General features: G+C 49.6%; 2 protein-coding genes across 2 annotated transcripts; one reads left to right on the top strand and one right to left on the bottom strand.

Moving 5' to 3' along the window:
- Positions 1-19,949: 19,949 nt before the first annotated feature.
- CIMAP1C (ciliary microtubule associated protein 1C) lies at positions 19,950-31,851 on the bottom strand. Its single transcript, XM_073361462.1, has 4 exons — positions 31,730-31,851; positions 30,290-30,400; positions 29,566-29,676; positions 19,950-20,461 (listed from the first exon to the last, which is right to left on the bottom strand). Exons 1-4 carry the CDS (start codon positions 31,845-31,847, stop codon positions 19,986-19,988), a joined length of 816 nt encoding a protein of 271 aa, XP_073217563.1. The 5' UTR covers positions 31,848-31,851; the 3' UTR covers positions 19,950-19,985.
- Positions 31,852-54,051: 22,200 nt separating this feature from the next.
- CSPG4 (chondroitin sulfate proteoglycan 4) lies at positions 54,052-137,914 on the top strand. Its single transcript, XM_073303467.1, has 10 exons — positions 54,052-54,218; positions 102,399-102,562; positions 105,723-109,307; positions 110,646-111,125; positions 112,835-113,008; positions 125,282-125,480; positions 126,490-126,624; positions 127,870-128,036; positions 132,201-132,384; positions 133,015-137,914. Exons 1-10 carry the CDS (start codon positions 54,131-54,133, stop codon positions 134,967-134,969), a joined length of 7,131 nt encoding a protein of 2,376 aa, XP_073159568.1. The 5' UTR covers positions 54,052-54,130; the 3' UTR covers positions 134,970-137,914.
- Positions 137,915-144,179: the final 6,265 nt, after the last annotated feature.

Raw genomic sequence — 144,179 nt, 5'->3', positions numbered from 1 at the left:
TTGATCCATTAAAATCGCTGGCCATGTCACTCCCGGGCCTGGCTGTCAGCTGCATTAAAGGAATCAGTTAAGTAGATTTCGCTCACCGCCTTTGTCTCTCTGATCGGGCTGTTCCCCTTCTCCTGCATGCGCCTTCCTTCCTCCTCTCTTATTCTCAGGGCCCCTCCAAGAAACACCTGCCCCCTCTGGCCACAGCCCCCTGGGAAACAGGCCCGGATGCTCTCCTGAGCTGTGACATGCTCCGCTCAGGAGGGGGCAGGCAGGCCAGCAGGGAGCAAGGCACATCACCTTGTTTCTCATGGTGCACCTGCACCAGCGCATCAGTGTGAGTTAGGGCAGCTCTGGGGCTGCTCTAATTCACACCAGCCGTCGGTGGCCTCTGCAGGACTGAACGCCAGCTGTGAATCAGCAGAGGGCAGGCAAGCGCTGTCCTGGCCCCACCCAGCAGTGTGGGGCAGCTGCTATAGGAGCTGACCATGTCTCTTTATGCCAGCTCCCCTACACCAGAGGAGTCCCAGTTGGCCAATTAGGGCTACTTTGCCCTGTTTGAGTGGCAAAGGGGGAGACTGTGGGTTGCTGTCTGCAGCTCCTTCCTCGGGGCATAGGCCGGCCAGCGGGGACTCCCTTTGTAGCTCCGCCCTGCTGCTCTTGTACCAGAGATGCCAGTGGGGCTTTGCACAGTGAACAACCACCCTGCAGCTCCCCCACAGCCCTTGCTGCTCCCCAGTGGGATGCGGGATCCCGGACTTGGCAGGGCAGAGCACCAACTGCACTGGGCTCCCTTCACTGCTCCCTCTCCTCTGTCAATTACTTCCTGGGGCTGGGGGCAGCGCAAAGAGCCCAGCTGTTTGTGCTGCACCAAGAATAGCTGAAGAACAGCTGAATGAGCCCTGGAGAAGACACTATTTTCTAACCCCTAGGTCAAGCCAAGTTTATCACATGCTGGGTGGGGCAGTGTGTGGGGAGTGTCTACTGCTGCTGTCTCTGTGGTGTGACTAAACTGAAGATGTTAGTGGCGAGGGCGGATGATTGTAGGCTTCAGACAGTGGCTTGAGGCTCTAAGTTCAATTCCGGGTTCTACCAGAAGCTTCTTGTGTGACACAGAGGACGTTACTTGGGGCTGACTTTCTCAAAAGAGCGCAGGGCCAGATTTTCAAAAGCTCTCCGTGCCCATCGAATCTCCTTGTGACGCTTACGGGTGGATTTTCCAAAGAGCTCCAGTACCTGACATAAGAACGCCCACACCGGGTCAGGCCAAAGGTTCCATCTAGCTCAGCATCCTGTCTTCCAACAGTGGCCAGTGCCATGCGCTTCAGAGGGAATGAACAGAACAGTCTATCATGAAGTCAACCATCTGCCGTCCTGACTGGGAAACTTGAGAAGTGTGCTGCTTGCCTGGAGCTAGAATTCAGGATGTGGCGGCGTGTCTGCCAAGACTGATCAAGCCCCCTTCCTACGTCTCCACATGAGCATCAATGATACTGCCAAGAATGACCTTGAGCAGGTCGCTCTGTAAAGAAGAATAAAGGAATTTGAGGCGCAAGTCACGTTCTCGTCCATACTCTCTGTTGAAGGAAAAGGCCCAAGTAGGGACAGTCGAATTGTGGAAGTAAATGCTTGATTGTGCAGGTGGTGTCAGAGAGAGGGCTTTGGATTCTTCAACCATGGGATGTTGTTCCAGGATGAAGGATTGCTAGGAAGAGATGGGATCTACCTAATGAAAAGAGGGAAGAGCATCTTAACAGTCAAGCTTGCTAACCTAGTGAGGAGGGCTTTAAGCTAGGTTCACGGGGGGATGGAGACCTAAGCCCTGAGGTAAGTGTGGAAGTGGGATACCGGGAAGAAACACAAGGAGGAGGGTGCAACGGGGAAGCCTCCTGATTCATACTGAGAAAGCAGGGCAATCAGCTAGTTATCTTAGGTGCCTGTACATGAAAACAAGAAGCCTTGGCCTTCACAACATCCCCTGGCAAAGAGTTCCACAGGTTGACTGTGTATTGTGTGAAGAAATACTTCCCTTTTTTTGCTGAGCTCTTTAGAAAATATGGCCCTGATTCTGCAAACCAAACTCTTGGGGAAACTCTACCCTTCATCTCTCCGGGCCTCAAGTTCCCCACCTGTAAAATGGGGCTAATGGTACTTCCTTCCTCCAACCCTCAGTCTGTTTTGGCTATTCAGAGTTAAGCTTTTCAGGACAGGAACTATCTCTTATCATGGACTTATAAAAACCCGCACACAATGAAGCACCAAGCTCATAACTAATAACAACTAACTAACAAACTAATAACAACCGTCTGTCAACTCAGCACTAAGTTCACTGAAAATGTTTTAAAACTAGAACAACTCAGTGCAAAACACCACTCTTCACTGCCCCAGGCCCAGTCTATGTTCAGCATGCATGGACTTTTCACCAGTATATTTGTGTCTCCAGCCTAGGTATGCGTTCACGGGGCTGGTACCAATCCAGCCCATATATTTCTGCATAGCATTAGTGATTTGCCTGCCCCTATCTTGATGCATCCCCATTTATTAACGATGCAAGGTGGTGAGAAATTCCCATTCTTAACTTGGACACTTTAGCAAGTGTGACAGTCAGCTCAGATCTGCAAAACAGAAACAATTATTTTATCTGAGTCATAATGAATTGTGATGTGTCTCTGACACGTGGAATTAGCCAACTCATTAAGGATCATGAATTCTCATCTGTTTCAAGCAATGGATATTACATGTGGGGTGGGGGGGGCGGTCTTCCCTCTTCATAGTGAGCCATCAACTGGTAGGTGCTAAATTTCACCAGTCAGATTCCCGACATCCTCCATTGTCAGAGGATCTAACCAGACCCAGCCTTAAGACCAAGCAGACAAGCAGCTGCTTGGGACCTTGTGCTTTTGGGACATCCAGTGTAGTTTCAGCAGCTCAGTCTGATTCCCTGCACCCGCCCCACTTAGGCAGCGGAATTGGAGAGCTGATTTCCCCTTGTTCTCATGGGACCAGTGAGGCAGATGCCACATCTTTGTATGCAGCTTCGGTCCTACTGGGTGATACTCATTGTCTCCACCTGTTCAAGGCAGGAAGCAGGGATTCCTATTGTAGCTTCAATGGATCTGGGCCTCCCCAAATTATAACAGTCAAAGAGTCCAACAGTCATTTGGTGGGCGCGGGCGGGATCCTTCATATGCCAAATGGCCCCTCTTGGGATTCCTGCACCATCAGGGCCCTGCCATGCAGAGCATGCCAGGATCAGAATGTAGGGGGCATGAAGACAATTTGGATCCAGGCAAAGAAGCTGGTACCTTCTGACGTATGGGGGCCCATCATGTGTATCTCCTGTTTGCTTGAGCCTGTAGTGCTGCTGTATTTCTTATACCCACTTCTGGAAAGCAGTATTGGTGAGGCCAGCAATAGGAGCTGGGCAGCACTGATGGGCTATCAGAGAGCCGGTGGCATGGTCTCATGGCCTGCTGTGCCCATGCGGGGGGTGTCTACACTAGGAGTGTAGGAGGGAGTGTTCACAACACAGGCATTGACTTTCATTTTTCCCGCTCTGCCTGGAGGCCCCGCCCCCGCTCCGCCCCCTCTCTTAGAGACCCCACCCTCGCTCCGCCTCTTCCCGCCCCTGCTCTGTCCCCTCCCCGAAGCACCTGCCGCCAAACCATTTTTTTTTCCCGTGGGTGCTCCAGCCACTCTGTGGCATCTCCTTCCTTCCTCCCTTTCCCAGCCCTGCCAGTTGCAGAGGGGTGGGCTGCCCCTGGATTTAGTCACATCTGCTTTTTTCATGAGGGCTGCAACGAGGGTTTTTTTCTTTTCACAGATGCCCTCTGGAGAAAATCCTCAGCAGGAGTCAGACACAATGCTGGGTTTTTCCTGCTGTCAAGGAGGGAGTATTTGAGTGCTGGTTATTTTGATTGAGTTTGGGGGATTATTTGGGTCGGTTTTATTTTAACATTTGTATTTGCTGTGGGAAGTTCAGTCCCGAGGACGAACTGTCTCCAGATGTCAAACTGTTCAGAGGGATCCTCCTCCTGTGAAGAGAAATCTTTCACCTGTCTAGGAGTCCTTTCTTTTCTCCTTTTCTCTCTCTATCTATATACCCACCTGTCTCTAGGACCCCCACTTGCTCTCTCTCATGCGCCAGGCCGATCCAGGAGGCCCGTGCATGCGCCCTGCTTTGTAAGAGGTTCAGCCGTGCGACAGCAGTGACAAGTTGAGAAGAAATATACCAGGGAGGACATTTTTTTCAGGAAACGGCTCTATTTGTGCCTTGTCACCAGCTGACAGTTAGTTCCACCAGCGGCTTGGCAAGCGCTGGTGCAGCTGTGAATGGGGAGGTGCGCACATAAGATTGACCACGGCAGGGCGCAGAGGGGGAGGAGCATGACCCCAACGCCCCTGGATCAGGGGAACTGCCACTCTGAGTGACGTTTTTAATATTACTCTTATTATCATTGGTGCTGTGATGCAATGCCTGCCAGGCTGCCTCCTGACCCACGGCAGTCCTGTATCTTACAGAACCTTCCCTCAGGACCTCAAGGCTTATTCTGACCATTCTCCTCACAAGGGCTTTCTCGGGGGGGGGGGGCACAACATACCACAGACTGCGTCAAAATGGGCCTGCTGAGGGTTCACCCGCCTTGATACTAGAGCTCAAATTGGCCAGATTTTCACCTTTCAATGACGTTTTCCAGCAACAATTGTCATTTTTTTGATGGAAACCTCCCCTGATCATTTTCTGGGGAGATTTTTTTTTTTTTTTTAGCCGTTTAAAAAGTTGGTCTAAATTTCTTGATGATCAACATTTTTTGTTGAAATCTCAACATTTGTAAACTTTTGAAACCCCAGTTAAGAACACTGGATTTTCAGCCCGTGCCCTGGAACTCCCCACCCCACGCTATTATCATTCGTTATATTACCAGAGTGCCTCGCAGCCCAGCCGTGGCCCAGCACCCCGTTGCACTAGACACTGTACGAAGACTGTCCCAAAGGAATGCCATCTTGGTTTTGGACCTGGAAGTGCTTTGAAAATAATGGAACCCCTTCATTGTTGTCTTTCAGCCCCTTTATGCCTGCTAGGAGGACCCAAAGGGGCTACAAGGCAGGGATCAGGGCTCCCCAGAGACTATCCCAGCACAAGAGACGCCCTTTCACCCAAGCACAGAACAGTGCGGTTTAAGTGGCACATTGGCATTGTGCAGGTCTTGTGCACAAGGCCAAATTTCATCCTATATGGATAAACCATTCTTCAGCGCTCCCCTGGCAGATATCAACAGCAATAATTCCCTCCACTTTGTCAGTTCCCATCTCAGGATACGAGGGCTGCCTGCCTAAAGCCACTGTACTATCAGGCCCCTATCTGCAGAAGATTACAGCGAATGCAAAGGGCGGGAGCAGGACATATGGTATCTGATACTCAGCAGCTGCAGGCCGATTGTGATGCAAAAGAGCAAGACAGATGGTGTTGGAAGGAACCACAATGTCAAGAATGGTAGAGCAATGAGGCTGAAGATTAGCTCAGGGACACGCCGGAGATGAAGAAAATAAAATACCAGTGGGGGCTGCTGGGAGCAGAGAGGAAGCAGTGATGGGAGGAGAGGAACTACTCACTACTGTTGGGGGCCAAAGAATCCTGCCCCCTTCCCTCTGCTGCTCAGACCACTTAGTTCCATTTAATTTGGATGAGTAGGATCTTAGCCAGGAATAAGTGTCTAGATACTATGGGGACTGGCACTGGTCTGTGGATGGATGAATCGATGGATGGATTCAGTACAATGGATGCTCAGTGGTCAGACTTTTTTTTTACCTCCCTAGTGAACCAGTGATGAAATCCCCTATCCATTACTTGGGATTGTTAAATAATGACCACTAAGGGGGGTTACTAGTAGGCCAACATTTTCAAAAATAGCCATGGCCTTTGGGTTCCTTGTTTTTTGAGTGCCCAACTCTGGACACTTATAGGCCTGATTCCCAGAGGTGCTGAGCACCTCCAAAACCAATGGGAAGTCAAGAGAAGATAGAGGCGTTCATCACCTTTGATAACCAGGCCCAAGATGTTTCAAACGGGGCACCTAAATATTAGAGGCACAGAACTTTAGGAAACTTTGTCCATCATCACCACTGGCTTACACACTATCCCAGGGCCTCTGAGGAAAGGTTACATTGAAGGTGGCCAGCAGGATGGATGGGGAAACACAGCAGCCTCCAGACTTCTAGCTAACAAGAAGATATTAATTAACGTAGCGAAACAGTCCACATTGCCCTCCATCATCCTGGTACTGGCACCCCACCTGTACCAGGTGCTTGGCTCTAGCGTTGGCTTCTAGCGGGCCATCTAGCAGACTGCATTCTCCTTTCTCACTCTGTGATGAAATTGGAGGTAACAAAACACAGCAGAGCCAACCCCAGGCGGAAAAGTGGGACACAGATCCAAGCATGCAGCTGACGGGCAGGTTTCATAGAATGTGTCTCCCTTTGGAATTTCCTTTCCAGAAAATAAACCCAAGTAAAATTAAAATCTATGGTGCTTAAAGGGGACACTGTCAATTAATTTTTATTGGTTTAATTTGTGGTTTTACTCTCCGTTTGCAACCCTCACTCTCCGAGGCTGGGAAATAACATTTCTCCCCTTCCTAGGTTTTGTAACATGGCCATTTGGCAATTACTGATTGCTCCCCTTCTCTCTGCACCACTCTTTCTCACGCTGCCTGCCTTGTTTATTTGCACGCAAGAAGGCTCTAGGTAGGAACTGGCAATGCAGATTGCAGGGGGACAAAGGTGCTGAACTGCAGCAGCTCTTTGCCTGGAGACGTCCACCTATCCCTCCCACCGAGGGCAGGATTTAACCCATCCGGTGTGAAGCCCTATCCATTTAACCCTCTTTGAACCCTCCAACGTACTGCGTGATATTGTAGAGCCGCTGGGAATCTGTGGACCAACTGCAGAGCTTTTACACCTCGAATCAGGAGACCCGATGAATTCGACTCTCCGGTTTTAAAGGCAGGGCGGTGTGGCCAACGCCAGGGGTGGCTCTACCAATTTTGCTGCCCCAAGCAGCCGCCGCTGCAACAGTGCCGGAGCTGCAGCCGAATTGCCGCCCCAGGACACGGGCTGCCACCCCACTCTGAATGCCGCCCCAAGCTCCTGCTTGGAAAGCTGGTGCCTGGAGCCAGCCCTGGCCAACGCTCACGATTTTACAAGTCCTGTGATATGTAGGAGAGTTCTTAAAGCCCCAACTACTGGAATTAAGAGACGCAGAAGAATTTCAGCTTTTATATAAACAGTCCATTTCTAGCCCTCACGGTGGAGGAGAAAAGCTTGAAAATGTGAAGTAAGTGCAGCCTAAAGGCTCAGAAGGCAAAGGGGGAAAAAAACCAAAACCATTGTCACCGGGTTGCTGAGGGGAGATGGGTTTCATATCAATTGTGGTAAACTTAACGCTCCTCCCCAGGTGGGGAGAATGAGGAGGGCCAGGTGACCCACTCAAGGAGGGATTGTACCCAGTGTGAGACTGGGGCAGAAGAGACTTTATTTTTTGAATTGATGTTATTAAACCAGACCCCAAGATGGGGCATTGTTATGGGACACAAGCCCGTGTGAAGTTATTAAGGGGCCCTGAGAGAAGGGGAAACTTAGGGAGGGAAGGCCGAGCCACAATTGGCCAGCAGGGGTTGGTACAGGGCAGGCACACCCTTTTAAACACCCATTTAGTGTAAGGGATTTTTGTTTTAAATTTCATGATTTTTAAGCCAGTCTCACCTCCGCAAGGCCCTTAGTGAGCTAGGCCTGGCTATCCTGAAGACCACCTCTTCATCCACAACCCTCTGAGATAAATGTGCTCCCAAAGGATGCTGAGGGGGACAGAGCCCAAGGTGGGTCTCTTGGGGCTGGGGGAAAGGCCTCTTGGCAGAGGGCAAGTGAGACTCTCCACCCCACCCCCAAGGACTCAACTCTGTTCCCAATGAAATCAAGGAGAGCTTTGCCACCAGCTTTAATGGCAATGGGGGTCAGGCATCAAGTCCCTGTTCCCACTCACACCATCTTTCTTTTCAAGACAAAGCCCTGCTGGCAAAAGGATTCCTTATCGGTTGCCTTGTTCAAGATGTTTTTTCTTGTCAGGACACAGTAATGCACAAAACATAAACGACCTTTCACTCTCCCAGACAGAGAGTGGTTGCGGGGATGGGGGGGGGAGAAGAGAGAGCGTGAAACCTCCATAACCCTTTAGTAAACCATTGGGTTATGCACAATTTCTCCCACCCAGCCGCACCGCCTGGACTTCGCTAATTTCTCCAGCCTCCATGATAAATGACTCTGTCTGCAAAGTGACATCTTTCTAATCTGCTAGAAGACAGATGGGTCCCACTGCAGAGAGAAAAATTCACCAGTGAAGCCTGAGTGGGGAAAAAACAATGATACCAGGAGTTTGGGAAAGAGAGGGGGAAGTTTGTGTTTCAGTTCAGTTATTTATTTATTTATTTCTCTTCCAATTAAAACTTGGGTGAAATTTGTAAGGAAGGAAGGAAGAGGATCCGGATTAGGCATGATCTCAGATCTGCTATTAAATATTTCTTCTGTCTCTTTGAGTATCTGAAAACCACCCGCTAACTGGAATGTACCTTGGCTCGGGGGACGGAGGAGGCTGTCACAGCATTTAACATGATTAATTTTTGGAGAGAGTGTTATACATTGCTCTGTCTTTTCTTGTCCCAGCCCCAAACAGCTTAACCATGTCTGAAAACAATTGATAATACATTGCACTTCTCCAGTTCTTCCCATGCAAGGAGCTTGCAGTAATTAAATCCTCGCAGCATCCCTGAGTGATAAGGGAGTTTGTTATTATTTTGATTTTACTGATTGGGAAACTGAGGCACAAAACGGTTAAGTAACTTGGGTCACCTGGGAAAATCTGTGGCCAAGACAGAAATTAAACCCAGATATGCTGACTCCCAGTTCTGATTTCGTCTGCCACAATGAAACAGGACCTTCACTTTGATCAGTGAATCAGTTCACCAGCTAAGACATAAGCAGAATCAAATCTCATGCTTCAGGGTCTACTGGGATCAGGAAGGAATTTTGCCTCTATGTTCAACATTGCACATTTGATTGGGTAGGTGCATTATGGGATGGAGAGTCACTTTCCTCTGAAGTATCTGGTATTGGTCACTACCGAGCCTGGGTTCTGGACTAGGTGGAGCGATGGTTTGATCCATGTAGGGTGATTCTTGTGTTGACTGATGAGGTTTAGAGGGGATGTGACTTCAGCAAAGAGCACAGCTGAGTGAGTGGATGTGCATCAAAGGAGGCCAGGAGGAAGTTATGAGGAATGAAAGGCCTGAGACGTGAAATTCACACAGGAGCACTAGATAGCAGTACGCAGGAAACATGGGCCTCTTCCCCTTTCTGGGGAGTTCTCTTCCCTAATGGAGCCCCCAATCTCTTCTCATTCACCCTCACTCAAACCTCCATCCCAGCCACAGTCTTTACTAGGCACGGAGTGGAGAAAGAACCTCCTTTCTGAGCCCACTTGTGAAGGTTACATCTGGTGTAAATGGGTGAAAATCCAGAATCATACCAGTTAACAGTAGGTCTGAATTTGGTCCTACAATCTCAAGACATACAGATTTCTGAAGGCTCCAACCACTGAGAGTGGCAGTAACTAGTTTTCCACATAGCAGTGTGGCATATTTATCACTTGATCTCGAAGCACCTGGGTAAGTGTAGAGAGTTTGCCTTAAATACTTTCGGGCCCAAGTCACGTAAGCCAGTATTAAGGCCCCAATCCAGCAAAGCACTTATGCACCTGCTTAATTTCAAGCACCCCTATTAACTTCAATAGAACCGCTTGTGCTTCTAAGTTAAGCAACAGACAACTGAGATTTCATCAAAGAACCAAAGACTGATCCACAAAGATTGCTGGTGCTCAGCCCAACAGGGACTAAAGACATTTCCAGCTAGTGTCAGACACTCGAGTCACGTCCCGACTCAGCTCGACCATGAGGGACTCTGCAGACCCTCTCCTGCTGGGGCTGTCTGTGTGAGCCAAGGAGAACAGAGAGGAGAGGCAGAAGGGGAGAGAGCAGAGCTCCTGGGAGCTGAGTGGGGAAAGGCAGCAGAACACAGGGGAGTTAAGAAAGCAGAGAGGGGACGGGGCAGAGGTTGCTTCGAGAATCGAAATGACACCTGCTGGCAAACCAGCTCCAGACTGGCTGCTGTTGCTGCTTCCCCACCAACGCGTGTCATTTCTGCAGCACACACCACCTGCTGTGCTTGTGGAGCAGCACCCCAGGAGTGAGGACTCCCCCAGACCCACAGTGAACAGCACTGGGGCAGGGATGCATGGAATACGGCCAGGCCCGCTCCTCCTCTGCCCCTGCCCCAGGACCGCCCTTCTTCTGGGCAGTACTGAGGGAAGGGGAAGTGGGGATAATGATACTGACAACAATGAGAGGGTGCAGGGAGCAGCCAGTGAAAGGGAACTGATGTCTCCATGGGCCTGAGCACCCACAAATCCCATTCAAGCCAGTGACACGTTATGGGTGCTCAGTGCCTTTGGAAATCAGCTCAGAACTCTGTGTGTGCATGCATGTGCTAAACTGGATGCATGAGTATGGGGGGGGAGTATCTGCATGTGTGTGTGTGTACAAGGAGCTATACGTGTAGGTGTGTGTGCACATAGGTGTGTGTGGCTATGTGTGTGCATGAGGGCATGGGTGTATGCATGTGCATGCACAAGTGTGTGTGTGTGGGGGGGGGTATGTGTGTGCACACATGCTCTGAACAGCAGCAGGCTGCTTCTGTCTGATGGGAGTGAAAAGCATGACTTGGAGCCCTGCTGGAATGGGCTTTTAAAATTGCTCAGGTGCAAAGAATTCACAGAAGCTACAAAACCAAATAAAACAGGCAGTGAATCAGGGAGGCTCGGTTTCTGTGTGTGCGTGTGTATTTATTTAGTTATGCATTTTAAATGGGCCTCTGTTGGGGAGCAATCAGAAGAATAATTACTCGCCAAGGAAGCATGGAGCCCCTGGGTGCTTGCTCCAAGAGCGCACAGCCCAGAAACCAGCCCTGGTCGCTGCACTTTGCAGGAGTTCTGCTGTGAATGCAGGTTTCAGAGTAACAGCCGTGTTAGTCTGTATTCGCAAAAAGAAAAGGAGTACTTGTGGCACCTTAGAGACTAACCAATTTATTTGAGCATAAGCTTTCGTGAGCTACAGCTCACTTCATCGGATGCACTGTGAATGCAGTGGCCTGTGATGGACAGATTGGGGCGAGGGACGGCGCAGACCCAGCCCGGCTACGGCAACTCCAGGCTGTATGAGTGAGACTCTTCACTTCACAAAAGACCTGGTGGTGATGCACGTGCTGATCTATCAGCTTGCCGACAAGATCTGATAACGTGCTCGCAGGGGGAACTGGTCATTAGAGACTGACAGAGCCAACCCCAGCAGCAGTGTCATGACGGTGTACTGCAGCCTGACGTATTGGAGGGGGTACTACCCCCGCCATGGCTGGAGTCTCCTAGTAGGGCTAGGGCTGCTCCAATCTCAGGTGGTTGCAGTACACCTGGCTGATACCAAGGGACTTCGAGCCCTGCAGCTCATGGCTGGAGGCCCCACAAAGGAGCAGAGAAAACTGGCATTGATGAGAGCTGTCCATGCATGCTGCCTGCTGTGCCCACTCCTGCTTGCTACCTGCACCACTGGGCGCTAGCAATGTTCTGGGTGTGTCTTGCCAGGATCTGGAAGCAGTCACAGAACTCAGGGGCGGAGCAGGTCTATGAGACCCTCCCAGACCCACCTCCCTGGGGGCAATGCAGGGTTGTTCCCTACTCTACCTCTTCCAGTGTTTTGTCTAGATTGGTTTTAATGTTTCATGGTTGGGGTTTCCCCCCACATCCCCCAGGAGGCTGTGCCATACATCACAGCATCAAAAGCTTCTCCTGAAGTATCCAGGCTAATCTGTCTCTTCTGTAGTTTGATACCCCCAGACCGCCACGCTCAGTAATTTCTCTCCTTCCTCACTCTTACCATCCGCCAGAGAGTCGCTGTCTGTCCCACCCACGCCACTTGCCAGCCTTTCACCAAGCTAGAGCTATTAAATAGTACTGGTCAAAAAAATCTACGTCATTGTCTGAAAAAATTTAATTTTTAAAACCTGGTTCTTTTTCATTTTTGTCACAAGTTTTCTGCAGGATGTTTCTGATTTTGACTAAATGGCTACTTTTGCAAAGGAATTTCCGTTTTCATTGAAATTTAGGGGGGTGGGGATGTTGGAAAACCAAAGTGGTGCGGTTTGCAAAATCTTCTTGGTTTTGATTGTCAAAAAACAAACATTTTTTGCTCACCACCCTCCCTGGCAATGAAAACAGGAATTTCCTGGCAAAAATTTCCATTTGGTCAATAAATAAATAAATAAATAAATAATCGACAAAATGTTTTGACCCGCTTAAGTAACTGGCTCTTTTAATCTTTCCCGATAAGTCAATTCCTCCAGCCACATGATCATCTTTGTCACACTTTTCCAAACTCCCTTCCAATCTGTCCATATCTTTCAAATAATGAAGTATCCAGAACTGAATACATCTCTCCAGATCAGGTCATATCACGGCTACACAGACAGTAGAACCTATAACCTCCCTTCTCTGTGACTTGAAGCCTTCTGCCTTGGTCTTTTTATCCCACTCACATTTAAATAGTTGTCCAGATCCATCCTTAGGTCTTTTTCAGCATTTCACTTTTCATCCAGATGAGGGGCTGGGTATAAGAACCCAGAGATGGACCGAGACCTCTGAACCAGCAGCTCTTGTCATCCCTCTCTGCTACAGTGCCAGAGCTTCTCTATGACTAAGCTTCTTCAGCCCCAGAGTCTCCTGGGAGAAATCATAGCTACTCCATTCCCGGCCTCTCCCAGCAGGGGTCGCCGAAGGGGGTGGCACATGAGTCTTGACTTTGTGAGGTACTCAAGACCCAGCTTCTCCATGCAGGAGAGGCACCAGCCGGATTCCCACTGGTGTAAATCAGTGTAGCTCCATTCACTCCCATGGCAAGTCAGTGGAGCTGCGTCAGTTTACCCCAGCTGAGGTCTGGCCCACTGCAGGCAATGGTCCAGGAGCCCTGGCTGTGAGAAGCTCCCAAGTACACCAGTCACAACGGAAGCAGTCCTAGCACAGGTCACAGTAGGGCATGCAGAAGGATGCCCATCCATGGACGAGGAGGTCCCAGCGTCATCCAGCAGGAGTCAGAGGCACCAGTGGCAAGGTGAAGCGGTTTATTTCTGGTGCAATATTCATGCCTTCACCACACCAATGGAGTGAAGGCACATCCAGCTGTTCTACACCCTGCGGATCCAGTAGCAAGCAGTCAGGGTAGCAGCAGGAGTGGCTTAAAGGGACCAGGACTTCATGCCATTCATATCACGGAAAGAGAGTGAGCAGCACAGGACCCAGCAATCCGGTTTCCATGTAAAAGTCAGCGACATTTGTCAAGCCAAACATATGTGGATTTAACTAAAGAGAAACTTCGTGTTCTCAGCAGCTGAGAGCACACTTGCAAAGGGAAAGCCATCTGTACATTGACCCCTGCCCCTATCCAGTGCTCCGCAGTGGGGCCAGCTCTGCCATCATCCCCCTGCTCCTTCCCTGAGTTTGCCTGTGAAACTCAGAAGGTGGAGATTAACTAAGGGACAGGTTCTGACACTCATATTCACATTGACTAGGACTTTGCGGAGTCAGGTACTGATCACTGGGAGGGTCTCTGCCCTGCAGTCCATGGGATGACCCTGTGCAGAGGACACTGATTGGTCTTTTCTGGGTGGATTTGTGAGGGGAAATGTAACTGGTTATTATTGTTTCGTGACTCTAGACTCCTTGGCATCCAGAGGCACACTGCAAACATCTCCATGCACCGTGCCACTAAAATGCAGCCTCCTCTAGGCTGGGAAGGCAGCAGCTGACCGGCACATGGCACAGCAGCGCAGGAATGAGGAGGACACTTTGGCCAAGAGTGCTGGGGCAAACCCACAGAAAGTGCTGGGAGATCTTTAATGCCCAAGCCAGCCAGCCAGCACTGCCCGTGCACAGACCTTATCCACAAGGCTCCTGCACCGTAAATTGCATGGAGCTTGGTTTAATGAGCTCAGAGACATGAAAGGATGAGTCATCCCTTTTTTCTCCCTTTCTGCCTCTCTTTTCTTCCTTCCCTTTCAGTCCTTTTTACTTCTGTCTCATCTCCCTCTGCTCTTTCCCTTTCGTTCTTTTCCATCCATCTCTCTCTTTGCCTCTCTCTCCAAATCTCTTTTCTGCCTTTCTTTCACTCCCACCATATTTCCCTTCTACCACCCCTCCCTTACTCCCTCATGCCACCCTCCCTCTCTCCTCTGTTCCCCCATGATGGATGGCAGCAATCACACCCACATCTGTTGCCTATAAGAGAAATCTACTCACCACCATGCCCCGCAGGACAACCCCTTTGCAGAGCACAGTGACATGGCAGAAGCTCTCAGGCCCAGTGCATCATGGGGAAAGGTCACTTGTCCATCATCATCTGCCTTGATCTCTCATTCATCACTAACTTACAATCCCAGCCCATCAATCTTTATTTAGTTCACCTCTCACTCTGCCACTTGGCCATTTCACAGCAAAACCAGCCAACCAGAGGAAGTTGGCTTCCAGTCCCGAGCCCTGCCATTACTTGACAATTAAACTGGCATCTTCTGGATGCCAGGGATGGATCAATGTCATGTGTGTTACCCCCACACCTGCTATCACACTCCAGGGGGCTAGGTGCTTTCAGCCCTAGGCACGGTAAAGGAACAGCTTTAGTTGCACTAATGATCGCCTGCAGGAGATGGATGAAGCTCAAGCAGCCATGATAATTCTATTAGATCCCTCAGTTGCCTTCATACCACTGATGGTAGGGGTTGGACTGTACTCCCTCGCTGAGGCAGAGAGTCACTCCAGAGTAGCTCTGAGTGATCTGAGAGGGAACTCCCCAGACATACTCGAAGGCAGGGTACCACAGGGCTCTATTTTATCTCCCTTCCATTTCAGTGTCTATCAAGGCCTTAAGCAGCATTAGTGAGGAGGGCTGGACTGGGTGCCATTGATATGCTGATGGCACACCCAGCTCATAAATGAAATTGGCACATGGAAGAAAGCTGTCTAGCTGCCTCTCAGACTGGGCAAGACTGACATGAGGCTGTGGGCTGGGAGAAGAAACTGGAGGGCACAGTAGAAGGAGAGCTTGCCCAGGGTTGCATACAGTTGCAATTGGGGGGCCTGTCCAAACCCTGGGGTATCCAGCCAGTAGCAGTGGCCCAGTCTGCTTTCTTTCGGCTGAGCACGGTGGGAAGCATGCACCTTTCCTCTGAGCTGCGGCCTCTTGGTGCCAGGCCTTTGTCACTTTCAGCCTAGGCCTCTGCAAGGCACCCCATGTGGGGTGAAAACGCCAGCCAGGGCGGACAATGGCTGCCTGCTTCCTGGGTGGTGCTTGTTGCTGCAAGCGCACTGCACCACAGCACCCTGGCTTGGAAGGGTACGGCATTTTCCGTAAGAAGCCCTCATCTCTAGAACTCTCTTGGCCAGAGCTCAGCTCTGTTAACATTCAGGGCATCTGGTCCCATAGAGTCTCCCAGGCCTGGTCTACACATATCGATGAAAAAATTCTTCCGTCCACTCAGCTGCCACCTCTCAGAGAAGTGGAGTTGGGTTCATCATCAGAAAAACCCCTCCCATAGCTGTAGGGAGTGTCTCCGCTATCTATGACACTACAGCAGCATAACAACAGGCTGCTGTGACATACCCCCAGGCTTTCCCCTGAGGAGTGGGCCAAGGGCCTTCACTGTAGGGGGTTGCTGTTGATGATGGAGCTTGCAGCAGTTATATGGGCTCAGGGTGCAAGGAAGCAGGCTATGCTGCAAGTTGGCTTGGCAGGCAGAGTGCATTTTCTGAGGGATATTTAGCCCTTTGCTCTGGTTTTATGTCCACACAGGTACCTAGCGCATAGAGAGGCACTTCGAATAGAGTCAAATTAGTTCATAAAATTCAGCCCCCAAGATGTGTTTTGTTTATCATTATAGCACCTAGAAGGCTGAACTGAGATCTTCATTGTGCTAAGGGCTAGTATACAGGCTGTACGCATAGTGAGGTCAAGGCCCTGCTCCAAAGAGCTTACTAGGCAAGAGGTGAAGGGGAAACTGAGGCACAGAGTGGACACATGCAAGCCAGCGGTTGAACTGGGACTAGAACCCAGATTTCCTGAGTCCTCTGCATTGCTCCTAACTACTGGACCATGCAAAATTTACTCACTGACAGCCAAATGGAGATGTAAAAACTGCAACCCCAGATCAGCCTCGCCCTTCATTTCTGCTTTAATGAACTAGCCCATAACCACAGCAGCTGCAGTTGCTCACCACCAGTTCATCCTGGTAGCTCCGCTCCTTGGGAGGGGACGGCTGCAGCTTGCTCAGCCTTGCTTGGTCAGAGAGCCAGGTTGCACACTCTCTGCCCCCAGGGCAGATGTGGCATTGTCCTCTGGAGTCCCTATTGGCTTCTCTCCACCCCTCCGGAACCATTCATCACCCATATTTATCACAAGGCTCTCGCTCTCTAGCACAGTGATATTGAAATCTTTTAAATTAGTGCCTCGAGGCAGGGGCAATAGAGGATGCTTAAGCCCAGATGAGGGTCCCCTGGTAGTGGGGGGCTCTATACAAGGCCCAGCACTGCAGGTGATCCAGAACAAAATAGTGGGGGAGAGGGGGGAAAGGAAGATGCATAGGTCTTGAGCCTTACATCTAGATGGGAGGCAGAGGCAGTTTCTGGCTTTCTCTAACCTCACTGTGAGCTGGCAGCATTCACATGCCAAAGGAAATGTTGGCCCTGCTGAAGCATGCAAGGGGGTTAGATACCTTTCCTGTGGCTCTGAGCAATCACCACAACCTCAGCCCCACTGATAACTAGAAGAGGGTGCTGGTGGCATCTTCACGCTCTTTTTAAACCCCTCAATGCAGCCTTTTCGAGATGCACTGACACAGGGAGGGGAGGGAGGGAGCGAGTCAAAGCTTCAGGAAAAACATGGTGCAATGCTGCCATCTCCTGGAGGACAGCTCAGGTCTCGTCCATAAAATTCTGGAGGCCTGATCCTCCATGGAGTCACAGTCTCGGTGCTCTGGAACTGCTCTGAATGAAGTTCAGCCAGGACTAAGGTGCAGTGTGTCTCTCCTCAGGACACACTTTCACCAGGGCAAGAAGCCTGCTCGGCTTCGGCTCTTCCTGGGTCCGACCTCGGAGCATTCAGCCCTCTGTTCACACTGTGGGCTCCCTGCAGGTCCACCTAGATAGAATACCTGGAGAAGCCTTACATGCCCCCAATGGGCCATGCACCTCAACTTCGCAGTCAGAAGTGATGCTCAGCCAGCATTGTAAAACTGAAGGTTTATCAGTTGTTGGGAATACAGCGTAGAACAGATCTTGTTAGCACAGAAATCAGGAATGTTGCAGTGAAGTACATCTTGGGGAGAGAGAAATAATCCAGAGCCCAAGACCCTTGTCCTCCCCTCTGAGTCCCAAACCACAAAGCTGACCCGCTTCCAGCAGCCCAACCTCAGACCTGCCCATTGCCCCTCCTCCACCCTTTGTCTCTCTCCCGGGCAAACAGGTTACGTGGTCTGCACCAACACATCCTGCTGAATCCATTTCACTGCAGCCTGAGCAGACATTCCCCCCAATTCAAATTGCTGCTATTCTCATTCGGTAGCATTTTATCCCCCCTTTCACCTGGTGCAAATGACTGGGCAAAGTGCATGGCAAACGGGGCGTCAGGCCCAAGAAGCTGGGGCCCAATCTTGCCAAGTGCTGAGTGCCAGCAGCTCCCACAGTGGGTGCTCAGCACTTGGCAGGAAGTGCTCAGCCCCCCTCAGGATCAGGCCTTGTATCTGTTGCTGTCATGAGTTTTCGGCCCTGGGTGGGGAAACCATGTTAGCACCTTGCCCTCGAGAGCTTTGGTCCAGCACACTTCCCTAGAGTGCTGCTAGCATGGCTTCCTTGGCCAGAGGTCGACCATGGGTCCATACTCTGCCACACTGACAGCCAAAGTGGGCGTACAGCTCCAAAGCTGACCCTGATCTCAACATGCACGCCATGTGTGCAACCCCGCTAACACACAGCAATTGCTGTACCCTGGTTAGCAGCTGGCCCACATACGAAAATACAAGCCCACTGTTACTGTCAGCTGAGGGAGTTGCTCCTTTAGCTCAAGTTGTAGAGGGTCATGTTTTTAGTGCTGACAGTCTGAGGTTCAAAGCCAAGTCGGTGGGGTCATTATAGGTACATACATGCACTGTATACACACCTGCTTATGTACACATCTCAACTCAGACATGGCAGCCCTTTCTGAGCCCCTGGCACTTAATCCCCACCTGCTTTCCTTCTACCCGGCTGCAGTGCATTCTCTCCTCAACAAGCTGACCTCCCAGTCTGTCCTACTCATCAGGTCGTGTTGCCTTCAATTCCCAGATGCAGAGCACAGGTCTAAGCAGAACATGCTCTCTGACCCAAATCCCACTGCACTCAGTGGGAGTCTTTCAGTGACTTCAATGGGCTCTTGCTCAGGCCCATGGTAGGGAACGAGAATGTTGGCACTAGATCAGATAGGCTGGCCTTTGTACCAGGTAAGTGGTGTCAGATCCAGAAGAGGGGTTTCTTTGTGGCTAGTGAATCCATGGTGGCCTGGCCCAGTGCTGCAGATCTGAGGCCCCTCTTTATGCCCAAAATAAACACCACAGGCCTGGGAGCTGGCAGAACAAGCTTCCCTCAGAGTGCCCCCTCCCTTTCCCACCAGATGGCCTCCATCTGACAGGGAGGGACTCCCCTTCAGAGGGGACCTGTGACTTGCCCACTCAGTCCCTGGCCTCTCCGCAGGTGTCAGCGACATCAGAAAACCAGCCAGAGGCTCCTGCAGTAGGGTCCAGGACATGACTGACTCAGGGCGCATTCTGTGCTGTGCAGCATCACTGCTTGGGGGTGCCAAGAGGATGGTCTCCAGCCAGAATGGCCAGCAGAGGATTCTCCTTGTGCTGGGGAAATGCCCGGCAGGCATAAAGCCGGGGAGCTGGCAGAGCAGCTCCTGCAATAGCTGCCCCTCCACCCCAGCATGGGACATGCCAGGGAGGGAGACAGGTTGGGAGCAGGCTGACAGTGGCTCTGATATGCCAATTCTCCACTGGCATATGGTCCCTCAGGGGCATAAGTCAAAGTGGCCCCCATAGCTGCTGAATCAGGGAGCTGTAACTGTCTCCCTGACAGGGCCCCTCTGAGCAAAGCTGGAACACAGGGGAGAACAGAGCCCATGATGTGCAAAACACAGTCTCCTGTGTGCCATCTAACCACCCAGAGAGCATGTGCGTGCCCTGCCCACAGGGGATCCTTTGGTCACACAGCAGCTCTCTGCTCAGAGCTTGTCGGGAACCAGCTCCTTTAAAAATACATCGATCAATATTTATCTGGCTTTAACAACGGGTGTCCTTATTTGACCAATGCCGCGCCTGGGAGGGGCTGGAAACCCCGATAATACTGGAACATCACAGCTAAACTCCTCACCCGATACACCCTAAAACCAGGCTAAAAATAAACAGGCTTTATTGATTTATTTTAAAAATAAAACAAAGGAGCGAACCATTCAGTGATGTGAGGGGGACTACAAGACCAGCCGTGGGGGTAGCGTGAGGGTAGCAGGGGGTAGCATTGGGCAAGTGCAGTCATATCACGCTGTGAACCTCACTGACAGAAGTCAGAAAGTCTCAAGCCAAGAGCCAGATCCATAGCCCACTGAAATAAACAGCAGTCTTTTCATTGACTTTTCAGGGCTTTGAATCAGGCCTCAAGTGCACTGTACCTACTAGGACTAACATGCAGTGATATGCTGGTGTCACATGGTCACGGCCCAGCTTGGGGCCTCAGGGAAAGAAAAGACCACAGCCCAGAGTAGTGGCCTGGCTCACTCCATAACATCAATAACCAGGGGGGTGAGGTACTCGGAGTGACGGATCCCCAGGCTGAAATCCGGGGCCCTCGGCTTGGTGATGGTGACACGGCTGGTCTTGTAGTCCGCCGGCCCTGGAGTAGAGTCCCTTACGAAGTTGTACTTTCTCCACATGCTGTAGGCAGGTTGCCGGTGCAAGTAGACATTCGGTTCAGGCACAACAAAGGATGCTGGGCCAGGGACTCTCGCCAGCTCCTTGGCATTGCTCCACATGTCCATTTTGGAGGCCATGCTGTAGCAGGGGGCAGATGGCTTGATGGGAAGTCTAGGTCCCAGCATCCCTGGGAGGGTATAGGCATTGGGAGCTGGGTTGGGATCATTTTCACGGTAACGAGTGCGGTCAGCCAAGGAATAAGCCGGTGCGTAGGGTTCCCCCTGCGGATGCACCTTCTCTGTGTAGTATTCAGTTGGGGCAGGTGTGCTCATCAAACCTGGGAGCCAAGAGGCAGTTTGGTATCAATGTTACTCTGGTAGGGTTGGATTCTGCCTACTTCCGAAGCTGGCTGCACCCTGAGGTGTAGGCTGGTGCCCGCTGTGGGGTCATGCAACAGGCCTTTGGCCACAGCAGACCTCACTTCAAACGTGGCTTGCATTTCAAAAGAGTTTCTGTCTTACCAGAGTGTCTCTGGCCTGGGGAAATGGTGTGGATAGAATTGAGATGGATTGGCAGAGCTGTATGCAGGGGACCAGCAGTCAGAAAGGAGGGTGCATTCGTAGAGCTGTGGGGTGGGATGCTAACAGGGGAGGGCATTGTGCATCAGCCCTGAGAATCAGTCCAGACCCTCATCTGGTGTAAATCGGTGCAGCTCCATTTCATTCAATGGCATGATACCCATTTACACCGAGGATCTAGCCCAACGTTTTTAAGATCACTTGCCTTCACTATGCCTGGCAGTGGGCAAAACTCACATATTTCAAAGTTTGAATGACATTTTCAACCATTAAATCACCGTTAGTTGTCACAGGACTTTGTCAGACATTGTGCTACCTGCAACAGCTTCTGGCACAGTCTGGTCTCTCTTTTGTCCTGCCTGTCCCCTAGTAGCCCCATCCCCTCTCCCCATTGCTGCACCAGCACTCTGCCTTCTCTTTGGATTCATGCCTTCTAGATCCCCTTATATGAGGCAAATTGTGCATTAGCTGTCTCCTGCCACCTGATATTATAAACACCTGGGGACTCCCAGAAAATCTCATGCTGCCATCACTGTTTACATGTGATTCCCTTTAGAACACATTTTCAATGAGACTCACATGTCCAAAAGCAATTTTAGAAGCCCAGAAGACAATGCACTCCTGTACCACCCCAACCCCATGCACCAGGGTTTAGATGCACTAAGAAATCTAATCCCACCCTTTGTGTTTCCTGGGGCCCATAAAGGATTCTGCCCAGCTCCCATTGAAGTCAATGAGAGCTCTATCCGTGATAAAAGTCAAATATCTCCTCATATGCTGGCTAACCAAGAAGATACTAGCATATCCCTTAGTCAATGGAGAGTCACGACCAAGCAAGTCCCCTCACTATATAGTGCGGGGGCCCACCCAAAGGTGTGCTGATCCCTGGGAGCAGCCCACTGTTCTGGCTCTAGTGGAAGGGAAAGTGGCCTGTGCCAAGAAGAGGAGGAGACATCTCCTGGGACAACCCCATTTCCAGCTCACAAAGAGGAGCTGTTCCAAAGACATGGATCTGGGACATCAGACCAAGAGGGTCCAGGCACTGCCTTAGGACTCAAGGTAACTGCAGCCTTCCTGGGTGCAGGGGCTGCTCCGACCCTTGGAGGAGTTACTGAGGCATTAACCAATCAGCCAGGGCTGTCCCGTTGTAAATGTTATTGATGCTTTTCTGAAGAAACCATCTCAGTGTGTTGGATTTCCCACAGCCAGAGAGCACCGCCAGCAGGCAATGCCGACCCCTCCGACATTGCTCAGCATCCTGCTGCTCTGGGGGGCAAACAGCTGCACAGTGTTTCACACACACACACTTCTGCACAGACAAGGGGTGTTCAGGCATGGACTGGCCTTTGTGCCTTCAGTACATACCCCCTCCCTCAGGGCGAGGGCCATTCTTGGAGGGGGTAGCCAGGTCCCCAGCGTCACGCCCTGATGCCATGGCATTCAGGAGATGGATTGGTAAATGGCACATTCCCAGCCCTACTCTCTGAGCAGTGACTGCAGGGGCTCAGGGGGACACACAGCAGCCCTGATCTCCACTCCCTGTGGGGGCCTGGACGAGTCTCTGCGCTGTGGTTTTCTCACAGCCGTTCCAGCGCCCCAGGCCCCTGCAGCGTTACAGTGAAACAAGGCTCAGAAGACTGGCTGGCAGGTCAGAGCCAGAGCAGGCAGGGGCAGTGCAGAGGCCAGAGACAGCAGGCGGCACGGTACTGTCTATCACCAGTGAACCCGGGAAGAGACCCCCCTCTCCTGCCGCTCTCCCTCCAGGGTAAATGTCGCCATGGAGCAGACTCTAGGGGGTCAGGGCAGTGACATCAGCCCAGATGGGCATGAGGCTGAGGGGGAGACACCCGCTGGGCCATGGGAATAAGGCGACGGCCGGGGACATGCGGGTTTGCTGGCAAATCCCTGTTTATTTATGCAGCAGAAGCGCGGCCCTCATTCCATCTTCATAGTAATGCACAGGCCACGGAGAGGCTTGGGCCAGGTGACCAGCTAAACAGGGTCCTGCCAAACGACCCCAAACACAAGCAGATCCAGGGAGGGGCCAGCAGGCCCTCAGCACCTCCGCTCACATGACAGGAGGGTCAGAGGAAACAGGCCAGGCCCTGGTCTCACTGACGCCAATGGGAGCCTTGCCATTGACTGCAATGGGGGCAGGGTTTGGTCAGTACAAGGCTCATCTGGTTCCATTGCAGCCTGAGCCTTAGGGAAGCCTCCTGCCTCTGCCCATGGTGCTTGACAAGGGACAGCTGGGACCAGCGCAGTGAGTGACTCTCCAAGCACCTGCCTGCAGAGCCAAAGTGGCAGTCAGGAACCTGAATGCTTATCACCCTCATTCATCTCCGCTTTCTCCTTGGGCCTCTCTAATGGCCACAGGGGCAGATTCCCAAGGCAAATCCTTATTAGAGCACCTCAGTTTTACCTTCCTACCTCTCACCTAAGAAAGCCCGAAACAATATGCCCTCCTTTGACCACACAAATAGCCCCAGCCCTGTCCCCATGACTCTCCATCATCTCCTCTCCTTTCACAGGCCTGTCTGCATCACAACGATTTAATCTATATCTGTAGCATATGTCTTCATTTTGTTTTGTAAGCACCATTTTGGTTGTGATACTGTCCTGCGCCTTCCCTGTTGTCTCTTTGCCTCCATCTTGGACTAGGATTCCAAGAAGTGTTGACAATGCAGAGCAATCAAGGGTCATTAACCTGGAGGGCCTCCTGCTGAAAGGCAAGCACCTTGGATAATGAACTAGCTACTGCCCAGAGAAACCCATCCTTCCAGGTGAGATGGAAACCAAGCAATGGATCACCTGACAAGGGACTTGAAGTGACTGAGGATGGTCACCTGACACAGGAGACTGCAGCTTTATGAAAGGAAGCTCTCTCACCAGTCATCTTCAGAGAAGGAGAGGAAGACCCGAAGCTGAAGGCTGAGCCTGAGGAGAGGGATGCAGGAAGGACTTGGGATCCCTAAAAGGGTGGCCCAAAACCCACAGGGTAATCAGAGTGGTGAGGACACTGGAAGGAGGGATTTACATGCAGGTATTTGTTAGTTTTGTACAGATCTGTATACCTCTTGTGCTTTTTCTATGAGTAAAGTGTGTGTATGTGTGTCTGTGTGTTCAGAAACTCCTTTGCAGTGTCTGAGTGGTACCTGCTTACACTGTCACGCCATCCCTGAAGCGGGAGACAACTGGCCAGCACATGCAATTGGACCATGGGGTCAGACGTGGGGTCTGCACCTGGGGGGTTTGCCTGGAGGCCCACAAACAGTGCCTAAACTCTGCCCACCCCCAACAAGCAAGAGCCTGTGAGCCCCCAGGGTGGGGTCCAGTACAGCAGACTGGGGAGTATCTGGCAGGGTGAAATCATCAGGGTTGCAACATTCCCTCATTACCGTTATCTGGGAGCTCCCAAACACAGCACTTCCCATAGGCCATGACCAGACTGTGCTCGCTGCCTCTGTTTCTCTCTCCCTTTGAATGGGCTGCCCCTCCGAGACATCTGTGGTGAGTGAGTCAACTGGCTCCAGGCTGCTGAGCTCTTGAAGAGCGTTGTCTGTACCCTTCTTCCACACAATGATGCACTGGGAACATAAGGGCTCCTGGGACCCGACCTGCACAAGCCATCAGCTGCTTTTTATTTCCTCGCCCCCTCACTGGGACAATGAACTCTTCAAGTGAAGAAGCTAAAGCAGCAGCCCACGTAGCTCAGGCCTCTAGGCCCTAGCAGCTGCATAGAAATACAGGCAATAGCAATGCTTGGCACGGCGGCTTTTCTGCTCATCTTTCTCCCCGGCTGCCAGTTGGTTAATAAGGACCAGAGCAACTATTGCTGCTTGGGTCCAGCTGGGACATGCCACTAACTGCTCTCATTACGGGTATCAGCATTTCCCCTGGGGCTCTAGTGCTGGCCTCTCTGTCTATTCTCCTCGGGGACCTCCTGCCTTTATCTTCGCTCTTCAAAGCCCTTCTACGCAGAGCCCACCACCTCTGTTCACTTCCCCAGGGGACCGATTTCATCTCTTTCTCCCTGAATGCCCAGCTCACTTCAGCAGCAGGGTCTTCACCCCTCATTGCCTCTTCCAGCAAGAGCCGTGTTTTCTCCTGAGGAACAGTTCCATTCTCTTGGTGACCCCTCCGGCTTGCAGCTCGTCTGCCCTGCTTGCTACTGACCTGCCCAGATCGAGCAGTGCTAAAGGGAGGGCATTCTAAGCAAGGCCCACATTAGGCACTGAGGGCTGGATGCTGTGCTGGCGTGACTGTCATAGGTGCCGAGTGAACGGCTGAGATACATTTGTACACCCTGCCTTAAACAGGCATCCCAGCCCTTCAGCACTGACCTTTAAGAGGCTCACTAAGTAAGTGCCACAGGCCAGATGAGTCAGTGTGCTTGGTAATTCAAATCATTAACCCCCAAAAGGGTTTGCTGGGACAGACACAGTGGGTCATGTAATGGATAACATGACAGAGGTGTGAGAACATCAGCAAGCGCAATGGTGGCACATCCTTCACCTCCCTTTGGAGTTTCACACACTCCCATGGCAGCATGGACAGAACCTTCAGCGCTGGCAACCTCTCCTCCTGGACAGCTGGGAAGGGGCAGAGGATGTCCCATCCGATGCCAGACTGAACTGGAAGGAGGACTACTTGCCCAGCAGGGGGCTAAGAGCAATAGGAGTGGCCAGAGCCTAGCAGAAGCCCCCTGAGCAAGCTACCAGATCCTTACTAGGTCCAGAAGGTCCTCAGCTCCTGCACTGCTTGGTTTGCATGTTGTTATTAGCCGTGTATACAGCACTGCAGGCCTGGAAGGACCTTAGGGAAATGTGGCAAACAAATTACAGTCCCTGCGCCAAATAGTTTATAGTCTAAAGGCACAAATTGGTGTGGTACAGTTGGGATGACGTGGAGACAAGTTTCAGAGTTTAAGGACCAGAAGGTGTCTGTTCAGGGGACAAGTCCAGCAAGGAAATAAGGGGATAGGACAGGAGGGCTATCCAGAAGGGAAAAGGAGGAGGGCCAGCAGAGTACAATGATGGAGCTGAGAATTCAGGTGGATGGAGCCAAGGAAGAAGTTGAAACTGAGCAATACCCTCTCCTATATTTCTGTATCAATGCACACCAGCTGCCACATCCCAACCCATACGTGACAGATGGGTGTCTGGAATGCCACTTAGCGCATATCTGCCTGCAGGCCAAAGGCATATTCGTGTCTGGAGATGTCATCATGCACTGTCAGCACAGGAGTAGACGAAGCTTTCTGTGCAGAGCAGGAGCCTGCTGTTTCTCTGGATGCGAGGTTGATCAAGACGTGAGGTAATCTGGCTTCCTCTTTGCAGGGTTACGCCCAGGGAAGTAGCTGTGCCCTTGTGGGCTGTGTGGTTTCTGTGGGGAGCTGGAAATGATATCATCTGGAACAGCAGGCTGTATTCTGACAGGAGCCTTGGCTTGGACTCATATTCACAAGCATCCCTCAATTACACAATCATGAGTTGTGATGTTCTATTTTTTCCCTGTGCCCTCTGGGTCCCTGAGTTGGAGGCCTTTTGGCTGAAACTCTTGGGGTATCTTCCCTCAGATTTGGTCTTTGGCCCACATGGATTGGGGGGGGGCTCTGTCAGTCCTGGAACAGAGGTAGTCACAAACTGCATGCAATCTCTTCTTCCAGGAAAATCAGCCCCACGCCAGTGCCCAGTTCCCAGGGGGTAACCGCCACAGGAACTGACTCAGAGAGCAAATTCTCCTGCGGCTCACAGGGCTTCCTCCCCAGAAGCTGCCGCCACACAGAACCTTGCCTCACCCCAAACTAACACCACATAGCATGTCTTCACAAGACCAAATGTTTGTTCACATGCTAAACAATAAAGAACTTGGAAGACTATATATAACAGGGCCACCTGCCATAACAGTCTGATGCCTATTTAACAGGCCAGGAAATTGAGCAACTGAGGTATTGAGCGCCTTGGCCAGACTCACGCAGGAAGTCTGTGATAGAGTCAGGAATTCAACCCCAGTCTCCCAGCACCTAGTCTTGTGCCTTACCCTGCAGACCAGCCTTCCTCCCTCACATGGGCACAACTATTTGAAGACATCAGAGACAGACTTGTCAGCAGTTGCTTTGCGATGCAGGACAGCCAATTCTCATGCACGGGGACCTCACGTCCCTCTCCCCACAGTTATTATAACAGAGGACTTCACTGTGGTGGTGTAGGATATCACCATTAAACTCCTCAATGGCATTGTCATTCATGGTTGCTTATCTTTAATTCCATAGCTAACCTCCAAAGTTCTCGATTATGAAACTAAAGCTACATAACCCTCTTGGATTCCTTGCCATTATTTCCACATGGTTTGCACTGGCGTTGCTGTCTGTTCATTCAGGCAGTCACATACTCAGACTCTCCAAGTCCCCCAGCTTTAGGAAGATGAGGTGTTCTGGATTTACTGAACAATCCAAATTGGCCCCTGCTGTTATCCTTTCCCATTCGTCTGCATAAACCAAACCCTACAGGGATTTACACATCTGCCCAGCTGCTTCTAACGGCTACACAGAGCCACAATGTTTCCCATCACCTGCTCCCTGAGCTGAGGCAGAGAAGGCAGCTGGATAGAGCCAACAAAATTCCAGATGTGGCTGCTGTCAACAAGCCACATGTGTTTGCGAGGGTGGGAGTAGAAGTACACACTCGCACTCTCTGTGTCTCTAACACGAGTTGAAGTAACATATGCTAAGACTGTCAGCTCCTTGAGGCAGGGACCACCTGTTGGTCCTGTATATGTAGAGCACCTAACACAATAAGAGTCCTGGTCCATGCTCCTGGTCCTGGTCCTCTCTGGTCCTGATCCTCAGCACGATTATTATTGTTGATTGTATAATTAATAATAATGGCATTTTTGCCAGTTTACTTTATTTGTGGCCCTGTTACGTGTAGTCTTTCCTGTGCTTAGGAAAGCTAGAGGTTTCCAGTTACTGTTGCTAGTTGTCCACTGTGTGTCTGGTAAGCCTGGATAGTGGCTGGAGGGAGCGTATGCATCTATAGGAAGTTTCTCAATGTAACTTTTTTCCTCCCATTAAATACATTTCTCGCCTCACCCCATGATTCCCAAAGAGGATGTGGAGGTCACATGGGAGAAGACGTGTCTGCCCTCTCTAAATAATGTTAAAAAAACAAACCACCTTAGAGTCTGATCCAAAGCCCACTGAAGTCAATGGGAATCTTTCCACTGGCCTGAAAGGGCTGCAGATCAGCCCCTGATTCACCAAGAGGAGAGGGTAAAGGTCTTTCCTGCTCATCTACCAAATGGTGGGTGTGTTGTTAAACAGGCACAAGGCAACTGGGACCCTCTGCAGAGCGTCTGTTTAATAAACATTAGGTGGATTGGGGACACGTAAGTTAGACACTGATAGCCCTGGTTAGAGCAGGGGGAAGTACCGGCAGCTGTAGCAATGCATGTGGAGTCTGGCCTCCAATAGCCCGGTTATTCAGTGACTGTCCTCCCAAATAACATCGCTAATGCACCACCGTGCTAAAATAATTCGGTTGCTCTTCCAGTCTTGTATCTCCCACAGCTCTAACAATGCACCTCTCTCTGAGCTGCTATTCCAGTGCCATGGGCCATTCCTGAACAGCACTGAAGGTGTGCAGTATGTTCCTGAGCATACTGAAGTGATGACAAACTCCGGTGGTATCATGCTAAAACAAATGCCCACTAAGGGCGAGGATGAGACCTTCAACCTCATGTCAGTTGCAGTCAATGTCGTATTGAAACCCACATCTGCAGAGAAGACGAACTAGTGCATTTACCCACTGCAACACCAAGGTCCCTAGAAGGTCTAACTACATTCTGGCTCCTTCATCCCCATGCAGGGCGAGACTTCATAAATGTCATCAGAATTCCAGCTAGGTTAGGAGATGCAGGCTCAGATCATCAGCTAGTGTAAACCAATGTAGCTCCATTATGGAGCTAGGCTAATACACACCAGCAGAGGAGCTGGCCCAGTGAGAATCAATGGGCCAGATTCCACCCTAGTGTAATGGGCTTGCCCTGGGTATGAATTTGGCCTGCTTGGATCCAATGAGTTAGTTATTTTTTGCGAAAGCACCGAGAAGGCTTGGGCTGTCGTATGCCAAGAAATTATGAAAGAGTAACTAACTCCTCCTGGTGCGAGCGTATGTGATTGTTCTCAGCACGTTCCATGCATGCTGCCTTCCAAGGTTTGTGTGGTGGGAAGCACAACAGAATCAGCTTTTCAGGGCCAGAGAGTCCATGGCAGCAAGTGGGGAGCCTGCTTTAAAAAGGAAACAGTCCCCCACCTGGTTAACAGCTGCTAGGTGGAGCAACAGCTGGTTCTGGACCTGATCCAAAACCCATTGAACTGAGATCTTTCCCAATGCATGGGTGTGCCCCTGATTAAGCTCACATGGGGCTAGGGGACTGGGAGCCAGTCAGATGGATGAGAGAGCTGCTGCCATTGGCACCAGGACAGAGGTAGGTAGCATGTGTGACAGGAACTGTGATGCCAGCGCTCAGGGTTACTGTAGGTACCTATGGGCGCACTGTCCTGGGGACCTAGTCTGCAGATTCCGCCCCAAGAATGGAACAACCAGAGAAGACAGTCCCCCAGAGAAACCTTCTAGTTTTCCCACTTAGTCCACTGGGACAGCACTTTGTGGGCTTAGGGAGTGCTGGGCAGATAGTCACACAGTGCAGACATGATCAGAAAAGCTCAGAGTTCTGTACCTCACTTAATTTTAAGGCGTTCCAAGTAACCTGTGACACTACACTCGTCTATCTGTCCATCATACCCTAACCATCATGGAATGCACTGAAATAACAGACCAGCCATGTTACTGCTACTCACTTAGACTCTTCTCTCGGTTCTGTATGCAGAAGGACGACGGCTTCCACCACCCAAAGCGGGAGAGGTGAGGGTCTATGAAGAAGGCACCAGGACTGACTGTGTCAGCCAAGACTACAAGAGAAAGGAGAAGAATTCAGTTCAGGAAGTATCAGCTCACAAGCCACAGCTGAGAGATCTGACCCTCAACTCACCATCTTGCACTGGTTTGACTTTTTTGGTCCCTCTAGCTTCCCCTAGAGCCTTTAGAACTCGGATTCTAGAGGAGCTGGGCATGATGACCACATGTCTTTGTGCTGAAGATTTCGTCCCCAACCAGGACAAAGTGCCAGAAATGGGCTGGTTCTGTGCCCATGGGCTGATAGCACCACAGGAACACTCCTGCACTCTGCTACCATTTGGGTAGGAGACATCCAAGAAGCAATGCATTTCTCCCATAGGGACTGTAGCACATGTCATTTATCCTGTAACCTTCTGTAAGTTAGGTGCTCGGTCCATGGACACTTGGGACTAAGACTATCCACATGCTCGTCAGGTGCTGAGTCCTTGGGCCTTTGAGGCTTAGTCAGGTTGTCTTTCCCTCCGACTACAGAGTTTCAAACTCATTTTGGATTTTTGTATTCTAAGGCATTGTGGGCCAGATGTTCAGCTGGTGTAAATCACTGATGTCAATAGATCGACACCAATTCACACGGGCTGAGGATCTGGCTCCATGTCTGTAACTCACTTTTCTCCGTGTGTTTTATACGCATTGTGTAGGCTGGTTCTGCAAACATGGTGAAGTCATGATTCCTGATGCCAGTGCAAGGCTGCCGGCCATATTTTCCAGCCCCTGGCCCTGGAATGCAAACGGAAATGTGAATGTACAATGTTAACATAAAGAGAGGAACGGGCCAGCCCCCCCTTTAACTTATATAAAAGGTTCAACCAGAAGAGAGTCACACCCTATGCTCCTTGTGAAGCTCCTTTCTCCTCCTACCCATGTATCATCTCAGTCCAAGACAAGGAAGCGATCTTGTGACTAATGTCCCGTAAGGTCTCTAGCCCTCCTGCCCTAAACCCCATTCTTCAGAGCTTAATAATGAGGGTAACCATCCTCTAATGACAAGGTCTTTATTCTTCCACTGGCCTTCTATCCCGTTCCCTGGCATGGTTATATAATTATGGGAGTTACCAGAAGGTTTACCCTGAAGGAGTTACCCTGACCAGAAGGTTCCTAGCCTCCTGTTCTCCAGAACTCCATGGTGTAGGTGTTACCGTCCCTAATGGAAGGTATCACCTCCTCCCTCTTGTCACTCCAGGGCACAGATGAGATAATCTCTGCTCTCTGTATCCTACAGCCCCAGATGGGAATGTGACTGCAAAGGTGACTGTCCCATACGGTTGTAGCTTTCTCACCTTTCCATCCTGGAAAGCATCTCTTCATAAGAGAAAGATTCCCCAATGGACCCCCAAATCCCAACACTCCAAGCTCTGTTGCTTGGCTGTCAATTATGGACTACTGGAAGGTCTCTGCAGGGCTCTGGCAGTGATCCATGGACCATCATTTGAGACTCACTGACCTAACAAGAAGGCCTCCAGCGCCTCTGTTTCCTACCCTCCCAGGCTGCAGATGACCTATAGGAGTTACTCCCTGGTTCGAATGCGATTACTTCAGATTTTGCACAAGCCACAGTGATAACCAGATGTAACCAATTCTCCATCAGCCTGAGCAGCCATTGGCATCCCACTAAGACAGGCACAACCTAGAGATGCTGGTTCCCTGTGAACTCTGGCTGTGGCCTACTGGACCCAGTCCGGCTCCATACATACGAGCTTCTCCACTAGTCCCTTTCCCACCCCCCAGCTCTGTCTTTCTGACTTTCTATCTAGAGCAAATCCATCTATAAAAATGCTCACTTGCCTGCCTTAGGATGAGAAGTGCTAACTATTATCAACTACTATTAGCATCAGCAGCACCATCTATCTATCCATCTGTCATCTTGGGATACTGTACTGGGTAATTCCCATTTATTCCAGGTATTCTTCCGTCTATCTCTCTGCCTATCCCCATGGTATCGAGGCAACTCTTTCACTCTAGCTGGAGCAAAGCAGGGACAAGTAGGGCTATTTCTCCCCTAACGTGGTTTAGTTCCAATGTGTTTCCCCGGGTGAGAAGTTCACTCACCCTTGATTTTGGCACTGATTGGTGGGTACTGCTTGACTCCCCCTGGTGCTGTGCCTGAGGTTCTACAGGTGCTAGGGCCATAATTGCCAGCTCGGCTGGGACCTTTAGACTTGGACATTTCCCTTGGGGGAGGCCTCGGGGAGTCTTTATAGCGTCCGTCGCCAGCTGTTACCCTGGAAACACACACCAAGAAAACAATCAATCAATCAATCAATCAATAAATAAAGCTCCACGGCACCCAGGCTTGGCTTCTTGCTAGAGGGACGAGGGCACTGATGAACCGAAAGGGCGGCATGACAAAGTCAAAGCAGCCATTTGCAAACCGTACGTGGGGAAAAGACGGGCTCTGCGTTAACGATCAGTTTGGACCAGTGACTCGCGTTGCTGCTGCTTCAACTTGGCCAAGGATTAAAAGCTTAATTTAAAAAACCAAACAAAAAACCAAACACCCGGATCCTCAAACTTGCCTTCGACTTCTTTTTTTGGACCGTAAATGGCAGCCCCTGCTCTGATTAGCCCTTTGGTTGCCAAGGGGATGACGTAAGTGTGGAATCTGGAAGGTCTGTTTATTTCCATGTTGCCATGGTGCTGGCAGAATGTTGTGGAAGGATGTGTATGGAGCCAAAGGGGGCCAGACTAGCCCCCAATATGATCCAGGGCATTAGCTCTGCATAGTGACCACTAAGGAGGAGAAAGCCACAGGCAGTTGCTGAGACACGGTCTAGCCAGGCTCCAAAGGCTGATCATGTTACCAACCATTGCTGCCGTTGTAAAAGAAAGATTTAGTAAAAAAAACAAACAAACCTTTTATGAGCCCTGCAGCCCAAGTTGTTATCAGAGAATAATACGTAGTCTGTAAAAACCCCAATAGCACTCCTCTAAAGGGGCAGGCTGCTGATGTGTCCAGGCAGCTCTCAAAATAGTTTGTCTCGAGCTAAAGAAGAAGGGTGTCTAGTGCAGTGGTTTTCAAACCGTGGGTCACGACCCAGTACTGGGTCACAGAATGTAAGGCACTTGGTTGCAGCGGCTCTGGTCAGCACCGCCGATCTTGCCGTTAAAAGTCCCATCGGCGGTGCTGCACGGCTAAGGCAGGCTAGTTCCTACTTATTCTGACACTCCGCTGCACCCTGGAAGCGGCCAGCAGAAGGTCTGGTTCCTAGGTGGGGAAGCCACGGGGCTTCGCACACTGCCCCCACTCCGAGCACTGGCTCCACCTCCCATTGGCTGGGAACCGGCCAATGGGAGCTGGTGGGGGGGTGCCTGCAGGTGAGAGCCACGCAGACCCACTTGCGTACCTCCGCCTAGGAGCCAAACCTGCTGCTCGATGCTTCCAGGATAGGCAGGAAGCCTGCCTTAGCACTCCCACTGCACTACTCACTGGGAGCCACCTGAGGTAAGCCCATGCCCCAACCCTACGTCCCAATCCCCTGCCTCATCCCTGAGCCTCCCCAAACCCGTGCCCCTTCCTGCCCCCCAAACCCCTCATCCCCAGCCCCACTCCAGAGCCTGCACCCCCAGCCCAGAGCACTGACCCCCTCCCACACTGCAACCCCCGCCCAGCCCAGAGCCCCCTCCCACATCCTGAACCTCTCATTCCAGGCCCCACCCCACAGCCCTCACCCCTGCACCCCAACTCTCTGCCTCAGCCCTGAGCCCCTCCCACACTACAAACCCCTCATCCCCAGCTCTGTTGGGTCACAGGCATCAACAATTTTCTTCAACTGGGTCACCAGAAAAAAAGTTTGAAAACCACTGGCCTAGTGGCTCTGGCACTCCATGGGGAGCTCAGCACTGGGTTCCAACCCTGGCTCTGCCACTGATCAGCTGTGGCCCTGGGCAAGTCACTTCTCCACTCTCAGCCTGTTTCCCTCTCACCCGTTGCCTGTGCTCCCTATTTCGATGGAAAACTCCTTAGGGCAGGGATTGTCTCTCAGTGCGTATGCACAGTGCCTACCACAATGGGACCTCAGTCTTGGCTGGGGCTTCTAGGCACAGTTACTAATTACAATTAATAATTCCATCCTGGCTTTGTGGTTTGAATGGGACAGGGAGTGAGCAGACTTGGGTTCTGTCCCTCACGCTGCCGCTGAATGTGTATGATCCTAGGCAAACCAGTTAATCACTCTGTGCCTCAGTTTGCCCATCTGTAAAAGAGGGTTTATAACACTTCCTTACCTTTGTAAAGTGCTTTGAGAGTCTCCAATAAAACAAGGACACAAATTACACTAAAAACACACATTGTGCCAACCTCATGGCCACCCCTACACCCTCTTCAAGAGTAAGAATTGTAACAGCAGAGAGCAGTGAGATTACAGGGGCATTTTAATATGCCCCCAGGTACTTAACTGTTTCTCCTCCAGTTGGGAAGCAGCAGAACTGCTTGCTGTCCTTGTGCTGAGCAAACGAGTACCACCCTTAACGAGTACCACCTGTGTACGTACTGCAGTTACACCACTGCTCGTGTGCTGCTGTGTTTGGCATCTTTATCACAGAGTACTCGGGAAGGGAAATCTAGCAGGTTTAGAAGTTTCTTATACAAGAGGAGAATGTAAATTCCCTGAAATCTGCCAAGGAGCCACTCAACGGGAGGTTTCATTGCAGAAAGATGCAGTCCCGCCCTTAAAGGGTCACTGGCAGAGCTGGTAGGCCCCAAATTAGTAGTTTTCAGTTGAACAGGAAGCTTTGCTTCTCGGAGGCACTGGTCCACTGCAGTTTGCTCTCCTCTGCATCAATCCAGATGTTGACTATGAAAGAAAAACAAACCCACAGCCATCATCCTAGCCTCACAAGAGAAACAAATCTGCTGTCCATACCCTGGACTTCTCCTGAGTTTACATTACAGCAGGCTGCAGAGCTGTAATAAATACATGGGGGACTTGAATGAGGTGGCTGAAAGAGAGGGATAGGGATGGGAGAAGTTGCAGCAAAAGCTGTGTCTCTCTTTGTAAGAGCCCATCCAGAGGTAGCATTTTTGTCCTTGCCTCAAATTCATTTATTTCCTTTATTTATTGTGCTAAAAAGACTGACCAGAGTGGAATACAAAGGGGTTTGAGGTACGAGGGAGAGCCCTGTTTTAACTTCCCTAACACCTTCTGCTTGATGGCTCTGTTTCTTGTATCCACCTGTTGTTTCACATCTTATACTTAGATGGCAAGCTCTTTGAAGCAGGGATCCCGTTTGTTGGCTGTGTGTACAGCACTACACAACAGAACCACTTCAATGCAAATGATAAACGATAAAAATAATGACCCAACATCTATGCTGTTAGTGAAAAAAGCTCCCAAAGTCTCTCCCCACCTGCCTGGACATTTCAGACACCCCACAGTTTGGAGGAGAGAGGGGAACTGTGGGTGATGCTGCAGCAGTAATATATAACTCTTGGAAGATGCCTGATGCCTCCCTTATTCATATTCATTTAGGGAAAAATCCTACACAATAATTCAGTGAAGGTTACGAACCAACATACAGCATCACCAACACAAGCATGATGAAACAAGGAAACAAAAATGTAAAACATCAGCAATCCACATGTCCTCAGGAAACTCACCAATAATGCAGGCTTCTCACAGAACACATTGCAAACATTAGCAACATAGCTCCATAATGCAAGGCCTGATTCCCTGGCCGTCCATCCCCCCGTACTTTGTGCAAAGTGAGTGCAAGGTGAGTGTTTAACACTTTGTATTGCTGTACACTTTCCCAGGGTCTGGCTAGTGGGTCTTGCCCACATGCTCAGGATATAACTGATCACCATATCTGAGGTCAGGAAGGGATTTTTCCCCGGATCAGATTGGCAGAGACCCTGGGGTTTTTCCGCCTTCCTTTGCAGCATTGGGCATGGGTCACTTGCAGGTTTAGACTAGTGTAAATGGTGGGTTCTCTATAACTTGAAATCTTTAAACCTGATTAGAGGACTTCAGTAACTCAGCCAGAGGTTAGGGGTCTATTATAGGAGCAGCTGCGTGAGGTTCTGTGGCCTACAGTGTGCAGGATGTCAGACTATGATCATGCTGGTCCCTTCTGACCTTAAAGTCTATGCAAGGTGCAGCACAATGAACCATCACAGGCCCTGTAAATTGTAACCTTAACTCTGACCATTGATGGGTTGTATGTGGCTGTGATTGAGGCATGTTCCCACCAGCTTACCCATCCTTTGCTCTGTTTGTTGCTAGCTTTCCGCACACGTTTAGTGTTAATCATTTCACTGATCTGCTACTGCAGAATCTGATGTTTAGATCACAGCATCTTCCTGCCATGAGACAACCCTAACAAGTCCCATCCCATAAACACAGGTTGAGTTCACTTAACTAGCAAACACAAGTTCTCGCATGTGAGTTTCTATTTATACACACAGGCTACACAGGACAGCACATAAACCCATACACACAACCCAAAAAGACCAATCATTCTTCACTTGCGCCTCAGATGAGGTTAGACATTTTTTAGAAACCACACTAAACTAAAAATTACGCAACACTGCAAATGACAAACTAGATTTTAGCGCCTTCACGCATGAATGGCATGCGATGAATAGATTTACAAGCACTAACAGATAGGCTTCCAGAACTTTGTTCCAGCTGAAAGTGCAAATCTAAAGCCAACCTGAACTCTGGAGCTGCTGATGTGTTTTGACGTTATGGGGCAATGGACGCAACCTATCACTGCCCCCTCTGCAGCTGTTGGTCTGGAGAAGAGATGGGCCCAGTTTGCCAACCTCTGATCCAGCTGTAGACCAGACACAGCCATGTTCTGATGCATGGTTTTGGTTTGGGCGCCTCTCTAATGTGGAAGGGGCGCTGATGGATCTCTGTGCTGTCTGCCCCACAGAATGGGGAAGAGACAAACCTAGGGCTATATGCTCTCTTTGGATATGTCTACATGGCAGCTGCGCTAGCACAGCCTGAGCTAGTGAGCTCAAACTCGCTGTGTGGACATTGCAGCACCAGTGGAGGCTCCAGCTAGCAACTGGTGCTCAAGCCCGCACTACCCTATGGGTCTAAGCTCAGGCAGCTGGCCTTCCACCGATGCTGCAACCAGACACACCCTTTGATGACATCCAGGATTCCCACTGACATCAATTGCCCTCCTTCTGCAATGTAGGACAGAGTAAGGGAGCCCCACTTCCATGGGCAGGCCAAACATCCATGACAGCACACAGCCAGGATAATCGAATTGTTCCCACTAGTTATCGCAGCACAACAGATGCCCATATTTCACAAGTCAACTTCAGCTTCTCCCCTGCCCCCACAAGGGCCACCTCCCTTTGAATGCTTCTTCCAGCCTCTCATATGACAGAGCACCACCTGACAAGGCTTGTGTTTAACCGATCAGACAGTAGGGCTTTTTCTTCATTAAGGCTGCCTCTCTGGGATGATTCACTGACCAGCCGGAGTCTTCTCATTAGAATGATTCATTGGTTTGGGCTATTTGTTTGTTTGTCTGTTTCAAACTGGATGAATTTGGTGCTGGTGAAAGTGAGGAATTAATACAGAGCCTGTCACGACGCGATGCAGGCAGGCTCAGTGCAGGCTTTGCACAAACAGCTCAATCCTGATTCTCCACATGCCCTACTAGCCCAGCCCTAGATTTTCCATGCCCAGTAGCTGAGGGCTCTCATTCCTCACCTGCAGCACCCCTTGCTCCTCGAGTCCTGCACTGCACACGCAGTTCTGCCAGTGAACCCCAATCCTCCCTGCCTACACTCCCTGACATCCCAATCTTCTGAAAACAATCTGCTTCATCATCATATCTCAGTGCTGCCTTACAACATCTCCTGCTCTTCCAATCATCCATCCCCCATCCTGCTCTGAACATGCACCTCTGCCTGGACCTGCAGCACCTCCTGCTATCCCAGTTCCATGCCTTTCACAGACAATGGTTCTAGCTGGGCCAGACAACGTGATGCTTTTGTGATGCCGTTAAATCTCCACTGGTGATTAGACCCACCCAATTTCATTCCACTGGTAGCCTCAGCCTGATTTGGCCCCAAGTATGGTACCTAGCTGTGGAAACCCAATGAGTTAACCCTTTGTCCCACGTAGGTCTCTGCTAATGGCTATGCGCAAGTCTTTCTCCTCCCAGTCAGTCAAGTAATTTGCATCAACACAGACACTAGCTTGTTTACTCATTTTCAAATCCTCAACCTTTATCAATTCCAAGGCTGGACTCTGTCTTAACGAGATACCATCCATTCCCACTAGCATGTTAGACTCAGGGTTTTTTTGTTCTTCCCTTACCAACCTCTGCGTCCGCATGGAATCAGATGTCCAGTCCACTAAGAGACTACAAGTCATATCCAAATTATCTAGAGATGAAAGTTTACCTGCCATCCCCTATATTCCCGAGAGATTAACTGCACAACTGTCCTCCTGCTCTGAAGATTCAACTGTCTAGTCTTCCCTCTGAACCAGAGATACAGACTGTTTACTCGAAGAATCAATATGGAGACAGTCCTGTCCCAACACCATTGTCTCCCCAACAAGCTAGTTAAGCTTATAGGGCTGTTTAAACTCCCTAAAAATTTTTATTCCATCTGAAATCTCCTCAAAGCTATCCACAATGGATTTTTTCCAAAGCAAACTCCGTGGATTCATTTTCATTTGAAAGACTTTGGCCACTAGTCACCAGCACACTTTCCCCAGAAGAGAAACTCTTTACTATCAACGATGGCTAATTAAGGATAATTGGAAACAATTCCTTCTCACAGACTTTAAAGACCTCACTAAGAAATTCCTTTTCTTTTGAAATATCATGCACTGAAACAGATTCTTTCTGAGCTTTATTTATGTCCAGAACCGACTTTGGCACAACAGACAAATCACCAAACTTCTTCTGAGTTTCACATACATCCAGAATCACCTCTGGTCCATCAGGAGGATTTTCACAAAAACCCCTTTCAGGTAAACTGCTAGACTTCATAGTCAAAAGATTAGCTTGTTACAAGTTTCCACTCTGTCAGTGGGTAACAGTCAAATCACCTTCATAGCTTTCCTTGTGTCCTGGCTATGATGTCACCCTGATCAGCCAAGGTTGTCATATCTTTACACAGCAATACACTAGCAACAGGCAAAATAGAAGCACCAGAATCACTTGGTCTCTGGGAGCTATTTATGCCGTCAACTGGATGCAACCTAGCTACAATATCATCATCCCTAGCAGACACAAATTCAGTTCCACTTCCATCCTGGGCTTTAGTTGTATCCAAAATCAGCTCTGGGTTAATTGATAAATCTTCAACCATCATAGGCTGACAGGCTTCTTCTGTCTGCTTTACAGACAGAAAAAAGCTGGAGAAACATTCCCCTTTAACAGACAAACAGCTTGGGATATCCTTTCCTTTGTGCCAGCACACATGGCTGTTCACAGGCAATTGCTTGGAGATTGGAGTAGCTCCCTTCATGGGCTAGTCATTATCCCTAACAGACACAGGAACATTTCCTTCACTGTCACAATTCTACACACTGGTAACAGGTAAGGTATAGGGCAGGGGTCTCAAAGTCCCAGCCCACGGGCCATCTGCGGCCCGAGAACTCCCCTCTGCGGCCCATGGAGGAGAGATGTGTGCAGACATGCTGCCCAATGTCTGCTGCAGGCACCACCCCCCGCAGCTCCCATTGGCTGGGGGAGAGGGACAGAGATACCATCACTAGTCGCTGGGCAGAGTCAGCCATGGAGGCAGCATCATTAGTTGCCGGGCAGAGTCAGCCATGGAGGCAGCATCACTTTTTTCCACAATGAATATAAACAAGTCAAACACAACGACCGAACACAACTCTCTGACGCACACCTTGCTGCAATTCTGAAGGTTTCAACTGCTCAGTCTCTGAGGCCAAACATCAACAAACTGACAGAACCGAAACGTTGCCAGATGTCTGGCAAACACTAAACACCCTCTGGCAGGCAAAGAATTGTAGAACGTTGTATGACAGTTTTATTATTTCTAAGAAATTTGAAATAAAAAATACAATATAAACATTTTCTTTTCTGAACACCATCTTCAGTGACATTTGAGGACTGGCACTGGCCCTAAGGTAAATTGAGTTTGAGACCCCAGGTATAGGGATACTCGTGTTCCACTAACCTTGCCTTCCCAAACTGCTGATTAGGCAAAGCCATCAGCTCAGAAGGCTGCTTATGCTCATCTAAACTTTCTTTGCCTTGCCCTCCCTTAACAGATAAACTGCTATTTTCCACAAATAGTGTCTTATTACACTGAGCTACTTTAAGCACATCACTTTTACCTGGGTCAGTCTCACTTTCCCAAGCTTTGCTAGCCAACATTCCTTCACCCATAAAAAAATTACCCTTTTCTTCCTCAGTTAGGGCTTTAACCTGATCACCAACTTTAATTTGCTCTAGAGAAACATCTTCTGAGCCTTATCTAATGCCAGATTCACTTCTGAGATACCAGACAGACAATCAGAATTTTTTTCCACATATGCACTGCTTCTTTGCACAGACAAACAACTATCTTCCTCAAACAAACATTTGGAGAAACCCTCCATAGGCAAATCCTTCCCCCTAGTAGACACAGGTTCAGGATTATTTCTTTCCTGTAATTGGTTTATGTATTCAGCTTGACTGAATGAAGTTTTAATTTCATCCCCAATCAAAAGATCCTTAGGCAATAACTTCCTTACACCGGCTATAACTTCAAGTTTAGCACCATTCCATTCAAGATGGATTCTGGCTAAAGGCACACTTACAGTAAACTTGCTACAGCCAATTCTTATTAACTAAATTAAAATTTATTAAAAAACAAAAGCGAGAGAGTATGGTTAAAAGATCGATATACATACAGTAAGAGGATTACAATATTCACACTCTGAGTTGGTAAATAATCTTCCTCTTTGACAAAATCTGTTTTAACAAGAGTGATGTTAGAAGCTGTAATTTGCCCTAAACAGCTTTTCCCATTGACTTTTACATTCTCTGCACAAGTTATGGGGTTACCTTCACCTGAGCTCACAGTAAAAGCATTTTCATAAAAGGTGGCAGTGTTGGGGTAAATTTGGTTACACACAGACAATTGCTTAGAGTCAAACAACATACCAACATAGCTACAAACTGGATAGATTCTATCCCCATCTTTGTAGTTGAGAGGAACTGTTTTTTCAGGATGATATAGTTCTTTTCCTTTATTCCACGGATGGGCAAACTATGGCCCGTGGGCCACATCTGTTTTAATCCAGCCCTCGAGCTGCTGCTGGGGAGCGAGGTCTGGGGCTTGCCTCGCTCCAGTGCTCCTGTGGGGAGCAGGGTCGGGGGCTGCTCCATGCAGCTACTGGAAGCAGTGGCATGTCCCAACTCTGGCTCCTATGCATAGGGACAGCAAGGGGGCTCTGCTCCGAACACTGCCCCCACCCCATGCACCATCCCCGCAGCTCCCATTGTCCAAGAACCATGGCCAACGAGAGCTGGAGGGGCAGCACCTGAGGACAGGGCAGCACGCAGCAGATCCACCTGGTCACACCTCTGCATAGGAGCTGGAGGGGGGACATGTTCTGTTTCTGGGAGCTGCTTGAGGTAAGTGCCGCCCAGAGCCTGAACCACGCTCCCCCCCATGCCCCAATTCCCTGCCTCAGCCCTGATCCCCCTCCTGCCCTCCAAACTCCTCGGTCCCAGCCCAGAGCACCTCCTGCACCGCAAGCCCCCCATCCTCACCCCCACCCCAGAGCCTGCACCCCCAGCTGGAGCCCTCATACCCCCTTCCCCCGCTCCCCATCCTCTCTGCCCCAGCCTGGAGCCCCCTTCTGCACCCTTAACTCCTCATTTCTGGCTCCATCCTGGAACCTGCATGCCCAGCCCAGAGCCCGTACCTCCTCCCACACCCCAATCCCAATTTCATGAGCATCCATGGCCCGCCATACAATTTGTATACCCAGATGTGGCCCTTGGGCCAAAAAGTTTTCCCACCCCTGCTTTATTCTCTTGAGTTGGAGCTTAAGTCTGTCCACTTTTGCCTTAGCTTCTATTTTCTGCAGTTGAATATATGCCATTTTTTGTTCATGTTCAAAACACAGGCGTTCTCTTTCAGCACCTTCTCCCTCTGTATCAGCTATTTTTTGCTTTTGTTCAAGTTCTAGCTGCTAGTTTCTCATTGCAAGCATTTTCGCTGGGTCTGCTTCCTTATCACTGGCAATTAACAGATTTTTCAGTTCCTACTCTGGGTCCTTTTGCTTAAAATGCAACCCTCTCTGTAAGCACAATTCTTCCAGGCTTTTTCTGTCAGGATCTTGATCATGGGTCACACACTGAAACTGATTTTTAACCCTTAAACTCTCTAATATCAAAATTAAATTTTGACAAGCGTGTGGGGTTCGTACCCAAAAACCCAATTAACCTGTGATGATGTGTATCCAAGCACGACTACGCCACTGTGACCGTGGTCCTAGTGGGGAGCCAGCTGTGGTCACTCAATTAGGGTGAACTGCAAAGAATGGGGCACACAATCCCCATAAAGCTGCTGGATATTCCAATACAGTACCTAGATTCACCAAGCCAGCAAAAAACAGCTTCTTTATTACCTCTCTGTTACTGAGAAGTCCAAACAACACAGTTCCCTTAAAGTGATCCAGCCTCAGGCCTCCATACAGATACCCATGTCAAACATGATGAAAATTTCTGTAAATCTTATTTCATCATATAAAAAAAAAATGTTCTACCAATCCCAAAGAATCGGACACATTACCTCCCAAGTTAATGAATGTGTTTCAGATCTCACCCAAATACATGCTACAGCCAATTCTTATTAACTAAACTAAAATTTATTAAAAAACAAAAGCAAGAGAGTATGGTTAAAAGATCAATATACATACAGGCATGAGTTCAGTTCACTGAGGTGCAGATTCATAACACAGATGGTGAGCTTCATAGTTGCAAAGAGTTCTTTTAGAAATAGTTCATAGGTCCAATGTCCAAATCTCATATTCAGGGCAAACCAGCATAACTGGGACCTCAGTCTTGCGACTCAAACGTCCCATGATGAAGCCTAAGCAGACCTGAGATGACAGAATCAGGACCCAAAGATCTTTTATACAATTTCATGTCCTCTTTGACAAGTTGGGATTTCCTCGGAGAATAAAAGGTAATTAGGATGACTTTGAAGGAGGTCCACCAATGGTACTTAGCTATACAAATTAACATAAGGCCATTTGCTGTAATAGGCGCCAACTCTGTGGGTGCTCCAGGGCTGGAGCACTCGTGGGGAAAAATTAGTGGGTGCTCTGCACCCACCGGCAGCCAAGCTCCCCACCCCCACCTGCCTCACCTCCTCCTCACCTCCTCCCAGCGCGCTGCATCTCCGCTCCTCCCTCCCTCCCTGCCACCGCCAAACAGCTGTAGCAAGCTCTGGGAGGAAGGGGGGAGGAGCGGGAACGTGGCGCGCTCAGGGGAGGAGGCGGGGAAGAGGCGGGGCAGGGGTGGGAATCTGGGGAAGGAGTCGAATAGGGACAGGGAGAGGGCAGAGTTGGGGCGGGGACTATGGGGAAGGGGTTGGAATGTGGGCGGGAGGGGGGAGGGCACGGGTGGAGTCGGGATGAGGATGGGAGCAAAGGGGGATTGAGCACGAACCGGCGCCAGAAGAAGTCAGCGCCTGTATTTGCTTTTTCCTCCACCATTCATAGTACATTCATAGAGATGCATACCGAGATATCCCGTGTTTACAATTCATTTAAATGATATCAGATTACAGCATAGACAGGGACTGTTGATTACATTGTGGACCCTACTCATACATATGTAAACACACAAATATTATCTCCCTACAGGTCTTTTGAGAGTTATTTATTCTGCAGGATGTTTATCTCTTTCTGGCCAGGCATCACACCTGGCCAGTCCCCCGGCTGAAATGGCTCCCAGAGCAAGCGTCCATTATACAAAGCGCCTCAGCCCTGGCTACATCTTGTCTTGGAAACCTTGCTGTGTATAACAGGAATTGCATTAGCTCCTGAGCTGTGTACAAGTTACAAATAAACAGTATTTGGAGGCTGCTTGTTCCCGCCAGGAATGGATGTCAGACCTCACAGTAGCTCTGTTTATGATCTCAAATTCTGGGACAGGGGCGAGCGTGACTGATGGTATAAACAGAAGCAGCCCTCAGCAGCACTGGGGTGACATGTCTACATAGCCTTCCAATAATCAGCCAGACACCCAGCCACCATGACTAGGTGTATGTGTGAGGGAGAAGTGTACATCTAAGGGTATGAGGAGCAGGCATGTGGATGGGAGAGCTTGGGTAGGTGGAATTGTGTGAGAAGAATGTGTGTCTCTGCGGGGGGGAGGGGTATATTGGTGTGAAAAGGGGTGCTGGAGTGTGTGTTTGTGTGAGTAAATAGAGGTGTGTAAACATGTGTGTGTGTGCACGTGTGTGGCGGTGTGTTAGGTGTCTGAGGGACTGTTGGCTTGTGTGTATGGAGTGTACGTGGGGGTGAGTAAATTCTAAAGGGAGGAGTGTGTGTGTGTGTGTGTGTGTGTGTGTGTGTGTGTGTGTGTGTGAGAGAGAGAGGTGAGTGTGTTGCGTGTGGGGGGTTATGTAGAAAGGTGTGTAATCATGTGTGTACAGGCATGCACATGAAGGGATAAGGGGCTAGAAGGCTGGTGTGGGAAGTATTGCTACAAATATATGCTATGTGTGTTTTGTTGTGTAGCGATGGAGAGTGGGGAAACTGGTTCATATAAAATACAAATTAAATTTAAACCTTTTGGGATTTTATGCCTGCTGCTACACCCAGTAACTCAGTCCTTCCACTGCCAGTGACCCTCATGCACACCTTTTACCTGCACCACAGTCTGTCATGGCTTTTATATTGTCGGCTTTCCAGGGTAGGTATGCTCTTATCCTCTGTTTGTACAGCACCTAGCACAATGCAGCCCTGATCTTGCTTGGGGACTCTAAGTGCTACCCTAATATAAACAATAATGAATATGTCTATCCGAGTTTACCTCGGCTGGTGGTCGGACTGAGCAGGCGAGACCATGGAGTCAGGTAGTTTCCATCCTGGAGGGGCTGAGCCAGCAGCTAAGCTAGGTGAGAGAATCCAAGCTGATCATGAAGGGAGGCACACTGAGGAGACACACTCAGGCGTGACAGGTGCACAGGATGACGAATGAAACTGGAATAATGTGACAAGGCAAGGAAGCCCCTGGGAAGCCATTCAACCTAGACTCCGGCAAGAGATAGTCCTCCCTGGGCAGGTTAGCGAGTGGTCAGACTCAGGGGAGTAACAGCCAATGATGCGATCAAAAGGAAAATGCTGAAGGGATGGAGGTCAGGCTAGTGGACATTGCTGATTACTCAGTCATGTCCAGGGCTATCTGTGACCCACTGAAAGAGAACAGAATAGGATGAGGATGCTTCCTGAATGCCGAGGAAAGAGATGTGATAAGAATGGCAACGGACAGCCAGAAGGATGCTGCAGAACTCCTGTTTATTGTGCCCCACAAGAGAATCAGGAGGAGAGGCAGAAACAGCTGAGAAGCCCTGGGAAGAGCTCATCTTTCTGATGCGAAGTGTGAATACAGAAAGATGAAAGCTGAAGCTGCAGACCAAGTGGTGCCATTGGCTGAGAGAGGAGGGTTTGGGATTTCTGAGGCACTGGAACACCTCACCTGCTGCAATGAGAAGCAGACCTTGGATTAAGGTCTCCACCTGAGCAAACAGACCCTGGGTTGAGAAGTTCCAGGCCTTATTAGGCACACTTTAGCCTTCTCTTAGCTAAAATCTTCCCTGAGCATCCAGTCTGAATAATGCTAAAGAAGCCAGAGACGTTCTGTAGCAAAGGGTCAGTAAAAGGGATATTAAAGGGGTGGTAAATGCACCTCAGCTTCTCTGCCCAGATGGAAGGATGTGGGAAATAAGCTCAATGGAGCTGGAAGTGATAACAAAGTATGGGGAGTGTGACCTAGCAGGTGTTCCTGACATTGGGAGAGATGGGTGTGACAGGCAGACTGTTAGTCCTGAGGAGTGCAAAACATACTCAGGAGAGACAGAGAAAGAAGGAGAGGTGAAGGGGTGGCTCTCTGGAGCTGCATTGGGCCTGGCCTTGTGAGGGTACACAAGATGATGTATGGAATGTAAGGAGCCTTTCCCCACCTTGCAGTCCTTGACAGGGGCCAGATCTTTGCTCATCTTTATGCTCCCTGAGCACAAGGAGCCAAAAAGAGACTGTTATTAAGGGAAATCAGCAGCAGGCAATGGACCTGGGATCTCCCGCACCAAAGCACAGGCCTCTACTCTATTATCTCAAGTGGTAACTCTGTTTTCCAGTAGTAGTAATAGGCTCTTGTCCTCTCTGTGGAGAGAAGGCCAGTACACATTTAGGGAGCCTGTTACACAAAAATAAAGATGGAATCAAGATGGGGTGAGCTGGAATAGTCCAGCCACTAAGTTGTTTTTTTAAATCAATCTTTAAACAAAGAAAATACAGGGGAAAGGTTGAGGACAAGTAGGAGGCAAAGTAATGCAGACCTTGTTAATAGAGCTTCAGATAAAAACCAGGAAAGGGAACAGTTGATAAAATTGACTCTGTATAAACCAGCAGGCCTGGATATTATGTAACCCAGGGATTTAATAGAATCAGCTAATGAATTTACTGAACCACTGGGACTTACTCATAAAAAGTCATGAAGAACGAGGCATAGACCAGATTTATTTAATGTCTTTATTAATGATCTGGAAGCAAGAGTAAACAACCCCTTGATTAAATTTTCAGATGATACTAAGCTGGAAGGTGTTGCGAGCACTCCCAAAGACAGGGAAATTGCACAAAGGGTCCTAACGATGTTAGCAATAAACCGAATGAGATTCAACAGTGAAAAACATCTGGGTGGAAACAATCTGAAATATACACATTCAATGGGAAGGAGACACCTGGAAGGTGGCAATGCTATGCAAGATCTAGGCACGATAATGGGAAGCATGAGATGAGATACAGTAGCAAAGACTGCCAATGCAGTTTGGGGTATATATCCTGAGGCATCGCAACGCTGGCCAAGGGAGCAGTTGCCTTAGGATACTGGTGAAGCTACCTACAGCTGATCCTTCCTCTTCTGTGGACTTATCATATCTCCTATCTGCTCCCTCCATATAGTCTATATTTTGCTGCTGGCAATATGATCTCCCATTGCTCTGACTGAGCATGCCTTGGAACTGCAGCGGCTGAGTCCTAATCCCCTGTTGCATCAGAGTAAAGCTGCTTGTCCTTACATTCAAGGCTCTTCACATCTCTGCCTCCTATCTGTCTTCTCTCATGTCCTCCCACATCCCTGCCTATTCCCTGTGCTGCACCCAAGACGAGCAAAGGAAAATTGACCATGAATCAAAATGTCTGAGGTCTGAGGAATAGTCTCCCAAGGGGAAGAGATAAAAAGCTCCATTGTCTGATCCGTTTGAAAACAAAAGATGAGATAAGCCACATACCTGCATCCAAACTTTCCCTTAGTTTGGGGGTGTTTGGATCTGGGCCTCTTGTTTGGGTCCATCTCTGTTTAAAATGTGACTGGATAAAACTCCAGAGTATAAACATGATACAGAAAATACGGAGCCTATTAATAACAACAACAACATTAGAGACATCCAGACATTGGCCAGAATCTTGGTTAAACTTAGGCCTACACCTTAAAACACATCAAACAGCAAATGCAGTTTCGGTGTGTCACGCAGAGGAAATGTAGCCTGAGTTACTGCTGCAGCCAACTAGCCCGGCTTCACCACAAGCTTTTGCTAAATTGGGAAGTAACTTTCTGTTACCTTTTTCTTCTATTTTATACATTTGTAATGGAAATACAGTAGATGAAGCTAGTCTATTTGATATCATATCATCAGGTATAGTATTATTATTAAAGAACACTAAAAGGTGTCAATTAGATTTAAGAAACTAGACCAGACAATTAAAGCCATTTAAAGCATTTGGTAACAGACTTCTTCAGTTTGAGGAAGTTTCATTGCCTTGGCAACCTGACCACAAAAGCACTGCAAATAGACAGCATGGTTTGAACTATTTTATATATCTCAATGGGAGATATATAACTCATCTTTAATAAAGGTATATATACAATATATTCGTTTTGTATTAAAGAACCTAATACAGTCAAATGGTATGTTGAGAAGCCAATGTGAAATGTAAATCTTTAAACTTTGACAACGTTACTGGCCTAGTGAATGGCGGAAAGCAGTAGATGTTTTATATCTTAATTTTAATAAGGCTTTTGATGTAGTCCCTCATGACATTCTCATAAAAAAACCTACGGAAATATGGTCTAGATTAAATTATTATAAGGTGGGCGCACAACTGGTTGAAAGACCATACTTAAAGAGTAGTTATCAATGGTTTGCTGTCAAACTGGGATGGTGTATCTAGTGGGGCTCCACAGATGTCAGTCCTGGGTGTGGTACTATTCAATAGATTGATGATTTAGATAGTGGACTGGAGAGTATGCTTGGAAACTTTGTTGATGACACCAAGCTGGGAAGGATTGCAGCAGTTTGGAAGGCAGCACTAGAATTCAAAATGACCTTGACAATTTGGAGAATTGGTCTAAAATCAATAAGATGAAATTCAATAAATGCACTTCCTTCATTTAGGACAGGTCCATCAATGGCTATTAGCCAAGATGATCAGGGATGCAACCCCACACTCTGAGTGTCAAAAGCTTCTAGTGGCCAGAAGCTGGGAGTGGACAACAGGGGATGGCTCGCTCAATAATTGCCCTGTACTGTTCATTCCATCTCAAGCATCTGGCATGGGCCACTGTTGGAAGACAGGATACTGGGCTAGATGGATCATTGGTCTTACCCAGTATGGTCACTCTCATGTTTTTATGTTCTTACATAGGAAGGAAAAATCAAATTCACAACTACAAAAGGGAAAATAACTGGCTATTTGGTTGTACTGCTGAAAAGGATCTGGGGGTTTTAGTGGATCACAAATTGAATTTGAGTCAATAATGTGATACAGTTGTGAAAAGTCTAATATCATTCTGAGGTGTATTAGCAGAAGAGTAATACTGAAGACACAGGAGGAAATTGTCCCGCTCATCTCATCACTGGTGAGGCCTCAGCTGGAGTACTGTGTCCTCACTTTAGGATGTGCACAAATTGGAGAGAGTCTAGAGGAGAGCAACAAAAATGATAAAAAGTTTAGAAAACCTGAGCTATGAGGAAAGGTTAAAAAAACTGGGCATGTTTAGTCTTGAGAAATGAAGACTGAGGGAGGACCTGCTAACAGTCTTCAGATATGTTAAAGGCTGATATAAAGAGGACAGTGATCAATTGTTCTCTATGTCCACTGAAGGTAGGACAAGAAGTAATGGCTTAATCTGCAGCAAGGAAGATTTAGGTTAGATATTTGGGGAAAGTTTTTAATTATACTGGTCGTTAAGCTCTGGAATAGACTTTCCAAGGGAGGCTGTGGAATCCCATCCTTGGAAGTTTTTAAGAACAGGTTGGACAAACACCTCTTCAGAGATGGTCTAGGTTTACTTGGTCCTGCCTCAGCGCGGGGGGGCTGAATGTGATGACCTCTCAAGGTCCATTCCAACACTACATTTCTATAATTCCATTATATGAATCAACCAAAACATGATAAGATCTAAATGACTATGCAAAACTCTCTCTGTGCAACTGCCAATCAGTTGGCAGTTGCACAGAGAGAGTTTTGCATATTAATTGATCCCACTAATCTTGTCACTGAGAATTAGGGAATAATCAAATACTGGTATAGAGGCATGTGCTGCTGTTTTATTTCAATAATTGTTATAGTCTATTGGTGATGGACCAAGATAATGAGTCATTGCTCATTTTATATTGCTGCATGATGAACTAATAAACAACGACAGAACCATCCAGAAGTGTAAAGAAACTTTGCATAAAGACTCTGTCCTAAGTTCAGAATGGATACTTCTACAGGCAGATTTTTAAAAAGTGCCAGAAGAAAGAGCATGGTGTCATGCAAAGTTGGCCAAGGAACACACCACAGAGAGGCCCAAGAAAGCTCACTTGCAGGAGTATCATAGAATCATAGACTATCCGGGTTGAAAGGGACCACAGGAGGTCATCTAGTCCAACCCCCTGCTCAAAGCAGGGCCAATCCCCAATTTTTTCCCCAGATCCCTAAATGGCCCTCTCAAGGATTGAACTCACAACCCTGGGTTTAGCAGGCCAATGCTCAAACCACTGAGCTATCCTTCCCCCCAAAGTAGGTGCTAACCAGAGCTAAACCAGCTGACATTCAACGTATGGCCCAACATTTCTTATACAAACTGGTATGGCATAAGATGTTTTGCACAAAATATACTGGTATTTTCCCAGATCAAGTTTCAAGAAGCAATAAAGGAGATGCCTCGTTTTCTTGTTGGATGGTGAGAGAGGACACAGCTTGTACTTGCATAGGTCACTGCCTGACTGGCCCACATTAGCTTTGCCAAGAGGAGGAACTGGACCATGCGGCACATCAGAAAACGTATAAAACGCCCTGTGTTGTTCAACACGTTGCTCCCTGAAGCCAAAACATCTGGATGAGAAAGACTGTGAGCAGGATTGTCATTACCTGGCCAGCGAGAGAGCCCCCTGACTGATAACAACTAAAGTCTTGTTGCTGACAAGAACTCTATCAACCCTGTCTGATAAAATCTTATCTCGGGAGATTGCTGCAAAATCCAGAAAGAGAATAGGAATACAGTTGTCATAATGCCTTGAGCAAATCACCTCAAGGAACTCAATAGATCAATAAACCAGCCATTGCAACTGTGGAGCTGAGCTGAAGAACCCACCATTATGCCAGTGTGATGGGTTCAGTCACAGAGACTCCCTTGGGACCGTTACCTGATGTGCTAAAATTATCTCTGAGCTCATTTTCCCTGATGCCTTGGGACTCCAGAACCCTGCCTTGTTGAGCCAAACACGCTAGCCTGCTGCAACACAGACCCGGGATTGAATCACGCCCCCAAAGCTGCAGGCTTTAACTGAAAACCACTCAGCAGGTTACCTATCTCCAGCACACAGACACCCAGCTCCCAATGGGATCCAAACCCCAAATAAATCAGTTTTACTCTGTATAAAGCTTATGCAGGATAAACTCATAAATTGTCCACCCTCTGTAAAACTGATAGAGAGATATGCACAGTTGTTTGCTCCCCCAGGTATTAATCACTTACTTGGGTTAATTAATAAACAAAAGTGATTTTATTAAGTATAAAAAGTAGGATTTAAGTGATTTCAAGAAATAACAGACAGAACAAAGTTAGTTATCAAGCAAAGTAAAACAAAACCCGCAAGTCTAAGCCTAATACATTTAAGAAACTGAATACAGGTAAATCTCATCCTCAGAGATGTTCCAATAAGCTTCTTTCACAGACTAGACTCAGTCTTAATCTGGGCCCAATCCTTTCCCCTAGTACAGTTCTTGTTAGTTCCAGCTCAGGTGGTAACTAGGGGATTTCTCATGACTGGCCTCCCTTTGTTATGTTCCACCCCCTGTCATAGCTTTGGCACAAGGCGGGAATCTTTGTCTCTCTCTGGGTTCCCACCCCTCCTTCTAAATGAAAAAGCACCAGGTTTAAGATGGATTCCAGTTCCAGGTGACATGGTCACATGTCCTTTGAGACACCCAAGCCTCCATTCTTTCCAGCCTGACTCACATGAACACAGGAAGGCTTACAAGTAAACAGAGCCACTTACAACCAATTGTCCTGGTTAATGGGAGCCATCAAGATTCCCAACCACCATTAATGGCCCACACTTTGCATTATTACTATAGGACTTTAGAGTAATACTTCATATTTCTAGCTTCAGATACAAGAATGATACATTCATACAAATAGGATGAACACACTCAGTAGATTGTAAGCTTTGTAATGATACCTTACAACAGACCTTTTGCATAAAGCATATTCCAGTTACATTATATTTACACTCATAAGCATATTTCCATAAACATGTGGAGTGCAACATCACAGCCAGTTCCAGCTGATAAGCAGCAACATGACTTTTATCCATGCATTTTTTTTACCCAAATGACAACTTGGTTATGTTAAGCTAACTGCTTCTCAGAAACTACACACCTGAGTTAAAACCCTCAGAATGACTCACACGTATGTTGTGTGCTTATATTTCACTAGAAATTTAATCTTAGTTGTCTAGAAGTTATGCTAAATCAATAGGTAATTGAAAGAACTGAGGTGGGAGAAACTCATTACCAAAGCCTGATACCATTCTTTGGTCAAGAGAACCGATGACAGCTTCTTAGACAAAAAGAGGAAGAAGCTTTGAACGGACTTGTAAGTTACCAATTTTACCACTACTTGAAACTTTGCTTAAAGTGGCATGAGAGTTTACAGCACTGGTGAAATTCGAGAGACATTAGAAATGCTTCAAAATTATCATCTATCTATTGTATTTTGGGTTTAGAGTGTGATAGTCTTGCATGTATAGGTGGCAACATTTGCCTATTAGTATCACCTGGGCAAGGTCAGACTAAAGGTCACATCAGCTGAATTGGCTTTCTTTGTTAATTAACTTGTCTCAGTTTCTAAATCCTACTGTAGAATTGTTCCGGCTAAGCTGACATAATAGTCCCTTAATTCCATTCGCAGATAAATTTGACTGGAAATAAGGATCTATATTTAAGGATCCATAGTACCATGTTGGTACCAAAATCACCTGCCCAGACTAGCATAGAACTAGGATAAAATTTTGTCTTTGTAACAAGATTGTGATTAGACCTTGACTTAATTGAACTGAGTTATTATCTCTTAAAAATTATAACATCCCATGGTGAGTTTAATTATTTTTTTAATATTATGAACACTATCATCTAACCAACTTTATTTTGCTTTCTGTAATTGCTTGTTTGCTATTTTGACTAATAAAACTAATAAATATATAATAATTCTCCAGGCTGTCCTTTAGCTAAGGAACACAGATCCAAAGGACAGTGAGAAACACACAACTGGTTAAATTATTTAAAACAATATGTGTTTTATAACCTATCTTTCTCAGAGGGGTCATGGCATAGAGAACAATCCTGCCATGGAAACCAAAGAATAGACTGGATGATCTAATAAGTCCTATCCACTGTCAATTTCTATTGCTGGGCTATCAGAACCTGAAGTGAAGCCAAGACACTGGGATCCACTATCTGAGCTCTGAATAAGGCATACACTGCTTCCAGCAAAGGAGAAACAAATATTTTTTACAAAAGCCTCTCATCCTTTCATCCCTCCCACCCCCACACACGCAAGCAGCAAGGAGCATGGTGTTCCAGCTCACCACGTGGGGGGCCATCTCCTCAGAGTTAGAGGGGGAAGGAGATTCAGTGAGGTGATGGGACACACGCTCTTCAGTGCTTTATTTGTCAAATAAATAAAGTCTTCCATCTCCAAGGGCTGTGGATGGCCACACGCCCATCTCCATCATCAAAAATTCCCTGCTAGCCTAGTGGAGCTTCACTGTCAAAAGCCATTTTGTTTGCAATCCCACAGTTCCTTGCAGAGTGTAGAAATCTCACCCAGACTGGTTGGGATTGAAGCCTGATGGCTGCTGGGAATTGCGGTGAACTCTTCTCCTAACAGCAGCTAAGCCAGTCAGCCAAGATACCGCAGAACTGGGCAGATACAGGGCAAGAAACAGAATGCTCTGTGAGGCCTCCATTTATACATGATTTTTAATTGGGCCATCAGCCTACAAGACCAGTTGGAGCCTTTGTCCTCTAGCCATGCTGGAGAAACCCCTCACAGAAGGTTTTGCTTTTAGGACGCGCCAGGCCTCAGATGGCTTTTCTGGCCAAGCTGGGAGTTGGCACATGGATACTGCCCTTGGGCCTCTTCTTATTTATCCATATCTGAATTTTAGATGCATATTCCAGCTCCCAGTATTAGCCTCCATACATAGGCCTACTCCTGGGAGATTCAGACTCTCAGTAGCTGCCAATGCCAGTGCTGCCAGTGCTGACAATATAGCTCCCACCAGCTCTGAGAAAGGCTACTCGACGCTCACGGCAACACCCTACTCCTCTCTCAGCTGACACCAGCAACTGTATGGCGGTGAGACATCAGCCTCACGAGCCTCAGGCCTGGGCAGTCCAAAACAGCCATGGAGAGAAAGGGAACCCCCCCGGTGCGAGGAACAAGGAACCATTCAGAGCATGGGGGAGAGGCAGCCGTGAGGCACTAGCCCTTTAAGGGGAACCTACTTGTAATCTGAGAGGGGCCTGTTTTAACCCAGTCTGATTTGTGACTGGTGGGGAAAATCCAAAGGTCCCTCCCTCAGCAGCAGTTTATTAAATATAGTAGTGGCAGAGCCCTCAATTGAAAACAGATAGGCTCTGTCCATGGCTGTGCCTCCTGCTCCTTCTCCTCTCTTGCTGCGCGAGGAATGCTAACGGCTTGTCCACTCTAGGTTACATCATGGGGTCCAGCGATCTTCCCACAGCACTGCTGCTGCTCCAGCTCACTCTGCAGATGCAGCCCCTCCATGCAGGACCAGAGTCTGGAGGTAAGTTCCCTCATGCAAAGTCACTTGCTGCTGGTTAGAGCCCGGCTTTTTGGGAGATGACGGGGAAAACCTGGTCAATGCAAGGGAGAGGCATGGGGAATAGAGCAGAGAAAAATCAATGGGGAGAGGTGAGAGAGAGTGGACTGGAGAAAGATTAGCCCTCAAACCCTGACTGTTCAACGCTGGGACTGCAGCTGCAGGGAGAAAAAGAAGGGAATGAACTCGAGGGGGAGTTGTCTCAAAGCCCAGACAGTCCAAATACTGGGACAGCAGCTGCAGGGAGCAAATAAGGGGACTGGTTTCAGGGCCAGCTCCCTGCATCCCAGCCCAGGAGCATCAGGGGGATTGAAGTACAGATTTCAAGGCAATTAACCGTCAGTCTCAGACAACCCAGCACTGAAGTCAGGGACTCAGTGGGGTCCACTGCAGAGTGATGAGATCTCAGCCCCATGCTGCATGTGCCTGGGATCAAGGAGACAAGCTGCTAGTTTTAAAACAGGGTTTTTCTATGAAGCAGGTCGTGCTGTAAGCTCCCTTCTGTCCGGGAATGTGATTCCATCAAGTGTTCAGTAGGGTAGTGGTTCTCAACAGGGGTACATGTACCTCTGGGGGTACGCAGAGGTCTTCCAGGGGGTACATCAACTCATCTAGATATTTGCCTAGTTTTACAACAGGCTACATAAAAAGCACTAGCAAAGTCAGTACAAACTAAAATGTCATACAGACAATGACTTTTTTCTACTGCTGTATATACTATATGCTGAAATGTAAGTACACTATTTATATTCCAATTGATTTATTTTATAATTATATGGTAAAAATGAGAAAGGAAGCAATTTTTCAGTAATCGTGTGCTGTGACACTTTTGTATTTTTATGTCTGATTTTGTAAGCAAGTGGTTTTTAAGTGAGATGAAACTTGGGGGTATGCAAGACAAACCAGACTCCTGAAAGGGATACAGTAGTCTGGAAAGATTGAGAGCCACTGCAGTAGGGAACCAGGAGGATCTTCATCATGCTGTTCTATGAAGGAGCCAGCTTTTAGTAAGCAGGCTGTGTTAGCTGTGCTGGTATCAATCCCACGTGTACCTGACCTTCACCACTGGAATTGGTAGTTTTGTCTTGGGGGTGGCTGAACTGGGCTCAGTTTACTTCTCCCATTGCTGTTAGCAGGGCGATGCTGGAACTCCGGAAGGATGGGGGAATGAATGGGGAGAAATCAAAGTGAATGCTGTCCCTGCTCTGTGATTTTGTGGTATTGGCACTGTGCCACAGGGATGCAGCCAATATATCTCCCTAAAGAGGGCAAAGCCTGGGAGCAACAGACCCAGCCCTCTGTCCATGTGTGGGCTTTGAGTTAGAACTGTAATGCTGTGCAGAGTCAAGTTTTCAACCCTCTCTCATCCAAAGTACAGTGGGTGGCTTACTATCATCAGTAACAGATGGAGGACATGCGGCTTGTGCACTTGTGTTTCACCTCCTGGACTCCACCTTGTCTGGCCTGCGGTCTTCATCTTTCTCCCTAATAGGTGCTCAGATACCATGGTGATGGGCACCAGTACACAATCCTAGGAAAATAGATGGTTTATAGCTACGCTGCAGGCATTTACACACACACTGTGTGGTTTTCTCCAGCTGAATATTCAGGTGCAAACTCCAGCCTCCAGAGAAATCAGCAGCCCGGCTGTCACGGGTAATTCAATATCTTCTCCCCCTTATAGAGGGATGTGTGAGGTTGAGGTGCATTAGTAGGAGCAGGAAAATGGAAAGGTGCCACCACATCAGATGTGCTCTGTGCAGTAGGAGGCACAGCCTGTAACAGCACAGAGTGAGGGCTTGATCTCTGTCCCAGCTAGGAGGGGACGCCACAGGGCTTGGAACAGATACACACACACATGGAATGAACCAGTCTCTGTTCAGCCAGTGAGGATTACTGCTGGGCACAGGAGAGGCAGGAATGCAAAGCATTGATTTATTCTTAGTTTCCCTCATGAACTGGCCAAGTTTTACCACACAGCACTTGGCAGATCTTTGAGCTGTGGGTGCTCCCTGCTCCAGCATCCCGCGACTGAAATTCCACTGTCCTTCTCTTTGTCTTTTCTCCATCAGCTGTATCCCTCACATCTGGCAGGACAGTCATAAATCTGGGAAATAGGCACCTCATCCAGATCAGACTAAAGGTGATACTGACATGCTGGCCTCGTCCATTGCTGGCCTGGCCTGCAGGTGCCATGCAGCTGCTCCTCCTCCAGAAATACAGCCTTTGTTGAACATCTCCAGCCCTTTCTCTTCTGACTCCACCACAGCCGCGCCCTGCCTTCCTGCTTCCCACTCCATGCAAAAGGGGGACATGCTTAGGGATGCTTTCATCACCTAATCTCCTTGGGGTTGGCCACACTAGTCACAAGGCATTGTTTCTCTCCCTAATTGGATGACTGAACTTTTACCCAGGAGGGTCCTGAATAACCCATATTCCACTAAGTAGTGCCAGCTGATATACATGAGGATCCTGGGCAGCATTGGCCAGGTTTGTGGCATCACCTATTTTATAGCCACTGATCTGGGTGCAATCAGTTAGCAGTGCCTCCAACTCTCATGGGGACATATAGGCCATGGATGCCTGACCCTGAGGACAATTCCAATACCCTTGATAGTGCTCTGTGCCGTCACAGACCCAGGCAGGAGACAAGCAATGAGAAGTCTTAGCACGAAGCAGTGAGGGTGGGGGATGATGCTTATCATGGAAAGGGATAAAAAGAGGTAGTCTTTTGTAAAGCAAACAAAAAATTAACCATTTCTCTGATTAGCAACTACTCCATGCCTCACTGGCCACTCATATCAGATCCCTGAGGGTTCCGACCAGGACCTGAATAGTCTTGCAGAACAGTTCTGAGAGCTCTGCTCTGGGCCCAGCACTGTCAGACAGGTGTGGGAGAAAGATGCAGGCAATGGGCAAGGAAGAGCCTTAGACAGGTGCTGGGATCCGGCAAGCTGAGTGCTCCTTATAAACCTGTGGCCCAGCTCAGTGATCTTCTGCTGAAGCCTGGGTGTATGAGACCTGGACAAAACCAATCCTGCCTCCAGGCTGTCCTGGGTCTCCAAACTCATTGACAAACTAGGCAATGGCTGCAGGAGCATCTCCTGGGGCACTCCACAAAAGCAGCCACAGCACTAACTGGGGTCAGCTGAGCTGCTTAACTGAGGTGTCTCAGGAACAGGCTCCGATGGCAACCAGTCCACTGAACCAGTGCTCTTGGTCTAAGAAGCGACTCCTTATGTCTTCCAGCATGCATAGGCACAGCTTCCACAGCCAGGGCTAGGAGGCCCAGGTTCAAAGCCTAGCAGGCAATGCGTGTTCTGGAGCCCATTGCAAACTTTGCCTTCCCTTCTCTCCCCTCCCAGGGGACAGAGAGCAGCGACTGGAGCTGCTTAGAGCAATGATTTTCAAACTGCAAGTCGTGATCAAATACTGGGTCACGGAATGTAAGGCACTGGGTCATGGCGGCTCTGGTCAGCACCGCTGACCGGGCCATTAAAAGTCCCATCGGTGGTGCTGCCTGGCTAAGGCAGGCTAGTCCCTACCTGTTCTGACACTGCACTGCACCCAGGAAGAAGCCAGCAGCAGGTCCGGCTCCTAGGTGGGGGGGCCACAGGGCTTTGTGCGCTGCCCCCGCCCCGAGCACCAACTCCACACTCCCATTAGCTGGGAACCAGACAATGGGAGCTGGGGGAGAGCAGTGCCTCCAGGTGAGAGCCACACAGCACCGCTTGTGTGCCTCTGCCTAGGAGCTGGACCTGCTGCTTGGTGCTTCTGGGGTGCAGCGCGGTCCATGGTGCCAGGACAGGCAGGAAGCCTGCCTTAGCACTCCCACTGCACCGCTGACCGGGAGCCGCCCGAGGTAAGCCTGTGCCGCAGCCCTGCACCCCAATCCCCTGCCCCAGCCCTGAGGCCCCCCCAAACCCGGAGCCTGCCCCCCAAACCTGTCATCCCCAGCCCCACCCCAGAGCCTGCAACCCCAGCCCAGAGCTCTGACCCCTTCCCACACCCCAACCCCCTGCCCCAGCCCAGAGCCCCCTCCCACACCCTGAACCCCTCATTCCCGGTCCGACCCCTCAGCTCTCACCTCCATACCCCAACCCTCTGCCCCAGCCCTGAGCCCCTCCCACACCCCAAAGCCCTCATCCCCAGCTCTGTTGGGTCACGGGCATCAAACATTTTCTTCAACTGGGTCGCCAGAAAAAAGGTTTGAAAACCACTGCCTTGGAGAGTGTGGGGGAGGAGGTGCAGAGGGCTCCCCCTCCCTCTGCCTCTCCCATTTCCCGCCAAAATTTGTTAACTCTCCAGTCACTCTTCCTGTCAGCATCTTTGCCTCCGGAAAGGGAGGAGAGGGGTAGCAACAGGCTGCAAGAGCAAATATTTCCACTTTGAGGGAACACTTTGTCCTAGTGCAGACAGCCTCACTCCTTGGTCAAGCTCTGCCTGTGCAATGGCTCTCCCCAGGACCAGGATGCGCTCCAAGGGTGGCAGTGAATCATGAGTTTCCAGTGTGAATGCTCACACTCTGGGATTTACAGGCCTTTTTCTGGCTGCTCAGTGGCTGTTTGAACACTCAGAGTAATGAAGTGCATGAGCTCATGGGTCAGGGCAAGCCAAACTTGGCACTTTCATTCTTAAACCCATCCATGGCTCAGGTGTTTTATTCAATCAGCTCTTCTTCTTACTGGCTTTCCAAGGACTGCCAGCTCTCCCAGCTGGTCCAATCATTCCTCCTTCAGCCTTTCTTTAAACCTGATCCACTCCCTCAGTGGCCCCCTCTGCCACTGAACGCAGGCAATTCCTCCTCTTCCTCATTTGACAGGGTTTCATATCTCCAACCCAGCTTCAAAGTTTGACTTGGACTCCTTCATCAACTGGTCCACAAAACTTCAACCACTTTGTCTTCTCTAGGGCTGGTTAGAAAAAGATACGCATTTTCCTGTCAGAAAATAAATTGCAAGAAATGAACTTTCTTTTTTTCCCCAAAAAATTTACTGGAATTTTTTTTTTGGACAATTTTTTTGTACTCAGTTTTCAAAAACCCCCAAAGTTTTAATGTTTGGTTGAAAAACTGGGAAATTTCGAAAGAAATGAATTTTTTCCTCAAAAACTTTTCTTTAGAAAACAGACAGTGTTTTGTCTAAAAACCTTGTGGAATGAAAAACTGCCACCAGCTCTAGTTTTCTGCTTCCCAGCCATTTTCTTCACGTGAACCTTCCTGATTCAGATTCAAAGGCAACCACTGCCTTGACCCGTTGTGGATCGGTGTCCTGTTCATTGCAAAATTCCTTGGCACCCAGAGCATCCAAGATGGTTCTTTCCACAGGCCAGTTGTGCTTCCAGGACGTGCAAGGATCCATAACTGTCTGCTGCACACTATCTTCTTCACTCGCCAAAATATTGTAGTGGCTGGCAACCTAAGTGGAAAAATTCTCTCTCTTCTGCTTCGTTATTGGGTAAAGTGATCACCTTCCATCTAATTCTGGCTTTTATTCACTGGACAAAGAGCTACCCAGGCAGAGCCACTGCTTATTTCTTTGTCCAAGATGACTCCAATGTTCTTTCTGGCACTCACTTTAGATGTTTCATAATGCAACACTCTAATTGTTCTATGGTTACAGCATCACCATACCAGGGATGGTTAGTCAATGGTTTCTCGCGTCTTCTGCCAAGTGGTGCCAGCTTCAACCTTCCCAGGAGCCTTCCTTATGCATTCACCCCAGCTTGTCCCTTCTGTAGGAGAGAATGGGTGTGAGGAGAAGCTGACTGAGACTGGAAGACTTGAGGGTGCTAGGGTTGGGAGAATGCAGTTTATTACTTACTTGACTATTCTTGGGCATTTTCCAGCAGTCAATGGGAGGCTGTAGCATGGTGGTGAAGAAAGAGAGGAGTAGACTGAATTCTTGAACACACACAAAGTACCAGATCTCCAACTGGGCGTATGATCATCAATGGAACTGTGCAGATGCCTTTCTAGTCCCAGGGCCCAGCCCTTGGGACCAGCTGAGCTCCATCTGGTGCAGGTCCTAAGGGCAGCGAACAAAGGTGGCTTTACGCCACTTTTCTGGCTCACTGGTGCTAGGGCCAGTTCACCTCCCAACCAAATCAGGTCAGCCTCGAGGCTGCTCAACTGATAGCCAATTGCCAACAGCTGAAGGGACCATTCCAGGACTTGGGACACGTCAGAGCACAAGGGCAATTCTGGCCACACCCATTTTCCCAGCCACGTCCCTTACAGACCACCTACACTGGGGGCTGCAACGAGGGGTCGTATAGTGCCAGCTATGCCAGCTCTACGCCACTGGGGTTTCCAGCATGCTGGGGAACCCTCAGATGGCTGGACAAACCAATCTTACATCAGAGCTGCCATCACAAGGGGGAATCAGAGGCAAACATCTGGCCCCAAGCCTCAGAATCAAATACTTGTTGGTTGATCCCCCCCATAAGCCAGCCCTCCCCATCTCCGCACATGTATAGTTTCATGCCCCTAGCATGCATGCTTTGGACCAGCATCAGGTGGGTTAAGAAGGGCCTATATTTAGATGGTAGAGGGATGGCCCATGTTTAGACTAGCAAGGAGGGCATCTCTGCTCAGGACCCTGGGCGTTCTGCCCATTTCCAAATGGAAATGGGCATCGCACATACCAAAAATACCAACAACTTGAAAACCTTTGCTCTTAACATAGAACTGTGATGATTTAGTAAACTGATTTTTCAGTGGAAGACGTGCCTCTGCTCTCTTCCAGCTTTTGTCAAGGCCACACGTATGCTAAATTCCCCTTTCTCCCATTATCTTCTAGCTGAGCATTTTTAATAAGCACAAACAGGGGGGGTAAAACCTTGATAATGAAATCGCCTTCCATAGGACTGCTCTAAAGACTACTCACAGTATGCTTCCAGGAGGGAGTGTTGGTGTTGCAGCAGGGGTGGGGCGGTAATGAACAACAGAAGTATCCAGTTAAAATGCCTCCACTGTACCCCCCGCCTCCCAAGCCAGGTCATATATTTTTCTTCAATTTATGGAGATTTAGGGCCTGACTTTTCAGAAGGGCATATGCCCGATGGAGAAGCGCCATCCTTGATTGTGTGGGCACAAGGCAATTTGCATACAGGCATGCACTGGGGTGGTTGTACATCCCAGCTGGGAGCATGTAAATGTGCTCACCCATTTTGTACATGTACGTCTGGAATTTTGGCCCATGATTTTAAAGTTATTGTGCACTATTCCACCCTCAGCGAGACCCCAGACCCCTACTGGGTTCAGCAGGATTGACGGGGTGTAAATGAGAGCAGACTTTGAACCAGACTGTCTCCAAAGGAGATGACTTTATTTAATCAAGGGGTAGCACCCAGTCATTAAGCAAAAAGTTTCTTTGTTTCTCTTGTAATGCCAGGAAGGTCCAAGGTAGCTTTAACTTTGCCAGTGAAGACATGCCCTTAGACTTTATGTTTAGTTCTTCAGCACAAATGAAACCACAGACGAATAAATTATCATTAACAAAATCAATCAATTACTTATAAAGCATTCATAGAATCATAGAAGCCCTGAGGTAAGTGGGGAAGTGGGATACCAGGAGGAAGCATGAGCAGGAGCGCGCGAGAGGGCAGGGCTCCTGCCTCATACTGAGAAAGAGGGACGATCAGCGAGTTATATCAAGTGCCTATACACAAATGCAAGAAGCCTGGGAAACAAGCAGGGAGAACTGGAAGTCCTGGCACAGTCAAGGAATTATGATGTGATTGGAATAACAGAGACTTGGTGGGATAACTCACATGACTGGAGTACTGTCATGGAGGGATATAAACTGTTCAGGAAGGACAGGCAGGGCAGAAAAGGTGGGGGAGTTGCACTGTATGTAAGGGAGCAGTATGACTGCTCAGAGCTCAAGTATGAAACTGCAGAAAAATCTGAGTGTCTCTGGATTAAGTTTAGAAGTGTGAGCAACAAGGGTGATGTCATGGTGGGAGTCTGCTATAGACCACGGGACCAGGGGGATGAGGTGGACGAGGCTTTCTTCCGGCAACTCACGAAAGTTACTAGATCGCAGGCCCTGGTTCTCATGAGAGACTTCAATCACCCTGATATCTGCTGGGAGAGCAATATAACAGTGGACAGACAATCCAGGAAGTTTTTGGAAAGTGTAGGGGACAATTTCCTGGTGCAAGTGCTGGAGGAACCAACTCGGGGCAGAGCTCTTCTTGACCTGTTGCTCACAAACCGGGAAGAATTAGTAGGGGAAACAAAAGTGGATGGGAACCTGGGAGGCAGTGACCATGAGATGGTCGAGTTCAGGATCCTGACACAGGGAAGAAAGGAGAGCAGCAGAATACGGACCCTGGACTTCAGAAAAGTAGACTTTGATTCCCTCAGGGAACTGATGGGCAGGATCCCCTGGGAAAATACTATGAGGGGAATAGGAGTCTAGGAGAGCTGGCTGTATTTTAAAGAATCCTTATTGAGGTTACAGGGACAAACCATCCCAATGTGTAGAAAGAATAGTAAATATGGCAGGCGACCAGCTTGGCTTAACAGTGAAATCCTTGCTGATCTTGAACACAAAAAAGAAGCTTACAAGAAGTGGAAGATTGGACAAATGACCAGGGAAGAGTATCAAAATATTGCTCGGGGATGCAGGAGTGAAATCAGGAAAGCCAAATCACACCTGGACTTGCAGCTAGCAAGAGATGTTAAGAGTAACAAGAAGGGTTTCTTCAGGTATGTTAGCAACAAGAAGAAAGTCAAGGAAAGTGTGGGCCCCTTACTGAATGAGGGAGGCAACCTAGTGACAGAGGATGTGGAAAAAGCTAATGTACTCAATGCTTTTTTTGCCTCTGTCTTCACGAACAAGGTCAGCTCCCAGACTGCTGCACTGGGCAGCACAGCATGGGGAGGAGGTGACCAGCCCTCTGTGGAGAAAGAAGTGGTTCGGGACTATTTAGAAAAGCTGGACGAGCACAAGTCCATGGGGCCGGATGCGCTGCATCCGAGAGGGCTAAAGGAGTTGGCGGATGTGATTGCAGAGCCACTGGCCATTATCTTTGAAAACTCATGGCGATCCGGGGAAGTCCCGGACGACTGGAAAAAGGCTAATGTAGTGCCCATCTTTGAAAAAGGAGGATCCTGGAAACTACAGGCCAGTCAGCCTCACCTCAGTCCCTGGAAAAATCATGGAGCAGGTCCTCAAGGAATCAATTCTGAAGCACTTAGAGGAGAGGAAAGTGATCAGGAACAGTCAGCATGGATTCACCAAGAGCAAGTCATGCCTGACTAATCTAATTGCCTTCTATGACGAGATAACTGGCTCTGTGGATGAGGGGAAAGCGATGGACATGTTGTTCCTTGACTTTAGCAAAGCTTTTGACACGGTCTCCCACAGTATTCTTGCTAGCAAGTTAAAGTAGTATTGGCTGGATGAATGGACTATAAGGTGGATAGAAAGTTGGCTAGATTGTCGGGCTCAACGGGTAGTGATCAATGGCTCCATGTCTAGTTGGCAGCCGGTATCAAGTGGAATGCCCCAAGGGTCGGTCCTGGGGCCGGTTTTGTTCAATATTTTCATAAATGATCTGGAGGATGGTGTGGATTCCACCCTCAGCAAGTTTGCAGATGACACTAAACTGGGAGGAGAGGTAGATACACTGGAGGGTAGGGATAGGATACAGAGGTCCCTAGACATATTAGAGGATTGGGCCAAAAGAAATCTGATGAGGTTCAACAAGGACAAGTGCAGAGTCCTGCACTTAGGACGGAAGAATCCCATGCACTGCTACAGACTAGGGACCGAATGGCTCGGCAGCAGTTCTGCAGAAAAGGACCTAAGGGTTACAGTGGGCAAGAAGCTGGATATGAGTCAACAGTGTGCTGTTGTTGCCAAGAAGGCCAATGGCATTTTGGGATGTATAAGTAGGGGTATAGCGAGCAGATCGAGGGACGTGATCGTTCCCCTCTATTCGACATTGGTGAGGCCTCATCTGAAGTACTGTGTCCAGTTTTGGGCCCCACACTACAAGAAAGATGTGGAAAAATTGGAAAGAGTCCAGCAGAGGGCAACAAAAATTATTAGGGGACTGGAACACATGACTTATGAGGAGAGGCTGAGGGAGCTGGGATTGTTTAGTCTGCAGAAGAGAAGAATGAGGGGGGATTTGATAGCTGCTTTCAACTACCTGAAAACGGGTTCCAAAGAGGATGGATCTAGACTGTTCTCAGTGATAGCAGATGACAGAACAAGGAGTAATGGTCTCAAGTTGCAGTGTGGGAGGTTTAGGTTGGATATTAGGAAAAACCATTTCACTAGGAGGGTGGTGAAACACTGGAATGCATTACCTAGGGAGGTGGTGGAATCTCCTTCCTTAGAGGTTTTTAAGGTCAGACTTGTCAAAGCCCTGGCTGGGATGATTTAGTTGGGGATTGGTCCTGCTTTGAGCAGGGGGTTGGACTAGATGACCTCCTGAGGTCCCTTCCAACCCTGATATTCTATGATTCTATGAAGGGGAACATTGTAAGAATCAGTGCAGCTCTCTACCTGGATGGTAAGTTCCCCAAAGTTCAGGGGTGTTTGGATGCCTGACTCTGATTTTGGCATATCTCTAGTAAGCAATGGAACAAAACAGCCATGGGACGTTATCGAGACAACTCCCTCCAGTGGACATAGTCAAGAGGCTGGACTTGACACCTGTCTCTCAGAGGAGGTTCTGAAAAATTACATGGATGCAGGCACCAATTCAATCTTCATGCACCTAACTCTGAGAACATGAGTACCCCAATTAGCTTCAATAGGACTGCTTGGGTCATTGTTTTAAAGTTAAGCACATGCTTAAGTGCTTTGCTGGATCTGGGCCTAAATGACTCCCTGGAAGTCCCTTCCAAGCTAATTGGTTCTGCAGGAGTGGCCAAACTCCTCACAGGTAGACAGTTACCCTGCCAATTTCCTCTTCTTTACATCAGTGCCCTTCCTATACTGCTGGGACAGCCACGCCACCTGGCCTTTGTCATGGAGAAGTTACTACTGTGTTTTACTACTTCTCTAGCAGGTCAGCTAAGCATGCAGACCAATGCGGCTAGCCTGACCTCCTCTTTTAACAGGACTTGAGACCTATGAAGATTGCCTAGACATTCCTCACTCAGAAGTCAAAGGGAGGTTGGGTCTGTCCCTCCATTGGACTATGGGTAGCAATAAAGTGTTACGGTTTGGAGATTCTTTTGTGCTACATTGAGAAATCTAATTTTTTTTTTATTTTTATTTTTTTTTGCAAATGCACCACATATGTTGAGGTCAAAGTTCCAAGCAGTTGGAAAAGTTTCCAGCTGATGGGAAAGAGCAGAAAAAAAACTGTAAGAGAGAGAAGGAACAGAATGCAAGTCACTATCGTGGGAACCATGTAGGAATATGTTCTTCTCACTCTTATATTTAGCAGTGGCAAGCTTCAGGCAAATTCACAATAAGCACATTCCTAAACAGGGGCAGCACAGGGCGAGCTGTGGATTACATTCACTAACGTCAGGTTTAAAGTTGATGGTGATACAATTTCATAGGCACAGACAACCTTAGCCTAGAGTCTAAATTAAGTCTGATGTATTGACTGGCTGAAAACAGAGACCATTCACAACAGGCAGAGAGAAATTCAGTCCACGTTTTCTGCTCCCATGGCTGTTCCCAGAGTCCATTCCAGGTGGCCACAGAAATCCAGTTAGGACTCTTCTCCTTAGAATCTAGATTCCCTAAACTGAGTCTAGTCTTAGTGCAGCTGCAGGCTTCATTAACCTACATTTTTCCCCTAAGACACTCCTAGGAAAATCGTTGGTTCGTATTTTCATACCTAGCTGACGTGGATTCTGGGTTTGGCCCAATATGTCATGCAAGTGCTGGTTTCATATACATAATTAACCTCCGAATCAAGAGATGCCAATCAAGAGAAATGTTTTTGTAGTCTCTCTGCTGCACGCAGCTCTTAGCAGGAGTCCACATAAATGACCCTGCTTTCAGTGATATCTATATCACCAAATCGGCTTCTGGGGTTTGGGGGTGGGCCCAGCAAAATTACTGTAGTAAGGGATTCCTCAATCCCAAATTAGTCTTTTCTGGGACAGCTGCGCCTTTATAAAATGACTCCGAAATAATGTGATTATGTTGAATCTTCACACCATGAAGCAACAGCATCACAGATTGATGCAATGGCATATTGTACCACTGCAAAGCCATGCTGCAGCAGTGCAGTGTGCATGACACATCATGCCTAAAATAAATTCAGGACTCTGTAGTCAGTCTGCAAGCCAACCACCCAGGATGCAGCTTAAATTGAGACACTTCCACAGATCTTGGGCCGACACTGAGGTTAGGTGGCAGATCAACGGCACGCGCGCACACACACACGCACACACACACACCCCGCCCCAATTTCACAAGTATAGCAGGTATTTGAAACTGCCCTGGTCTCTGTGGAAGGCTTAGCTGCAGGTCAATTGTGGAAACTGAATGTTCATCAAAATAACCTAGTGATATTTTAACGTTTGATCATGTTGTGTGTCAGGTTGAATTTGGCTTTATAATTAGGTTATTAATAAAATGTAACAGAAAAACTAAGCCCAATAGAAATGTTTCTAGGATTTTTTTTAACTGAAAAGGTGGAAACAGTTTCCATCCCATCTCCAGAAGAATTTGCCTGCAGTGTTTTCAAATAAGACTTGCAGCCTTTTTGCTAATGCATACTAACTGGGAAATGAAATGGACTAGAATCTGATTTTAAATCAGAGTGAAATTAACTAGCTTATTTTGATGCCCAAGATGTTCAGCAGTTAACCATGTAACTGCCAACATGTGCACCTGCAGTGAACTGTGGGCACAAAAAAATGCAAGCACAATATTTTCAGGTGCTAATGCTTTTTTGGCATGTTTGTGTGTCTGTGAGAGTTGGGTGAGTATTTCTGTGTGAACATGTATGGGGTGAGCATGCCTCTGTGTGTTTTAGCATACCTGTCTGGGGTGCATCTATTAAAGGTAGTATGAAGCTACAAAATTCAGATCCAAATTTCAGAAACTTCAAAGTTCAGGAAGCTTGGTTTGTTCCGTTGCAAAGATTGGGGTTATTTGCCAAATTTAATCCTGGGTTAGAATGACACTTAAATCTGCCAAACTGATCTGGAGGTTCTATGCAAACAGACTCTCTCACTGTGTTCCTGCAATTCTGCTTCTGGTCCTAGCTTTTCCAAACCTAACAGAAGTGGTGGGTGCAGGGTTGGTTCAAGTTTGGGGGGAAGGTTTGGGTCAGATTGATTTTTATCTGAATCAGCTCACGTGTCACAAGTTCAAATTGCACATAATCGCCACGTTTGGATTCTGGGACGTGAAGAGCCAGTGAAAGATACCCAGCCGCATGAAACAGCCCTGGGGCAGGTGCTAAGCAAGAGAAATGGGAAAACAGGGTGAATGCTGAGACTGGACAGGCGTGCAGGGGCTGGATGCTAGAGTTACAGGAGGTGATTGATGGAAAGTTTGGCTGTAGAGGCTGACAGAAGCCGATGCTAAGATACCTCTGGGAGAAGCGGGTTTAACCAGTCTCCCTGCGCCTATCCCAAGCATACAACTCTCTGCACTAGTCTTGGATAGAAAGTGGATTTCCCAACTCACTATATTTCCTTGGAAGAACAGCACTTTTCACCTGCACCTTAAATTCTCCCCCCCACACACACACACCCTTTCTCCAGTTGATGGCAGGACATAAATTCTGGCCCCACCCAAGACTCAATAGAGTGAAAAAATTCAGATTTTCCATCCCTGTCTCTCTTGAGCTGCACACGTCTTGTGTTGCAATCCTGCTGGGCTCCATGCAATACCACTGGGTATTGCGCTGTCCCGCGTGGCAGTCGTTTGCTGCTCAACAGACAGTAGCAGCCAGACAGCCTCTCGAGATTTGCCAAAAATATCACTTGGCAGGAAAAGCAGGGGGTTGCACAGCCTCCGGGCGGGCACCTGACTGGCCTGGGGAGGGGTCCCACCACATCCCTTCAGCTGAACAAGGAAGAAAGTAACATGTGTGTAATGTAGCGCAAAAGCCACAGCATGATGCCATGACTCACCCAGTTTAAAAGGGAGCTTTTATTGGTAATGAGTCAGTTATAAATTTGAGTGGAGAACTTTTTTTTTTTCCCTTTTGCTCAAATGTTTTTTATTTGCGGACTGGGGCGGAGGGCATGGGGAGGGATAAAGTCCTTTTCAGGGAACGGAAGGGCGGTGGCTCATCAGCACACACAGAAACACCTCTCAGCTGCTCTTAAGTCTGTGATTAGTTACAGAAGAAATGTGTTTTTAATTGCTAATTCTGTGCTGCCTGAATCATAGTCTCCTAGATGCGTGAGGCAGTGGGGCTGTCCAGGCTATCTGGAACTTCTGATTTTTCCTGTCTTTAAGAAGAAGGATGGTCTGAGTTAAGACACTGGACTGGCTGTTAGAGAGATCTGCTGACTCCGTGGGTGACTCTGGACAAGTAACTTAACCAGTGGGAGTTAACTGCCTAAATACTTGTGGGGATCTGGACCTCCCAATCTAATTTCCACTGCTATGTGCTTTATCCACACAGAAAAGCTGTTTTGGTAACTGATGGTGTGAATTCAGGCACTATAGTTATACAGGTATCACCCGCCCACATGGACGCTCTGATTCCAGTTACAATCTTTTTCAGTTTTGCATATATCACTTGGGAAGGGTGTTATGCTGTCCCCAAGAACAAGCCCTGTTATACCAGCATAAGACCTGCTCTACACAGTTTTGGTACCATTATAACTATTTCGGTGTGGGGGGTTGATTTTTTTTTTTACCAGTACAGTTATACCAGTACAACTAATAAAGTGGATGCAGATATACTAGTATAAGGTCCCATATCCTGTGATAGCTTATTCCCCTTCCTAGATGGGAATAGCTATTCTGTTCTCACTTATACATATCTCATGCAATCAATCCCCTGCCACTGCCAGGGTCTCGGGCATTGATGGCCCCTCAGTCTCTCCTGTTCTCTGCCGGTGGCATATAGTTTGGTCTCTTGAGAGCTGAAATGCTTTAGTCTAACTTTGGGCTTAATATAGGGTATCTGCGTGAAAATTAATGACCTGCATGATGCAAGAGATCAGAGTAGATGAGGTAACGGCACCTTCTGGCTTTAAAGCCTATGAAACCATAACGGTATAGAGCACCTTCATATCAATATGTCGGCTTCCATCCCAGGACGGTTGAACCATTTTATCGGTACTTGTATGGCTAAAGCAGTACAACTTGTGTGTGCCGACAAGGACTTTAAGTTCCCTCAGAGCAGGGTGTTACACCTGTAATGCTAAACCTGGCTCACTCTATCGACAGAGCTGGTCACACTGTCCCACACGGACAAGCCAGTAGTCGTTAGCCCCAGTGCAAAGTGCATGTGAAACGCCACCTTTCTGATTCAGCCTTCTGCTCCCCCATTGCTGTCACACTGCACACATGTCAACGGCCACACATGGGCCAGGGACACAGCGAATCAGACCCTTAACCTCTCTGTGCCTCAGTGACTCATTTGTAAAGTAAGGATAATCATACAGGTTTCAGAGTAGCAGCCGTGTTAGTCTGTATTCGCAAAAAGAAAAGGAGTACTTAATTTGTTAGTCTCTAAGGCGCCACAAGTACTCCTTTTCTTTTTGATAATCATACAGTTTGTCTATTCAGATTCTAAACGCTGTGGGGCAGGGGCTGTCTCCGGCTACGGGTGTGCGTATAGCCCCTTGTGCAAGGGGCCCTGATCTTGGTTGGGGCCTCTAGGCACTATTGGAATACAAATAGGTAGTATACAATTTCCAATTTTCTGCCCATATGGCTCATCTTTCCTTGACCAACTTCTGTCCTCCCTCAAAAGAAAGTGAAATACTAGCTAGTGACACCACGCCAAAACCCCACTCAGGCACAACACCACTGTTTTACACAAGATCCCTGCTTACCCCCGGGATAGAATCAGACCAGTCTAAAGGTACTGATACCAAAAGTTCCCATGATCTTCCTCCTTGCATCCCACTCCCCTGTGCAAAAGAAAGAAAATACTTGTACAATCAAATCCATTCACTGGGGCCTTTTGACTGCTCCTGAGGAGGTGAGCTTGCTGCTCATTGTGGGAGAGGGTGGGGATAGGAACTAAAGTGCTGCACAGTAAGTGACTCGGGTCAGTATGTGATTGCTTACTAACCCTAAAAATTGAAATTCCTCCCTACCACCCTTCAAAAGAAAGAAAGAAAAGCTCTTGATGCATGTGAGAACCAAGCGGATGGATCCATGCTCAGCCCTCAGGGACTCTGGAGGAATTTTCCGTTTCCCCTCCTCGCCTACCCCTCAGAGCTAGAGTGATCCTCCTGGCTTGGCTTCAGGAGAGTTTGAGGTTTTATATATCCTGTCCCACAGAATCTCTGGGTTCACACTGTCATTTCCTCTGGGAACTGGGGCGGGGGAGGCTGAGAGAGGAAACTTCTGGCCGAGGTGGAGGTGGCTGAGAAAAGCTTTTTGCCCCACTGGACAGCTCAGAGAGGATGTGCACACTCCCACACATACAGGCCTGTCTATATATACATTAATCCCGCACTATAAATAGGGGCGGGCAGGCATTTCTTGTCTCTATAAACACAAACTCCAGACTTGTTTCTCAGAGAAAGAAAAGTTGGAAGGAGAACAAACCCTGCTCCTGCTACAAAACCCACAGCAAAAAAAGAAAGAAAGTAGTTCTGGATATTCCTTTCTTTGTGAAAATAAAGCATATTTTCCTTTCTCTCATCAAAGAAAATCCAAATAATCCATCTTTCTTTCTTCCATGTCCCAAACTGCAAATATTTGCTCCAGTTAATAGTGGAGGGTTAATTTTACCCCCCCCCCCCAATCGCATGGGGGGTGGGTCACTGTAACAGCTTAAAGAGACATAACTTCCACCTTCCCCCCCTGCCCCCAAGGTGATGCCTAGTCCCACACAGGTTTTATGTGCTCAGTGCATTGTAGTGGTCAGAGATTCTGATGAAAACGTTTGGGGCGAGCAGCAAGGATGCAACGTGCTGCGGAGATGAAAGGCGCCCTCCCTCTCCCTTTAATGAGAGTGTTAGAGTCTGAAATTAAGCACAGCAGGTAGCTCCTGTATGAGCTTCAAAAGGCACCTCACATGCCTGCCTGTTTTTTAAACATCTCTTTTCCTGCCCTTGTTAAAGCTGATCAATTCTCCCTGCATCTCAGTGTTGTGAAGATAGCTAGTTGCACGTTAGGTTTAGAAATCTTGGGCCTGCTGAATTATACCAGCTGAGGATCTAGCCACTAAAATTTAGAAATCCCCTTTACTGCTCTCTATGTCTCCTGTACTTTGCTCTGTGGTTCTTATGTTCCCTGTCGTAATGTCCCAGATAGAAACTCTTGCTCCTGCACCAGGCAGGCAATGATTAGCAACTGAGGTTGAGACAGGTCTTGAACAAGGCATCCCAGGATTTCCACTGCGGCCAGTGGATGCTGGGAGAGAATACTGAGTGTTTGTCAGTTCTGTGCGGGTCTCCCTGCAGCTAGATGTGATCAGTAAAGCTGCTGGTTTAGTCCCACACTCCCAATCTATCTCTGCACACCAGCTATAGGAGAGGGGTGCTAAACAGAGCTCACATGGGTGGCTGCAACAACTATCACCTACCCGAGTCTGAGCAGCAGGAAAAACAAAGTTCAAAGCAGAGAGGCAGTGTTGTCTAGTGGCCAAGGCACTGGACAGGGAGACCTGAGCCTGGGGCTCTACTCCTGGCTCCTCCAGAGAGCTCCAGTGTGACCACAGAGTTGCTGGCCTGTCTGCCCAGCCCAGGAAGACCTAACACCACACCCAAAGTCCTTCATGCCCTTCACTCAGCTCCCAGTTTTACCCTTTAAACATAAAACTTGAGCAAAACAAAGCAGTTCCTCTGCCCCTGGGACTACAACTCCCTAAGGCTTTTCCTTTCCTCTCTCAGTACTGAAAGGATGGATACATACATTTCCCATCCTTTTCTTTTCCCTTCTTCTTCTGCTCGCTCGCTCGCTCGCCCCTTACTGTAGGAGCCCATCTCCCTCCAATTGAGTCTCTCAGCCCTTTATAGAAAACACCTGAACCCTTCCCAGCTGGGTCTGATAATCAAACAGAGCTGGGTAGGCCCTGGTCCTTAATGGGCACCTTGTTACAGTGGCCTGGGGTCAGTCACTTCCTCTCTTTCCCCTCCCATGCTTGGTCTGTCATATCCATTTTGGTTTTTAGCCTTGAGGCGGGGCTTTTGCTATGTGTATGTACAGGGCCTAGCACAGGGGGGCCCTGATCTTAGGCGGGTCGCTACATGCTACTGTACAGTTCAAAAAAAAATCTATTTCTAATGCATCCTGAATCTTTCCTGATGAATTTCGTGGGCTTCTTAAAAAGCTCGCTCCTCCTCCTTCTCAAACTTTGATCTGGTTACCTGTAGAAAACCTCATTCCCAACTCAACACCAGGAATCTTGGAGATTTGGTCCTGTGGGGATCACCTCTCTCCTGTCAGCTTCCTCAACAAAGGAAACCAATATGCATAGGGCTGACGCTGGGGATGGGTGAAGCCTAGCCAGATTTCAGTGTGGGAGAAGAGTTAGATTGGTGGGTGGGCAGAGGAATAGCAAGAGAGCTCACACAGTGATTTTCCTAAACTAGGATTTCAGCCCCTTAGCTCGGAGGGATCCAAGAGAGCAGCGTCTAAACCCCCCCCACACACACACACTTATTATCTGCAGTTTTGTTGTAGCTGTGTTGGTCCCAGGAAGTTAGAGAGAAAGTGGGTGAGGTAATAGCTTTTACTGGAGCAACTTCTGTGATGAAAGAAGACCTCTCGATAGCTCCAAAGCTTGTCTCTTTCACCAAAAGAAGCTGGGCCAGTAAAAGAGATTACCTCACCCACCAGTTGTCTACCTATTAATGGTTCTTTTCTTACCTAATCCCCAGCATATCTCTTGGGCCCTTCCCACCCTCCCATACTAATTCAGGAGGCATTGTTGCTCCTGGTACCCAGCAGGGGCTTGGGATGGGATGGGGTGGGGAGGTAGGATTAGGGGAGGCTGTGTTTGATGGTGATTGCATTTCCTCCCAGTGCGCTTGCCTCTTGGCAATACAGAGCTGTTTTTATTAGTTAAGAACAGGGAGCTCTTTTTCCCAGATAATTATATTTTCCTATAAGATCTTTCTTCACATTCAAATCCATGCACAAAGGATGAGCAGAAGCCAGAGGCCAGCCAGGGACCCTGGGGACTGTGCCACTCCAGATACAGAGTTCACTTAGAACTCTCCTGTGTCCTCCTGTGAGCTGCTCCGTACCCCATACCTACTGCACAAACCATCTGGCACATGCTGATCAGCACATATACCTCTGATCAGAGACAGGCAACCTACATCACACCCCATAGATCAAGCAGGCACCACTATGGTCCCAGAGCAAACAGCCAAAACTTCACTGCATCTAAACAGCTTTTAGTAAATAAATAATTCCTCCCACCCCTAGAACAATAGAGGACCTAGGATTTATACCACAAGACACAAACATAGCATATTCCCTCCCTCTCCTGGCATGCCTCATAGAGAAACCAATTCATGCATACGTTCATAAACCCCTACTAAAACATTCAACCCCCTGCACAAATGTACACACATCAATCAGTTCAAGCCCCTCTATACATATGGTTAATACCTCTGCATGCACACACTCCTGCCCTAAATCTGTCACATCCCCATAATCAAACCTGTCCCCAACATAAAGGCACTCAGATAGTTCCACAAGGCACTGAGAGCTTCTCCACTGAAAGTGGTGTGACTCTGCATTGAAGTGGCAGCTTCACTGCACGTTTACACACCACTAACTCAATGTCCAATCCAAGTCCTATGGAAAGCAATGGGAATCTTCCCAATGACCTTCATGGGAATCAGACCAGACCTTAAGCTGTCAAAGTCCTATCCCAGCATGCAGTGGCCCCAGTGTAAAACCTGATGTGGACCAGTTGAGAGTTGGTCTTTCCTCCAAAGGCCTGGTCAGAGATATGGACGAGAATCTTCCGAGGCTAAGACGTCAGTCACATTCAAACTCCTCTCAGCAAACCCACATGCACTTAGATGTGTTCAAGCACCCACCTGCATAGTGCAGAGCTATATATGGACACACCTCACCAAGACAGATGTGCAGAAATCAATGCACAGGTACACACACACAATATTTCCAACCCCAGGCGTTTCATGAGATTGTATTAAAAATCATGAGGTTTTTAAAACAGAGTTGATTTGTGGTTCTTTTCCTTGGGGTTTTTGAGCACTATGGGTATGTCTACAGTGCCATAAAAGACCTGTGGCATGGCCACAGCTGGCTCAGGTCAGCTGACTTGGGCTTGTGGGGTTTGGGCTGCGGGGCTAAAAATTGCCGTGTGGATGTTCAGGCTTGGGCTGGAGCCCAGGGTCTGAGACCCTGTGAAGGACGCAGGTATCAGAGTCCAGGCTCCAGCCCAGGCGAGCTTGAATGTCCATACTGCTATTTTTATCCGAGTCAATTGACCAGGGCTCTGAGACTGAGTGCCATGGGTTTTTAATTACAGTGTAGACATACCTTAGGGTGCATCTGGGTCAGGTTTTCAATCTTTTCTCTGCAAGCACGAGGGGTAGAAACATCCTCTTTTTTATATGAAAGTGGAGATTCTCATGTAATCACAGGACTCCAGGAGCTGGGGTTTTAAGAAAAATATCAAATATTGCAAGACTTGAGATCAAATCCCAAGAGCTGACAACCTTGTGTGCAGTTGTATACACGCACACACTAACACCCAGTGCCTATCAGCATAAATCAATACATCACATGGCACACACTCTAAGACATGGCAACCTGCCATGGCATGGCAACCTGCCATGGCAACCTGGAGAACCTGCGACCCTGCAGACCACATGTGTGTAGTCAAATGTGCTTAGTGGGCCAAATTCTACCCCGTGCAACTCTACAGATTGCAGCAGAGTTGCAGGAGGGTAATGTGGTGCAGAATTTACCCTGTGTAATGTAATCAAACACCCTCCCTTCATTTTACAAAGGGGGCACTTCCCCCTGCTGCTCCCCTACCAGGTCCCCATGCTGAGCCCCTTCTGGCAGTTACAAGAGACCAGGGAAAGCTGTGGGTGTGAGGGACAGTGAATGCAGAGCGTTGTCCAGAAATCCTTCCAGCAAAAGAGAGAAAGAAAGGCCGACTTGGAACACACTGTGAACCACGTCCTCTAAGGCTGAAACAATCTTTCCAGGCCAACTTCTCTTGGCAGCCTGGAGCTGTCGAGTGAGGCTGAGTCACACTGCAGCAGACGTCACAAAGGCCTTTTTAACCTCACCGCTCCCCAAAACCTCCCTCTTTTCCCCTCCTGTCTCTCTCTCTCAGCTCAGCAGCTCCAGCCGCTGCTTCCAACTTGGGATGTGTCCCTCAGCCCCCTGGAATCTGGTAGAGACATGTAACTAGAATCCCTTCATCTTTTCCTTGCTCTTCACTGCTGTTTCAGAGTGGTTCCAATGCGGGCTTTGGCGGGAATGTCAATGGTACATTCCAAAGCTGAGAGCCATACAGTCCAATTCCTGGTGGAGAAACAAGCTCTTGACATTCAAAATACATGCTAATACACATCAGCATGTCCAATTAGACACAGTCATGGGCTCACACATCAAGTGTGACACATGGGCACGGCTACCCATCTCACACAGACGTGCCTCCCCATTTTCACATGCATGCCTGTCACCACATCCATCGCTCTTCCCCCCGACACAAAGTCATGTGTCATTCATGCAGAATACCTTACACAGCCACATGCAAACATGGACATTGCTCAGTGTCGTCAAATGCAGAGCTTGGTTACTGCCAAATGCAAACATCAGTCACATATATTGTAATGTGTCTGGGCAGGGACACACATCACCGCATGCATCGCCCACACACATCAAATCATGCAGAATGTATGCATACATGCACATTGCCAAGGGCAGTCAAACACTGAGTGCTCGCTAACACAAACATCACAGTCACACACTGTAATGTGTCCACACACGATTCACATGGACATACCAATACTTCAGAGACACACACATCACCACACAGAGATTCGTTGTCACACAGAGACTCTTCACACCGACTCGCACTTCACACTACTCAAAAGGCAACTTTTCACATTGCACTGCAAAGAATTTGACTTCTGGTGCCAGATTCTTTTCCAGGGCTCCTTCCCCAGAAGGACAAGCTGTTTTCGTTTAACTTCATTGCAATGGCAACCGAAATGGACATGTGGTGAATGATGCCAACGCAGCCAGAGTCACAATGGGCAGCTATACAAGCATACTCCTTCCAAATGCAGGCGAACACACATGCAAAGAAATAAACAAGCAGAAGAGACTGTGTCCCCTCTGACAGACACACTGAGCCTCAGTCCCCCAGATGAGGGTCAAGCCAGGTTACACCTGCTGTTGGCTCCCTCTTTTTTTAAAAACAATGTGACATTTTTAAGGTAGACTCAATCATATGTGCTCATTCCAGCTGTGGCCTGTTTTGCAGTGATCATTGGCCTTTCCTCCTTAACCTTCCCTTAATGGTTTTGCATCTGGCAGAGCCAGACAGTGCAGGAAATGCCATCAGCATTAGAACCTCTAGAATCATTATAAAACCACGCTGGATAAGCAAGGGTCCATCACACATGGCCAAGCCGACCAAGCCTTCTGGGTTCTGCTGTACAAAATGCAGCTATCCAGAGTCTCCTTTACTCTACTTGGGAATTATGGGGGAGACAGGGAGCCAAAGAACAGCAGAGAAGAACCACAGACACGTTAGAGCCAGCTGGGTTCAACTATGCAAAAAATACAAAGCAGCTCGATCCTTTTTGCCGCTACAAATCTCTTTCTCATACTGAGGCCAAGCCACCTGGGTCCAGCCACAGAGCCACATCACAATTAGATTTAGGGACGAGCAAACGTGATTTGCCTCATTTTCAACCATCTACAAGAGCGTGGGTTCTCAAATTGGAGCAATCACATTCCTGCTAGGGAGAACCACTGATGAAAAGGGAGCAGAGAGAAGGGAAAGAGAAAGAAAATAGAGTAAAGAGGGGGAACAGGGCTGGGGGAGGGGGGCCACCAGCTTAATAAATATATGCTAAGATTTGCAAAAGTGATTTGTGGGGCCTCAGGGTTTGGATGATCTAACAAGAGATGCCTTAAATAGACCTGATTTTCAGAAAAGGCTGAGCACCTGCCCTCTGAAATCAGACAAACTCCGCTGAGCGAGTGTAACCCACACACCTCCTGGGTGTGGTTTTCTGTCCCCTCCAATGGCACCAAGACCACTTAGAGAGAGATTAATGAGTCTTCTCTAAAGCTTTAGCTAAGAGCCATATGGCTTTTAGCTCCTGCAATAGAGATTCATGCATTTAGTTCCAGAGGTCCCAGGTTCCATCCCGCCCGCCAATGACCGGGGTGTCTCGGTGTTACACGAGTCTCAAGCTGGAGACCCGAAATCAAGTAAGAAGGGTAAAATGACTGCGACCCCCTTTGTAAAGTGCTTTGAGATCAATGAATGAAAAGCGCTGAGTGCTAGGGATCAGTGTGATGACTGGCAGTAGCAGCAGCCCAGGGGAAACAAGGCTACAGCAGCATTAGCATCCTGAGTTGGAACTCCGCTGCTCAGGCCTGTGTATTGCGAGGGAAGGGGGGTCTCCGCTCAGCCTGGGGCGTGTCACATGTGCTGAACAGTCTGTGCTCGCTCTGTAACGTGAGGCGCACTAGGGGGAGTTAATGACAGAGTGGTGCTCAACGATGCCTCCCTGGATGCAGTTCAGCCCTTTCATCTGCCCGGAATCCAGCTGGGTGTGTTAATATAATTTATTTTGTCTGGTGAAGGGTAGCTAGTGGAGAATTGACACAGTAACCACAACAGTTCCTTACGATCCATCCTGTTAATCAGAGTTGTAAACCAATACACCGCATGGCGCATGCACAGTGAATCCAGGCATTACAGGCCAACTTTCTGTCCCACCTTCAGATATCCTCTGTTCCTTGCGTGCGCGCTGGATTTTGCCTGCAAAAGCGGGTGCACACCTATATAAGCAATGAAGGGTCTTCTTGTGCATGCAGATGGGTTGCACGTCTCCCTGATTTGCAAGTTAGTGGGCCCAGATCCCCAAAGACATTTAGGCACCTAACTCCCACTTAAAGCCATGGAGAATCTGGGCCTTGCTATCCACAAAACATCCTCACTGATTTTTGTGACACACAGTAAGTGGGACAGAGAAAAACAGAGGAAAGTGCAAAACAGGAGTCCAGGTGGAAAAGTGCTATATACCAACAGCAGCCGTTTACCCTTTTGTTTCTCTGCTGTGTCGTGGGTTTCCTAGCTTAGGAGCTTGTACGCCAAAACTCAGGTGCTTCTTGGAGTTATTTAGCATGGAGTCTCGTGTCTGTACATTTCAGGGTCTAGAGTGTTGCACAGAGCATGGGTGCTGCACTTGCTGTGCCTTTCTGCTCCCCAGGTGAGGGGATGCTTTAGGGATCTCTGCTTCCTAGGTCAGGGCATCTGTGATAAAAACCACTTCCATCAAACCGAAGACAAATGAATGGAGGGGCAAGCAGAGAACTCCACTTGCTCAGTGCTGCTGTGATGAGTGCAAAATAGACCAGGGGTTCTCAACCTTTTCCTTTCTGAGCCTGATCCCGCGCCCCCCCGCCCCCACCCCCAACATGCTATAAAAACTCCACGGCCCACCTGTGCCACAACAACTGTTTTCTGCATATAAAAGCCAGGACCATCGTTAGGGGGTAGCAAGCAGGGCAGTTGCCTGGGGCCTCATGCCATAGGGCACCCCACGAAGCTAAGTTGCTCAGGCTTCTGCTTCAGCCCCGGGTGGCAGAGCTCAGGGCCCTGGACTTCAGCCCTGTGTGGCGCGGGGTCAGCTTTCTGCCCTGGGCCCCCGTGAGTCTAACACTGGTCCTGCTTGGCGGACCCTCTGAAACCTGCTCATGGCCCCCCAGGGGGCCCTGGACCCCTGGTTGAGAACCACTGATATAGACAGAGAGCTGGACAGCCACCATTAGTGCTTCTATTGCAACTTGTACAGAAAATACCCACGCTGTATGACATTGCAATCATGAGGGCCTGATCCAAAGGGTACTCCATGAGGGGCCTCTCCAAAGGGTACTCCTGATACAGAGGGGCTCTGTGCCCAGAGGGCTAGCACAGAATGGCCCTGGCTGACTGAATTGCAAAGCCAGGGCCACCTCGGACACATACAATTCAGGAGTTTTTGATCAGTGTGTGACAGATCTGGGTTGTTTCAGTAGAAACAATGAGCCAGATATCAATGGGTGTAAAGCAGGGTAGTCCCACTGCTGTCATGACTGATGTACACCTGCTGAGGATCTGGCCCCATATGTGTTTTGACAGGCAGACAGGCGGACAAGAATTACATTAGAAAGATGCATTTCTAACTGCCCTGAGCCAGCCTGCATGTTCTACTGCAAATGTCCTTGACACACCAGTTTTCCAGAGTAGAGTCTAAAGCAGCAAACAATCTGAGAGCACCAGACCTCTCCTCTGCTTTGCCAACCGAAGACTTAGAAACAGCTGAACAGAGCCACATGGGTCCAGCCTGGGTAAGGACAACAGTGGAGGTGGCAGCCCCCATGGGAGATATGTCTCATGTTCCTCTCAAGCGATCTCAGCTGGCTGGCCCTCACAGAGAGCCCCTTCCCACACCACTCCTCCCGAGGGAGGGACCAGCTGGGGGAGATTAAAACCATGCAACCAATTTCAATCACATATGGTTTAAAAAATAAAAATGAATGGTCCTGTGTGCAGTTTCAGGCTGAAATAGCTTAGGCCAATGCCCTGGAAATAGGGCTAACCTGGCAAACCTACCTGGCAAATCCCCTTTGCCCCTGCCAAGGGCAATCACACCAGCCCAGCCTCCAGGGACAGGTTCAGTAATAACAATGACACTTCTATAGCCCTTTTCATCCAAAGGCCTCAAAGCACCTGAGAGCCGTGGGTGTAAGGATCATTATCTCCATGTTAAAGACAGAGAAACTGAGGCACAGAGCAGGGAACCAACTCACCCAAGAGCTCATGGTGGCAGAGTTAGCTGGGCATAGTACCCAGGATCTCTGCCTCCCAGCCGCCAGCTCTAACCCTTGGATACATCTGCCTTGCTGAAGGCTTAACATGGGGCCAAATTAAGGTTCGACAGGCTAAAGCCCCAGATCTGGAGTCCTACTCCCACCTCCGGGCATGTTTTTCTGCATACAAGGGGAGTGCATTATAAGTTACTATATGAGAAGCAAATTTTTCATAATGGTTTCTTCCATCTAGAAGAGAACGGTAGAATACAATCCAATGGCTGGAAGTTGAAGCTAGTCAAATTCAGATAGAAAATAAGGTGTTGATTTTTAAAAGTGAGGGTAACTAACCACTGGAGCAACTTACCAAGAGTCCTGGTGGATTATCCATCCCTGGCAATTTTTAAATCAAGATTGAAAAGAGCTGTTCTAGGCATTATCTGGGGGCAGTTCTCTGGCCTATGTTATACGGAAAGTCAGAGTAGATGATCATAGCAGGCAATCTGCCCTTGGAATCTATTAATTCTATTTATTTTCCGGGGCAGGGGCTTGAGTGTTTCATTTCCAGGGAGGCTCTTTCCTTTTGGCATGTATTTATTTACATTTATAACAACTCCATAAGAGAGCCCCAGTGTCAGACTCTAGAGATGCCCTGAACAGCCTCTTATAACTGCACGAGTATAACCAGGAGGTACGAAACCTTATCGCCCCATCCCAGCTCCCTGCAGCCAGCCAGTGAGAAAAGATGGGCCCTGCACCAAGTCCTGAAGGTTAGCCACTGTGGACAAAGAGTGCTGCAAAGGCACAGGGCCCTAGTAGAGAATACCCAGCCGGCAGCCCCCTCTCTTCTGTATCACTGGGACCAGAGCCCAGCTGCCTCTGCTCACCGCTGTAGCCCTGTCTCATAGGGAAAGAGGAGGTTTCCTACCCAGGTAGATCCCAGGCCATTTAGGGCTTTGTGCTCAAAGCTAACATACTAAAATCAAGCCAGATGCCAAGAGGCAGCCAGTGCAATTCACAGGTTTAACAGGCTCCTGGAGTGACACGCTGCTCCCCTCTGTGCTCCAAGCCCTTGCCCAGGGGTCATGGACATGGAGGGGAGCCGCAGCTGCCCAATCCATTCAGTCCACTCTCAATCCATCGCTGACCTGAAAACAAGCCCTGTCCAGTGCCTCTGGATGTCCACAGAGGTCACTGGAGAACCATCGCAGCCGGCCTTGGCCACAGATTTCATCGCTGCGGAGGCCTGGCCAGGGCGTGTCTTTGAATCCCCCAGCCATCCCACCCAGGCTACATAAAGCCTGCATTGAGGCCCATGCAAGGTGGGCACTGCAGGCTGGTACGGAAACAGACCCAGAGGCAGCCGCCAAGGCCTCATTATTAGAGTCAGCTCCACTATGTAAAAGTCTTCAAACCTCGTTTGGTTTCCCACCCCCACACCGCCGACTCCCCAGCCCCACCCCTCTACATTTATTTTCCTGAATAGAAAACACACACCCCGAATGGCAGGAAAGCCCCAGACAACCCTCAAGCGTGCTCGGTGGAGGCTGTGTTTTCCTTAGCCTGCTTTGCAAGTTGTTAATTTCCTCCCTGGCCATAAATAAAACTGTTATATACAATTAAGGGAACGTGCAATACAATGAAGCCTTTCTAAAAAAGCCCATCAGACCCCAAGGCTCAGGAGGGGGCTCTGCCTGTCCCATCCCCCATGCACACACACTCAGTCCCGGGGGCCCTGGGGAGAAGAGACAGGGACGGCACTGTGGCTGTCTACTGGAAGCTCCTGTCCCCAGCCATGTCTGGTAATTCAGACTGTTAGGGCTAATCTTCATGCAGATCTCTCATCAGACTGATCATAGAGCACAGGCCAGGGTTAGAGGGGCTGGAGAGCAGGGAGCTACCCATGGAGCTGGGAAACTGACTGCAGCATGTGCGGGAGGGCTGTTATCCTGGAATAACAGCTACATGGCCCCCAGTTTAAGGGAAGACTTCCCCTGTCCTTCCCTGGCTCTGGGAGAGCCTCCTAGCACAGTGAACATTATGGCCAAGAGAGCATCACAAAGTGCAGGCACCCATTGCCTGGCTGAAGCCCCAAATCTGCACGTGCAAACGTATGCCCAGGGGAGTCTGCCTGTGCAACCAAGTAGGGGGTATTTTTTGCACACTCATCCTGATGGTGCAGAGAACTGAATGACTGGCCCTTTAGGTGTACGGGCAAGGAGGACCAGCTACCTCCCAGCTGCATCACTAAGAGCTCTGATAAGACGCTGCAAGAAAGCTACACGCACCAGTGGTTGCCTAGACTGCCCAGTTCAGCTCAGGATCCAGACGGGAATCTGAACCTCCCTGGCGTACAGGGATTTTGATCATGGTTTCTAATTCTGCTCCTGGGGGGAGATATTGGTACCAACTGCTGAGACCGAACCAGGATCCAAAGTTCTCTGTGGATCCAGGGCTTTGATTCAGTCCCAGCTCTGGAACCAGGGCAAGATTCTCAGCTGGAGTAAATCAGCATTGCCCCACTGCAATCAAGAGGGCTCTGTCCCTCTGTCAGGCAGCTGTGTATTGTTTGCATAGAAATCCCAAACAGAAGGCCTTGGCCCAGAGAGGAGCTGGCTCAGGGCTGAGGGAGCTTTTCACCTTATAAAGTCACAAAAAACTCTGAGGCCCTGGAATGCTGCTCCTGATGACGCTGCCTCCGGCCGCACCGCTGTGAACCAAGGAATACACAGCCTCCCCTGTGCACGGGCCAGCCAGTGAGCTGTCAGGGCAGAGCCGGGCTTGGGAGAATGCCCCACACGCAGGGCATGGGGACCCACCCTGAGCCCTGTGGGAGATCTGAGAAGGCGGTAAAGCACAGCAATAGCAGCACACTCATGGGGCTGCCCTGATACAATGGTCAGACACAACCCAGCACAGGTCCTGTCCTAGGATGTGTCCCTCCTGACCCTATTCCTCCACCAGCGTCTTTCCTTCCAATCTCCTTTTCCTGGGGCCTGTTTATCACAGGGCCGCTCCCCTTTTTTTCCCCTCCAATCTGCCCTCTGACATTCCCCACCACACACACCCACACTAGGGTCTATCCCTTTGCCAATGCCCTGGTACCTGTCCCTTGGCCTCCCCTTGGCCCAGCTCCAGGACCCACTCCTCTGCCAGCCTTTGTGGCTCAGAAAGATGGATGCAACTGACACATCCTTCTAACGTATTTCCATTTACATGAGTCCTCCTCACCCTGGGACCTCTCAGGAGGCCACACTCAGCCTAACTGGGGCTGCTCCTGTGGGACTGAGAGGGGACAGGCCCTTGGATCTGGCAGCCTCACAGTGCCACTGATATTATCTAGGCTCTGGGCTACACACAGACTTTGTACCAATGGAACGACTTCAGTTCAGGGTATGATTGAAATCAGTAAAACCCCGAGTGTGGACGCAGCAATACTGGTATAAAGGTGCCTTATACTGGTACAGTGCATTCCCCTGAACTCACAGGCATGAGCTACACTGGCATGAGCACCTTTATATCCCTGAAACTGAACCCACAGGATGGAGGTTGTACCACTGTAACTGACCCAGCATAGTCAATGCCGTCCACTTTTTGGGTGTGTAGTCATGGCCCGAATGACAATCTACTTTGTCAACAGCGGAGGAACCCCCAACAGGGGAAGAGACAATCCCCTGAGTCCCAGGGTTTTGCAGGCGCCATCCCTTCCCCCCTGAAATTAAGGTTGGAAATTGGAGATGTGAGAAAATGTACGAGAGCCAAGAAGAGTGTTAAGGGGCAGGACAGTGAGAGAGTGAAGGAGAGGGGTGAAGGAGGGGAAGCGGGGGTGGGAGAGAGAGAGAAAATACAGGGAGAGAGAGAGGGAGAAGGGGTGCAGAGACTGGCAGGGGGAAGGATTGGAAGCCTGGGAAATTTCAGTAGGAGGAGAGACTCCAAAGACTGGGACTGTTTAGTTCTGAGGGGAGATGAATGAGAGGGGAGAGAATAGAGCTATACACTGTAATGGCTGGTCCAGGGAAGGCAAATGGGACCCCCTCCCGATATAAGGGCAGGAGGATGCTCAATAGCATCAAAAGGCAGCACATTTCAAACTCATCAAAGGAAACGTGGTTACCCTCGAGGCCCAGTCAGCGGGCCGAACTCCTTGTCATAAGATATGCTTGAGGCCAAGAGCTCAGCCAGGCTCAAAGAGGGCGGAAAACGAGAACCTCCAGAGTGGTATTAGACAGGGAAACAACAATGGTTTCAGAAGGCATAAAGACCCACCTGCTTCAGGGCACAGGGCACTCGCTAACAGACGCTTCCTCTAGGGGCCACTCATGCCATCATGACCCACTACAGGGGCTCTAGGTACCTTTCTCTGCAGCAGTTGGTACTAGCCCCTGCTAGAGACAGAATACCGGGAGAGACAGACCTGGGGTCTGATCCAGTCTGGCAATCCTTGTGTCCCTAAGAACAAGAGGGATGGAGTTAGCAGAGACTCCCATCCCTGAGGAAGCCTCATGTAGCATGCAATCCTGTGAGGTGTTGTCGAGGCTCCCCTTCCCTTTGAAACTGCAAGAGGCGCTCAGCGCCTTGCAGGATTGGCCCCATCGCTGTCAGCTTTTCTGGGAAGGAGGATGAGGGCTGTGTTGGAAGCAGGGTGGAAACCATAATATGATGGCTCTGGTACTGCAGGTGTACAGGGCAGGTTAGATTACAGACACCAAAGGCACCCTCATGGCTGGGGCTTTGTGTGCAACACGTCCGGTGCCCTCATGGCGCTGCTGCCTCCAGGTAGACCCAGCCCCTAACGGCTCCGGGGCGGGGAAATCCTCCAGGGGCTCCCTGCAGGGCTGCACTCAGAGGGGTTTGGGCTGGGGCAGGCTCAGATAACCTGCTGCTCCCTGAAGGCTCTGAGCCTCCATTCCATCCCTGCCTTAGGAGAGCCCAGCTGTGGAGCAGCCTTGGGTGCAGCCGTGCTGTCCTTGGTGGTCAGGACGAAAGACCAGACCTTAAGATCCCTAGAGGGTAAATGTCTCCCCAGGGAGCCCCATAGAGCCAGGCACTCGGACTCCCTAGGGTTTGGCCTCCCTGTGGTTGCCTGGAAAGGATTAATGTCACCTTGAGATAAAGAGGGAACTGGGTGGGCCCCACCCCTCCCGTCTCCCACCCCTCCCGTCTCCCACCCCAACGGCTGCTTCAGGTGAACACGGGGCTCCTTGTCCACAGCTACCTCCCCTCCTCTGAAAGGCAGCTCCAGTTTCTCCTTCCCTGGCAGGAAATAATGAGCAGTGTTGCTCCCAGCCGTGTTCCACAAACACCGCCACAGACAAGCCAGCAGCTGTTCCCAGCAACAAGGAACCTTAACGCCTGGCATGTTTTCCCACCTTAAGAAAACTGTACAGCTAGGGCAGGAAATGGCTGGGAACACACAACCCCTTTCAGGGAGGGCGCGTGTGTGTGGTTTTCTTGGAACAAGCTCTAATGTTCTGTATATAATTGGCAAGCTGTTCTCCCTCCCTGCACACAGACGCACGAACATGCATACACCCCACTCTCTCCCACGCACCTGCCCTCTCTCACTTTCTCTCTCACACACACACCCCCTGTCCCAATGACACACCCAGTAAGACTTCATTAGCACTACTCATCTTCTCAGTGCTTTGCACACTTTCACAAGTTGAGCCTCACTACAGCCCTGGTGGCAAGTTAAGCAGAGTTATCCCCATTTTAAAAAGGGGGAAACCGAGGCATGGAGCAGTTATAAATGACTTGCCCACGGCCACAGATGGCGTCAGCATCAGAGATGGGATTAGAACTCAGGACTTCCAGGCCTAAATTACTCAAACAGGGGCACACCTGCTCTCTCTCCATCACACACATGCAATTTTGCACGTACACGCCTGCACATACATGCACACCTCTCCCAAAAACATGTACAAATCCCCTCTTTCACATACATATGCTCAAACTCATGCTTTCACATGGCACACGTGTTTTCACACATGCATGCACCCTTATCCCCATGCATCCATGATGCCTTCCCCAAGATTGAATGCGCATGTGCCCCTGTGATTTCCCATAATGTTCTCATTCTTTATCACTTGTACTGCAGTAGTACTAACGAGCTCCAACCAGGATCAGGGCCTCCTTGTGCTAGGTGCAGTACACACGTGCACATTCTCTCTCAAACAGGCTTCTCCTTGCAAACGCAAACTAGGAACCATTATAGCACTGGCATTTTCCAGACTGGAAGCCAAGCTGAGTTTTAGCTATAGCCCACAATATTAAAAAATGATCAGTGATTTGGGGTGCCCAACTTCAGATGCCTAAAAGAGGCCTAATTTTCCAGGGCCTTTCCACCATAAGAAAGGCACTCACAACACTGATACCCCTTTACCAAAAAAACCCCAACAAACCAAACCTGAAACAAATCAACCTTAAAAAAAAGGAAATTAATACTTTAAAAAACAAAAAACCAAGATCCATACCCCAAGTAGAACTTTAACCCCAGAAAGGAAGAAGCAGCCAGAGAATCTATGCAGTCCGTCAGACACTTTGCCATTGATTGTATGTGGACAGTGCCCAGATGCTATGATGATGGGCAGAGGCATAAAACCCTAAAATAGAGAGAGTGGTTTGCAGAGTGGTGGGTGCTCAGCACTTTCTGACAATTAGGCCCCTTTAAAGTGTCTTATGTTGAGCCACACACACAGTGAGACACCCAAAATCTCTGGCCACTTTTGAAAATCTTGACCAGAGATTATGTCTCTCTCTGCTAAGCAGTGTCCAAAGAGTTCGTGCATGGAAACTTTCCGTTGGCACCCACCTCCTTTCCCATTCCCTCCCTGGGCACGAGGGATTCCCTGCAGATATACCCGTAAATTGACTTTATTGAGAAACACCTACCCAGCCATTCAGATTTCACACTGGCTTCTTCTCCTGCCCGCACCGAGCAGGGGAGGCTGACGGGGAGGATGCCGACATCTCGGTGCACATAGGTCAAACAGACATGCAAAGCTGCGATCGGAGGCAATTCACAGCAGCGAGTAAAGGTCACAGCAGATCTGACTCAAAACAAGGGAGAGGCAAAACCTTCCTGCCCATGGGAGCTTTTTCATCCCGTCCAAGGAGGCCTCCTCCTGGCGGCAGAAGTCCCATTGACTGATGGTAGCAATGTGCACCCTAGTGGGAAAGAAAATACCAAGCTGTCACATCAACCATAATTAAAAGAGGCAATCATTTCCCCACTCCCTTCTGTGGTAAAGGAAGAACGAAGTTGCTGATGCGCTGGACACCAAGCTCAGTGTATAAGGATGGATAAGTCTGGGTCCTCCTCCAAAGAACCTTTTCAACCCTGTCATGCCGCAAGCCCTCTCCCCTACCACACCTTGGGCGCTTTCTGCGGTTCCCCTGCTACCTTCTGATGAGAACATGATTGATCACAGTCCCTTAGTGCCTCTGGACATTAACATTACATTCTCTGTACTCCCGACTCAGGACACCCAGAATGCAGAGCATGCAACAGCATTCAAGGCTTGAGACTAGGGCCCAGCTACGGAGGCTGACAACTTCTGGCCCTGCCAGCTTTAGCATGAGCCTTAGCAAGGCCTAGCATGTCACTTACCCAAACAGTTCTTAGTCTTAGGCTACCTGCATATTCCTTGCCCTTCTGTATGGTCATGCCCCAAACCACTGAAGGATACACCAATATCAGAGCCGGGCAAACATATCCATAACAAATCATCTATTCTGAATTCTGTCTCTTTTGTCTGTGATTTGCTCAGATATAATCACTATCTGAAAATATTCATTGCATTATTCCTTGCTCTCTTGCTCGCTCATTGGGAGCGCTGGATACTTTGAATTCAAGTTGGTTTGATTGGACACATGGCCTGTCTCTGTACCCTGATTGGATGAATCTTTGAATCAGGTATGAACACTAAATTACCTGCTCTGGATATTCCATGATACTTGCTTGCCACTCACTGTTTCGGCACAACACTCCTGCCAATAAATGCATTTGCTAGAAGAGCAAAGAGTGCATACGAAACAGGTGTGGACCCGGTCGAAGTGATTTCACTTCAAATGCAAGCCAATGTGAATGGAAGCTATTCTGCAGAATTCATCTCACTCAGACACAGCAGTCCTCAAATTGTCCTGTACCGTCATCTCTGGCTAGAACAGAACAAAGTTTTGGGACCCAGCTCACATACTGTTGGGAATCCCCTGCCATCCAACCATAAAAAAACGGAAGGTGGTTGTAACCTCCTGAAACTTGTCCACAGGTTGTCCATGGGTGTGGGGAACCCATGAGCCATGTGCTAATATACCTAAAGACACTCATAGTCATAGCCCCATTCGGGCTAACCCCCGTGTATACGCCCGCCCATCTGAACAGCACAGACACAGCTTGACTGTCACATATAAATAACCACACACATTGAAACACTCAGCCAAACATCTCTAGTGTGTCCATGCAAACCCCTTCCCCTGCCTTCTGTTCCACAGTCTCTGAAAACAACTTGGTGAGCTTTTTGAATGTGTGTATGTGTGTCCTGGCCCTAGAGTATCAGATAGGGGCTTTTGGAGCTGTGAATGAAGTAATATGCCCCACAACACACATTCACACCGAGTCTCATTCTCCTGCAGACTTATCTTCTCGTATACACACCCAAACACACATATTTCCAAACACATACACTTTCTGACACACACAGTATATGCAGTGTTACACAATGATGCACAACTAACCATCTAAACATACTCGTTGGGTTACGTGCAGCCCTGAACAATAAAAGTACAACTCTATAGTAGATAAGGGGGCTTCATCTGCTTACAGCAGCAATGAACTTGGCCCATTCTAACACTACCTTAGTAGTTGCCTTCCTCTTTCCAGCTATGTGGTATGAATGCCATTTGGGCTGAAAGCCCAGTGGTTTGGATTCATGGAAGTCACCCCCACCAGCTGTAAGTGATTCACGGTGGACTAAGCCCCCATTGGCAGCTACATGGTGAGTGTGAGGATGGATCGCTCTTTAATCTGCCAATCCCTCAGCCCCCAGGGTTGGGGCCGTCAGACACTGAATGCACAAGGAACGAGTCAGGGGGAGTCAGTGACACCCTCCCTAGAACACGGCACTAGCCTGATGAGGGATTCCTATGCCTGGAACTCAGTGGCCCCCTTCCCTAGAGAAACCTCACCAGTTCAGTGAGCAGTCAGTATCCTTCCGCAAAGTCCATCACTGACCTTCAAGGACCATCACCAACTGTTAGATGGGGGATTTAGTGCTCCAGCTCTGGAGAGTCACACTGAATATCACAGGCCATACTACAGGCCAGACCTGGTGCTTCTCCCTCTCTTAAGCACTTGAGAGGAGACAGATGTCTGCATGCCCTCAGGAGACATCCTTCCACACACATCCTGTGATGTTCCAGCTAGGCTTCTGAGGGATGAGATCAGATCTGCTCCAGTGTTACCTGTCACACCTGCCTTCTGATGGCTGAAGGATTGCAGATTTTGGGGGGAGGGATAGCTCAGTGGTTTGAGCATTGGCCTGCTAAAACCAGGGTTGTGAGTTCAATCCTTGAGGGGGCCATTTGGGATCTGGGGCAAAAATTGGGGGGATTGGTCCTGCTTTGAGCAGGGGGTTGGACTAGATGACCTCCTGAGGTCCCTTCCAACCCTGGTATTCTATGATTTCCGGGGAGGGAATCCCACATGGGGGCTGGCCCGATACAAAGAGGGGCCCGTATACAAAACATTAGATACTGTAAGCCTTACTCCTAGTGCTTGGTGGGGCCATGATCACAGCAGAAAGCTGCACATCTGTTCTCCACACTGCAGATTAGTGACTGAGTTATCTCTCTCTAACTGCCTAAGAACTGGTACAACAATCTGCTGCAGCTATAGTCCGGAAGGAAATTCAGTCTGTGTCCTTTCAATGTGGAGTCCGTCCTTCAGCTCGCAACTAGAACCAACACTTGGAAGAATCACACTCCCCAGGAGAGGGCACTGACTGCCACCTCCCTGTTCATTCATCCCAGGGTCTGCATGGTGTAACAGAATGCCCTCGCGTCACTGGAGGCCCAGAGAGCTCCAGCAAAAGGAGAGTCTCTTTCAGCTTGACCTTGGTGCCTTTGAGCCCACTGATCGGTGGTTCCGATGAGAGCCAGGTTGTGAACCTTCCGGGGTGTTGCTGTTAGTGAAGGCGCGAGAGAGAGAAAGGAGAGTAAAGTGGAGGGGTAAAGAGATCAGAGGAGAAAGAAAAGCCGAGTAAGAGAAAGAGCAAGCATGAGCCTTGGGCAACAAAGAGACCAGGAAAGGGGAGCGAGATGAGGCTTTGATGAGAGGGAATCAGAGATGGATGAGTTGTAACCATTAATAAAGAGCCTTCTGGGACTTCCCCCTGGACGGAGGCTGCAGGGCCAGCTGTAAGCAATTATAGCCTCCCTGATGTTCCAAGCTGACTTCTTCCGTCTCCATCTAATCCCAGGCAGCCCTGCCTGCCCCTTTCTCCCCATGACCTCCAACCCCCACCTCTTTCCATCCACACTCTCCAGCCATGCACACAGGAAGGAGCTGTCTGCTTGGTGCTCCGTGATTTCTGGCAGGCGCTTCTCAGTTAAGCTATTCTTCTCTGCTGTGGGCCCCTCTCCAGAGCACAGAAAAGAGTCCTCACTGTGGGGTCCAGCCCAGGGAGCAGGGCTTGGATGCATCAATCTCAGCTTGCTGGCAGGGCCAGATGCTGTGACGGTCTCTGTTCAGATGAATCCCCAATACGCCTGCTCATGACTGAGCGCGGGAGAAGCAACACTTCAGGGCAACGTGAACAAAAGTGCCTGACAGATGTGCAGAAGAGTAGCTTCATCACTGGCAAGCCCCCTCATGGCAGGACATAGCACAGTGGGCTCTCTTCATCTAGCGCCCCTGCTGACAGCCATGCCAGCCTTACAGGGGTCTGCTTTTTCTCATGACACAGCCTTTGGCCAGATCCCTTATAAACCCCCCATCCAGGGTAAAAGAGAGCCCAACAAATGAGAGTCCGACTTCACGTTGTTTCTTGGATCCAAGTCCAGACTCCCTGGCCCAACCCTGGTCTCCAGGGTCATTGCACTTTTCTCAGTGGGCCTGTCCCACCCCCCTCCTCTGGGTTCCAGCCCAGGGAACCTGCAGTGAGCAGGCAAGGTCTGTCTATTCACACCTCCCCCAGATTCTTCCCGGGGCTTCTTCCTCCTTCAGCCCATCAGCAGCCCTTTCCCACAGCCCTTCCTGGGCCCAATGTGCACCGGTATTCTCCCCAGGCTCCACAGCCTCTCTAGGTTCACCCTCCCCCAGGTTCTCCCCCCCAAAAAAAGTCCCAAATGAAGATACAAACTTAAAACACTGCTGCCAGCCACAGGCAGGACCTATTCTCCCTCTTCAGATTCCCCTGGACTCTGTCCCACGGCTGAACACCTCCCAGAAGGCCAGATCCTGCCCACCGCTGCAGCCTGCTCCACCCTGGTGGCTTCTCCCGGTCTCTTGTCGGAGTTCTCTACTGGGTGAGGTCCCCCAGACCATTGCCCTGGACTTCCTGCCTCCTTCTGCCCTGAAGTCCTTCCCCCAGCCCCACCCCAGCTGGCTCTCATCCTTAATTCTGCTGTAGTGGCCAACAAATGCTCTACCTGAGCTTTCCAGCTCCCCTTAACCCTTTCAGTGTCAGTGAGAGGGGGATACACCCTATCACAAAGCAATCACCCAATACACTAACTGATGGAGGGTGCTGCCTTCGTAAGATGCTGGGTTTAATTCCCTCAGCAGACAAGGAGCTACGCCAGGATAGCACTAAGGGTCCCCTCTCCCAAAGCAGGGCCTCCCTGGCTGCTGACAACTGAGTCTGGCTAAATCTCCCCCCTCAATAAAGGCCCCGAGCCTGGGCTGTCCCGTGCTGGCTCATGCCAGGGAACAGATAAAGTTCTACCCTGCTGAAGCATCCCCAGGGCAGGGCATTCTCTGCCAGCCAGCTCCAAGTTAGGGAATTACTTGAAGTCTCTGATTCCTTAAGCATCTTGAGGGGTGACTCATCTTGCGGGCGGGGGAGGGGAAAAAACATCCTGTTTTCTTGCCCTATTATAGGCGAGGCTGATGCCTCAGTGCCAGAGGTGGAGGGAGCTGCCATACACAAGACAAAGGAGGACCCAAGCGGAGAAGCCAGCCAGCCCCTGCACAAAGCGGCTTGGTTTAGCCACTAGGGCAGCATCACTGCTTGGGAGAGCAAGGGCGGGGAGCCCCTCGGCTGCATAAATACCTCTCCAGACAGTGGCTGTGCCAAGAATAGCGTGTTTTGAAGTAACGAAAGGGGAACCGGGGCAGGGAGTGACACCCAGCGCTTTCCAGACTCATCCATTGCTGACCTGGCCCATTGGCAGCTCTTCCGTTGGGTGCACACCGGCAGCCTGCTTCCTGCGGGAGCCCAGGCGGCCCCGGATGGAGCACTCAGCCTTCGCTTGTTTGCATCTTCTCCGGGGCAGTAATCACACAGGGTGGGAGATCGTGGAGATGCTGGTCACAAAAAAGGAAACACAGAGCAGCAGCCTATAATCTACTGGCTGCTGGCCGAGCACTTGGAAACTGTGACTGTGGCCTCTCAGTGCACGCCTTTCTCTCGCATGGTCTCTGCTTCTGGCAAGGCAGGGGAAAGTCATTTCCTGAGGGACATTTGGAGCTGGGAACAGGAGGTATTTTTAGCTCTGGGGCTGAGCACCCCAACCAGAGACGGTCACTGTGACCGTAGAGCCCCACAGCACAGCCCATCAGGATGGGCTCCCACCCACCGCCATGCAGCAGTGAACACTGCGGCTATTATCCGCTCGGAAAGGAAGAGCGATGTGGCTGCATCCAGTTCCAGGGACAAGCCATTCCCCTGGGAGCTGGTGTGCATCAGACTGGTTCTGGAGGGGAAGAAGGGGCGGCAGGGCTGGAGCATCTGAAAGGGGCACGGGACTGGAAATGGGCTTGGGGAATCCCAGAAAACAGAAGAAGTAGAGACAGGGAAGAGAGGAAGGATGGTCCAGTGGGAAGAGTGCTACCAGAAACCTGGGTTCAGTTCTCTGCTCTGCCATGGACTCGGGCAGGTCCCTTAGACTCTTTGTGCCTCAGGTTCCCTTCTGTAGCGGGGGTAACAGCACTGCCTTGCCTCACAGGAGTGTCCTCAGGATAAAGACATTAACACCTGGGAGGAGGAGCTCAGTTACTACAGCGATGGGGCCAGATAAGTACCTTAGACAGGAAAGCAGCTTCACCCATCACGTGCAACAGGCAGAAACTCCCACTTCTTCCCCCAGGTGTAAATCACCAGCTGATCAGAGCGACACCACAACTGGATTAGCTGTGTGCTCAGGGCTTTTGAACCGCCTAAAATTCAGATCAGAGGGGTTGATTTGTACCCATTGCTGGTTAGTTGCTTTCTCTCAACCACCTTAGTGCCTGCACCACAGACACTTCTTACTTCTTTGTGCTGCAGCCGTGCCGGAGGCCCCAAACAGAATAAGGGTGCCATGGGGCCAGATGCTGTACAGAGAACTTAAGACAAGACAGTCCCTGCCCCAAAGCACAGATGATCTTATTTATGAATGGCAAACCAGGCATTCAGCCAGGAGTGGTGGATCATATGGGGCTAATCATTCAAAGGAGGTGATTGTAGCAGCAAGCTAAACTAGGAGCTAGCTAAGAATAGCTGTGACTGGGAACTTCAGGTCCCCCCAGGTCAGCATCTCCATCCCAATTACACTGGCTCTTTGAATGTGTGACAAAAAAACCCCAACGAGGAAAGTGTAATAGGAAAAAAATAGCAACTCAAATCCCAGAGTCCAGCTGGGGTTGGGCCTCAGCGTAATGGTCTCATCCCAGTGCCCCCTACACACTTCCCCACACTGGAAAGCTGCTAGACATTACCACCGTTGGCAGAGTGGAAGCCCAGGATGCAAACTGCAGAGATTCTGGGAATGAGGAGCGAGATGCTTTGGCTGGGTAGGTGGCCAGCGGATTGACATGCACTGACAGAGCTGTGGGCGGGATCCAGGACTGGAATAGTCCAGGGGGCTGCATTTCAGAACAGCCATGCACTAGCAGAGCCGGGGGGAGGGGTGCCTAAGATGGGAAGAGCACAGGGGCCTGGAAGTCAGGACTGAAGTGCTTTGGCACAGTTCAGTGGAGTCCCTGGGTTGGAAGAGCCGGCCAGAACTGACGTGTATTAGCAGAGCTGTGTGGAGCCCCAAGACTGGAGCGGCAGTTGTGCAGGTCAGGGTGGAGGGCCATCTGTTGACGCTGGCCTGGAGTAGCAGGGCATGTTACATGTCAAGAGTGAAGCAAGCGGCAGGGCATTGAGGGGAGTTTTACACAAAGCCTGGAGTACTTGTATATGCAGTGCTAGGTGTCCACGTTTTCACATGCACTAAGAGAAAGGTTTTGAAAGGCACGAAAGGGCAGCTGGACACCTAACCTCCGCTGACTTTCCACCCCAGACATTCCACAATCACGAGCCAGGTCATCCTGGAAACAATCCCGAGATTGGCTTAGAAACCGTGAGATTTTTAAAAATGAGAGCCACGAGGGATCCCGTTTTCAACTTCTCTGCAGCCCTGAGGACTAGAAATCTGGGGCAGGTTTTAAACGAAAGCTGAGAGTCCCATGTAATCATAGGGCTCCAGGAGCTGGGCCTTTAAGAAAAACACCAAATATTGCAAGAGTTGGGAACACAAGCTACCTTTTGTGCCTAAATATCCCCCCACAAACTCTTGACACTTTATAAAGAAATCCGAGATCACTCTGGAACATTTAATGCTAACATTTTCTTTTTACCTGCGTCTTCAAATCCCAGACACCCTCAGCTTTGTTTTAAACTGAATCACTAAACTCAAGACAGCCTTTCCACCGCAACTCGACTGCCTCTGGATAGAGTCCCCATCCGGAGCTGGCTGCAGAGACGAGAAAGATAATAAAGCTGAAATAAAGCGGGGACACGGGGAGACAAACAACAATAATTCACAGTTAGAGAGTGCTTTTCCTAGGGAAGAATCCCAGAGCACTTTGCAGGCTGTATGAAGGGCTATTCGCTCACCAAGGAAATGCAGATCTCTCCGGAGGCAGCTATCTTTCATCAGCACGTTATACAACCTTTTCTTTTGGCAGAGAAATTGAAGGACAACCTCTCTGGCAATTGCAGGGGGATTTAGGTGGGACAGAACGTGCTCAATGCAGAGGTTACTGAGTGAGATACTCTGGCCTGTGCTAGGCAGGAAGTCAGACTAGCTGATCAGAGTGGTCCCTTCTGGCGTCACAAACTATGAATCTGATTACCAAGGCCAGGGTCAAACTCCCGACCCTATTTATTACGATTTGTATTACAGTGGGAGCTAGAGGCCCCAACCAAGATCAGAGCTACATAACACTAGGCACCATACAAACACATAGGTGTGTCTTCACTGCAGAGCTAGCTCAGGCTCTTACCTGGGTTTTAGCCCTATGCCCCCCTACCATCCGCACACAAAAGCCTTTTAGTTGGGTTCATATGAGTTTGGAACCTGGGCTTGCTCACGTTAGAGCCTGGGTTCCGCTTTAAGGGAGCTCTAGTCTAACCCACCTATTTTGCAGCGTGGATACAGGATGTTAACAGGGTTACAGAACCCAGGTCCTGATATTCCTCCAGTATCTTCCCACAGTGCCCCAGGGGCCATGTTTTCCTGCCTTTCTACCTCATATAGCACTAAGAACCAAGAGATATGCCCCCAGAAATCCCAACACCTAACCCAGGTTTACCACAGTTCCAGCGTGGATGTGGCTACACGGGTTTGACCTGAGTGTTCCCTTAGCACTGGGGATGCTCAAGCCTGGGCTTGGCTAACCCAGGCATCCACCCCCAGCTGAGCTCTGCAGTGAAGACACCCATAGGGAAAGACAGCCAAAGAGCTTACAGCTTAAATAGAGGCATCAAAGGGTGGCAAGGGACACAGAAGTACAGAGAAGAGAGGGTCTGGGCACTCAGCAGGTCAGTATCAGAATGAAGAACAGAAGCCAGTCCAACAGTATATCCACTAGACCATGCTCCCTCTAGCCTAATCTTTTAAAAGGTGTCATTAATCAGAAGCTCAGGGTTACCGCTCATTCAAAGACTGTGCTCTTCCATACGCAGAGCAGCCATTTACCATCAGTCTGGATGCCACTTCGTTCAGAATTCTCTGTGAGCCAGAGCACAGTGTGTGTTTCCTCTGAAACATGCTGCATTCAGCTCTGCTCACAAAATGGTAGATGCCCCCGCAAGCAGGCTGATGTTGTAGAAGTGTAAAGGTGAGATAGAGAGCACAAAGTCATGCCCTGTTAAGGACCTACATACACATCTGGCAGCGCCTTACCGGCTCATGTCTCAGCCCTGGTCTACACTAGGACTTTAGGTCGAATTTAGCAGTGTTAAATCGATGTAAACCTGCACCCATCCACACAATGAAGCCCTTTATTTCAACTTAAAGGGCTCTTAAAATCGATTTCCTTACTCCACCCCTGACAAGTGGATTAGCGCTTAAATCGGCCTTGCCAGGTCGAATTTGGGGTACTGTGAACACAATTCAACGGTATTGGTCTCCGGCAGCTATCCCAGAGTGCTCCGTTGTGACTGCTCTGGACAGCACTCTCAACTCAGATGCACGATTGTTTGCCGTTGCTCTGACGCAGGGAGGAGTGACTGATGACATGGCTTACAGGTTTGGCTTACAGGGAGTTAAAATCAACAAAGGGGGTGGCTTTACATCAAGGAGTATTTCAGGCAAGACTTCACGGAGGGTTCCAATAAGAAATGGTGCACCTAAGTTATTGTTCTTATTGGAACAAGCAGGTTGGTCTGGCCTCTGATTGACACATGGCTAGATTTACCTCGCTGCACCTTCTCTGTGAGTGACTGCAGTGTGACCTAGAAGAATGAGTCCCCCAGATGGGGGGCGGAGGGGGTTGCAAATGAGTACAAAACAAATCTGGTCTATTTCTTGTTTGATACACTCCATCTATCTTTTACATCTTTGGCTGGCAGCAGATGGTGCAGAAGGACTGCATGCCATCCACATCTCATGGCTGCTCGGCAGAAGATGGTACAATAGAACTGCTAGCCATCCTCATCTCTTGCCTGCCCGGCAGAAGATGATGCAATAGGACTGCTAGCAATCCGTATCACCTGCCTGCTCAACATAAGATGGTTCAATAGGACTGACTGCAGGACTAAAGATAATGACCTGATCAAGTCACTCCAAATTTAGTCCCTGCGCCCATGTCTGCCCAGGTGCTCCTGATCCACCTCACAGAGGCGACCAGGAGCACCTCGGACATGACGATGATGGCTACCAGTCCTATTGCACCGTCTGCTGCCACAAGGCAATGGGTTGCTGCTGCTGTGTAGCAATGCAGTACCGCATCTGCCAGCACTCAGGAGACATACGGTGACAGTGAGCTGAACGGGCTCCATGCTTGCCGTGGTATGGCGTCTGCACAGGTAACTCAGGAAAAAAGGCGCGAAACGATTGTCTGCCCTTGCTTTCACGGAGGGAGGGAGGGAGGGAACGGGGGGCCTGGCGATATGTACCCAGAACCACACGCGACAATGTTTTAGCCCCATCAGGCACTGGGATCTCAACCCAGAATTCCAATGGGCAGCGGAGACTGCGGGAACTGTGGGAGAGCTACCCACAGTGCAACGCTCCGGAAGTCGACTCTAGCCTCGGTACTGTAGAAGCGCTCCGCCGAGTTAATGCACTTAATGCACTTAGAGCATTTTGTGTGGGGACACACACACTCGACTATTTAAAAACGATTTCTAAAAAAACGACTTCTATAAATTTGACCTAATTTCATAGTGTAGACATACCCTCAGCCAGGCACTGGTTCAGTGCCGGTTCAGAGAGAAGAATGCCTCCTAGTGAAACAGCCAACGCAGCAAAGAAAGGCAAACTTTTTTTTTTAAAGGCCAGAGGAACAATGTTCAGAGGAGGACAGTGACTTACAATGCCCTCGTGGCTAAAAGCACACCTCTTGTGATTCATCTGGGCCAGGCTTCCAAAATGACACATACCAAGGGCAAGTGTAACAACCAGGAAAGGAGCAAGCACTTCAGACGTGCCCAGAGCTAACTAGGAGGGCGGGTGTCAAATGAGCACAAGCGTGTACATGTAGCTTCTTCTGCCCAGCCAAAAGTGGGTGTAATACACGTATAAGACACATGTAATACACGTGTGGTTCTCAAAGGGAGACCAATGGGCAGCTTCCACTCTGCAGGTGAATGAGAACATTGTTTATGTGTCTAAATAACATCAGGGATGCCTCTAAGTTAGTGAAGCCGCGAGGCGGTCCCTAAAGGCTAGGATTCAGAAGACCGTTTGAAAGCTCAGATGGCAAACTCTACATAGGGGAAAGTGATGGGTCAGAGTACAGCAGCAACTCACCTCAGCAAAGTAGCAAGGTTTAGCTAAAGAACAAACACAGGATTTTGAATCTGCAAGAAAATGTGTCAAAGAGGCAGGAGCCCTGGCTTTACCTCTTCCAGGCAAGTCAGTGTCATTATCTGTAACCTTTCCAATGATGGGCTTATTTCAAACTCTCCCTTACAGATGCTGTTCCACAGTCACCAAGTGCTGTGTTTGCTTTCCGTTTGCTCTGCAGTCTGTATTAGCAAATTTTACCTGCAGGGGATAAGCCTGGTTAATTTCCTGTCAGTTCTAGAAGCTGTCAGCTTCAGTCACCGAGATAACTGGGCTCAATCTCAAGTCAAGCAGGAAAGCTTCTGAGGTTGTTAAAAACTGCAGATGCGTCACGTAGAATGTGATCGTTTGGACATAACGATGAAATTCCTAAAATCAGACACCTAAAGGCAGCTGATATTTAGGAGCTGTTGGAAGGCAAACAAACTGCAAGGAGTGAGCTGGATTCTCCTCTCATTTGTACCAGTGGTAAATCAGGAGTAAATCCACTGAAGACATGAGAGGCCCGGTCCTAAGCAGCATTCCACTGATGCAAAATAGCTCAGAACCCAGCAGAACCAGCCTCTAGACAATCTCCCCTGCATTGGCAGAACCTGGTGTAGTGGGGAGCTATTATGGTGGCTCCTTTCCCACCCCGCCTCATGGCTGCCAGGATAAGGGGCACGGCCAGGGAGGAGGGCATGGACAGGTCAGTGCCTCTGAAAATCAGACTACTTAAATACCTAAGTATGGGGTTAGATGCCTTATTTTAGGTAATGCACATTTGAAAATGCTGGCTGTAGGATTCAAAGAAGCCAAGCCCTAAACCTTCTTATCCTCAAAGACTGTCCCCCAAGATACGCCATGTTATAGTTTGATCATACACGGTTGCTGGGATTGGGCAGAGTCAAGTCTCTGTTCTGTATATGAAGGATAACAGGCAAGATGTTGGCATCTTTGGACACCTATGGGTGGGTGAACCAGCAAGGGTCTGTGACAAATGGGCAGTGTTTTGTGACAATAGCGATGGAGGATGGGAAAATGTAAGAGGATCTCTGATCTATAAGTTGAAACCGGGCAGTGATACCGAGCAGAGTTAAGGTCATTTCTGGGATATTCAAAGTTTTGTTTTAAACTTTTATATTTATTTAAGAGACGGCACGGATTGGGACTGTGTCTGTATATTTATCTACCATGCATACATATTCTATACATATATGCATATATGTACTATACACATATACATATTATATATGTGTATACATACACACATATCTCTCACAAATAATCTACAAAAGAAGACATCAGTGGTTGGGACATGTGCTGCGAATGGAAAAAGAACACTTACCAATGGAAGTGGAACACTTGAATGGAAGCCAGAAAACGCTAGAAGAAAGAGAGGAAGACCACGAATGACATGGAAACGAACAGTTCTGAACAACATCAAGCACCTCAACACGTAATGGGAAGATTTGGAGAGAAGGGCAGTTGACAGGTGACAATGGCAAATGCGGGTAGCCCAATGTGCAGAAAAGCTAAATAATACACACACACACACACACACACACACACATATATACAAAAACTCCATTAAAATGTTCTAAAACTTTGCAAAGTCAAGCACTCAAAAGTTAAAAAGTTAGGAAATGCCAGAATTTGGGTTGCCTGAGCAACTTTAATTCTGCCCCCTTGGACATACGCATTATGACCGCGTCTTTAACTACAGGAGCACATACGTTTTTTCTAATTGCTCCTAATTCAAGCATTTCCCAACTTTGGAGTGCTTGACTTTGCAATCTTAAATTCTTTGAATGTGGTTTTTTTTTTGGTATGGAAAATAAATAGCTGTATAGAGATACATTGTGCACACACCGACGTATAAAAGAATAAACTTCCCTGTCACCGAAAAGAAGCCACTTTGGGGGTGAAATTCAGCAACTATTGAACAGTGCAAAGCAACAGCATGCAGTCGCATACACCGAGAATAAAGAAGAATACAGTATCCAACTGCAACGGCAGAGGGAATTTTGGTAGGCAGAATATACATACCCTTTGCCTAAAACAAAATGGAGAATAAGGTCAGCAGGTCAGATCCTCAGTTGGTGTACATCAAGGTCATTTTGTCAACTTCAGTGGAGCTACACTGATTTACACCAGTTGAGGTTCCAGCCCAGGGACTGATACAGCCACGACTGAAGTCTTATGTCTGTTCCTTGCAGTGGGGTATTGAATGAGCCTTTCCACCTCTACCAGCCATGTCCAAAACTGGAATTTGGCCAGAACGCTACAGCTCACACACCAGCTCTTGTGAAAAGATGACAGGAAAGAGCTCACTCCAGCCCAATCTCATGCCAGCTGTGCTCTGAGAACCACAGCCTTCCTCGTCTTTACCACCCAGCTCTATGGCGTCCCATGGGAAAGGGACACCCAGAAAAAGGGAAAGGATTTGTTTGAAGCACTTTCCTTCCTTTTTCCTGTGCCGCCGATGTTCAACAACTTGCAACACATTTCTGTGGAGCGAAGCATGCTGCTGTTAGAGCTGGCCAGCTCCTGAAGGTGACACCAACAGAGACCCCTGAGAGGAAGAGAGGGAAGCTGCTTAAATAACACTGCTCTGGGTATATGCACTGCTGAACACCAGAAGAGAGAGAGGTTTTAGGAGGGCAGTGGGTAGCAAAAAGAGACAGTGTTGTGTGTGTCTGCTGACCTGCTTTCCCCCCCTAGTGACAGTGAGGGGTATGTGCAGCTTCCTCCAGTTATATTTGTGTTTGCTTTTCACAGGGTTTTTGAATGTTGCAGGGTGATGAAATAATACAGGGGCTGGAGATGTTAGAGTATTTCAGTTCCTGGCTGATGGAAATCCAACAAGGAGATTAGATCTCCCATTAACTTAGCCCCGTAAGTGGTTCCTTGAAGTTAAAAACGAAAGATTGCTCAGAAAAAAATAAACCTGAATAGCGAAGATACTTGGGTTCCTGCAGACAGCAGCTGCTCTGCACTGCCAGGTGAAAGTGCTGGCTTTAATCCCTAACTCCCCATCTCTCCTCCTGGCCTGGCTGCAGCTGGCGCTATGGGGGCAAGACACTCAGCCCCCAGTTGTAATGCAGCTGTGCCAGAGGCCCCAGATGAGATTAGAGCCACAGTGTGCTAGGCACCGTTGAGACTAGGTACTCTTGGGCCGTCCACACCCCAAAGACCTTACAGTCTAACAGCTAAGACAGACGAAGGGTGGGAGGGGAAGCAAAGAAAGAGGTTAAGTGACTTGCCAACATCACCCAGCAGGGCAGCCGCAAAGCGGGGAATAGAATCCAGGTCTCCCGAGGCCCCATCCAGTAGACCAAACGTTCACCCCTTTGACTGGAGAGTGTGCGGCATGTCGCTCACCAACAGCCTCTGATGGACAGCCTAGGAACATGGCTGATGGTCTACAATGGGAGCCCTGTGGCTAAGTCACAGGGCAGAGGCCCTTCTGCAGGGGAGAGGAGGGGAGTTCTCTTGGCCCCATGCAGTAGTCAAGTCACCTAACAGGAGCTCAGGCCCTGAACCTCTTCTCTTTCCCTCTCAGCCTCTTTCTTTGGAGACGGCTACGTGGAGATGCCCTTGGTGGAGGTGTACAGCACAGTCCAGCTCCACCTGCAGTTTTCAACAAGCCAGCGGAGCGGGCTCCTCTTCCTGGCTGCGGGACAGACTGACTATCTCCTGGTGGAGCTCCGCTCTGGCGTCCTGCAGGTCAGCAACGCTCTCTCCTCCCTGCAGCAGGAATGGCAAGGTTACTGCCACATTTGGCCTCAGGGTAGGCGGGCAGGTCTCCGCTGACATCAGTGGGGCTGTACCTGCTTACTCCGAGATTTGACCCAGTGTGAGAAGCACAGTGGGGAGGCTGGGATCTTGGGGGAATAGGGGGCTGTGAGCCTGGCAGTGTTATCTGGGCACTAACGCCCACACATGCTGCATGTTTCTAAGGACAGCATCTTCTTTTTGGATACTAACCAAGCCCACAAAACACCCTGTGGGGCCAGGGGTCAGGCTCAGCAGGGATCAGGTCCTGGGACCCTGAACGGGGGTGCAGTGCCATGTTGCTACCTCCCCTGGCAGTCAGACCAAGCAGGCGTGTCTAAGGCAAAGAACACCAAGCGGGAGTGACAGGACATCCTGCAGGGGGAAGCCCCGGAAACAGCCACCTCAGGAGGGATCTCCGGCTTTGGCGGGAAATCCCAGGAGGGAGGGTGGGTCTTGGCCTATTGCCCAGTGTGTCAGTTCTGTTGAGAGAATGTTGCTCCATCTGTGCCGAGCCCTACAGTTGTTTCTAAATGGCCCTCTGCCCCTTCCCCTGGCTGCCAATCAGGAGCTCTGCCAAAGCCCAAATCGTGGTGGAGACAGAATCTGTAGCATCCTTCCCCCCAACAACTTCACTGTGGAGCTGACTATTTTACCAAGCTCTGAAAGCCCTTAATCCAAGCCCACTTGCCACCTGCCCAACTAGCAACCGTCAGGACGCCGTGCAAGCACCGCATGAAAGCCTGATGCTCATGCCGCACCTGCTGACCGGCCGGTAGCCGGCTAGGGCAGCTCCAGAAAAGTGACCAAATCCAGGACGCCAGTTGGGAAAAGGCCCAGACTGCCACGGGGGTGAGTGGGGCAGAGGGATGAACCCCACATCTGTGTGGTTGTACCAAGGCCTGTCACAAAGAAAGAATAAGGAGTGTTCCCAACACACATTCCCTTCCCCCACACCTCTCTAGGCCCAAGAGAGCCACCAGGGCTGCCCCACGGACCACAGAGCCTGGCAGGCTGCAGTGCCTGGGAGATGATGGGTTGAGGTTTCTCTAATGGAGGCCATCTGTCAGGAGAGATCCAGCCCGCCTCTTCCCTCAGGTTCCTTCCTCCAACCCTCTACTTAGCCCGGCTCCGAGGCTGCTCTTTGTGGGGACGGCTGAGGAAACCAAGCCTGCTATTTCCCTGGCAGGCAGGGAGAGCAGCGGTTACGGAGCAGAGCCAAGCCAGCCCCTTGGCAATGAGGACATCAGGAATGAAGAGTCAGCACGGGGCTGGTCTCCTCTGTGTGGGAGGGGGAGGTAGAGCATTGCAGCCAATGAAGATCTCTGGCCCCACTGCTTGCAAAGCGCTGCCCCCATCTGACCGACTCAAGACACGAGCCTGGAATGGAGCTGCTGATCCAGGCTCAGAGACAGGGTGGGAGCCAAGAGGAGGGAGCCTCTAGAGAAAGTATCTGGAACTCAAATTCAATATCCTGTGGAGGGACTGGGGGAGTATCCCAGGATGGATAGAGAGGGAGGGTAGGACAGATAGACAGACAATCGATTGATCCACAACTCCACCGCACTATCATCCCAGCCAGGCGTCCTGGATCAATTTGTATAGGGGGGTGCTGAAGAAGGAAAGCATGTGTTTGGTGTTTGTTACTGCTTCAAGCCAGGGGGGTGCAGTAGCACCCCCAGCACTCCTAATTCCAGCACCTATAAACCCAGCGATAAATTATTACCCCACCCCAGTTCAGCTCTGCAGGCCAGCAAACTGGGGGAGAGGTAGAGCCAAACCTCACCCATTTCCTGCCATGCTCCCCCGCCCCCATTCTAGGGTGGAGAGCCGCAGGTACCTACTCACCCCCGCACACCCAAACGTTTAGTCTAGGCTGCCTGTGCAGAGGCATAAAGGACTTTCTGACTTCTCCTTATGCCTCTGGACAGATGCACAGGCTAAGGGACCCCCAAGCCTTAACTGATGAGCATCAAACACATGCCTAATTACAAGACAGATTGACAGAAGCCCAGTTACAAGCACCAGAGAAATACCTATCGCTGAATTACCTAGACTGTCTATATGTATGTGCACATCCACAGCGACTACCCTCCAAAAGCCAGCACTTGCCAACAGCTATCAACAGGTCCCAGAGGGATTCCCCATTCTAGGTACGGGGGGGAACAGATTAGTTATCAGGTCTGAGTCATATCTGTCAGCAAATGCTGAGCTTTGTACATGGCAATCGATCGCCCTGAGCATTCATGTGCAACAAACCGCATCAATGCAACATTAAGGCAGCATCATTAAGTTGCCCTTTATTTCCTACTCCTGTTTTTCCTTCTGAAATGTGCTGCTTAATATAGCTCTGCCTATGTCAATGTCTCTAGGATGTGCAAAGAAGCCATGTTAATGTTGCTTTTGAAACCTTGGGCCAAACTCTGTGTTAGCACAATGGGTGTAGCTCCTTTGAGTTCAATGCAGCTTTGCACACTTACACTTGAAGAGAATTTGGCCCCGGTTGTTTTTGCATTACATAAATCCTTTTTAAATTTATTTTAACTATGCAACCTTACAATTGCCTTGGCATCATTTTTGCATTTCATTTCCTTCTTTGTTTTTAACATTAAAGAGATGGAAAGCTCTTTGTGGCAGGGACCTGATTTTTCTAATGTGTGAGTTTTAGTTGTTTGGCTGGAGACCCATAACATTTTCTGCAAGGCTGGGCTCACAGGACAAGAGCACATCAGCCAATCCTGGAACAGCTATATCTTCAGTGAAGATTCTTCATAACAGAAAAAGAAAGAGGTCTAGATCTCCCAGTCCTATGGAGCTGTGCTTGGTGCAAAACCAGAGGGGAAGGCAGAGCAAGGATATCTTTAAGCCATCTTTAAGCTGTCCTTATCCTAAGGCCAGCCTAAAGCTGGGCTGGTCTTCAGCATAAATGGGAGCAGACTTAAGGCTGCTGTGACTGGTATCAGGTGGCTCATTGCCCCAAGGGGCTGTCTTGGCAGCTGGAGATCATTGGGGCACAAGGACACCAGGCCATGCCCTGTGTCCTTGTCCATGCCAGAGAACTTTTGGCTTGTCCCAAGGTTCTAACTCCACTTTTCACCCTCTCTCACTGCAGGTCAGACTAGAGCTGGGCTCAGAAGAAGTGACGATCCAGTCTCCAGCAGTGCCACGCCTCAATAATCTAGTAACCCACGATGCTGAGTTGTCGGTGGGAGATGGTAGGATGACTCTGGCCGTGGATGGCCTCTTTAACACCTCTGTGGAGATCCCAGGTCCCCTACAGCAGCTGGACATTCAGTACGGCCTCTATGTGGGCGGGACAGGGAGTCTGGAGCTGCCATACCTCACTGGGTCTAGCTCTCCGTTCAGAGGCTGCCTCCATATGGCAAAGTTCAATGGCCTCGATGTTCTCTCTCCGTGGGCATCTGACGCTGGCTCTACAATGTTCCACGAGATTCGAGAGGGGTGCAGCGAGGAGTTCTCTGCCGGGCCAGATGACCCCTTCGGCTTCCTGGGCCCACGCTCTTATATCGCTTTCCCGGGGTGGAGCGCAAGGGAAGAAGGGACTATCGAGTTTGTGATTGTGACAAGCATCAAACACGCCCCTCTGATCTACCAGTCGGGGCTGCAGAATGACTTCCTCTACCTGGAGATCTACGACGGGCGCCTGAGGGGGGTGGTGGAGAAAGGCAATGGGGCCGTCATCCTGCACAATAACATCTTCATCAGTGACGACCAGCAGCACTACGTGAAGCTCCACGTGGACATCTACAAGTTTGAGATCCTTGTCGACTACTATGCCTCGAGGACTTCCAACAGGGGCATCCACAGCTACCTCGATCTCCAGGGCAGCCTCTTCTTCGGCGGCATGAACGAAAACGCCTTCCGCAGGCTAAAGGAACGCCAGCTTGCTTTCACTTCAGGAGGCAGCACTGCCAACAGCTCCTTCATCGGCTGCATGGAGGACCTGAGGGTCAACCTGGAGAAGAAGAGCCTGCAAGACGCTCTGGTCACAAAGGACATAACACCCGGATGCAGGATGCAGGAGCAGTACTCAGATTATGAGGATGCATATGAGCGAGACGAGGCACCCACCACCCCAACACCTGATGTCTGGCAGGGAGCATTAGACCCAGTGGTAGAACCATGCCACCTTGACCCCAACCTCCCTCCCGCCTTTGCTAACTTCACCAGATTGCTGCATGTCAGCCCCCTGGTCGTAGCTGAAGGAAGCACGGCCTTCCTGGAATGGCAACATACCCAACCAACAATAGACCTAAGCAGCACAAACATCAGACAGTCTCAAGTCCTCTTTAGTGTCACAAATGAACCCAGACATGGCCAGCTGGAACTAGACATCCACAGCTCTAGGAGCAGAAGGAAATTCACATTGCTAGACATAGCAAATCGGAAAGTCAAGTATGTTCATGATGGCTCTGAGGGTCCCATGGATCAGCTGATGCTGGAGGTAACCGTCACGACCCGAAGGGGGATTCCTGAGTGTTTATGGCAAGGCCAGACATACCTGCTGCCAATAAAGATCAGCCCCATCAATGATGCCCCGCAGGTGATCTTCCCCCACGGAGATCTCATGGTGATTCTGGAGCACACGCGAAAGCACCTAAGCACAGACATCATCCAGGCCCTTGATGATGACACACCCTGTGACAGTCTGAAATTCCAGCTGCTTGGCGGCAAGAGGATGGAAGAAGGTTACGTGGAATATGACTTTAAGCCTGGGGTGCCCACAGAAGAGTTTTCCTGCAGGGACCTGGAAGCAGGTAACGTGGTCTACGTCCACCAGACTGGCCCAGCATTACAGGTCATCTTCCAAGTTAGTGATGGCTTGGCAAGAAGCCCGGTGGCCACTTTAAGAGTCATCGCTATAGAGCCCGACATCCAAGTGCGCAACAACACTGGCCTGTTTGTCTCACAAGGAAGTGCCATTCCAATTACCACAGCCAACCTCTCTGTGGAGACCAATGCCGTGAAACAAAGAGTGAACATCCTGTATCGCCTCACAGAGCCTCTCTGGTATGGCGAAGTCCAGAAGCAAGGGAGCATGGGAGGGGAGTGGAAGAGAGTCGAGTCCTTCCACCAGCAGGACATTGTGCAAGGGCGCATACAGTACTTCAGCATGGATCCTGAGCACCAGCTGGAAGATGTAATGGAGAAGCTGAGGTTCGAGGTCCAAGTTGGCCAGAAGACCTTACCAAACAACACTTTCCTAATCAGGATCAAGAAGGCCACCATCAAGATGAGGACTCTGGTCCCCCTTCAGATGAAGAACAAGCGGCACCAAAACATCACCACCAGGGAAATGGAAGCAGCACTGGAAGATCCAAGCTCTGACCCAGTTTCCTTCTACTACATGATAATCCAGGCACCCAAAAAGGGAAACCTTGAGCTTCTTGGTACCAGGCTGACAGAGGGCTTTGGATTTACCCAACAGGACTTGCAGAAAAAACACCTAAGCTACAGTGCAACAATCAGGAACTCTAAAGAGACTGAGGACTCTTTCCAGTTCCGTGTCACTGCTGATGCCCAGTATTCCCCCATGTACACCTATATGATAAGCATTGGTGGGGACCCAGATGCACCTGTCCTGACCAATGTCCTTCTATCTGTCCTGGAAGGAGGGCAGGCTGTCATCTCCAAGGACCACCTGTTTGTGAGGAGTTTGAATAACATGGACTACCTGTATGAGGTGATTGAGGGGCCGACGCATGGGAAGCTGGTCTGGAGGACACCATCCAACTGGCCTTCCCATGAGAAGGTCATAACAGAGTTCACCAATGAGGACATTCTCCAGGGCAGGCTTCTGTATCAGCATGACAACTCTGAGACCATAGAGGATGATATCCCATTTGTGGCCATCAAGCAGGGCGAGGGCAGTGCTGACTCTGATGCAGAGGAAGTGAGAGGTGTCTTCAGAGTCTCCATCCAGCCTGTCAATGACCACCCACCAGTTCAGGTAGTGAGCAAGGTCTTCAGTGTAGTACGGAATGGGCAGCGCCTGTTGACCACCAATGACATCGCCTTCACAGATCAGGACTCCGGATTCTCTGACACACAGCTGGTGCTGGTGAGGAAGGACATTCTCTTTGGTAGCATCATTTCCATTGACGACAGGAGCCGCCAGGTGTATCGCTTCACACAGGATGACTTGAGGAAGAAGAAGATTCTCTTTGTCCATTCTGGAGCGGACCGGGGCTGGATACAGCTTCAGGTCTCTGACGGCCTGCACCAAACTGCAGCCCTCCTGGAAGTACAGGCCTCGGACCCCTACATCCAAATTGTCAACAACACTGGCTTAGTCATCCACCAAGGGAGCCAGGGGACCATTGACTCCTCCATTCTCAGCCTGGAGACCAACATGGACGTAAGGAATGACGAGGAAATCTGGTTCCAGATAACTACCCCACCAAGGTGGGGGGTGGTGCTGAAAGGGGCCCAGCCAGTGACTTCCTTCTCCCAGAAGGACCTGCTGGCAGGAGAAGTGATCTATCAGCACAACAGCAGCAGGAATGCCAAGGACAAATTCCAGTTCTCTGTAGAAGCTAACCAGGTGGCTGTGGAAGACACGCTGGAGATCACCGTGTTCCTGGACACCCATCCTAGTCCCCTGACCATCATCCACCATGAGAAGATACACGTCTTCCAAGGAGAACCGGTTGAGATTAAGAAAGACTACTTACTAGTAAGTAACACCTTCTGTAGGCATCTGCCCATGCTTTTATTCACCCTCCCGCCATGTGTCTTCCTGGCTACAGGACATGGGATAGCAAAATTCTGCTAGTAAATCCTATAGGATCTTCTTGGAATTGAATAGGGGAAAGAGCTTAAAATGGGCATGAATTTTCCCAGGGCATCCTTTCTACTGACAGGCTAATAATCTGTGAATGCAGGTGGCTCCCACAGGGAGGATGATGCATGGTGATAATTGCCTTGCACAAGACACACCACCCCTGAAAACAACCGAGGGCTGGAGTTACTGTGCTCTGCGGAGCTCCCAAAGAGAGGTGCATGGAACACTTATCCCTTAAAGTGTGGTATTACCACAAAGGATAACCCAGTACTTTTGCCTTGTGGGATTCCCGGGTTATCCTCGCTCACCGATTTCCAGATCAAAGTTTCTCATTCTGCATGTAAAAAGATGGGGTGGTGGAGGTTGGGTGTGGATACAGTTCTAACTGCCCAGCCCTGCAAACACCCCCTGGGACCTGGGAGTCAGACTGAGTCCGTGCCATCTTGTGCATCAGCACTGCTAATGAAGATCCTACCGTCCAAATTCTTCTACACCTGTGCAATCCTATTGTCTGAGGTTATGTCCTCAACAGGTCTTGGTGGGTTGGCACAGGTGTCTCTGAGATAATGGTGTTGCACACGTGGACCTGCGGGTACAATTGGCCCTGGAGAGCCTCGATTACTGCTGATGTGTGAGGAGGGGAGAGGCCCACTTGACTCTCAGATCTCAGGGGAGTTTGCAAGGCTGGCTACTAACAAATCCCATCTTTGTAGCTGCAATCTGCATAAATCTGATCTGGGGGTCAGGAGACACAGTGAGCATGGAACCCCACCATGCCATTGTTACAGAGCTACTTCTCAGGTTAGAGCCATGCTGCAAACAAGGAGCCTGAAGAACCAGCCCCACTGAATACAAGATTTCTCCATTGCCCTGCTCCTTGCACAGCCATTTCCCACTGGTGCTCAGTGGGTGTGCAATGATACTTACTCAGAGTGGTAGCGCTTGACACCCCTTGTCACTGGTGGCAATGGACCAGGCACCAGGCAACAGAGTCCAGGCCCATGGTGTTCAGTAGAATGGACTAGGCCTCATTCTCATCTGCTCTGTAAATCATGCCCACTTTAACCCCTCTGGGCACTGCCAGGGGCTTTTGTCCAACTGAGAGTCGGGCTCCCTGTGTCAATGGGGGAGGAGTCACACCTTGCTCCCACCAGAAGGAATGAAGTGCCTCTCCCATCAAAGGGTGGAATCAACCAGGCCTTGCCAACTCTCTCTCTCTCACGGACACAGGTAGTCCACGAGGACATCCCTCCTCAGGAGATTATCTACTCAGTGACCAGTCCCCCGCTCTCAGGATCCCTGATGATGGTTTACCACAGCGGCACCTCCAACGAGCCTCCCATCTTGAACCCCATCCAGTCCTTTACCCAGGAGGACATCAACGAAAGCCAAGTGCTCTACCTGCATTCCAGGCCCAAGGGGCAGAGCGACCAGTTCACCGTGGACATCACGGCCAGTGGGGCAGAGGCCCTGGAGGGGATTGTGGTGGACCTGGAGGTCCTTCCCTTTTCAGTCCCCCTGGACATCCACAACTTCACAGTGACTGAAGGGAGCTCCATAACCCTCTCCACAGACATCCTGACCATCCCCAACGCCTATTTCACAGCCCTGAATGTGGAGTTCATGGTTTCCGAGCCCCCGAGACATGGCGTCATCCAGAACATGGTCAGACCTGAAGAGGGCAACCTGCACTTCTTCACCTGGAATGAGGTATGGAGCCGACCTCTCCAGAGGCTGATTGATATGTCTAGAAAGGCTTTGTGCCACGTTAAAACCCAGGGTCTTGATCTTGATCCCCCAGTGGTGGAACTCCACAGATCCAGTGGAGTTACTCCTCATTTACACCTGTGCAAAGCGAGATCAGAATCAGGCCCCAGGGATCAGGGCCAGATTAACTTTTTGTGGGCCCAGCACTAAACATATTTGTGGGCTCCCATAGAGGCAATGGAGCATGGTGCGGGGAGGTCAGTCCCTGGAGCAAGGGGCCAGCCAGAGGCAATGGGATGGCATGGCAGGGGCAGCCCTGCTCCACCCAATGCGAGGGCACTATTTACAAACTGGCAGTTGCCAGACGCACAGTGGCCTGCCCGGCCCCATGTTGCCAGCATGCCCCGTCCCCTCGGGGGCAGGCCCATGCCACATCATACAGCCCTCCCCCCCCCCAGCCCAACAACTCCCGACTCCCTAGAGGCCCCCGAGACCCACTATTCCAAGTGCCCTGCCCAGACCCACCCACAAATGCACAGTGCCCTGCACAACACCATCCTTGCCCACAGCCCCACCACAACTGCCCAGCACCCCCCACCGAACCCCCACTCTCTAGTGCCTCAACACACACAGATCCTCCCTGCCCCTTCACAGCCCAGCACCCCCCCCCATACGCCCCATAGACCCACTCCCCCAAGCCCTGCCTCCCGGCTGCACTCACTGGCCTTGCTGGGAGGCGACTGTGTCTGATGTGCTGAGCCGGCAGCGCAGCCAGAGCTGGTCCCAGGGCCGGGAATTGCTCCAGCCCCTCGGGAGTGATGCAATCAGCCAGGCCAGGACCTGCCCCGGCCGGGCTCACTCAAGACGCACTTGCCTGGACAGGCACAGCCAAGCCCTCTGCACTGTCTCCCCCACACACACACACACCTGGCTGAGACTGGCCAAGCTTCTGCACCAGTCCCAGGTGGCTCAGCTCCGGGAGACAGGTGGGGCCCCACAGGTGGTAGGAAGCAGAGACTGCCCAGAGCCGGAGGTGCACTGGGGTCTGGCCAGGGGCCTGAGGAGCAAGGGGTGAAGCCAGGGGGCGGAGAGGAGCCCTCAGTCAGCTGGCGGGCAGGCCAAGATGAGCAAGTGGTGGGTGGGGGGAGCCAGTGGGGTCTCAGGGCGCAGTGCAAGTGGAGCAGGCCAGGGGCCCTTCTGAGCATGGGCCCGGCTCCATGGAGCCACTGTAAACCTGGCACTGCCAGGGATACCGGAGGTTAGGAAGCTGAACAGACACAACAGCTGAAGGGATCCACGTTTGTTTTATGTTCAGAGGTCAAGGTGCACAGAGGTTCACCTCCTGCCTTTGGTCCCTGCACAGATCTTCCCCCGGTATCAGGAAAGTGGGGACGGGGTTGTGTGCACACAGCCAGGTCTGTGGGATGGGATGAACCCGGGTGCACAACTCAGAACAGGAGGCCTATGTGAGGCCTATCACCGTAGTCCTCCTCCCACGGCTCCCCATGGCAGCTCAGATGACCTGCTCCATGTAGAGCTCCACTGGAGCCTGTTCTGGGGAGCACAGGCCTTGTGCTACCCCTGCTGTAGTTCCATTAGCCTCGGCATCCCTGCACGAGGGAGTGGACAGGCCCACCCATACAGTGGCTTCTCAGAAGAGCCTGCTAGAGGGTGAGCCCCTCCCAGACTCCTCAGATCTCCATTGCCCACAGGTGGAGCAGCAGCTCATCCAGTACGTGCACGATGGCAGCAAGTCCCTGGCCGATAGCTTCACCATCGTGGCCAACGCCTCCAAGGTCAACCGGCAGAGCCAGCCCAAAGCCATCTCCATCACTGTCGTGCCACGCAACAAGGAGCCCTCAATCATCATCAACGCCGGGCTGCAGGTAATCCTCCCCTGCCAGGACACATAGCACCGTGACCTCTGCTCCTGTGACCCAAGCTGCCAGCCATACAACCTCCAGGGCAGCATCTCCTGCCCCCTCAGAGCAGCATCTCATCCCTCCCCTCTGCAGCCGATTGGACCCCAAGGGGGAATCAGACCCAGAAAGAATCTACCCCATCTCCTCACCCTCCACTACTGTGTCTGCCCTTTCCTTGCCCTTTCCTCCTGACCAGTGGGATTGTCTCCCCCTGCCCTACTCTGTCCCAGCACTGCTGCTGCCCCACCACCAGAATACAGAGCCCCCCATTCCCGCTAAAGAGAATCCCCTCCCAACTGCTGCAGCCCCGTGCAGCCTAGGTCTGTGTCGCTTTGTCCTGTGTCCCAATGTCTGCCAAGGTGCCAATGCAGGAAGGGGGAACGTCCAGTCTGGAGATGCATCCCGGCCGATCCATGCAATACCCTGTCACACACACACCCCTCACCAGACCTGTGCAAGCCCCCATCCAGTTTGCCCAGCTCTGAGTCCAATCCCCAGCCATCCCCCAGCTCAGCCCAGGGAAGAGAGTCACTTCCGGGTAACCTGACTCTGCACTGGGGTTGTAGGAGCCAGGTCTCACCCTGCTCTTCTGCTCCTCTGCAAACGACATCTCGGCCGTTCTCCCTACTGCACAGGGCGGGGGACAGCATTGCAGCAGCAGGGCAGGAACACCAGGCAGCACAGCGCACAGCTGATTGCTGCCTACGTGTGACTCAGGGAGCGGGCAATGCACCCTGCATTCATGCTGGCTCCCTAAGCCCCTCGGGGCATGTCAGCCTAACTCCGGGGGAAAGGGGCAAGCCACTGCTGAAGACCCTGTGATTCCACCAGAGCCTGCATGCTGAGTGCACACTGCTGGCTGACCAGGGGGTGGGGATGGGGACCAGGCCAGGACAGCGTTAGGAGTGCGACATGCTCTGCACCGGAGGGTTTGAGCAGAGACGGGAAAAGGCAGCATGGTGCTGCAGGATTCCCTCCTGCACGCCTAAGATAGGTGTGCATCTGGTGCTTCCCTTTGTACAGACTAGAGGTGACCAGCAATCATGCCCTAGGCCTGGGTTTGCTGATGCTGGTACATGTCACTGATCCACTGGCCGACCGCCTCAGAGGTTTGCTAAGACATGTGGAGCAGCAGGTGTTAGCATATAAGACCCTGCTCCCAAGGACCTGGGTGAAAACAAAATCAGCTGGTATGATCATGTGTAATAATGATACATTTTAGTCCCTACGGGACATTGGATCAGGGAAGGTTGCAGGTCCGGACTGAGGGGTACCGGCAGAGCTGGGTGGGGTACAGGGCTGGAATTGCTGGGGCGCTGCAGGTCAAGATTGAGGTGCATAGGTAGAGCTGTGTGTGGGGATCCCAGGGCTGGAATCACAGGGGCCTGCAGATCCGGATCCAGATGATCCGCAGAACTGGGCTGCAGGAAGCTTGCCCAGCACCTGTTCTTGTGGCTATCTGCCACTCACTTTCACAAGTCAGATGCCAGCCCACATGTCAGGAGAGAAGGAAAACTATAAAACAAAAAGACTCCCTGGTAGTTAAGGAATGTTGTGGGTCTCGGCTCCAGCTGCTAAGGAGAGGGCTGCCAGCAGTGCCAGAGCAAAGCAAAGGGTGGGGAAGCAAAAAGCAGTTGAACTGAGGCAGTTCTGCTACTTGTGCAGTTTTTCCACTGGTCCTTGACATGGATGCTTTTATGAGAGAAAAAAACCTGCTCCTTGGATGGTAAATGAACTCAGTCAAATCTTACATCTGGTTTTCCATCTTCTACCTTGCAATGCCACTGGTGAACACAAGATGGGAGCATTGCCCACTCTGCAGCCTCTGATTCTGTAAAGGGGTTAGCCTGTGTGACTCATTTACATGATGATTTTACATAGACTCCTTAAGGTCAGACGGGTCCATCATGATCATCTAATGGAGGCCTGCCCCAGTTTTACTCCTGTGCTGGTACGGCACTGGCCTGGCACCCAGGCCAGGGCTCAGCACCACTGCAGCCTTTGTGCCTGGAATGCCCCAGCCCCCAACCTGGGGTATTTCCCGCTCCTGACTGCTGGCATCTGCCCTATTGACACATACCTTCCTGAACCAGCCCCCAGTAAACTCTGCCCTCAGCAAGTCAACTCACTAAGGGCAAACAAGAGACTCTGCAGCAAGGGAATTCCCTCCCTTGGAGAAAAATGGGGCATGATGTCATTTAGGAAGCAGGGTTTCCAGCAATTAGAGTGGGGGGGGCGGGGTTCGGGGTTTCTGGGGTCTGTTCTCCACTCTGCCATTAACTCGCTCTTTGCCCTTCGGCTAGTCTGTGCCTCTGTCTCTAACCAGGGTTACAACGCTGGCCTACCCTGTTAAGCACTCTCATACCCAGTATTATGAGCACAAAGTACTGCAATAAGAGCCCAGCACGGTCACAGGAACATTATCCTGCTGGCAGTGTCCCTGGATACAGTGGGGTGAGTTCAGTGATATCAAGTCCCCAGGGAAGCATCTGCGTTAACTGTCAAGCCAAGTCAGGCTTCTGCGGGCTCCCTGCGAATGGTAGCTGAGCTTGGAGGGCTCCCAACCAGCATCACTCTCATGAAACCTGGCCCAACAAAGGAGAGAAAGAGCCAGTCCCTGGCCCTAATGCAAGGAAGCGACCCTCACACTATTCATCAGCAGCGCAAAGGTTAAGTTAACAACATTTGTCTCTGTTCCTATAACCTAGGGCTGGATTCGCAGAGGTGCTGAGCACCTCCGACTCCAGCTGAAGTCACGGGAGCTGCAGTAAAAAGCAAAACTCAGGGAGAAGCACATGTGCATGCATGGCCAGAGAAGGGGGTGGGAGCCAGGACTCATGGGCTCCAGGACCAACTTTGCCACTGACTTGCTGTGTGACTTGGGGCAAATTGCTTCACCTCTCTGTCTGCCTTGGTATTTTGTGTACAATAATAATAATAATAACTACCTAGCTGTTGTCTAGCACATTTCATCAGCAGATCTCAGGGCATTTCACAAAGGAGGGCAGTAGCATCAGCTCCATTGTACAGATGGGGAAACGGAGGCACAGAGCAGGGCTGTGATTTGCTCGAGGTCACCCAGCAGGCCAGCAGCTGAGCAGGGACTAGGAGCCAGGTCTCCCGAGTCCCCATCCAGCCCTCTGCACACTAGGCCACACAAAGGATCACGGAGCTCAGTTAGGGTCTGGTGAACTGAATGGCTGGTGGGAGCAGGGAAGCGTTCTGAACCGCAAAGAGGGGTTTGAACCACCTCTGTGGCAAGCTTTATGGTGAAAAATGGTGAATGTAAAGACAGCCCTGGGTCTTTTAAGGCCAAACTCAAACCTCACAGCCAGAGTCTGAGGTAAAGAGACACATCCGGGAAGGTTGAAGCCAAGCACCATGCTCAGCTCCAGCCTTTGCCCCAGCTAGTCCCAGACTCAGCACCCAGCTCCCCACAGACATCCCTCTAATAGTGTCTTGGGGAGAACGTCACTTATTCCCCAGAGTTGGCCTGGGCCTGCTACTCAGCAAGCCCCTGCGCTCCAGACACAGGCACCTGGGGGTGCTTCCTCAAGTCACAGAGCGTTTTAATCCCTTTTCTGCCAAGCTCACAGCAGCGCCTTCCCTCCGTGGTCAGGTGCTACAGTCCAGGAGTATTATCATTGCCATGGCCTGGGTCATGCTCCGGATCCCATTCAACCCGCCCCTTTGACATGGCACGGAAGCCGCGCTCTCTAACGGGAACGCAGGGAGAGCCCTGCACTCCAGTCAAGAGAAAGGACCAGCCACCACACCTGCCTGTTCTCGCTCCGCTGAGACGCTGCTGCCTTGCCAACTCTCCAAGGATGCGCTCAGAGCAGGGGAGGGCAAACACCCATTTACAAGTGCCCCTGCATCTGCTGCATTGGGAGAAACCCGAGCAGAGAGCTAGCAGGGCATCGTTGGCGGGACAGCAGGGTCATTGTGTATGCTGCTTTGCAAGAGTGGGATGCAGGGGTGCGGGGGAGCCTCAGCTGTTGGCTTATTATTATTACCCAGTCCATTACAGTGCATTACCGCAGTACCAAGCTGCTTTCACATGTACATATGCATCCCTCCAGGGCATGCTGCTAAAACCATAGCCCAGAAATAAACCCAGCTTTGTTACAGAAGCAAGGGCCCTTCAGCACTTCCATTAGGCTAACTGCCCTTCCCCTAAGGACACTGGGTTCATGCCCACGCACTGACTAGCCCCGCTTGTGTCAGCTCAAGGAGGGATTGTTTCCTGAGGGGCTTCAACAAATAAATCTCCCCTGGTGTCTTAAAGCTGTAGACATTATTTAAAACAATCAAACATCAGAAAGGATGGCTGCATGCCTATTTCCGTGCTGTTAAAATGAATGACTTCACTATTTAAAGGGACCCTAGCCAGGTCAATTTAGGTCCAGGATTTAGGTTGTGCAAAACTTAACATTAATAGGAAGGACTGCAAGATTTTTATGTGTTTAAATTCCAGGGAGAACAGCCTGATTTAAACCCTGCTGAGTTTGTAACAGGGGGCCATGTTCTGGGTGCGTTAAGGCATAACGGGGCTGCAGATCTACCTCAGTGAGCCCTCCAGGGAATTCTCCAGCATAAGGGGCAAAACGTTGGCATAGTCAACTCTAAGCCCAGTAGGAGCTCCAGCATAGAAGGTGTGCGAGGAGGTGGCCTGGTATTCTCAGAACAGCCCATGGAGTCATTGCATTTAGGCACCAGACCAATTAGACAGGCAGAACTGTGAGGTCTCAATGCGTGGATGAGACAATGGTGTTGGGATTTAGGTTTATTAGGAACTGGGGAATCTTTTGGGAAAGGAGGACCCTATACCGGAAGGGTGGGCTCCACCTAAACCAAAACGGAACAAGATTGCTGGCCTGTAAAAATTTTTAATCAAGGGCTGAGGGAAAGCCAACAAGTGTGCAGAAGCACACAGACATCCCTTGGGGAGGACTTATTAAAGGAAAAGGAGTACTTGTGGCACCTTAGAGACTAACCAATTTATTTGAGCATGAGCTTTCGTGAGCTACAGCTCACTTCATCGGATGCATACCGTGGAAACTGCAGCAGACTTTATATATACACAGAGAATATGAAACAATATCTCCTCCCACCCCACTGTCCTGCTGGTAATAGCTTATCTAAAGTGATCATCAGGTTGGGCCATTTCCAGCACAAATCCAGGTTTTCTCACCCTCCACCCCCCCACACACAAATTCACTCTCCTGCTGGTGATAGCCCATCCAAAGTGACAACTCTTTACACAATGTGCATGATAATCAAGTTGGGCCATTTCCTGCACAAATCCAGGTTCTCTCACCCCCTCACCCCCCTCCCAAAAACCACACACACAAACTCACTCTCCTGCTGGTAATAGCTCATCCAAAGTGACCATTCTCCCTACAATGTGCATGATAATTAAGGTGGGCCATTTCCAGCACAAATCCAGGTTTTCTCACATCCCCCCCACCCCCATACACACACAAACTCACTCTCCTGCTGGTAATAGCTCATCTTACCAGCAGGAGAGTGAGTTTGTGTGTGTATGGGGGTGGGGGAGATGTGAGAAAACCTGGATTTGTGCTGGAAATGGCCCAACCTGATGATCACTTTAGATAAGCTATTACCAGCAGGACAGTGGGGTGGGAGGAGATATTGTTTCATATTCTCTGTGTATATATAAAGTCTGCTGCAGTTTTCACAGTATGCATCCGATGAAGTGAGCTGTAGCTCACGAAAGCTCATGCTCAAATAAATTTGTTAGTCTCTAAGGTGCCACAAGTACTCCTTTTCTTTTTGCGAATACAGACTAACACGGCTGTTACTCTGAAACCTGTCATTATTAAAGGAGATACTCTATATTCTAGTAAAGTGAGAGGGTCAAAGTTGATGAAGTGAAGGTAGGAACTGAAGAGAAACAATCGAACAATCACAGTCCCATTCAGTTACATCCCATGAAGGCAGATACCTAAATACGGACAAATTTTATAAGTGTTTGTGTACAAATGCTAGAAGTCTAAATAAGAAGATAGTTAAACTTCAGTGTCTGGTATTAAATGAGGATATTGATATAATAGGCATCACAGAATGGGGAGTGCCACTGTATGTGAAAGAAAGCCTAGAGTCAAAGATAGTAAAAATTTTAAAGGAATCAAACAGTACCATAGAATTTCAATGCCTAGAAATTCCATGCATGAATAATAAGAGTAGGAATATATGACCAATCATCTGACCAGGATGGTGACCATTACTGTGAAATGCTGTGGGAGATTAGAGAGGCTACAAAAACAGAAAACCAAATTATAATGGGGGATTTAAACTGGGTACATGTCACCTCTGGATGGGATGCAGAGATAAAATGTCTAGATACCATTAATGACTGCTTCTTGGAGTTGCCAGTCCTGGAATCCACCAGGGGAGAGGCAATTCTTGATTTAGTCCTAAGTGGTGCACAGGATCTGGTCCAAGAAGTGAATATAGCCGAACGGTTCAGTAATAGCAACAATAATGTAATCAAATTTAACATCCTTGAAGGGGGAAAAATACAAAAGAAACCCACCCCAGTAGCATTTAATTTCCAAAAGGGGAAATAAACAAAGAAGAGAAGGCTAGTTAAATAGAAATTAAAAGTAACAGTCACAAGAGTGAAATGCCTGCAGGCAGTCATAGAACAAGTTCTTAGGATAAGAGGTCTTCTCATGGATGAGTTTCAGAATAGCAGCCGTGTTAGTCTGTATCTGCAAAAAGAAAAGGAGGACTTGTGGCACCTTAGAGACTAACCAATTTATTTGGGCATAAGCTTTCGTGAGCTACAGCTCACTTCATCTGATGCATACAGTGGAAAATACAGTGGGGAGATTTTATATACACAGAGAACATGAAACAATGGGTGTTACCATACAGACTATAACAAGAGTGATCAGGAAAGGTGAGCTATTAGCAGCAGGAGAGTGGGGGAGGAGGGGTTACTCTTCTGGCTCTGTCAATCTGTTTCTTCACTTCAGCAGGTGGGTATTGTAGTTGTAAGAACCTGCTGAAGTGAAGAAACAGATTGACAGAGCCAGAAGAGTACCCAGAAGTTACCTACTACAGGACAGACCCAACAAAGAAAATAACAGAATGCCACTAACCGTCACCTTCAGCCCCCAACTAAAACCTCTCCAATGCATCATCAAGAATCTACAGCCTATCCTGAAGGATGACCCATCACTCTCACAGATCTTGGGAGACAGGCCAGTCCTTGCTTACAGACAGCCCCCCAACCTGAAGCAAATACTCACCAGCAACCAAACACCACACAACAAAAACACTAACCCAGGAACCTATCCTTGCAACAAAGCCCGTTGCTAACTGTGTCCACATATCTGTTCAGGGGACACCATCATAGGGCCTAATCACATCCGCCACACTATTGGAGGCTCGTTCACCTGCGCATCTACCAATGTGATATATGCCATCATGTGCCAGCAATGCCCCTCTGCCATGTACATTGGTCAAACTGGACAGTCTCTATGTAAAAGAATAAATGGACATAAATCAAATGTCAAGAATTATAACATTCAAAAACCATTTGGAGAACACTTCAGTCTCTCTGGTCACTCGATTACAGACCTAAAAGTGGCAATTCTTCAACAAAAAAACTTCAAAAACAGACTCCAATGAGAGACTGCTGAATTGAAATTAATTTGCAAACTGGATACAATTAACTTAGGCTTGACTAAAGGAGTGGATGTGCCATTACACAAAGTAAAACTATTTCCCCTTGTTTATTTCCCCCCCCCACCCCACTGTTCCTCACACATTCTTGTCAACTGCTGGAAATGGGCCACCTTGATTATCACTACAAAAGGTCCCCCCCCACACCCCGTAACAAACCCCGAAGGGTAAAGGCCCAAGGCAGCAGGTTTAAAACAAACAAAAGGAAGTATTTCTTCACACAACGCCTAGTCAACCTGTGGAACTCATCGCCAGGGGATGTTGCGAAGGGTGCAGCCAAACGTATAACTGAGTTCAAAAAAGAATTCCTGGAGTATCGGTCCATCAATGGCTATTAGTCAGGATGGTCAGGGATGCAACCCCATGCTCTGACTAAACCTCTGACTGCCAGAAGCTGGGACTGGACAACAGGGGATGGACTCTTGATAAATAGCCTGTTCTGTTCATTCTCTCTGAAGCACTTGGCACTGGCCACTGTCAGAAGACAGGGTACTGGGCTAGATAGACCATTGGTCTGACCCAGTATGGCCATTCTGTTGTTCTTATGAAAGTCAAGGCAGCCCTCAGACTGCTCTAACCTCCTCCAGAGGCCAAAGCAGCCCCTGGCACAGGGGATACACAAAGCCATTCCGCTTCATTGTCTGCTCTGAACTCAGCTCATCCGCAGGCACTGTTTGGCTCCCTGGTGTTTAAGCCACCTTGTGGTTGCAACCTTGCAGACCTTGTGGCCTGAAAGCGAAACTAACTAGAAACACAAGTGAAACTGACCAGCCACAAGGCAAACACAAAAAGATCATTTGGAGTTTATTCAGATGCTCAGCCCCTTTAAAAGAAGCATTTTCATGGATAAATCACAGAAAGGAATCAGTACATGGGCTGACCCTTCATAACAGCAACACCTTCCCATTAGTGAGTCCAAGTCCGGCTAAAGCATTCCTGGAGCTAGTCTCTAAACTACACCGGGTGTTCACAGAGAACACAGGCGACACAAAGTCTGACCGGATATAGTAAGACGAGTAAGTAAGAACAGAAACCAAGTGCAAAGCTTTAATAATTCAGAGGGGATGTGGAATATAATTAAGCACTTCAGTGACTGCAGAGCAGGCTTTCTGTAACAAACCCCGAAGAGTAAAGGCCCAAGACATTCCATTAGTCGTTCCTGCTGTTCAGGAAGCATTGTCTAACCGAGCTGCAGTTCTTTCCATTAGTCTGCAATGGGGAATAATGATGCTTTTCAATGGGGCAGAAATAAATTACAACGAGTTATTGGTTTAGGAAATGTGCCACTGCTGCACATGCTCAGAACCGCACATTTTAGCCCCAGCCGGTGAGAATTCAGGATGGTGCTGAATCCACTATAAAGTTTACCTGCCACTAAAAATCCTCCAAAAGACCTTATTTCCTCATTAGGCCACAGGTACCTGGCAGACGGAATGCAAAAGTTCTTGAATGCAACACAGATGTGTGCAGAGCCCTCAGCTATTTATTGCCACCCTCAGGGGCTGTTAGATCCCAGACACAAATTAAACAGCAGCTTCCACTGGGATGGCTTTGACTCTAAAGGGGACGCTCTAAAACAGGCATGTTTCCCCTCAATCCTGGCTTGTATTTAGAGAGCATCTTCCACCCCAGACTCCAGAACTATGGGAGTGGCCATGGGAGTCCTCACAGAACTGCCATTGTTTCAGTGTAGCAGCCGTGTCAGTCTGTATTTGCAAAAAGAAAAGGAGTATTTGTGGCACCTTAGAGACTATCAAATTTATTTGAGCATAAGCTTTCATGAAGTGAGCTGTAGCTCACGAAAGCTTATGCTCAAATAAATTTGTTAGAACTGCCATTGACTTCACTGGTTGCTTCATGGTGGAGGGCTTGTAGGACCGAGCCATTCATGTCATATAGTGTACCTGTGCTTAGGAGATGCCCTCAAATAATACCCATCCAGGGGAGCTGGATTAAGCCCTTTGTGACCACAATTTTACAGTACAGTTATTAGTAACTGCCGTCATTTCGGGCCTAATCCAGAACTCCTTTGGAGAGTTTTCAGGATTGGGCCCTCAGGCTCAGATTCTCAAAGTGTTGCCATGCCTAGGGGACTTAGGCATCAAAATACCGTTGAAGATCTGGGCCTTATCTCCACCATGCAAGTTGCAGGGAGATATAGCACATTTAATAGATGCTGCAGCTTTTCAACAGATATATGCCATCACAGGCATCCCTTCATCCATAAAATGTAGCCACCTCTGGGGTGTCATGCATCCTACAGTCCCCACTGCATCAGATTTTAGGGCAGGGAGTGGAGAATCAAGTAAGTCAGTAGAACACAAGGGGTACTTGCTCCCTTGCCAAACGACCACAGGTACTCAGGAGCTTGCTTTTATCCTCCTGGACTAGCTTGTCCACCTGTCCCGTGGAAGAAGGGAAGTTGTGTGCCTAAGACACCAGTGCAGAATTGGAGGGTTCCAAGAATGTTCTTTATTTAAAACTTTCTCCACAGCAACATCCTGTCACTGCAATAGGAATCATAGAATATCAGGGTTGGAAGGGACCTCAGGAGATCATCTAGTCCAACCCTCTGCTCAGAGCAGGACCAATCCCCAATATTTGCCCCAGATCCCTAAATGGCCCCCTCAAGGATTGAATGCACAACCCTGCGTTTAGCCGGCCAGAGCTCAAACCACTGAGCTATCCCTCCCCAGGAAGAGAACCAGCTACACCCAATCAGACAATGGAAAGCTTTCAATTGAAGGGTTTGGTGAGCGCATGAACTGCCTGAGTCGAGATCGAGTGCCTGGAACCCAGAGCTGAAAGGGTGATTTTATTGTAGTGTCTCCTAGGAGCAAACATTCCAGCTGAGGCTGCAGTGTGTACAGATTGGGTGTGCCTTGTTCTAACACACAGAGCTGCTCAAAGGCCAAAGAGGGTCTGGGCCTGACTTCCTGCTGTGAGGAGCCCTGCCCAGCCCAGTATGACAGAGCCCGCACATCATCAGGCTGAAAACAATTCCACGCTTTCTGCCTGGCCTCATTTTCCAACTGTTTTGTAGAGACGGGGGCTGAGCAACAATACCCAAAATCAGAACCTCCAGCTTGGTCTCTGGGGTTTGGTTCTGGATCGTTTCTAAAGTAGCATTGGCCCAAATCCCACAGTCCTCCAGGGAGCCAAGCTCCCATTGATTTTTATGGGAATTTGGCCCCATTAAAGACCAAAAGAATTTGGCTCATCGCAGACAATAAATATCTGGCTCTAAAATCTAATGTACCAGTTATTTAAGGCAATAGAAAGTCTCCCAGCCAAATCCATCCCCCGGTGTAACTTTGCCCCAGCAGGATCTCCTCCCCATGGGAGTCCAGGGATCAGTGGCCACACCTAGCAGTTATCAATCTAACAGGGAAGACATTCCAAATGCTTTGCAAATTCCTTACACTTTGCATGATCTGTTGCTCATTCCCCTCCTGCAGTGTGACCTGAGGCAAGTTGCTTCCCCCCACACACACTTTGTCTGTCTCGTAGAGTGAAAGCTCTTTGGGGCAGAGACTGTCTGCACAGCACCTAACACAACAGGTCTCTCATCTTAGATGAGGCTTCTGGATGCTAGTGTAATCTGAATAATAGTAATAGCTCATCACCCTGAGGAAGGTTGCTCCCAGACAGTTACAACTTGCCGCCATGGCTTTACATGATGCATAGCTAGTTTACATACTTTTCATTCCACAAGAGTTTGCTGGCGCAGTTTAAGGCTTCATTAGATAAGGGTGATAGGATTGGAAGCTTTTCAGTTAGAGACTGTAGCACAAGCTAAATGAGACAATAATATGGAAAGAAGAACTGGCCGAGTGGGGTTAAGTGGAGAGAGCTCAAAACCAGTGACCCAGTTGAAAGTGCCGTGGTGAAGTCTGCGTGAGATCCCAAGACACAAAGCCTAGTAAAAGTGTGGGCCAGAGGACGTTGGGGGAGAGAATGAATTCTCACTCACCAGCCTCCAACCCCTCTATGGAGATTCATTAAGCCACACATGCACCCAGTGAGGTGAGTCAGTATCATTAGCCCCACTTCACAGAAGGGGAAACTGAGGCTCAGAGAGGTGATGTGACTTGACCAAGGAAGTATGGTGAGTTAGTGGCTGAGTCGGCAATAGAACCCCAGATTTCTGCCCTCCACTCTCCTGTTCTAACCAAGAAACGATGCTGCCCTGGTAATACAATTGGCTTTATGTCTGTGAGCACCTGCCTTCCCAGCTTGTGCCATGAAACATCAGTTCCAAACAGCTGGGGTCCAGTCACAGAGTGGCATGGTGCCTATGAAACCACCAGATTATCTGCATATCCCCCCTCTCTGTGTACACTCATGTAAGTAGTCCAGCTGCTGTCAGTGAGGCTGTGGCGGGGGGATGGGAGGAGATTTGGTTTGGGCCCCCAGCTGGCTATGAAATTAGCTCTCTGAAGGCACTGGTGGAATCTCTCCACCCCTTTGGGAAACTATGTCAAGTTCACGCTTGGCTGATTGCTTAGCATTTTCCCCCAGATGCAGGAAGATACCACCACAGAGATCACTCCCGATATCCTAAGAAGTGAGGATGAGGACTCCCCTCCGGAGGAAGTGGTTTATTCCATCAGGCCCCCGGCCAATGGGAAGGTTGTGCTGAGGTCGTCTCCTAGCAACGGGATCCTGCAGTTCACTCAGGCTCAGATAAATAGTGGGCTTGTTCAGTTTGTGCATGAAGGTAGGTAATGGACAGGTGTAAGCAGGACATTCCCGGGCCTGGAGGCCAAGGTGCTGGGGGGCCTGTTGTGGATCAATGCGGGGAGAGCTGTGTGTTAAGGAAAACTAACTGTGGCCAGTCAAATACCCCAACGTGGCACTGCCCAGCCCAGAAACACTAGGGTACAGCCCACAGCTGTAAAGAACACCCTGTCCTGGACAAGAGGAGACTGCCATCTCCCAGGGAAATCCTGCTCTCACTAGCTCCAGTATAAATGCAAAGTAACCTCCTCAGCTTCAATGCCATTACTCCAGATTTACAACAGTCCTGCAAGTTCGTTCAACTTGAAGTTGGCTTTCCTCTGATGTGTAACTCACCCAGCGCCTGGCCCTCCCACACAATTAACCTGTGTTGTGATGTACTGAGCTCGGGCACTGTGTCCGACAGCCTGGCACCTACGGCAAGGGCTCAGTCTTCCTGTCACTTCATAAGATAGGCCGCTGGGGCAGCCGCCTCCCCACATGATCCCCGAACCCCCCACTTCTTGGTTGTCCTCTTGTTTTATTCTGATGACCACCAGGAAGGGCACCATGGACCATAATTTGGCAATCATGGACAGCGTAGTGACACAAGGGACTCTACAATAGAGCCCAGCCCTGACCTGGTGTGAGCCGAGGAAATTCAGCTTCCATGCTTACTCATTCCTGAGCTGGGCTAGTTTCCCACACACACACGCGCACACCCAATACACAAACACACAAGTCACCAGTGGACCCCACCCCAGTGCTGAGCTGGGGGAATTCAGTTTTCCTGCTCATTCAGCCCTGCACAAGGCTTCCCAAGTCACTAGTGCACCCCAACATTGGCTAGTGAGGAATTTAGTCTCCATGTTCATTCCTTCACAAGCTTTGCTACGCTGCTCCACCAGTGTCTCTCACCCTCTGCCCTCCTCCTGTGGGGTAAGGGTTGTCACTGTCATGCCCCTGGATCCTGCTGACTGATCCCTGTCCCACTGACGTGCTTTCTGCAGGACCCCTTGATGGTGGCTTCTCCTTCAATCTATCTGATGGCGAGAACATCTCCCCCAGGCATTTCTTCACTGTGAGCGCCCAGAAGAAGTTGGTCATCACCTTGGAAAACAAACAGGATCTCACTGTGTGTCCAGGTGAGTCGCCCACAGAGGAAAGAGGGGTGACTCCAGCTGGGGCTGCTGAAAGGAGGGGAGCTGGGTCAGCAAGAGCCTTGAGAAGTCATCGAATTAGCAGCATCCAACAGCTCCAGTGGCTATTGGGCTAGGTTGGTTTATAGAAGGAGAGAAGAAAAATCAGTGGAAGACTGTGTTAAAAGAAACATGAGTGGGAGTAAGGTGTGTCAGGCTGAAAGGAGAGAGGGCTGATGGTAACAGCTTATGGGCGGTGATGGAGGAAGAATGAAAGACAATGCAGGAAAAGGTAGATGCTTTGAAAGCTACGTGTTGGGCCTTTGTCCTGACTGGCTTCTACTATGTCGGTACTGCCAGCAGCCCTCCCCCAGAGGATCCAGTGCACGGCTGTTCTTCCATGCAGACAATTAGGCATGCTGCAGTGGGAGGCGATGGGGTGCGTGATCTGGCACAAGAAAGAGCCCTTGGCCTGATTTGTGACTCCGCTCCCTTCCTGAGAGCACAGATGGCATTTCACCTCCTACTGTGGCATTTACCTAACACTCAAGTGACACTTTCCAGCCTAGCAGCACAGAGAGAGGGGGACATGGTAAGAGGAATTTCTGTTGCCCCCTGAGATGTAAGAACTCAGATTTTCAGAAAAATGCACAGGCAGCAGTATAGCCCAAGCTGCCCATTTGCACGCAGTTCCCCAGATTGCACGGCCTGCGCAAATCAGGATCATTCTTTGTGCAGATGGGGCATTTATGATCATTTGCTCATGTAAATAACCGATCCATGCTTGGAATCATGGCAGGTGTGGAGGCAAATCAGGCAGACATTTTGTGTGCGCTTAAATGGGCAGTAAAGCTGGCCCTTAAAGGCTGTGGTTGGTTAGCTTAAAATATATTTGTGTGTATAAATATTTATGTCTAGCACTGAAATCCACTTGAAAACTCCCACTGATGTCACTGATGCAGGGACAAGTATCTGATGATATCCAACGGATGCGTATCAATGCCCTACCTGCCCTTTTTCTATCCAGGGGATTAGTCCAAATTCTGGGATGGGACTTGAATTTATGGGTGTAAGGATATGAATGAAAGAGATGGTAAAGGAGCTAATGCACTCTGATCTGTGTGATTATGCCAGGTACCCATGCAGTTAGAGACATCTTAGCCTGTAAGATACATCCTTCTATAAAGGGGGGAGGGCGGGAGCACTGATTGGTGCTGTGAATAAATGCACTGTATACTATTTGTTTTAAAGGGACCCTTCAGCCAATCACAAGCCAGAATTTGAAAGCAGTAACCAACAGCAAAGCAGATTCCCGCCCCTTATTTTACAGCATAGAGGAGCACCCACAACTGGGCAGGCTGGTGAATTACCATCTGGGCAGTGCCAGTGGGCCACTAGAGAACTTCACCCAGGCTGAGGTAAGTACTCCTGCCTCCCCATTGTCATGTCCCTCGGGTTAGAGAAGAGACAAGATTTAGGTGCCTTGATTCATTATTGAGGCTGCTGCACCAGAGGCTTTGCCACATGTGGGCCGGGGTGGGGTGTGGTCCACCCTATTAGCAGCCAGGCCGGCTCAAATCTGAGCATGGCTGAATGCCAAGCATAAGTAAAGTTCTTCATGAGCAATATCAATGATCTGCTCCGATGGCAGACCTTGCTCACTGCCTGTCCAGCATAAATTGCAGCCCACACAAATTTCCCTTCCTAGCTATGCCACTGTGCTGCACCTGCACAAACCCTATAGTTCTCGCAAACCCTCTAGCTCCCAGCCTGACTAACACAACTGGATTCTACAGCACAATGCAGTCTTCTTTAGTCACAGCTGAAATATATGCAAGGAGACCGGATGGCTCAAGGCAGCAGAGCCATTTACCTCCTTGTCACCAGGGCAAATCCAGCCAGAGCTGATCATGACCAAACACTGTTGCATGTGCCCTGTGGTGTTTGGTGGTCTCTGCGACGTGAGTCAGTGGTCTCTCAGACCAGTTCCCAGTGCATGGGAGAAGTATCAGCACAACCAATGTCTTTGCTGGCGGCCTCAGAGAAGAGGCCATTGAGACAACTGGCTTTTTTGGCCCTACAGAAGGTCTTTGGCGTTAAGGAGGATTATCAGGCTCTGTTCTGGAAGCCTGCCCTTGTGTTTGGAAGTAGACAGAGGACATGTGCCTCCAGCCTTGTCAAACTGGCATGTTGCACCAGCTCTGAATTCACTGCTCATTCCTGGATGAAACATGAGGGCCCGATCCATGGCAGCGGTAGAGCAGCACAGCACCATCAAAGTCAACGGAACAGTATCAGCTGAGCAGCTAGCCTTCCTTGGCCAAAAGTGAGGCCTTCCTCCCAAATCCCAAACCAAAAAAAGACGTCATTGTCTCTCTCCACCGGGTGCCACACTCTACCCGTTTCAGCACAAATCTTGGTCCTGGCAGCTTCCACTGTAACCTGGGGCCTGAAACCCCCTCAGGTCTGCCATGGGAATCTTGGAACTCTGGAGCCCTGCCTTTAATAGCAAGCAACCAATTCAGAATTCAGCTTTTTCCACTCCTCCTGGCAGCAGCACTCCCTGGTTTGCTACTACATTATTTTGCAGAGCAGGCTGTAAGATCAGGCAAGCTTAGACTGAGCACACTCACCTGCTGCCTTTCCTTCCATGGAGGGACAGATGGGACCTAGTACATTTCTCAGATTATATATTACATTGCAGTTTGCAGGTTGTTGATCTCTTTCACCTCTTCTCTCATCTTTCTCCTTCTGCCTTTCTTTTCCTTCTTTTCTCTCTCTTTTTCTACCACCACCATTCTAACTCAACACACACCCCTCTCTTATGGAAAAGTCTTACAAAATGCTACAGTAAATGCACTAATAGGATTCTACACAAATGACTCTCACACCCTTTTGAACGTAAGAGAGAATTTTACTCCGGCTACACAAATTCAAAAGGCTGGCCTGGACATTCTATCGAATTGTGGCCTGATTGTTCTCTCTAGGAACTTTCCATGAAGGTTGCAGCATTCCTGGGTAGCTTCTAAACTTTGGTAGGCATGATTTGATTTCAGTTTGCCCACTGAGACAGCATGGTCTAGTGATTAAAGCAGGAAGTTGGGATCTGTTCTCAGCAATGCCACTAAGTTGTTCAGCAGTTCACTTCACCCCTCTGTGCCCTTTGGTAATATTGGGACAGTGATAGTCACCCACCTTGTAATCTGCTTTGAGATTCTTGGATGAAACGTGCTATACAAGCACAGAGTACTACTACTATTCTGTTCTGTTCTCTGAGGGCTCAGCACCCAACCACATCTGTCAGAACAGAAGAAAGAGCAAATACGCAGGAGAATGCTGCTCCTCTCACCCAGCGCTGCTCTGATTCAGACTCCCCCCGAGATCCCCAGCACAGAACTCAAACCACATTTTGTTTTTCGTTTCTCATCCTCTTTTCAATCCCCACCCTGTTGGATAGTCCCAGCAAGCAGCAGGGCTGTAAACACTATCCCATCAGATAGGCTCTGAACTCTTCTGCCATCACCAGCCAATGAAATATTCACTGGGTTACCACAGCAACGCATGCAGTTGCCATGGCTCCCTTGACATCACACTCCAGAAAGGATGTGGCAGACGATGGCCCCAGTGTCCCCAGCAACATGTGAACAGGCGGATGTTCAAACTGGGTCACCTCTGTTGGGGTTTCAAATTAGGGGTCTCTCCCCCTCCAGAAATCTACTGCCTTCAACAGAGTGAGGGAGGTGCAGACGTGGAAACATCTAGATTAAAGAGAGGGCAGAGGGTTAATGACTTTTACAGTGCAAACCAGCAAGGGCCTGCCATCCAAATCAAGCACAAGTAACCAGGCACACACACAAGTACAACTGCACATCTAAATTGTGCACACATTGATCGTGGCTGCACATGCAAATCAGGATTGTGTAATTGACCATTTGTACCCACAATTAGCTGATTTAGGCAAAAAAATCCAGGTGACTGCACATACAAACTAGGCATATTTTTTTGCATGTGCAATTCTGCCTGCTGAGTTCTGGAGAATTGCATTTAAGGGAGGCTTCTCACACTAATTTAGCCCTGCTTTAAACAGCTACAGCTTTCAAGTCACTGTTTCTTTTGCTAGTAAAGCTATGAATGGGTTTCCCATATCTTCCCACATGAGCTATTCTCAGCCCACTTCAGAATGAAGATCTCTCCAGTTCTGTGCTTCCCATATCCCTCCATAGTAGTCATTCTCAGCCCACCAAGTAAGGGGCTGGGAGAAGAATCAGTCTTGTCTTTCAGCATCTCCTGACAACATCATTATTATACATACCACCTGAGATCCCAGTCCCATGACGTTAGGCACTGTACAGACATTGTGAGAGACGCTCCCAGCCCTAAAGCACTTACAATCTAAATAAACAAGACAGACAAACAGCGAGAGGGGAGGTGACATGCCCAAGATCACCCAGCATGTCTGTGGCAGAGTCAGGAATGGAACCTAGAGTCTCCTAATACCCAGTCTAGTAACTTACCCACTAGACCAATGCTCAGAACCACTACTAATCATTGTTTTAAGCTACTCCTATCTCAGTGTTGGCTCCACTCCTTTGCCCTTCTGCTCTACTCCTGCCCACATCCCTCCATTCTCAGCCCAATGCAGACTGAGGGCCCCTTCAGCACTGCTTGTGCCCATTACAGAAACTGAAGTGTTGCACCTGTGGCCTGAACAGGTAGCCAAAATTCGGGGTCTTGCAGTGTTGTTTCCATTAGGACAAGAAATCAACAGTACAAGTCAGTTATATTCTAGATGTAAACTTGTGTATTTACTGTGTGCACACAGATCTTTTTCTGTGAGCATAAAGAAACAAAGAGCAGGCAGTTTCCTGGCTCAGAAATCCCCACGTCTGCTCTTCCAGCAAGCTCTGTGCCCAAGAAGCCCTGTTCCTCTGCGGGTCACACACACATCTCATTTTCCTGGCATTCTGCCTCCAGCACACACTGCTTGCAACCAATAGCTTAACTCCTGAACTTGCACCAGGGAAAGCCCTCAGTGCCCACAGCTTAGCTCTGACCTGCCATCATCTGTAGCTGCTTTTATTAAATAAAAAAGCTTTTATTGCTCCCTCTGTTACACCCCAAAGAGGGTGCTTGGCACCCCATTGGCTTTAGGATCTGAACCCTCCCCCCACCCAGTGGCAGCCACTATCACCTTTCAGCATAACAGAGGGCTTGATTCTCCCATTCTTCTGTGTTGGACACCGAGAGGGGCACTGGGAGGCAGCATGACCCAGTGGTTAGAGCAGAGAGTCAGGCATCAGGAATTCTGGCTCCTACTCCCTACTCTCCCATCAACTCACCATACGACCCAAGCAGTCGCTGTGCCTCAGTTTCCCCACCTGTACAAAACTGATAATGATACCGCAATGATAGGAGATCTATAAACAAAACAGATGGGCAGATCTCTTGCTGAATTCAACGGCAGTTCTGCATGCTGGCTGGCTGCAGGATCCTGTCCAGGAAATGGTATTGGGTATTATTTCTTGTTTTATTTTGCTACGATTAAAAGGTTCTTTGCTCGTTTGCTTTTTGTTTCAAACCAGGTGGATAGTGGAATAATTTTTTACCAGCACGACATGCCTCAGCACCCATTCTGGCTTACGCAGGATGCTTTTCACTTCCGAGTCACCTCCCCGCCCACAGTAACCGATTCATACATCCTCAGAGTGCTGGTCTCGTTTGAGGCAAGCTGTCCCCAACCCTCAACGAAGCTGTGGAGAAACCAAGGTAAGAGAGCCATGGGGCTGTTGGGAACAAAGCTGCGCTGGCTCCCATGAACAGGCTGTGGCCAAGGGGAGGAGGGTGCAGACAATGTAATCCAGGAAGCAAGGGACACAAGAGCTGTACTGAACTTTGCTAGCTTCTCTCTCTCTCTCTCTCTGTATTACCGAGGAGTCTTAGGAACAGCCATTCAGAATCTCCACACTGAGATCTCAGTTCAGGAAGGCAACCCCATGCCGGACAGCACCTCAGCATAATGGGAGCTGAACAAGTGCTTGAATGCTTTCCTGAATCGTGGCCCCTCTGCAGCAAGGACTCTCATACTTCTCTTCTCTCAGCCCTTCCCTTCCTGTGGCTTCCCTCTTCCTTCTGTAGCTCTCAACCTTCCTTGATTCCTTTCCTTTCCTCCTGCAGAACCATTGTGATATACTGCATTTGTTCTCCTTCCCCTGCCTCCAGCTTTCCTTTATACCTCTCTTCCTTGAGCTCTCCTCCATAGCATGCTCTGTTTTAGCTCCACCGTCTCTCTGTCCTAGCCCTTACTCCCCTCCGCATCACTTCACCCTTTCTGGTTCCTCCTGACTGAGTGCTGTTGTCGTCAAGACAATCACAGGACTGTGTTCTCTCTTCTTCCAGGCCTCAGGATCCTGGAAGCTCAAAGAGTGCAAATTGACACCTCAGTGCTGGATGCTTCCAACCTGTTGACCAAAGTTCCAGAGTCCAAGCGGGCATCCTATGACGTAGTGTTCCTAGTTACGGAGCTGCCCATCCATGGGCACCTTTCTGTTGTGGACGTACCCATCAGCGAAGAGCATCCCTACTTCCTGCAGTCCGATCTGGTCGTAGGTAACCTGGAATACGTTCACCATGGGTCTGGGACCCAGGAAGATAATTTCAGATTTAAGGCTTCGCTACAGCCTCGGGCTATGGAGTCTACTTGGCCTCCACAGGAAGGGGGGGGCTTGGTCATTTCTGAAGCATTCAACATAACAGTGAGCGAGATCAAAGAGAAACCACCTCGCCTCGCAAAGCAAGGCCGTGCTCTGCAGGTTCTCCAAGGCTCCTTGGCGGTGCTCTCCCAGGATCACTTGGATGTAGTAGATCCTGACAGTTCCCCTGAAGAGGTTGAATACAGAATCCTCAAGGGGCCATCCAATGGCTTCCTGGCCAACACACACAACAAACAGGTGCCTATTGAGCAGTTTACCCAAGCAGATATCAATGCCGGGCACCTAATGTTCATCACCAATGGGAGTGGTTCTCCTGGGTCCTTAGAGTTCAGCATCTCCGATGGGCATAATCCACCCATCTTCACTTCTCTGGAGATTGAGGTTCTGCCTGAAGTGACCACAGTGATGAGCCAGATACCCCTGGAGATACCCCAGGGCCTAAACATTGCATCGCTGTCTCGAGAGCACCTCCTGGGAGCATCACACCCAGGGAAACAAGAGGTCCATTACACAATCACCAGGGATCCAAAATTTGGCCAGTTGAGGGTCAATCAAAGCCCAGCAAGAAGCTTTTCCCAGAAGCAAGTGGACAATGGTGAAGTGACTTTTACTTTCACAGATTTCACCTCCACCAGGGACGAATTCCAGTTCCTCTCAATGTCCAAAGGAGCAAACACATCAGGGGGAGTGAATGTGACAGTCAAGGCCTTGGTCAGGACACGGCAGGAGATTCAGTGGCCGAGGGGAACCACCGCCCTTCTGGACACCAGTGTCCTTGATGCCAGTGAGCTGGCCAACAAGACAAAGAGCATCCCAGCTTTTACAATCCTCAGAGCCCCGAAGGGCAGCCATTTTGTGAAAGTCTCAGGAGATAAAGAGAGTCAGCATGCACCCATTGATACCTTCACTCAGCACGACCTCGAGCAGGGGCTGGTCGGGCTGGAAGTGCTGGAAATGGAAGATGCTGGCCACCGCTTGTTGAATGACAGCTTTCTGTTCAAGCTGGCAGCTGATGGGGTGCCACCTGCCCTGGAATTTCTGCGGTATACCACAGAGCCATACAACTCCTCTACGCCATACGGAACCCCGTTGCTCAGAGCCCCCCACCTCCCGGAGATGAGTGACAGGCAAACGCCCCAAGAGGTGAGCCCCTCCTCACAAACACTGGCCACCCAGCCCCAGGGCTCCGACCAGCTGAGCCACAACACCAGCAAGCACGACACGCTTCCAACAGCCTGGCGGGGCCACGAAGCCACCACGAGCCCCTCTCCCTTGGAGGGGGGCACATTCCTCGGCTTCATCGAAGCCAACATGTTCAGCGTGATCATCCCAATCTGCCTGATCATCCTCCTCCTGGGATTAATCCTTCCCCTGCTCTTTTATCTCCACAAACGCAACAAGACTGGGAAGCACAACGTCCAGGGGACAACTTCCAAACCCAAGAACGGGGCAGTGGTCGACCAGGAAACCTTCCGCAAGACTGACCCGAACCAAGCCATTCCTTTAACGACTGTGAACGCTCTGGAGGCCAAAGGATCAGGGCCTACGGGCAAAGGGCCGGGAGGGCAGCAGGACCCCGAGCTACTTCAGTACTGCAGGACATCCAACCCCGCCTTAAAAAATAACCAGTACTGGGTCTGAACGCTGGGCCGAGAGGCTAAAAGGCAAGACTGTCTCCAAGCAGAGCTCATCGGCCTCCTGGATTGTTATGAAGTCATCCTGCCTCTTCCTCCTCCTCCTCCTCCCTGACAAACAGGAGGCAATCCCATTGACACAAGAGGACTCTTGGGGATGCTGGGCCTCCCAGATGGTTCCAGAGTCTCAATGGTATGACAGCAGGGAATCTCCCTGAAGGGAATAAATATCCTGACATCCCAGGTCTCCCAGTTGTTTGAGTGGGATGGGAGGGGGGAGGGAAAGGATGGCTGAAAGCCAGATAACTCCTGTGAGTGAATTAACTGTGCAGTGTAATGGACAAGGAAAGGTTGTGGGAATACAGTGCGCCCCCAGTGAATCCTTTCCAGGCAGATATTTGACAACCTCAATAGCTCATCTGCTCTGGGAAGGAGTTACAGATACCAATAAATCGTAGGACAGGTAGGTCCTGGCTGGCCCATCTCGCTCAGCCCATGCACGGGAGTGTCTGCACTTAATCATTTCAGTGAGGCTGGGACGTGAGCTCTCTGCCAGGGTGTTTCTCTGGCACACAAGGCAAGATTAAGAGCAATTTGCACTCAGTCAGGGTGGACACAGAGCCCTCCAAATTCCCCAGGGCTAGGCGGGCTGAGGCACTGGCCCGTAGGGTCAGAAAATCTCCACTGCCGAAGCCAACGGAATTTAAACGGTCCCCACCCATTCGGAAAAGCAATCTCTTTTTCTTTGAATATTTGTCATGTGTTGCATCAGATGGATTGAACAGTCATTTACCATATTGCACAACAGGTGGAAGGAATGTCACAGATTACAAAACTGGAGCATGTTTGCAGTGATTAGGGTCTATCAGGATGCCACTATCTGGGACATCTGTTGGTGTGTGGAATATATTTTACGAAACAGATAACAAACGTATGGGGCCCAATCCTCAGCTGATGTAAGTCAACAGAGCTCCACTGATTTTCACCAGCTGAGGATCTGATCCTGTGCTATATCGGACCTGATTCTGTTCTCCCTTATGTCAGTGTAAATCAGGAGTAACCCCATAGAAGTCAAAGGAGATACATATGAGAGAAGAATTAGATCTGTTATAAGGACACTCCAGCAGAAGTACCCACAACAAAGTGCCTTTTCCAGGTGGATCATATGATCATATTGTTCTAAACAAACATTCTGATACTCTCCAGGGGGGATGCCCTCCAGACCTATTCTCAGCCCTGCTAGTTCTAGAACAACATTTGGAAAGAATGGGTCAAATCCTGGGTCTTCCTCAGTTTCTACGCAGGTAGAATTCCCATTGACATCAGTGGAAATTAACCTGAGTAAAGACAGAGGAAAAACTAAGTTATGAGCTCAGGCTCTGACCCAATAATAGTCCTTTGTAATGCTACAGCTGAGAATCTCATCTCTCATTGAGATTGGTGTAAAACTGGTGTAACTCCACTAAAGCCAATGTACACCATTCTAACTCACAGTAGAACTTGGCCTTAATTTAAATGTACTTTTATTGTTCCTTCCAAAACGACTGTTTGGTCCTGGGACCCCTGTGATGTTCTGTTATATTATATCTAGTGTCAACGCAAAAAAGAGACGTTTATTTTGCTGATGCTGAAGTTTACTGTGTACGTAGGGGTCCGAATCTTTAGAACTGTGGGTGCTAAATTGCATGTCGGACTCTTGATATCCTAAACTCCAGTGTGTGTATGTGTGTGTGTGTGTGTGTGTGTAAACCCTGTTTTGTGTGCACAGCTACCCTTGTGCAGAGGCGAATCAAAGCATGCATACACTGGTATTTGCATGCTTAGAAATACATGTGCAGTGTAGCATGCACCCTTCCGAAAATCTGGCCTCGGGGTTTCTATAATAACCAATACCTTGTCTCTGAGACTGCCCTTGTGCCATAGGACATGAAGGGCTGTAACAAACTGCAATGGAGTTGAGGGCTAGGTTTCATTCCAGCGGGAGGAAGAGGGAGGCAAAGACTCATTTCAAGTTCTCTTCCTCCTCATTTGCAGCAACGATGCATGCTCTCTGCATGACACTAAAAACTTAGCACTCAAGAAAGTAAGACTGACAGCACTGACTGGAGCAGGGTAGCGCAGGCTTCTCACACACAGCTCTGCCAGTACAAATATCTTTGTTGTTCCAGTTCTGGCCAGGTCTGTGTGCAGTTTTGCCAATGCATCTCATTTCTGTCCTGCAGCAACCCTGCCATTCCAGTCCGACTCCAGGTGCATCTCTGCCAATACACTCCCATCCCAATAGGAGACACTCCTAGACCTCCACACAGCTCTGCCTACACTTCCCCATCTAGATTTTTATCAGCACATTAGGCCATTATCAGGACTCCACACAGCTCTGCCAAAACACATCAGCCCTGACCTGCAAAGGCCTTCTGCTGTAGGGAAGCAGTATGGCCTAGCAAAGAGGGCACTGGACGGGGACTCGGGAGACCTGGCTTCTATTTCTGGCTTGGCCATTGTCTTGCTGGGTGACCTTGGGCAACTCACTTCCCCAATCTGTGCCTCAGTTTCCCCATCTGTAAAAATTACAATATTGGTGCTTACCTCTTTTGTAAAGTGCTTTGAAATCTACTGATGAAAAGAGCTAGGTATTACTATTCCAGCAATGTCACAGCTAGCGTCAGAAGGCTTCCTCATCCTGCTCACGTTCACATAATAAAAGCAATGCAAATTCTCCCCCTACTCCCACATTAGCCCCAGATTGGAATTTTGTACCTCACCTGTCTAATAACAAAGGAATCACTGAGTCAAAGACGGAGCCTTTGGGTGGGACAAGACATGTGAATAGTTCAAATAGCAGCAACGGTGTTTAAAGCTATCTTAAAGTGTTTGGTTTTATATTTTCCTTTCTATACATTTTGCTTCACAGCAGTGGATTGGATAATTTATAATAAAGTGATCAATTTTGTAATGAACATTGAAATAAACAAATTATTTTTAAAGCACATGGTCATCTGGAGACTTCCCTGTCGAAGGAAAAATCGAGCCACAGGACACATCAGATCTACTGTAACCTGAGCCCAACCATATACCGGGCCAGATTCTGCTGCCAATTACAGTGCGATGTAAATCCAGGACAAGGCCATTGTCTTCACTCGGGTTACTCTGGATTTACGCCAGTGAATCTGAGGGCAGAATTTAGCTCAGCGCATGTCCCTGCACGGCCAAATCTGCACTCCTAGCAGCATATGCACGCCGATGCCCTTGCTACAGTGTCTCTCACCAGGGTGAGTCTTCCAGTATTTTTCCAGCATGGCTGATCTTATCCCACCTTAGAGGTGTCATTTACATAGGGAGGCCAGGTGCTCAGCTACTGTCAAACATCCGGAGCTGGGCGGCTGCAGGGTTGTTGTGCAGTGTGGCCGCTCTTCCTCGAGCGAGACTAGCTCCAGAGCAGACACAAGCATGGATAACTAACCCTGCAGGGAAGAGAAGCCCCAGAACCCAACACAGGAGCTGGGGGGATCCCTTGGATCCCTTTCTTCTTACTGCTTGCCCTTTCTCTGACGAGTTGCCCAGTTACTGCTGTGTTGTGGCGGAGCACTAAGCCGGTGTCCTACCTCCTGCATGACAGGACTCCTCCACACTAAGCACATGGCCAGGACAAGAGAAAAGCAGGGGCGAGGAGACAATCTGGGTGGCATACATCAGGGAGGAAGTCCAGTGGGCCCTGCTGAGAGGGAAGCGCCGTTCCCAAGCTGTGATCAGACGCAGCTCACAAACTGTGGCCCTCTCTCCGGGGGTTGGCTTCATTAACACAGAAGTTAACAATAACACAACCTAAAGAAACACGCATGGGAATTCTGTAGACACGTGCAATACTAATGCTTAGCACTTACACAGCGTGCTCACACGGGCACATGCCTATGTACATCCCTACCCACACAGATCTCCGGTCATTCTAAACTCAGCGGGCCCTGTGATGTCGCAACAAAACACTGACTAGACGAGTCTCGCCCCTCAAAAGGACATCAGCATTGTGAGCACCCACGGAGCAGCGCTCTAGAAATGACAGCATGCAGCATGCGCTTCCTCCCAGCAGGCCCTAGCATTGCCAGTTGGGATTCCAGCAGTGTGGGCTTCCCCTCCATAGTGCTCTGGCATTGCCAGCTGGGACATCAGCTGAGATCCATGAATGTGAGCAAGGATCACAGATCCCCATCCTCTTGATGGAGCCAAGCAGCTGCCCATTAAAGATAACCCCATGTGGCAGGGAACTAATGGGGCTTCTGTATTTCTAAGGCTACTTACAAAGGGACGGAGTGAGAAAGGTTGAGGCACATGGTGTGGGGAAGGAACAGTTGGGACTGTGTTCTGTGAGAGGGGGCACTCTGGGAAACGGGGTCCTGCAGGTCAGCTGTGGAATGAATGGAGTGTTTATTCCCAAGGGCTGACACTCCACAGCTGTCTCTGCCTAGCCACTCCACGGGCAAAAGGACAACAGCACGGTCCGAGCATCAAGGCGACACAGAGCCCTGATGAGATCACGCAACGCTCGACATCCCCTTCCTCTGCTGACAGAGGAGTTCAATGTCCCAGATTACACACCCTCACCCTGCTCCATCAGTGGAGCTCAGTCTCAGCCAGCCCTGGCATTCACCCATGTGCGCTCACCACAGGGTCCACTCCCTTGCCTTGTGTCAAAGACTGGCCCCTCCTGGCGGACAGGGGAATTTAGTCTCCATGCTCCTTCATTCCAAGACACAGCTCCACCAGCAGATCCTATTCCTGATTTGGAAGAGACTACCTCCTGCTGGGGAGAGAGGGGAATGCAGTCTCCATAGGCATCCACTTCTGGCATCCTTCTCAGGCAGTCCCAGGGGTAGATCACAACCCGAACCTGAGCAAGACAAGCTGGTTGGGGAGGCAGCGTGGCTTTTGTTCCTTTGAAACAGAGGCAAAACCTGAGCAGGAAGCTGAGTGTCAGATAAAAGGTATTTGTTCTCCCTGTGGAATACGAATGCACTCGAAAGAAGCCGGACGATTCCAGAGAACAGGTGGCAAAGGGGGGGACGCAGTCTGCCAGTCCTTGCCCTCCTCCATGCATTAACCCTGCCTACACGTCCAGTCTAGGCATGGAGGCCAGATACGCTCCTGTCTTGGCACTGCCATACACCTGCCGCATAATTGTCACGGGCCTGCACTAGCCTGGAGTTACAACATTAGCATCAGCCTCTCGAGATGAATGCTACCAGGCCCTTAGCTGCAAAACCTTTAATAACCAGCCTTGGCACCACTGACCCAAGGGCCTCAAAACCCTTCCCAACAGTCCCGTATGCCTTCTGTGAGCTTGGTAAGCGATACGGGTAGGGGTCACTGTCTCCCTGCGGGGTGCGCCATAGCACACGGCACCACACCCTATCTGAGGGCAGGGAGGGATGACCACTGTATGCCATTGGAATTGCCTTGGGGATTGCAGGGAGGTAGAAAGGAGGAAACGGCCCCTGGCAGAACAGGGCCCCAGCCCAACAGGCCTCTGTAGACACTAAAGAAAAAGAAGAAAGGGAACCAAGTTGGGATTTAGACAGAACACCAGGGTTAATGTCCTCCTCTTGCCTGGGATCTCTACAGGCACACTCATGGAGGAGCCGGCCACAGTGCTACTTCACACTGGAAAGACAGCACCTCCAGAGCCCCCTGCCAGCAGGTCGGAGCATTGGTTCAGAACTGGTTCAGAGAGAAGATTAGCATCTGTTCAGTCAGCCACACCTCCCCTGTGGCACATGGGCTTTCCTTGGAGCAGGGCCCTCCATCTGCTGACCCAGCCAAGCTGCGCCTAGCTCGGCAGAACTGATCGGATCACAGCTCAGCGGGGTATGGCTAGAGGACCCCTTGCTTCTCACAGAGCACTTCCCCTGGACCTGCTGACCATCTCCTGAATACCACTGGGGTAATTCCTTCAGCTCCTGCCACATCTCCACTGGCAAGACATCTGGATGCTCTGACATGCCCTACTCTACCTGCAGGCTTGTCCTGATGCCGCCCTGTTTGGGATGAGTAGTAACACTAGCACGTGCGCTGTGATCATTCCGTGTTTTAATTCTGGGCCAAGCAGGTGGACTTTAAAAATTAGCAGGTGGCCTCATTCGGTGTGTGAGTATGTCCTGCATTTTGCAGCAGTCAGTCCACAGCCAGCCAGCCACTGGAGACTGCACTGAGTGGGTCGCCACCGGTCTGTATTTGGCATAACTTACACCCACCCACGCGTCCTGCACAAATGTCCGAGAAGGTTATCCTGAAAGGACTCGGGTGCAGGATCTCCCATGCACACTTCTTATAGGACACTCTCCACTGGCCCAGTGACCGGGATCAGAGGGACAGGGCACCCAGGACATCCATTGCAGGAGGCTCCCCACGGATTTGGGGGTGGAATTTCCACCCCACAGCAGAGCAGGACAGTTGGAGGGGAGGTTACACATGGCTGGAAGTGCAATCGTGGGGTGGAGCTGCATCTAGAGGAGTGGAGCCTTGAAATAATGCCCCCAAGTCCCCAGTTCCGAATCCTCGACAGAAGGAGCCACTGCGCAGCAGAGGAGGAAGGAAGAGCTGCAAAAGGCTGACGTTATCACTGCTCCTTAGGCCAGCCCCTTTCAAATCCCAGGCTCTAAAGCTCCGGGCTGCCCTCCCAGTCCCCAGGGGCTTTCAGCCAGGCAGCTGGTTAGCGCGGACTTCTTTTTGCCAGGCCAAATTCCTTGGCTGCCAGCAGAGCCAGGGAGTGATGGGACTGCACCTTTAACTGGCAGGGAAACTCCAGCTTCAGTGCTCAGGCCCACTTCAAAGCTAACTGTGAATCTGTCCCCATAGAAACGGCAGGGCAGCATTCTCAGGCTAGAATGGGGCTGCGCTTCCCACCCGCCCTGGATCAAGCTGCAAGAGGAGGAGTTCACTGCTCAGCCCTGAACTCCTGCCAAGGAGGGGGGCTCTTAAAGGAGCAGCAAGCTGTAATCTTCCATGGCTGCCATGCAGAAAAGTAGATCTACTAGGCCTGCTGGATTCAGTCCCACACAGGGACACCTTTGTATTTCACATGCTGGAACTTAGCAGGGTTGTTCCATTGCTGCCTAATTAGGGTGACCAGACAGCAAGTGTGAAAAATCAGAACAGGGAGTGGGGGGGTAATTGGTGCCTATATAAGCCAAAACCCCAAATATCGGGACTATCCCTATAAAACCGGGACATATGGTCACCCTATGCCTAATCCAGACCATAACCTTCAGAATAATTTGCATTCATACAGCAACCTTCATCCCCTCCATCTACCTACATACAGCACCAGGGAAATGCAGCCGCTGCACCCGGGATGGCAAAAAGGAGTCTGCAAAAAGTACACTGCACAAATCAGTGAGCTGGTGGGAGGAGAAAACCTGACTGAGAAACTTAGCAACTCCCTGCAGAGCTCTGATCTTTGAATGGGAGCCCAAAGGACTTGTCTAAGGCAAAGAAATAAATCAGCAATAAGAAAGGCATGACTGGGTCATTAATGTCCACCCAGAGCAGATGGGAGCTTCTGTGTTTCTGGTTTCCTCTGAAAGATTAACAGCATTAATGGTGATGTTTAAGAAACCAGGGGCCCAATTCTCCATTGAACAGCGCATTGCATAGTCACTTAAGTCCAAGTGGTATCACCACTGTGATTTGGGAACATTTTAGACCTCCTTTGCACTCCCTTTGCACCAGCACACATTTCACATGCATATAAAAGAAAAAGATGGGGGGGTTGTTTGTTTTTGTTAAGGAAAAAGCATATGGGGGGGGGGCAAGGGAAGCACCTTCGCAAACCTGAGCTCTGCAGATGTAGAAAGCTACTGAACGACAGCACGTTTGTCATCTGCCTCATGTTACCCAGACGCCATGCGCTGGTATCCGGATACCCGAGCTGTGGTCGCCTGTCTGAAATTTGAAGAGACAAGGAGAACCACCTGAGCTAGATTCTTTACACTGTAAACGCTTTGGAGCAAGCAGGGGCTGCCTTTTTGTTCTGTTTTTGTACAGCACCTAGCGCAACGGGTTCTGGGCCAGGATTGGGGCTGCTAGGCACTACGACAATACAAATAATTAATAATAATACTGTGCCCAGCAGTCTAGACCTACTACAGCAGAGCTTGCTGTCTTCATGAATCTAGTAGGAACAATGCATGTGTGATCCCACAGCTTTCGGAGTGCTCTGGGCCTTTACCTAGCTCCTAGCCTCTGGGTTAGAGGTTTGCAAACTCCTACGCCATGAGGAAGCCACAGGTGAACTCGGAATAGAAATGGGAAATGTCTCGAGTTCCTCACATTAGATTTGACCTCCAGGCTAATCAGCAGGAATTAGTTGTGCTAAGTTATGGCACCTTCCACCTGAAGATCTGAAAGCCCATTACAAGCAATAACGATTTAAGACTCATAAAACCCCATGTGAGGTGTGTGCAGGGTCACTCGAGGTAGAGAAGAGACAGGACTTGGTTGTAATGGATATAAAGAGGATTATTTATTGAGGCTGCTGGACACAGACAAACCCTGTTGTTCTCTCTGTTCCCCAGACTGACTAATGCAGCCTTGTGCTGCCCAATTTCTCTCTAGAGCGTCTCCCTGAGTCCTGGCCAGGACTAAGCAGTTGTGGAGGGGACTGCTGTCTATGCGACAGTATCATTATCCTCATTTCACAGATGGGGAAACTGAGGCACGGCGAGTAAGAAACTGCCAAACATCACAGGGTAAATCCATGGAGGAGATAAAAATAGAGCCAACGGGCCAAATTTACCCCTGTGTAACCCAGCTGTCTTCAGTGGATGAATTGGGCCTCAGATCTCCTGACTCCCAGCCCTGTGCTGTAGCCACAAAGTCATCTTTCCCCTCCTAAATTCCTTAGAATCGGTTTCCTCACAAGCCTGCCTACCAGCCCCAGTTACCATGGGTTTCGTTTAATCCCAGCAACTCAGCTAACATAGCCCAAGGACTGAGAAGCATTTGGACACGGATTTCCTCAAGCCATCCATCTGCGGACTGTTTCCACTCCACTTCCTGAGTTGTGGGGAGGGGAGGATCAAAATCTGATCCAGTGAAGTCAGAGGCCACATTCCCAGAATTTCAGGCAAGAAGAAGAGAAACTTGCATGTTATTCTCTCAGAACTGAGCAACAAAGGCAGGGGAGCAGTGGGTGCAGCATGGACTGGCACTGGCATTTGCCTGTCTG

This window comes from Lepidochelys kempii, chromosome 10 (assembly GCF_965140265.1).
Source record: "Lepidochelys kempii isolate rLepKem1 chromosome 10, rLepKem1.hap2, whole genome shotgun sequence".
Lineage (NCBI taxonomy): Eukaryota > Metazoa > Chordata > Testudines > Cheloniidae > Lepidochelys > Lepidochelys kempii.
This window is presented reverse-complemented; position numbering and strand designations above follow the sequence as displayed.

Bases quoted from the DNA above. Each gene is read 5' to 3' on its own strand.
- CIMAP1C (XM_073361462.1), bottom strand. From the start codon at position 31,847: ATGTCCAAGTCTAAAGGTCCCAGCCGAGCTGGCAATTATGGCCCTAGC. The intron at 29,677-30,289 runs GTGAGTTACAGA...TTTCTCTTGTAG, and splicing joins TATAAAACACACGGAGAAAA to TCTTGGCTGACACAGTCAGT. The intron at 20,462-29,565 runs GTGAGTAGCAGT...CTTGGCTCCCAG, and splicing joins GAACCGAGAGAAGAGTCTAA to GTTTGATGAGCACACCTGCC.
- CSPG4 (XM_073303467.1), top strand. From the start codon at position 54,131: ATGGGGTCCAGCGATCTTCCCACAGCACTGCTGCTGCTCCAGCTCACT. The intron at 111,126-112,834 runs GTATGGAGCCGA...CATTGCCCACAG, and splicing joins ACTTCTTCACCTGGAATGAG to GTGGAGCAGCAGCTCATCCA. The intron at 125,481-126,489 runs GTAGGTAATGGA...TGCTTTCTGCAG, and splicing joins TGTTCAGTTTGTGCATGAAG to GACCCCTTGATGGTGGCTTC.